General features: G+C 48.4%; 14 protein-coding genes across 43 annotated transcripts in view; 8 read left to right on the forward strand and 6 right to left on the reverse strand.

The window, feature by feature from the left end:
* Nucleotides 1–28,030: 28,030 nt before the first annotated feature.
* On the reverse strand, nt 28,031–44,602 carry LOC120951726 (uncharacterized). 2 transcript variants are annotated; one of them, XM_040370605.2, is made up of 6 exons: nt 43,800–44,602; nt 43,053–43,180; nt 42,634–42,967; nt 39,308–41,303; nt 39,140–39,214; nt 28,031–31,254 (listed from the first exon to the last, which is right to left on the reverse strand). In XM_040370605.2, exons 1-6 carry the CDS (start codon nt 43,840–43,842, stop codon nt 31,017–31,019), a joined length of 2,814 nt encoding a protein of 937 aa, XP_040226539.2. In that variant the 5' UTR covers nt 43,843–44,602; the 3' UTR covers nt 28,031–31,016. The 2 variants fall into 2 exon arrangements, with proteins under 2 accessions (XP_040226539.2, XP_040226548.2); XM_040370614.2 differs by having other exon boundaries at nt 43,806–44,598.
* A 2,223-nt stretch (nt 44,603–46,825) lies between these two features.
* Nucleotides 46,826–62,778, forward strand: LOC120948099 (cytoplasmic dynein 1 intermediate chain). Of its 10 annotated transcripts, none has more exons than XM_040364218.2 (11): nt 46,826–47,767; nt 48,273–48,463; nt 48,556–48,702; nt 48,793–48,917; nt 51,348–51,410; nt 53,188–53,208; nt 56,273–56,320; nt 60,169–60,318; nt 60,392–60,548; nt 60,618–60,990; nt 61,228–62,778. In XM_040364218.2, exons 2-11 carry the CDS (start codon nt 48,318–48,320, stop codon nt 62,056–62,058), a joined length of 2,061 nt encoding a protein of 686 aa, XP_040220152.1. In that variant the 5' UTR covers nt 46,826–47,767; nt 48,273–48,317; the 3' UTR covers nt 62,059–62,778. The 10 variants fall into 10 exon arrangements, with proteins under 10 accessions (XP_040220152.1, XP_040220064.1, XP_040220400.1 ...); XM_040364130.2 differs by having other exon boundaries at nt 46,826–46,992; XM_040364466.2 differs by having other exon boundaries at nt 46,826–46,992; nt 51,378–51,410.
* Nucleotides 62,779–65,362: 2,584 nt separating this feature from the next.
* On the forward strand, nt 65,363–78,511 carry LOC120949910 (uncharacterized). 5 transcript variants are annotated; one of them, XM_040367509.2, is made up of 9 exons: nt 65,363–65,693; nt 72,976–73,381; nt 73,453–73,656; nt 73,735–73,854; nt 74,042–74,233; nt 75,157–75,265; nt 75,370–75,629; nt 75,850–75,924; nt 76,942–78,511. In XM_040367509.2, the coding sequence occupies exons 2-9, from the start codon at nt 73,096–73,098 to the stop codon at nt 77,841–77,843; spliced, it is 2,148 nt and encodes a 715-aa protein (XP_040223443.2). In that variant the 5' UTR covers nt 65,363–65,693; nt 72,976–73,095; the 3' UTR covers nt 77,844–78,511. The 5 variants fall into 5 exon arrangements, with proteins under 5 accessions (XP_040223443.2, XP_049464674.1, XP_049464677.1 ...); XM_040367526.2 differs by lacking the exon at nt 65,363–65,693 and adding an exon at nt 67,729–68,059; XM_049608717.1 differs by lacking the exon at nt 75,850–75,924 and having other exon boundaries at nt 65,367–65,693.
* Nucleotides 78,512–80,318: 1,807 nt separating this feature from the next.
* On the reverse strand, nt 80,319–84,174 carry LOC120952202 (basic salivary proline-rich protein 1). The gene is made up of 3 exons (XM_040371450.2): nt 83,503–84,174; nt 83,173–83,433; nt 80,319–83,084 (listed from the first exon to the last, which is right to left on the reverse strand). Exons 1-3 carry the CDS (start codon nt 83,524–83,526, stop codon nt 81,129–81,131), a joined length of 2,241 nt encoding a protein of 746 aa, XP_040227384.2. The 5' UTR covers nt 83,527–84,174; the 3' UTR covers nt 80,319–81,128.
* Nucleotides 84,175–85,272: 1,098 nt separating this feature from the next.
* On the forward strand, nt 85,273–88,645 carry LOC120952284 (NECAP-like protein CG9132). Of its 2 annotated transcripts, none has more exons than XM_040371646.2 (4): nt 85,273–86,010; nt 86,078–86,666; nt 86,746–86,933; nt 87,119–88,645. In XM_040371646.2, the coding sequence occupies exons 2-4, from the start codon at nt 86,178–86,180 to the stop codon at nt 87,189–87,191; spliced, it is 750 nt and encodes a 249-aa protein (XP_040227580.1). In that variant the 5' UTR covers nt 85,273–86,010; nt 86,078–86,177; the 3' UTR covers nt 87,192–88,645. The 2 variants fall into 2 exon arrangements, with proteins under 2 accessions (XP_040227580.1, XP_040227510.1); XM_040371576.2 differs by having other exon boundaries at nt 85,274–85,998.
* A 537-nt stretch (nt 88,646–89,182) lies between these two features.
* Nucleotides 89,183–98,531, reverse strand: LOC120952038 (putative uncharacterized protein MYH16). 6 transcript variants are annotated; one of them, XM_049608708.1, is made up of 8 exons: nt 98,219–98,531; nt 94,883–98,086; nt 92,918–94,162; nt 91,884–91,967; nt 91,636–91,810; nt 91,319–91,536; nt 90,848–91,162; nt 89,183–90,284 (listed from the first exon to the last, which is right to left on the reverse strand). In XM_049608708.1, exons 1-8 carry the CDS (start codon nt 98,279–98,281, stop codon nt 90,231–90,233), a joined length of 5,358 nt encoding a protein of 1,785 aa, XP_049464665.1. In that variant the 5' UTR covers nt 98,282–98,531; the 3' UTR covers nt 89,183–90,230. The 6 variants fall into 6 exon arrangements, with proteins under 6 accessions (XP_049464665.1, XP_049464664.1, XP_049464658.1 ...); XM_049608707.1 differs by having other exon boundaries at nt 92,918–94,522; nt 98,219–98,528; XM_049608701.1 differs by having other exon boundaries at nt 92,918–94,702; nt 98,219–98,527.
* A 216-nt stretch (nt 98,532–98,747) lies between these two features.
* On the forward strand, nt 98,748–101,084 carry LOC120957149 (tRNA methyltransferase 10 homolog A). Its single transcript, XM_040379200.2, has 3 exons — nt 98,748–98,991; nt 99,064–99,166; nt 99,559–101,084. Exon 3 carries the CDS (start codon nt 99,626–99,628, stop codon nt 100,664–100,666), a length of 1,041 nt encoding a protein of 346 aa, XP_040235134.1. The 5' UTR covers nt 98,748–98,991; nt 99,064–99,166; nt 99,559–99,625; the 3' UTR covers nt 100,667–101,084.
* A 1,501-nt stretch (nt 101,085–102,585) lies between these two features.
* Nucleotides 102,586–106,294, reverse strand: LOC120955507 (uncharacterized). Its single transcript, XM_040376425.2, has 3 exons — nt 105,833–106,294; nt 103,953–105,745; nt 102,586–103,866 (listed from the first exon to the last, which is right to left on the reverse strand). Exons 2-3 carry the CDS (start codon nt 105,700–105,702, stop codon nt 103,742–103,744), a joined length of 1,875 nt encoding a protein of 624 aa, XP_040232359.2. The 5' UTR covers nt 105,703–105,745; nt 105,833–106,294; the 3' UTR covers nt 102,586–103,741.
* Nucleotides 106,295–108,606: 2,312 nt separating this feature from the next.
* On the forward strand, nt 108,607–111,363 carry LOC120953554 (lysine--tRNA ligase). Of its 2 annotated transcripts, XM_040373612.2 has the most exons (3): nt 108,607–108,908; nt 109,068–109,343; nt 109,511–111,363. In XM_040373612.2, the coding sequence occupies exons 2-3, from the start codon at nt 109,168–109,170 to the stop codon at nt 111,228–111,230; spliced, it is 1,896 nt and encodes a 631-aa protein (XP_040229546.2). In that variant the 5' UTR covers nt 108,607–108,908; nt 109,068–109,167; the 3' UTR covers nt 111,231–111,363. The 2 variants fall into 2 exon arrangements, with proteins under 2 accessions (XP_040229546.2, XP_040229555.2); XM_040373621.2 differs by lacking the exon at nt 109,068–109,343 and having other exon boundaries at nt 108,616–109,004.
* Nucleotides 111,364–113,396: 2,033 nt separating this feature from the next.
* LOC120958483 (NADH dehydrogenase (ubiquinone) complex I, assembly factor 6 homolog) lies at nt 113,397–115,166 on the forward strand. Its single transcript, XM_040381336.2, has 2 exons — nt 113,397–113,922; nt 113,995–115,166. Exons 1-2 carry the CDS (start codon nt 113,822–113,824, stop codon nt 114,812–114,814), a joined length of 921 nt encoding a protein of 306 aa, XP_040237270.2. The 5' UTR covers nt 113,397–113,821; the 3' UTR covers nt 114,815–115,166.
* A 1,709-nt stretch (nt 115,167–116,875) lies between these two features.
* Nucleotides 116,876–120,496, reverse strand: LOC120958454 (tyrosine aminotransferase). Its single transcript, XM_040381288.2, has 3 exons — nt 119,665–120,496; nt 117,477–118,276; nt 116,876–117,389 (listed from the first exon to the last, which is right to left on the reverse strand). Exons 1-3 carry the CDS (start codon nt 119,855–119,857, stop codon nt 117,039–117,041), a joined length of 1,344 nt encoding a protein of 447 aa, XP_040237222.1. The 5' UTR covers nt 119,858–120,496; the 3' UTR covers nt 116,876–117,038.
* Nucleotides 120,497–122,287: 1,791 nt separating this feature from the next.
* LOC120958469 (uncharacterized protein CG5902) lies at nt 122,288–132,242 on the reverse strand. Of its 2 annotated transcripts, XM_040381314.2 has the most exons (6): nt 132,049–132,242; nt 130,026–130,473; nt 126,666–127,357; nt 125,347–125,432; nt 125,016–125,246; nt 122,288–124,918 (listed from the first exon to the last, which is right to left on the reverse strand). In XM_040381314.2, exons 3-6 carry the CDS (start codon nt 127,103–127,105, stop codon nt 124,722–124,724), a joined length of 954 nt encoding a protein of 317 aa, XP_040237248.2. In that variant the 5' UTR covers nt 127,106–127,357; nt 130,026–130,473; nt 132,049–132,242; the 3' UTR covers nt 122,288–124,721. The 2 variants fall into 2 exon arrangements, with proteins under 2 accessions (XP_040237248.2, XP_040237256.2); XM_040381322.2 differs by lacking the exon at nt 130,026–130,473.
* Nucleotides 132,243–135,047: 2,805 nt separating this feature from the next.
* LOC120958413 (acetylcholine receptor subunit alpha-like) overlaps nt 135,048–137,905 on the forward strand; it is a 10,756-nt gene continuing 7,898 nt past the window's right edge. For 3 of the 8 annotated variants that reach the window (XM_040381224.2, XM_049606480.1, XM_049606493.1), the window contains exons 1-2: nt 135,049–135,709; nt 137,766–137,905. The exon at nt 137,766–137,905 is cut by the window's right edge and continues 603 nt beyond it. The gene's annotated coding sequence lies outside the window, so the exon portion shown is untranslated. Of the gene's footprint in view, nt 135,720–135,761; nt 136,085–137,765 lie in introns of those variants that run through there. The other 5 variants (XM_049606463.1, XM_040381234.2, XM_049606523.1 and 2 more) reach the window with 5 other exon arrangements.
* The window catches only part of LOC120961686 (uncharacterized), a 395,308-nt gene continuing 395,293 nt past the window's right edge, over nt 137,891–137,905 (forward strand). The window contains exon 1 of the mRNA XM_049606921.1: nt 137,891–137,901. The gene's annotated coding sequence lies outside the window, so the exon portion shown is untranslated. The remainder of the gene's footprint in view (nt 137,902–137,905) is intronic.

Consider the following 137,905-nt stretch of genomic DNA (forward strand, 5'->3'; position numbering starts at 1 on the left):
GATGGGCTGACACGTGGAACCACGTTGCCGCCCTTCCCCCGATCCGAATGTCAAATGCTCCGCTTCCTTCTGGTGCACACTCAAGGGTCGTTAGTCCCGTGTCGCGTCCTTCTTGAGAGATCTTCCACCCCCCCCCCACCACCCCGCCCTCCCCCTCCCAGGCGGGTGCACAAGGCGATAAAAATGCAGCCGTCTCAAAGCTTATGGACCCCCCCCCCCCCCCCCTTAAAAAACTGCACTTCAGTTGCATTCGTACGACTTACCCGCCCCATAAGGCGTCATCCATCAATTACGTAACGCAAATATTGCAAATTTTCGACTCGCTCCTCCCCTCCCTCGCTAGTGTAAGAAACGTTGTAACGTTGGAAGAACCTCGCCCCCCCCCCCCTCCCCCAAGTTACGTAACCCCACCTCCCCTACAAATAGCTTTGTTTATTGAAGAGTTAAGAGAGGAGTCGAAATCAAAGAGATAGTAAAAGTGGTTAAACAACATGAAACAGGATAAAAGAGGATCATTGAAAGTATAAAGAATGTGACGTGTTTCAATTGACAGATGATCACGTGGACGCAGAAGCAGAAAGTAATAAGCCACCAATAAAACATGCCTGAAACACTTGGCGGCGCAAGCTTAAAGAGTGAAGATTGAATAGCTGTAATCGCGTTTCATAGGGCGGTAGTGAGGCAGTACCGAACAAACGACGAAAGGCAATCTTGGTAAAGAGGCGCTGAATGCTTTCAATTCTCAAACAGCCATCGATAGTGGGAGTATTCCAAATGATGAGCACAGTAAAGGTTTCTTAGGCAGCTTTGATCTCTAAAAATCAAGGTAAAACGTAAAATAAACCCAAGGGTTCGATTAGCTTTTAGTAGAACATCATCAAGTTGAATATGTCTATCTTTCCAGAAATGTTTGTTTGGCTTTAGATCAGCGATGTCGATCTCATTTGACCCCGCGGGTCAAAATGCTACTGAAAAATAGTAGCACGGGCCGCAGCCTAGATACAATGATACAAAAATCAGATCTTTCCATTTGATTTTGGAATAACAATTACGTTGCATTAGTTAAAACTTTAATGTAAAATAAAGAAAAAAAATGTATCAGGTTTTTTTTCAATTAGCCATAGACTTCTGATATTTCCTACATTTCCAAAGTTTTGAGCCAACTAACATGATAAGTACGCAAAGATAATAACAAAAACTGGCCATGACTCAAGGCTAACTACGTCGGTTTATCCAATACAGAATAGCACATTTTATCTTGTTATTGGTGTCATTTTGATTATCAATATGTTGGTATTAATTGAGAACAACATTTACGTACGTTAAAAACAGTGAATTCTTACTTTTGATGCTGCCCAAGCTCCATAAATTACTATAGATCGGTTCGTCCAGTTTAGTCGAGTCCAGACCGGGACAAATCTTCATTTGACAGTCGGGTAGTGCAAGGTATCATATAAGTCTTTCGTAACCGTTACTCCCGTCCTGCCAAATTCCATAGAAATCCTAATTAATTATGGCCATCAAAAACAGAGTCATAAGCCCACCAGTTTTTTTTTCTAATCACATTGATCTTGGTATGATGCCTCATGCAAAGTTTGTGATCGATTGTAACAGCCTATCAAAAGTAAATCGTGTGTGTGCTGGCATCTGATTTCATCTGTTTTCTAAAGGTTTTTTTTTGTCACCAAGTACCTTAGTATTCGCTTGCTTAAAAAAATCATGTTCCAAACCGACATACAGATTGGTAAGATACTTCCGGACATTCCGGATTTTATACATTAGTGTGAAATTGCGAAGCTAAAATGCGAGTTGTTTCTTTAAAAAAATTCATCACTTATTTGTGCAGAAATGCTTCTACAAATAAATGTTGGCTCCAGCGGTCGAGGGCCACACCGAAAGACCTCGCGGGCCACTAGTTTGACATCGCTGCTTTAGATGTTGTACCATCATCAAATTGATTATTCTCATTCGCATAACATGTGACGTTTAATATGATACGCATGTCTTACTAATTACGAGCAAAATCGGTAATGTTTTCAAGCGTTCCGGCTGCATTTTCGATGTATTTTTAAAATTACGACCAACTCTGACTCTGATCAACTCCATCTCAACTTTGTTTGAAACGAATTGGGTTTGTGTGGAGCAGAGTTGGTGTTACACCTGTTTAAAGCGTTACAGTTGTTTCTTGTGCCATTTGCTTCTTGCGAATCGCATGCTACTATCATCAATTGCCTGCCTCGTACAATGGAATGGCACGCACACTGTGGTCGTCGCAGTAACGGAATGCAACGTTATTACCACGACCCTGTGGTAAGTTTTTCCGTCCGTCCGTCCGTGGTAACCAAATTTGACAGACCAAATGACGGACTAGTCGGCTGTGTAGTACATACAAAGTAGCGAGATCATTTTTAGGTCGGCTCGTTTATTGCTCATTTGTTATTCAAAAAAAAATCATTTTTTTTTTGCGTTACGTAATAACAATTAACCCCTCTCTCTGCCACATGTAACAAATCGTAACGTTTAACGACAGCCCCTCCACTACCAACGTTACCTAATTGATGGATGACGCCTAACCGTCACCCAGCGAAGGATGGGGAAAGGTTTTTGTAGAACACACCGGTAAGGAAAAGAAAGTCGCCCAGGAAAAGCTGCCTCCCGGTTGACACATTCTTTCACCGAAAAGAGGCCCCCAAAACGGAGCCCCTTCGTTTTTGTTTGTTTGTGTTTGTTTGCTGGTAGTGTGTTTGTTGCTCGAGCGAGTTTTCTTTCGGCACACGGCGTGACAGCGTGCTCGCTTGGCTGACGGGTTGGGTGCACTTTTCGCAATCTTGCACCCGAGCCCCGGAACAAAGCAGTGCAACGGTGAGCTAATTTATGGTGCTTGTTTGTTTGTTTACGGTTGCACTCGCCCTCCTTTTTTTTTTATTTATTTGATGGTATTTCTTTCTTCTTTTTTTAAAAAAACTGCATTGCAACACACATCTTTCGTTGTGGGTCTTTTGGTTTTACGGTTGCCCTGTGCTGGTGTCTTTCCCGCGCTTTGTTTGCAGAAATGTCGGACTTTTTTTTTGTTGGCCAAAGATGTTGTTATCGGAAGGCGAACGCGCTCCTAATCGCCGCCGCTTGTCCTTTGTCCGCTCTGTATTTACTCAATTACTCAACTTCTGCTCATCAATCCTCCCGCGCACCATTGTCTGTGATGCACCTTTGTCGCCGCAGCTCTTTATTTCTTACCAGCCCGAGAAAAAGGTTGACATCTCTGTTTATTTTTCCTCCTGCAGTGTTGTGCCGGTTTGCTGCGTGTTTGAAAATATGTGGACACCGTATTGTTTGACACTCTCGCTCATCTTGCAGTGTTTGTGTCACTCTCGATTCACCGCTATCTAAATCGTTGTGCCAATTCTTTATTTGGGAATTTCTTTTACCTTTCTTACATCGTTGTATCTATTCCCCGGACATGTGTGTGACCGCGCTGCGGCAAACAACAACCCATCCACATACACAGGAGCACAGGAGAGGCCCGGTAGGAGGAGAAGAAGCAGCAAGAGGGAAGAGAGAAAAACTGTCCCTGGAGGACACAGTCTGATTACAATAGGATTCGATAAATCATCGGGCCCGCTGACAAGCGAGCGCTGGTAAATAGTGTGAACACTGACTACGGGGAGACACATTACACATTACCCATCGGAGTTCGTTTTTTTTTTTTTTCAATGTTCAGAAAAGATTATTTGATACTCTGCGTGTATGTCTATATATAAGTCTGTTTTTTATTTGAAAGCAGAGACATCAAACATTGCAAACGCCCCGGCAGCGTCCTGCCCTGGACGGAGCTGGACAAAGCTGGCAGAGGCTGGGCTTTTCGTCGGTCGTCTAGGGCTTTGCTTGGGTTTTTTTTTTTGCTTTCGGGGTTTATTTTTTACTTCTTTTTTTTTTATTTGGCACACCTAATCGGGTTACGTCTTCATTACCAGGTACTAGGGATTGTAACAGATTGCGCCCACTTTACATGCTTGTGCGTTGATGCTTTGCAAGACGACGACGACGATGACACGATAAAGCACGCTTGGCAAAGCGGTGGTGTCCTTTCGGGTGTTTTGTCCCGGGACCGGTGTTTCATGTTTAAGTGACACTTCCAGGTCCCCGCTCCCCGTAGACGCAGGCCGCCGGGCCCTGCGTCACTATCTGGTGCGGCAGATCGGCGATGCTACTTTTTGTTTGCACCTTTCCTTGCACGTTTCTCAAGCACCTCCGCACCGGCGGTGCTGGTAAACGGATCGGAATCAAACAAGCAGATTAACGCAATTGGATCCCGTTTGAAGGTATTACGCACCGGCAAAACAACAACAAAAACAATTGCTTTGCGCAAAAAAAAAAAAAAAAACAATCCCCCCGCCCGTGTGCGATACGACCGGCGATAAGGCGAGTCCAGGCGGGGATCAATTGGCAGTGCAGATGAAGTGCAGTCGATAAATTACACGTCGCCTGTTTGTTTGCTTATCGGCTGGAAATCTTGATCCCTTTGCCGGGGCATTTGTGATCCCTGGGTTTGTTGGTTTTTTTTTGTTTGTAGTTGTTTGTGTATGTGAGTGTGTTTCCGATTTGTCTTGTCGATCGAGTACTATATGAGGAGGAATTGAACAATGCACTAATTACCGAACCCCTGGCCCCGATGCGCCCTGCTTGTCTGCAATTGTGCTTCCTGCCGTAGATCGAACGATCCCAGGATGCACCCAAGCTTTCTTCCGGGGCCCGATCTTGAGCGGCCGTTCCCTTCCCTTTTTTTTTGCTCAACTGATGCGTGGGAAAGGACGAGTTATCGCTGGGCCGCTATCGATAGCGGAGCGGAGCGCAGCATTGTTTATGCCTGCCTAGACAATGCGACAAAGGTTCCCGTGAGGTAACCTGATTACCGGATGGATTACACGTGTGTCATGTGAGAGCTGTGCGGCCCTCGTGAATAGTTCATTCATGCGCGGGATTACGCCATCGCATTGTTTTCGGTATCGTTTGCAATCCTTTTTTTTTTTTTTTTTTTGGTGAGGTGCTTTGCAATTTTGCACATCAGACATCGGAGACGATATATAGGCTCTTCTTCCTGAGATGCGTGTTGATAGCTTTGTTTGCACCGTCCGGACGTTGTTGGATACAGGTATCACGTCAGCGTCCGTACTTGGGATTTAGAGATGGCATGGATACTGTTCTGGAAATGGGCTCTAAAGCTCATCAATAAGACTCTATGCGTATCGGGATGATGATGGGTGGATATCTAAGGTCAGAATACATGCTAAGGACATAGCAGCTAACAAAGAACATGTTTGGAGTGGGTGCTTGAGCGCACCAATAAGACTATTGCATGATAGAACACTGCGGGATATTCCTAGAATATCAAAGATACTTGTTGGGACATTCCGATATACAAGAAGAGAGGGTACTTCACGTAGAATCATGCGTCAGAACCTACACCTGGGACATTGGGATATGGAAGATACTGTACGGAGCACCACCAACAACTCCAACGCGTGATTTTACGCAACATCCTCCCACACAGTACGGCTGCCAACTACTTCCGATTCCGACTTACCGACGACAACAGCGCAGCTGGTATCGAGCAACTCACTCATCCCAGGTAGGTGGTCCAATGCTTTTCATCCAACAACCATCAAAATAGTCATCATAACTTTGTTTCTTCCCTTTGTGCATTCTGGTACATTTGTGCACTTTGGCAAAAACGGAGCGGAAATTGGTTTGCATCCGCTGGGATTTTCGCAACATCGTCTTACCTGCGGAGCCTTTGCAGCTTGCCCAAGCGCGCTATTCAAACCAACTATTGCCCATTAGCGGAGTCCGCAAGAAACCGACCCGTTCGCCCAATAGTGCAAACCACCACCACCCCGGGACCCGTTGCAATCCGCACCGAGGCGGAATCAAAACGAGTGCGTCCACTTCAAACCGACGGAGCGAACCCGGGAAAGAAATGCCCGGGACCCGGGGGAAAACGGGGTCCGAAAACATGCCGGACCCCCGGGGTGGGAGGTATTGAGCGAACTAAAAAGGAAGGAAGTTGGAAATAAACCTCACACTTTGGCCCATAAATCCAGGCCCTACAGAGAGCGCAGGGGCTGCCGGTTTATGGCCGCTGGCGGAGGACCAACCAACAAAAAAAAAGCGAGCAAAAATGTGCAATGAGCCGCATGCGGAACGAAGTTATCAATTACCGATGTCTCTCTGGAGTGTGAAGGAGCGAGAGAGAGAGAGAGAGAGAGAGAGAGAGAGAAATGATGCCACAGTCAGCTTCTCGCACAGACCCACATCAAACTGGGACGGTTTTTGCAAGTTTTCGAACCAAAACTTCGTTCTTTTTTTATATTTGCTTGTTGCGTGCCATGTGTGTGTGTGTGTATTTGGATGTTTCCCACTCCAAAGCGAGCGTGTAATGAGCTGTCAAAATGACTGGCAGATCCTGGAACCTGGGACCTGAGCGAATGATGACATGCTTGACGCTGTTATCCGACGCCATTTGACGATGCGGCTTCGTCTGCAGTTGACGTTAGGTATATATGCACACACACACTCACACTCGCACATACATATATTGTCAAATTTCAATCATCGATTATTTTATTTCACATATCCCTCCGGTTTCGGTTTCGCAATTTTTCACCTTAAACGAATGTTCCATTAACGTGTTTGCGTGTGCCAGGCCGTCAGAGCAAAAAAAAAAGCACACACTGCAGCTGAAGAGCTGATTATTGAGACATCCTCACACCATCCGCACACACCTCCATCAGGACGGGGAATGGTCCAGACGGGAAATTAATCAATCGCCCAAAAACTGGCCGAAAGGAAATGGAAAACTCATACCAGTTCCTGAGGCGAACCTGAAAATCCTGGGCACAGCCAAAAAGGAACAACGGAGCGGCAGGAGAGAACCTTCGGTCGCGCGATAGGGGCGTGCATGTGGAGGACGATTAGCACGGGGGAAACGAGGATAACAACAACTACTACTACTACTTCCACTGCTACGACTAACACATCAAACAAGTCCGAATGAGAATGTCACCGCTGCGCTTAGGGGGACGAGAAGCAGCAAAACAGGAGGGCGCCGATTGACGTTACGGTTCTCTAAATTACTTGCATCCGGTGCTGCTCGCATGTAGAGTGTATGCAAACACACACACACAGCGATATGGTGCACACGCGAAGGTGATGATGCAGACCGCCCGGACCGCGGGTCAAACGTCAAATCCCTGCGTCCTTAACTGTCGTCATCGTCGTACGTTGTCGTTTGGCGTGCGCCTCGAGTGATCAATCGGTCGCGCCAGCCGCGGTTGCTGCCTACACACACACACACACACAACACCCACCGGGAAGGCATCTTCTCCCGCTACAGGGCAGCCAGCTACCAACAAAATCACATCCGGAAGAGAGACCAAATTACCCGAAAGAAGTAGAAGAAGCAAAAAAACATTTGTAAACACGCTTCCCGTGCGCGCTGCCGTGCCGAGAAAGTGGCGTCCCGCCGGGCAACCGTCAACGCGGTGGTGTGCGCAGCCCAAATTGGACACGCAAAACCTGCGGCCCGCAGGGCCCGTAACACGCGGCTTCCAAGCGGGAAATAGCGTTCGTGTGTGTGTGTGCCTAAAAGCGAAAAATTAACACATCCACAGAGCGGGCAGAAAGCCGCGCAATAATTTGCGCGTTAAAGCGAGCTTAATCAGCTTAAGAGCGAGAGGCGCTCGCGCAAACGGTTCGAGTGGTTCCTGCGCGCTGGCGGAGCCACCGCCGTCGATTGAGATTTCCTTCCCTGAATTCTTTGCGCCCCACGGTTGCGCCCGCTGCCTTCCTGGCGGGTTGTAAACGGTTTTAATTGCTGTGAATTGATTTACAAGTGTGAAATAATTGATAACGCTCGCCGTGGACCTGAGGGGGCGTAGTATTTTCGGAAAACACATTCCGACGTGCCCGAAAAGCTCATTAAACACGGAAAACTTTATTGTTATTGCTGCCGCGCTGCAAGCTGATCTATTTTCGAGCTAATGTTTACCGTGGGTTTTTGTTGGTGGTGGACGGCGGACGGCATCTTGCTTCCCGCCTGCAGCTTGTTCACGGGAGTGCACTGGGAACGTTTAAAACATATATTGAAACCATCATCTCCTGTAATTAATAGTTCTAACAGCAGCCTGATAGTTTTATGTTCGAATAATCGGGATTTGTTTGTTTGTTCTCGATCTAGTAATTAATGGACGAGGTTGATATCTCAGGAAGAGGACATTAAAGCTCTTTTTTCGATTTTGAAGTAATCGATTGAATGATTGAACATTTAACAAACACCAAGATTAAATATTGCAGCCGTCCTTTAGCAATAAAAAATATTCACGAGCTTTTGAAGTATTAAACCCGATTACCCGAAGCTGTTAACAAGTTCTTCCTGCGTAGGGTCGTTTGTCTTACTCCTTCTAAATGCCCTGTATTAAGCAGTGGACGTGAGCAGAGTGGAGCCGTTGGAGCATTCAATTCTAGTCGTTTGGAGTAGATATGAGCAGTCGATGTTCACCTGTTGATAGATCTCCGACAAACATTTGTTGTGCTACATGTCGCTCATCAATGACTTTTTGCAGTCCAAGCAACTTGAAGCGTTTTTCGTTTAGCAACCTGCACTTCTTAAACAGTCAGCTAGAGTTGAATTCGGAAATTAAAAGCCTGAGCAAAAACACAACAAAACATTGCACTAGTCAGAAGACCCCGACTCCGGACGGCTGCGACTTCTGACGACTCTGAAAAACTCCGGTCGACTCCGAATGACTCCGGATGATTCGGGACGACTCTGAATAACTCCGCACGGCTCCGACTCTCGACGACTATGGAAAACTCCGGACGACTCCGTATGACTCCGGATGATTCAGGACGACTCTGAATAACTCCGCACGGCTCCGACTCTCGACGACTATGGAAAACTCCGGACGACCCCGTATGACTCCGGATGATTCGGGACGACTTTGAATAACTCCGGACGGCTCCGACTCCCGACGACTCTGGAAAACTCCAGACGACTCCGGATGATTCGGGACGACTTTGAATAATTCCGGACGGCCACGACTCTCGACGACTGTGCACGACTCTGGATGACTCGGGACGACTCTGCATAACTCCGGATGGCTTCAGACGATTTCAGACGGCTTCAAATAATGCTGGGCAGACCTAGCTTCGGAAGTCGGTTTCGAATTTTTTGAAGTAAGATTGGAGTCGACTACCGGTTTTTTTGCATCCTTTACCCAACACTAGAGCACATACACAATACTGCAGTAAAAAGCCTTGGCACTAGTGGGATTCCAAAAATCATTTACAACTCGCGGAACCAGCTCTAACAATTGATAAGAAGCGGCTCATTATAAGCTCTGCGTATTGGTTAAGAAGGGTCATGCATTTATCACTTTCTATGCGAATTCGTTTAATATCTTAGTTGCACAGAGAGGACTCCTGCGAGATATACTGAATGACAGAACTCGGAATTTTTCAACACGTTTACATCAGTGGTAAAAGCTGTCTATCTGCTGTAGAAGTCCTCGATCAGAGTCGTTACGTATTGCCATAAAGATTTTAATATCCCCAGCGAACGTCAGATGTTTGTCGGCATGTAGGACATATGATATTTCAATTACACTCAGCGTAAACAGTAGTGACCTGGTCAGGTTACTACCGTGGGGTTTTCCCGAGAGACCGACGGACCGGCGGGAGAGGCTACCATCTAAATCGTATCAAATGCTGCCTTTATGTCAGTGTGTATAGCGTCGGTTTGAGCAGAAAACCGTTCGAACCTTGCTCGGCAAAAGCATCTTACGTCAAATTAAAAAGCAAATAAAAAATTACTATGTAAGGATGTCTTCATTTCGCGCTGTTTTCGAGGTCTGTACTCGCCTAGTTGGTACGATATTTTTACGAGCTCGGTTTCAGATCGATTAACCTGCAGAGGAGAAAAAATACTACACCCAATCCTCCACCACACACACACTCGATTGGGTGAAGTGAAGCGAAACAAGTGACGGAGAAAACCCCACGGCCCGCCCGCCCATACCACGCCAGTGCTGCACTAATTTTATTATTTTGTTTTAAATAAAAACTCATTAAACTCGAATAAATTACACCACCACCACCATCACCACCGCTGCGAGAGTCGAACGAAAGGAACCGACAGAAGAAGAAGAAAAAGAAGGAAGAAAACATCCTACAAAACAACAACAAAACGGCCAAAAGCCACTGGCCGGGGCCACTGCAAAACGAGGGCGCGCACACAAACAGGATCATCAAACATCATTGTGCCATCATCAAAGGGATGATCGGCGTCGGGATGTGTCGGTGTTTTTTTTTTTTTTCTTTCTATCGGTTTCGCTCCCTCACCCCCCGGTGTCGCTCATTTCGGGAGGGAAATCGTAAAACGAATAACTCAAAAACCCTCCCGCGCGAGAAGGGTCAAAGAGAAAAAACAGTGTGTGTGTGTGTGTGTGTGAGAGAGAGAGGGATAAAAATAATAAAAAAAAACCCGTCCCGAACATAACATAAACCCCTTTCGCTGCGCCACACAAAGCTGACGCAGCGCAACCAAAACGCGCGCGTCGTGCCGTAAAGATATGAAAAGCAATAAACTGCACCAGCGGCCAGCGCGCGCGCGTCGGCCGGGGGGGGTCGGCATTTCGGGGCCGGAGGTTGTTTTCCCGCTTCGCGCTTACCGGCGGCGGCGGACTACAAATTGGATCTTGTGGCAGCGGCGCTTTTGCTGGCCTCGCGCTCTCGCCTCTTCAACCCGGTCCGAGCTGTTGTTAATACTGTTCGATGATTGAAATTGCGCTGCTCGCGCTGTGTGTGTGTGTGTGCGCGCGGGTCGTTTTGGTAGCAATTAATTTCCAACTAACACACAACCTGGCAGCTCGTTCGCCCAGCGCAGCGCCCTGTGCAATAATAATACAAAACATAACGAAAAAAAAACATCCACCCGAAACCAATTTTCACCCGCAATTCGTTCCGTTTTCGGTGGCGTAAAAAAAAAACGGGGGACAAAATTACGCCCGGAATGCGCCGTGACATGCAGATGTGCCCTTCGTTGTGGGAGGACGGGGTTGGTTTCAGCACCGAGTGGCACTGGCCAAAGTGTAATCGACTTTCTCGGGAACGCGCAACGGCCGCAGCAGCTGCACGGACCGGGATGCTGGAACCCTGCTGCACAAAGGTTCGCCCCAAAAACCCCTGGCGAACGAAAAAGTCTAATAAAAGAAGGCCAAAACACTTGTTGACCCGCCGGAAAAGAGGTCATAGCATGGAGGGAGAGAGAGCGAGAGAGAAAAAGATATTCGCTCGAGATTGATAGCGGAAAAGGGTCGGTGCCGGGTGTGGGAATCGAACCTGCTGTCAAACCGTGGTATGTTGCGTATTAATTGGATTTTGACGCAACCTGATAGCCCCGGTCAGAGCGAGCCAAGCTGTTTATGCACACACACACACACGCGGACACGGACACAAATCAAGGACCTAGACGAGAGCACGAAGGATTGCATATATATATCCAGGCGAAAGCGGCGGAACAGCGAAAGTGCATTTACTCCTCCGGCGCCCTCGTCTTTTAACTCCTGGGCCGGGCCACAAAAGGGGACAAAAGTGTAATCCACTCTCGACATAAACACTCTCACACACACACATACTCGTACTCGTACACCTCCCCCATTTATCTGTGTCGTGGATTTATCCTTTTTTGTGTGTTTTCCCGTTTGCACTCCGAGCATCACCTCAAAAAGGATAACCGTGTTCGCTTTGCTGGACCTTGTGCTCGAACCTCCGGTGCAAAGTGGCCCGTGTGAATCCGTCAAGTTGGCCGGCGCGGCAAAACATCCACTGCACAAGTGTATTCCATCCATCCGTCCAGCAATTCAGCGTCGTTAACTATGCACTGGCAGTCTGTGATCGGAGTTTTCTTTTCTTTTTTTTTTATTCGATTGAGCAATGCCATGCCCGGCATGCTTCGAATAGCTCATTAGTGGCAAGCTATGCCAGTCGGGAGGAAAGCTAGCGAGGGCTCCCTGATTAATTGAGCGCAGAATGAAGCCACCCCAGAAAGGGAGGAGAGTATTCTGAGGAATTTGAAGATTTATTAAAAATAGCTTTATTAAAACGCGCTCCGGCGCTCGGCGATGCAGACGCCAGTGTTCAGCGAAGTTTTCTCCCCTTTCCTGCACTTTCGGGACGGCAGTATGGCACAACCGCGTTTGGGGTAGCCGCAAGGAGCTAGCAGCTCCTCGGATACCGTGCGAAAAACGTCGCCTTACTTCCTGCCGGCTCTTTCCTGCTTTCAGGCTCTGGAGATGTCAGCAGTGTGTCGTAAAATTAACACCCATGATACACACACAAACGGTTGCAATTGCCCCTTAGGAGCATCACCCAAAGACTCGAGAGAGAACCCGACAAAAACTCGAAAGGTTTTTGGCACTCGGTTCACCTTCTCCCGGTAGGACCACGGGATTGCACCGCCACTACCTGGTGGCTACGGCTACACCTTGCCACCGGGGACTACTACTGTTTCGGAAATTGCATCCCAATTTGCTGCCTTTCGAAAGCGGCAGAAACACCGCACACATAAATTGGTAGCTCGCCATATAATGGCGGTTCCCCCGTAGCCGTTCGAACACGCAGCGCATTGGGAATGCAGTTTTATGCTGCTGTGTTTTACAACAAAACAGACACCTTTAGCGGTTCTGCACCGGGCAGTGCTGCAGGACAGGGTAACCGACCGGGCAATAAGCAGTACGGTTCGTGCGGGTTTTCTGCAGAAAACAAATCACACTGAAGGCCCTTAACCCTTTTTTGTGGACGTGCTGGTTGTAAAAACCGAGCCCAGCTCCTAATGCGAGACTGTAGTAATTTCTCCTAAAAATCTGGTGGGTTTCAATGTGCCAAGCAAGCTTGTTTAAAGGTGCCGATGAACTGTTTACAAAAGGGGAAAAACCAACCGTGACCCATCATTATCGAGCATGGTACGGGAAAGCATTGGACAGCAAATTGCAATTGCCTTCGGTGTCGTTTAGTTGCTGAAAAAGCATGTACACACACAGTAAAAATAAGATTATTACAGACGTTACAAGATACCAACAGAAAGCTACAATCTGGTGGTATCTCATAAAAAGTTGACTTGAATGAAGAGAATACTTCAAAAGCCGTTGATACCATTTAAGAACTGATTTCTGAGCGTATTTGAATGCATCTGATTTTTGTTTTTTGTTTGAATTCATAAAGAGAGAGATAGAGAGAGAGAGAGAGAGAGAGAGAGAGAGTACATCATACTCGTTATCTACCGACTGATATGAACCCCAAATAATCTCCATCACATGAAGTAGCCTCATGGTCTAATCGAAGACGCGCCAGCCTTTGAAAACGTTAAACTCGGTTCAACTCTCAACCGAAGATCTCTTACCAACTTCTATAAATTCTTCCTTTTTCATGTACATAGTATCATTCATCTTCTAATCAAATGTAGCCCTGTTTTTGTAAGACCTTATTAGCAATAACCTCCAGCCATATGAAGTGTTATGTTGGCCCCAATAATGACAATGTTTGCCACTTACAAAGCAAAAACTGCTACAACATGTGTGAGGCAGTGCCGACTCTAAATGCGTGCATCAGATTCCAAAACATCCCAAACACTTTCGACATTTGTTTGGAACCATAAATCGGCAAATGGTGGACCACATGTTGAACGGAACCACTCTGGTGTGGTGAAACAAAACCGAAATCAGGCTGAAACGAGTCAGACGAGCCTCATACCATCGCGCCGTGAGGAAGTCCTAAAGCCCTGCAAACAAGACCTGCATGCCAACATACACCAAGTCCAATTACATTGTACATTGATTTGTTGCTATACACTCAGCTCCTTTTCGCCATCGATTCCTGGTACGGTTTGGGGTGGTTTTCTGCGCTGCCCCGCTGGACATGGATACGTAGAACTATTCGATCACAAAACAATCAATTTCACCCTTGCCAACCCTGTACTGGTCGGTAGGATTAAAACGATTTTATTTTAACGCTTCTATGTAAGTGATTGTCAACACGCCTCACCGTTTGGGGAGTAAGGATGCCGTTTCTGCAAGCTCTGACTTTGTGCCGTGCATCGTGGTAGAGTAAGATTTCAAAAATTAACACGAGACAAGTGTGCATCTATGGCCTTCTATTAATAGCTAGTACGTTGATCTATTTACTGAGCTACGGTGAGCTAATTGATATTAATGTATTAGTTCTTCAAACAGTACTAGTAATTAGATTGTATACATATATATGTACACAACATAAAACAATATGGGAATTTACAGAAAGTTCCAACGCTTTGTAGATAGCCCATTGCGATCCCAATTAAGCTCCTCCCTACTAACCCAATATAAAAACTGAGATTCATTCGCTCGATCTATCAGTCTGCTCCATGGCGCTGCGCCAAGCGCTTGGGTCTCGCACACCACAAGTCATGCAATCGAATCTCGCTGCGGCCAAATCTCCCCAATACGTGTTTGAGGTTGTTATTTGGTGTTAGGTGTTCTGCAATGCAATGTTGTGTTCTTCAGAATTGATACTTTATCAACACAAAACCTCTGTAACAGTCAGAACAACACACTGTTGTTTGTGTGTGTGTGTGTTTGCTGGGAGTAGTTTGTGATGATACACAGCCAAAAACACAGCTCTTTCCTCACGATGTTGGGTGTTTATATCTCGTTCATTATGTTTGTTACGTGTGTGAAGCCATCCTCTTTTAGGTTGGTTTCGGTTTTTGTCACTGCAGTGAAAAGCGGTACATTCTATACCTCTCAATACACACACACACACATACACACCCCGGGGGTTGAGTTTTGCACCCAGGAGAAGGTCCCGAAAAACCAATGCGTGTTGCTGCTGCTGCCGTTTTTTTTTTGTTGTTGTTATTGTTTCTATGATTGTTTCGGCCTTTCGGCAGGGTCCAATTTGCTGCCTGCCCCAGGACTGGTAGGCCAACACAGGACCAGCCCTTCTCTCTCTCTCTCTCTCTCTTTCTCGGACTCTCGGCCCAAAAGCGGTCCCTTAATTGAGGTGTGCGCTGTATAAATATATTTATATATATGGCGGTCCAATAAAACTTTACTGCGACGCGCTCTAATGATAGTGTGTACACACACTCACACACACACACACACACACGGGACATGGAAAGGATCTGTGGTTCTAGCATGTGTGTGCGGTACGGTAAACAGTGCCTCCCGAACGCATGAATTACCATTTTTCGGGACAAACCGGGCTGCCCCGTTCTGCCCCGAGATGAAGCCAAAAACGGCCGCCAAAAAGGCATAAACCTGTGGCCGGGCTGTGCGGGACCGGCAAAGCATCCTTGTGAATGTGTCTGTATGTGTGTGTGTGTGCACCAAAACAGCAACAATTACAAACAAGGGGCCCCGGCACAAAATCCAACCCAAAACTGCAACTGCAACCATTTGCTGCCGGGCGTTATATGGCTCGCCCGGCCGTTGGAGGGTGACTCTCGGGTCCAGTCCAGTAGCTTTCTCTCTCCCTCTCGCTCTCGCGCTCTCTCACTCGTTCTCTCTCGTCCTATCCGACAACTATCGAGCCTCGACTGCTGTGCAATATCGGAATTTATTGCTGATGCTGCCTATTGCCCACTGCCTGACTGCCTGTGGACTGCTGCGGAGTCGAGTACCCGTCGAGGGCGAGGTGCTAATATACGTACGCTGTGAACGATGGCGAGGCACCGAGGCGTCCCACCAGTGTTCCGTCAGCCCCTTGTGTTCCGGGTCAGCATTATTAGCGTGCAGTTTCGACCGGCCAGACTCCCACCCGGGCTGCTCGGGGGAGTGCACTGTACGGGGCCCGTTCCCGTCCCTCTTCCCCCATGTGGCGTGTCATGGACGGAGCCCGCCAGGAGCTGTCCCGGCGTAGAGCCTCCCCGGGTGCGCGGGGCTGAGCGCACGGGACACGGGCGTTTCGTACGTCGCCGCCCAGCAGGGATGCCCCCGTGGCCGTGCGTGCGCAAGGGCCGGCGAGTGTGGGCACACAATTAGCCCGGCAAAAAAGGGGAAGCGAACGCCCCGATACGGTCGAGCGTGTGTCACATGTAGCGGAAAATCACAGGACAAAACACAAATCCCGGCAGCCCCCGCGCGCTTGTGCCCCATGCCGGGTTGCCGGGCCTGGCAAAACATGTGAGAAATTGTCAATAAATGTCAACTTCAACCAAGTAAGCAACAAGCCAGTAATGGGCCAGTTGCGTGTGTGTGTGTGTGTAAGTGGAATTCCTGTTCCGGGACCTTTTGGGTTTGTTTGACATCTCAATTACTGAGCCCGGTTAGGACGCTTCTTGCCGCGCTGGTCGCCTTATTTCGTATTCCTGTCACTGCTGGCGCGTTCCGTATGATTACCCCCCGTACGCGCCCCAGTACCTGAAGTGCGTCCCGAAAAACGCTCAATTAGCGTGTAGAATTCAATAACTAAGACAAAAAACGAACATCGGGTTAAGCTAATTTGCTCGATACCCGCTAATAAAAAGCATCAAAGGCAGGGTGTGCAGTAGAGCATCTCGGGCAGGGACGCACTTGACAGAGTGCGCTGGTGGAACACCTGGTCCTGCAGGAACTTCGCTGCCGGCGCGAGCACTCAATGATCCGCAGCTAAAAACTCGACCAAGCGTCAAATAAACCGCCCCTCCTCGGCGCAGCCATTAATGGTGTAAAGCGCCAGCCTTCGTTCCTGCCCGCGAGAACATTCTGCTGACAGCGTGCCGTGTGCCTACCGATGCGCGTCCAGGCTCTTCCCAAGCGTTCCCAGAGCGCAGCGAGCCAAATAGAGTGGCAACAGTCGGCAGACGGCAGAAGCACTGCCAGCGACCGAACAGCGGTGGGAACATTAATTTCGATCCAGTCAATAAAATGTAGGACACATTTGTGCTGGGCAGGCGGGCCCAGCGCCTCAACATGGTGTGGCCTGTGAAGCCTCCAGACATCAACAACGAGCTCTAATTAATTTGTCTTTCAAAGCTGGCTCCGGAATTCTTTCAAGAGCATCGAATGGATCTTGAGCTCTGCTGGGGCAGCATTACGGTAAGATGCTCCGATATGCCTACCCCTGCCTGTCTATTCGGGGCTTCTTCCCAAATGGACTTTACGAGTGTGATTTCACACAACAATAACAGGCCCGTATTGCCCCACAAGCATAAAGCACCGCTCGGTTTGCATCCTCAGGCGTTGTTTTTTTGTTGTTGTTTTGTTTCTTTCTTGTTTAGGGCCCGGAGGAAACTAATCCCAAGCGTCTAGTACCGGTAGCGTTCGGGCAGGTTAGCGCGGTTAGCCGATCCGCAATAAATGCCCACCGTGCGGCCAACTTCCAAGGTCTAACCGGGCGACAGATACTGGCTGCTGGTGAAAATCGACCCTTGCAATGACGGGCGTTTTATTGACAACGCTGGCAGCGCAAACAAAGTTCCAGCCAGTGGTCTTGCCCCGCTCCATCCACGACTACCCTGTGCGTCCTCCACAGGTATGCCTAACAGAGCCGTGCAGGCACACCGGTTTGAAGATCTAATTAGCGTAAACTGTCGCTTGTTATCGAACCGCAAACAAACGCAAAAGGCTGCTGCGTTTGCCTGCGACCGGGTCGGCTTTCTTTTGTGCTAACGCTTCCCTGCTAAATTGCCCACAATCCCAAAACACGGGGCAAAAAAGGGGTGTGGTGGTGCCCTGAAGATGAAAGTGACTGTTGGCAAAACACACACGCACAGAGAAGTGGGATTTTCAGGACAATAATTGCATTTTTTGGGCCTTCAGTGTTTTCCACCAGGTACGAAGGTCTACACCCGGGCGGCAAATCTAACGAGAGCCCCGTTGGGAGTTGGCAGCAATCAGGCTGCGGTCAAAACGGAACACCCACACGCCCCTTGCGGAATGGGTTGCAGCGGGGGTCATAAAGCAGGGCAGACCGGTCAGCAATAGTTACCCCCTTCGGCCGTGGTCAGCTGTACATCTCCGACAGCACCGGGACAGCTTCATTACTGCAAACTCAGACATCCTGGGGGAGACATGTTCCGCCTCTCCGTCAAATGGGAATATCATCGCGATAGCAGCACGCGGCTTAAAAAGCCATACAAAAGTGCCTCAAAATCACGATAAATAAATAATCCATATGAATTGGTAAAAAAAAAAGAAAACCAGCCCTCCGTAGGTAATCCTCCAGCACTTTCTGGTGCTGGTCAGCGAGGAATCAAAGCGGCGCGTCTGATAGAGCTGCTGTGGCGCAAGCGAGGGCTGCACGTGACGCCACGCGTCAACTTTCTGCTGGCGTCCTGGCTGGCCGGCCTTCCCCCGTAGAAGGAAGCAGGGCGTTCGATTGATTGATTACAATCGCCCGCACGGTAGCATCCGCTTCTTCGGCGGCGTTGCGTGAGGGATTAACGAACGATGAGGACCTGCAACCTTTGACGATGGTGAAAATTGAATTTTGTTTGCTTGTTTGTTTGTTTTTTTTTTTTTTTCGTCGAGAGAGAATCAAAGATACTCATCCCTCTGTTAATTACCTCCTCTTAAAGGGGCGCATTTTAACAAGAGCCAAACGAGATAAGATTTAGGCGCACGGGCGAAGGGTGCCCTGGGTCAAAGAGTTCATTTAGTTCGCTTCGATCGACAGCAGCAACAAGCAGCCCGTGCTTTTAGCCCGTGGCGCGTTTATCCCGGAAGTACTTGGACTCGCGGCACCCCCGTTGCCGCATGGGCCGTGACTTGAGACGCAACGTCTCGGCGGTGCAGACAGCGCTACACCTTCCGCCCAGACGACGAGCGCTGGCAAGATCCGGTGGACGGCACGGCGGACGAAAACCTCGCGCCGAGGCAGGCTATAATTGGTATGCGAGCGCACGCTTCTGCCCCGTGAAAAACGATGCTCCTAATCCCTTTGCTTCTACTTTCCGTTGGACAGAGCAGACCGTAAAACCACCCAGAACCGCCGGAGTAAGCCATTCTCAGCTGTGTGTTGAGCCGCGGTAAACTGCAGTCGAACGCAGCACCAGTGAAAAGAGCGAGTGTAATGTAATCACCACGCCCCACGGCACGGCTCCGGCTTTTAATGACTTTTCTGTCTCTGTGATGACTACAGCGCTCAGATGCAGCTGCACTTTTTGCCTCTTCGCCCTCCGCTTTTGTGTGCGTCTGCGTTCAGGGGGGGGGGGGGGGAAGAAGGGGTTGCCGCTGGTTCACGACCCGCTACAATCGTTTAGATCTACTCAAATCTCTGTCAAACACATGGGACATGGGAAGTTTTCCTGTGTGTGCATGTGTGATCCACGGGTTGCCTCCTCCAATGTGCAACCGGGAGTTGGAAGATGGGCGGAAGGTACACCCCACGTAATAATGCACATCGCCCGGCGGGGGTGCTTAACTTTTTTAATCAACAAAATCAAATTTCTATAAAAACACTGCCCCTTTGCCGTGCCCGCTTGCCGCTCCGGATGCGCTGAATGCGAGCAGCACGGTGCACGGTTTGTGACCTTGCCTTCCCAACAGCTCGCACACCTTTGCAAAGGTTGTTGTATCTGCTGGCGTCGAATCCCGCTGGCAGGACCAAAGAAACCCATTCCCCCAGTGCTCGGTACAGCACACACACGCACACTCGGGGGGTCACAAACCCTGTAATTATCGGCCCGGCACGAAGCAGAATCAATCGGAAAACCCAACCGCGCTGTGTGCTGCGCTGTGTGATTGTGCACCAGGAACAGGGAGCAGCTCGACACGAAATTACCGCTCGTTACAGAATGCAAACGGTTCCGTTTCGCCAAACCGAATGGGACCGTGCAGCTGTAGGGTAAACGGTTTTCGACGAGCGGGTGCCTCGAACGAAATGCGCGAACATTATCTACGCGAATCAATTCCCCGGTTTTCGGTTGCCGGCACGAAACGCCGACCCAAAAAGGGCATCAAGTCATTTGTTGTTTTCCCTCTCTCTCTCTCTCTCTTAGGTTGGGGCGTCGGTCAGAAGCAGCGGGACGGTACTGCCCGGCTTTGACCGTTTTTTCGCGGCTGACCGTTCGCTTGGTCAGTTGTGGCGCGCGCGCGCGAGGCGGGCACGTAGTAATTGTTGGTTTGCCGTCCGCACATACGGCAAAACAAACGGAACCGTCCACCAAGTGGGCAACCAGCCAACCAACACAAACCAGTACCTCAACTCAGTAGCCGTATCTTGGCGCACGCCGGCCCAACCTGCCCCCGTAACTGGCCATACTTCGACCACCCGGACGGACCGTTGGGACCAAGCGAGCACCCAGGGGGGAACCAATCTAGCGCGGGAGCGGGCGGGACAGATGTTGCAGGCACCACGGGCATACGGTCAGCGGCCACCGTCCGTCACACAGTCGGCGTCCGCAGGCACTTTGATGCGCGCGTTTTGAAGATTTCGCGTAAAATGTGCTGTGCTGTGGTTAGGCCGCGCTTTTGATGTGGGACGCGCTCATCAAAACATGCAATCCCGAAACAAAAACAACAAAAAAAACACGAGGTACAATGTCAGTGGCAGGATGCGACAGATTTAATGCTCGCCCATATCTTTGGACGGCTCTGAGCGTCGTATCAAAACGGCACCGACAAAACCACCACCACCGTCCCCGATGCCCGCTATATTAACCTTAGGTCGTGTGCGACGACAACGACGACGACGACGGCTGTTCATTCATAAATTTTGCACACGACATCATCAACGTCACATTCGCTCGGGTCTGTTAAATTACCTTTTTTTTTGCGTCGTCCTCCTCCTCAACGCCCCCCCAACAAAGATCCCCTGGTCCAGATGGCCAACCGCTTGTGCGGGACCCCAGTAGAACCCTGACCGCATCCACCCAGCCGCAAGCGAGCGTAAGAGAGAGCGAGCTCAGGTTCAAGGTTGCTACTGTTTGTGCGGATTTGCAAAATGGCAAACCGCCGACGATTGGTAGTTGTGGTGCGAAACTTGCCAAACACTCAGTTCCCTCCGCTCCCCCAGAAGTCATCTCGGATCAGAGGCGGAGGGAGGGAGAGGAGAAAGAGCTGCTCCTCAGGAATCCCGATAGACTGCGGTTACATTGGCTGGTAACCATTTTGAGGTTAGATTTGAGGTGAACCGTTCTGGTATTGGTTGCTCCACTTCGGTCCCCCCAAAACTGATTTGAACATCTTCCTCTTCGCTCTGGGTGCCCGCAGTTTTGCCGTCAATCTTTACCTACACACACACACACACACAGCAAAAAAGAATACAGAATCAACAAGAGCAGCGCTGAAGAAAGAAAGAAAAAAAAACTGCACCCCTGCACCAGTGGATTGACTGGCCGATAAATCGAATTGCTCTGCTGGATGAGCAGGTCGTGCCGATGTTCGAATCCACGACTTCCAATCGCTGGGATTGCTGGCAGGCTCTACTCCCAACAACAAAAAAACGGAAGCAACAACCACTTTGCGGTGCGGGCTCGGTGGCGAGCAAACCTTTTTAGAGCAGCGTGTGGTTTTCGGGGACGGGGGAGCACTGCGATATTGCCGCGATGCGCTGGAGATAACTTCAACCGTCCGCACAAACTGAAAGGAAGATGCTTCGTCCCCCCCCCCTTCCAAACAAAAAAAATGCCACTCGATTGCCCCGTATGCTCCCCCAGTCTGTCATCATTAAGTGGAAGATGGTGTCAATATTTCAAACCCATGGCCGTCTCCGCTCCAGGAACAAAAAATACATGCCGAAAACCGTTGAAGTAATCAAATCAAATTTGGACACAATTGGATCTAGATTTCTTGCCCTTTCGAGGGGCAGGGTTTGTCCGTATCCTTTCGATACGCCGACTGAAGTTCACACATCTTAATTCCTGCGCTTTGCGCGCGCGCGCGCACACACACTCGCTAATGGCTCTCTGGATCTCCGTTTTTTTTTTAATCGTGAAGCATCCCATCGATCATCGGTCGCATCGGGTGCGCGATAAACCGCGAGCTCAGGGTCAAGCGACGGCGTAAGCGGTGAGCCCGATAATTGATGTCCCAACATAACTCATGTTTTGTGTGAAGATTTATACCGACCCAGCACCGGGATCGGAATGCTGCCTCGCGGACAACGGCATACCCATTATGCGCGCGCGCGGGCAGCAGCATGAGCAATCTGGGATCCCGCACATATAAATTGAGCCTTTTCTTTTTCAGCGTAACAGAGAGAGAGAGAGAGAGGCACACAGCGTGTGCCACGGCCATGCCATCCTTGTCCCGAAGGGAAATGAGCGAGACATTAATCTACCGTGCTGTGTCCACTGTGAAGCTGTGAGGCACTGTTAGCTGACCCTAAGGAGCGGGTTCCGAGGTTCTATTCAGCTTCAGCCAGAGAGAAGAAGAAGAAAAACACAACTGCTTACACCGTTCTTCACACCCAGCGCATTTGATCCGGTTGATCCTCTTGCCCGACAATCGCGAACCTTCTGCTCTGCGTGCCTGCCTTTCGTAGCCTGCTAGGTCCCACTCCTGGCTAAGCCTCTTGACTTTCCCCCTCTGCTAATCGGATCGGGTTCAGGCCTGCGAGTGTGAGTGTTTGCTTTTCCCAACAATATTCCTCTCGAACAGAAACACCTTTCGGGCATCCACTGGGTTTTTGTTTGATTAAAAAAGCGACATCTTCAATGTCCTCAAGTTGGACCTTCGAGATCTTCTGGAAATAACAACCAAAATAAAAATCAAAAAAATAGGCAAACCATTCAATAGTTGCGTAACGTCTGCTGTGCAGTGTTGATCCAACATCTGGTAGGCATGCCCTTGTGTGTGCCCTTGTCGAAACTGTCACACCGATGCATTTATTTATTGCCTCCCTGCGCGGCAGTCCCTCCGTGGCCTGGCGTGCAATTCGTGCGTTCCTGCCGGGCAAAAATCAAGTCATCAAAAGGGCCCGCGCGCGATAAACGCACACACACACACACACTCAACACCCCGCGGGGGATGAGAGAGGCAGAGAGAGAGAGAGAGAGAGAGAAGGAGAGAGAGAGGGAGGAAAGGGCATAGAAAAAAAAATGCGCTTGCTACCCGCTACCGTCCCGTCGAAACCACCCGGGGTCACAGCGAGAAATCCCTTCCATTGCCGAGCGGCCGCGGGCCCGATGACTTCCCCGCTCCGTGCTCATCCGTGAAGAGAGTCGCCCTGCCCCGCCGCCGGTCCACCGTAAGCCCCGGCCTGTTTGTTTGTTTGTGTTGTGCTGTCGTTTCGGGTGCTGAGAGTGTGATTTGTTCTTTCGGGTGCACGGGATTTGCCGGCATTTACCCCAGTTGTTCGAGTGACAAACTCACCTCACCGCACCGATCCACAACCGATCCTAAGGGGCCTAAACGCGATAGATCAAGAGTACAAGGGACCAGCCGTGTGTGTGTGTGTGTGTGTGTGTGTGTGTGTGTGTGTGTGTTTTGATAGTTGCCCACGAACGCCTCGACCGCCTGCTGCGCGCTGAAGTCTCTGATCACCACGGGGAGGCACACGTCGTCGCAAGGGCCAGGGATCCCATTATCGGGTGCAGCGGGCGAACAATGTCTCAAGTAGCAAGAGCAAAGAGAGCTGGCAAAGGTACCCGGGGGCAAATCCCAAGCAAAGGCGGACCTTAACCGTGCGCAAGCGACGTACGCAAAGAAATGTCTCTATTTCGGCTCGCCACTTTCGGGGATGATCATATTATATTCCATTAGACGAGCAGAGAGGTTTCAAGTTCGCTTCATTACCTTGTTGCCGTACCCCAGGTTCTGGGCCGACTTCTGGAGAAGCGGGACAAAACCGACACACACACGCACAGGAAAGTCGAATTGTTTTGGGTCGCTTTTCTCCCGGGTTGCGCTCTTTTCAAATCCTCCGATCCCTTTTGTACCCCCGGCCGGGCCTTTGTGTGCCTTCATTATTAGATTAGATTTTCTGCCAAACAGTGCGCAATATATTTAGCAAAACATTACAAGCTCAAATCAAGCACCGAATCGGTCACCAGTGTTCGGTGACAGCGGGCCCTGTGTTGACAGAGGATCGTGCGGATCCAGGAAGAGCAGGGGCCGCGGGTAGAAACAATTCCGAAGAAGTTGTTGCCATTCAGTTTCGCTGCTTCGGGAGGTGCTGTAGCCCGGCCGGGCTTTAGCACACTTAGGAAGAAGCGTCAGAATTGGCTGCTGAATAGGTGAACGGCATGGCTTAGCCACTGCTAAAGCGGTTTGATTTTTCCCATCCCTGCCTGGACAGTCTTGTGTAGAAGGGCGAACTCGGACCGCAACCTGGAGCTGACTTTAAGCTCCGGGCGACCATTCGCAGTCAGCCCTGAAAGCCCGAACACTTGCCTTGTCGGACAAAAGTGCTCAAACCGCAACGAGCGATCCATCTTACAAGGTTCCCTCCCATGCAGACTAACGCATGCATACAAAATGCTCAACTAATTTGAGTGATTTGTCACGCGATGTCTACAACTCCAATTTTTAGCGTCTCTGAGACATCACCAAACTTGAGCAGATCAAACTAAGCAACCTTATCGCTCTCAGAATACAGCCAGCCAGTCACCTACACAAGAGAGGCGTGCTAAAAAGCCATCTCCGTCCCAGACCGAACCCAGTGAGGCACTTCCTGGTTGCCAGACATCGCCAATTCCCTTTCTATACCATCCTAGGGATATCTGGAGATAGGCAAGATCATCCCAAGGAAGTCTGGAGCTGGTGGACCAGAAGTTATGCATTGAATTTCAAAGTCGCAGAAGTTGAAGAGGATGTTCCCAGGTAATTCCGGACCATGAATGATGTGAAAAAGTACTAGAATATGATGGAAATTGTTATACATCAGCATCAGCTCAAGCAATGGCTCTGTTGCTTGAGCTATTCCAGCACCAAAAACGGAGACTAAAGAGCCGGCACTGGATATGCCGCATATCAGGAACTTCTCTTCAGGATTCAACAAAATCCTCCCGAATTACGCTATCTTTCGTATTTCCATCGCACTTTGGAAATGTGTTCTTCTAATGTACCTCTCGGTTGCTTAAGACGCGCCAGAGTTCATCAGTCGAAAGCATCTCATTTCCAACCCCCCCCCCCCCCCCCCCCCCCCCATTCCCGCTGCAGTCGCGGATGATGCTGAAACAAAAAACCACGCTCGCGCTCGGAATTTTGACAGGCGCGCGTGTGATGAACCTCCACCAAAAACAAAATAACCTCAACATTCCACCGAGAAATGGGCTGCGCGATATCGTGTTACCCCGCGTTACCGGGCGAAAAGGTAATGTAATCCGTCGCGGGGAGGGTTTGTGTGTGTGTGTCTTTATCACCAGGTAGCAGGGTAGCTTCTTATCGTGATTCTATTGCCACACACACACACTTCCCCTGGAGGTCCCCCCATTGCCAGGGAACGATCGGAGCCTTATTTATTGTTGGACATAACTTCTACCTTAATTTGATTGGCAAGGACCACCCCCCAGTTTGCTCCCAGCTCGTGCTCCTGTGCCTGGTAAGCGTTAAACACACTGGGCTTGAGACACTTTCTGGCTTTGGTAGTCGTGCTGCTGCTGCTGCTGCTGCTGCTGACATTACTTATCACCGTTTCCCGCAAAAGTGCCCGCAGAAGCTGGCACGGCAAGATGGCCGTTGTTGTTTACACCAATGTCCCTCTCCCACTGCGCAAATGAGCAGCACGGCGCGGCCGAGGGGTTTCGGTGAGATAAGTAATTTCTCGAGGCAGAATCTCCCTGCTTGGGAGGGCTTTCCCCCTGCGTGACAAGTGTGATAATAAGTACCGAGCGAAACATCGGAAAACAGGGACGCAGGAGTTGGTGCTGCTGCTGCTGCTGAAGGTTGCTAAATTAAAATTCCGTCTCCGCCTTCTGACAAGATTTATTTGCCAAAAAAGCGGGAAGGCACACCCTTCGGAGCACGCTATTAACGCGGCGCAACCCTTCAGGCTTCAAAGCCTAGAACCAAAGTACGGGAAGACTCCACAGGAAGGTTGCAGCAGGTGCCGCCTGGATGGTTTGTTTTAAGGATTGAGGAGCTGCGAGCGCGTTGGATGATGATGGGGATGGTGAATTAGTGGAACCGTTTGCTGAAACCCGCAGCCAAACATCGCTACACCACAAAACCCGCTACCGCCGACGCACGGGCTTGTTCGGCAGCTTCGGCCGGGTTTGTTGCGCCATCCAGGCTTTTTTGGGGTGGCTCCCCACACTACTGGCAGGCAATTAATTATTTTTTCCACAGCCCCACACAGCTTCCAAACCCCCGAAAGAAGCATCGGAGTCTGATTAGATTTTGAAGAGCGCACACACGCATCTTCCGAACCAAGCATGCTGGTCAGAGCTGTCCCAAAAGTTTGTGGAGAATATGGCCGCTGCGAGTGCGGCGAGGGCACGGGGCAATGTATCAGCATACTGCTAAGTACGTTTAATTCCGAAGGGTCAACCGAATCCACTGGCCATAAGTGGAGCGGGGGAATTACATAAAAAAAACACAAGAGCAACCAACTCCAAAAAAATTTGAAGAAAAAAAAGAACCCGGAACCAACAAAACTTAAATACTGATGCTCCAGTAATTTCATTTTTTTTTTGTTTCTTCTTATTCCTCTCTCTCTCTCTCTCTTTCTCTCCCCCTCTTTCTCTCTCGCCTTTTTTCTTCTTTGCGCAGTTTAGTTTAGCGCGACTTCCGTAGAAGAAGCCTGCAGCATCGTTAAGCGGATTAGCGGCAAACCTCTTGGGCCGCGTCCCAATTTTTTGGCCATGATACACTGTCTATGTGTGTGTGTGTTTTTTGTTGCGTCTCGTTACAGTTTTTTGCTTGCCTTGCGTCCCCATTCCTCTATGCTTTCGTTCTTGTTAATTATTATTATTATTGTCACGGATTAGGACGGTTTTAATACTGAAAAAAAGGGAAGGAAACGTCATGATTCTTTTTTTCAACTTGCTGTATAGTTGTTTTTTTTTTCTTTCTTTCTTCTTCTTCTATTGGCCGATTTAGATAATAGCCAAGCAGGGTGGAGTGGCGAAACGGGCTGGCCACCGCGAAAGCTGAACGGACGCGTTGCCGTCCGTTAAAATTAAATCATCCCAAGGAGCGCTCCTCGGAGACACCAGCGCGCGATTCATTTATTTCTTTCTTTCTCCTTTCCGTGTTTTTCAATTAGAAGTGAGTGTGCAAACAACTGCATCCAATTTAACTTTCCCGGGGAGCGTGGGGGGCTGCTGCTGCTCCATTTGTTTCGTGTTCGTTTCGTACCGTTTAATTCACTTTTAAACTTTCGCTTCTTGGCCGGCGCCAAGCAAGCATGCGAGCAATGAAAGGAAATAAGTTCTACTCTTTTTTTTTTTGTTTGATTTTGTTTTAAGTTAGCATTTGCATCTCCCGTTTATTACTGTATCTTTTTTAATTAAAACCGGTCGCAAAACTGCGGCTTTTTTTCGCTGCAATTTGTCGTTTTATGTGTGTTTTTGTTAGCTTTGTCGCTCTTTTGCGCTTTTTTTTCTGCTCGTTTTCAGTTCCCCTATTCATCATCTAATTATGTGTTATGTGTGTGTATGTGTTTGGGTTTGTTTTCATTTTGCATATGCTTTCGCTTCTCTACTATGCTTATCACGTGCACTTTTCTGATATCGCGTTTGCTTTTGCTTCGATCGAGTCGAATATCACCTTGCTTGATTTTTGTTTTTTTTTTTGTGTTCTGTTTTTTGTTTGTTTGTTTGTTTGTTTCATTCCATTCGGCGCAATTGATTTGTAATAAAAGTAAGGCCCGATTAAAATCAGCCATCAAAACGAGGCCTAAACTAGAGCGAGGGCGGAGGTGTGAGCGAGTTTTTGCTTGTGTTTTTATGTTTTTGTTTAATGTTTCGTTTTTTTTTACTCTATTTCATGCTACAAGGCAAACGCATTTGGATGCGTGTATATATATATATATATATATATATATATATATATATATATATATATATATATGTGGATGTGTGTATACGTGTTTTCTTTTTTTTTTTCTTTGATAATATTTAGGACTGTTGCTCTTCATTTTATGAATTTTATTGTTACAGTGTAGGCAAGTTTATGTTAAAGCGATTTGTACATTTTATACATCAAAACCTCTTCAAAAGGTACTGCTGCTAGGTTGTGTAGGTGTGTGTTTAAAGGTTTTCTTTTTTTTCTCTCCTAAAACTCCCTAACCCTCCTCTCCCCGTGTTCGATCCTTTCCGGGCACGATATTGTTTTGTGTGAACATTTTTGTGTGTTTTTCGAATAACTTTTTCTTTTATATCTCTGTTGAGTATTAAATATACGGTTTGTTTGTCGTATTCGTTTGATTGAGCAGTTTAGTACAAAATCCACACGCACACACACACACATATGTCTATTTAAGGCCAATAAGTTCGTAATAGTGTATCGCCGTCGTGCGCCACATCCCTTACACATTGTGCAGTGGGTTGGGTGGTGTGTGCAAGGGAGCAGCTTCCTCTTCTCTTCTTTTCTCCTCTTGGGTTAGTTGGGTGTATAAAAAAAAACGAAGAAACGAAGCAAACTAGAGCTACGTTTGCAAATAACGACGATTTGTGAGCTTGGAGAGCTTCTACCGCTCCATTTGTTCTATTCTATCCCTCTCTCTCTCTCTCTCTCTCTCTCTCTCTCTCTCTCTCTCTCTCTCTCTATCTTTCTAACTCTCCTCCTTCGACTGTCTGTGTGTTTTTATAAAACTGATTATCTTGTCGTTACACAACCACGTGTTGCTTATTTTCGCTACAATTTACTGCCCACCGGTTTCGCTTCCCCAGCGCACTTACTCGTGTGTTGTCGTGTGCCTCAAAACGGTTGCACTTGCTACCTTTAGAAGAAGAACGGATTAAAATAAACACAACGATTAACACATTTGTTAAGGAGAAAAGAAAACATACGCTGCTCATTCGTTTAGTAATGTTACACTACTCGCTACTGCTGCTTGCTCCGTGTTATTGTCTAATTATCTAGCGGTACGTGCAGGTTCTCTTCTTCTTCTTCTTCTTCTTCTTCTTCTTCTTCTTCTTTTTCTTCTTCTTCTTCTTCTTCTTCTTCTTCTTCTTCTTTTGTTCTTTTTGTTCTTCTTCTTCTTCTTCTTCTTTTCTTCTTCTTTTCTTCTTCTTTTCTTTTTCATTTTTCTTCTTCTTCTTCTTCTTCTTCTTCTTCTTCTTCTTCTTCTTCTTCTTTTTCTTCTTCTTTTTCTTCTTCTTTTTCTTTTTCTTCTTCTTCTTCTTCTTCTTCTTCTTCTTCTTCTTCTTCTTCTTCTTCTTCTTCTCTTTTTTTCTTCTTCTTCTTCTCCTCCGCCAACCGTGATCCTCTCTCTTTCGCGCGCAGCAAAACCGTACCTAATATGACTACGCTGTGTTTTTTTAGGCATGCAGCTATTAAAACAAACAAACAAACGAAAAAAAGGTAGATAAAACTAGTGTTTTTTGGTTAGTGCCGATCGCTACACACGCACGCTCATGCTTTCGTTTTCGATTGTTTTTTTTCTCTCTTTCTCTCTCTCTCTCTTTCTATAACTTTCTCGTATTAAAATGCTCGTCCTTCTGCTGTCGCTACTTAAATATATATGCTCTCTTGCTCTCACTTTCTCTTCTGTGGTCGATCGTGGTGGCCGATCGATTTTTGTTGCGGTTAATGTTAACTTATACACATTACTTTACAGTCACGGTTTGATTAGGTTATGTTTTTCACTTTTATTTGCCGCCCATATTGCGCATTCTTTCCCACTCTCTCTCTCTCTCTCGTCAAAACGGCACAATAAACAAAGGCAACCAAGGGCAGCCTAGTGCAAGGAATCGTAAAACGTTTTTTAGCAGCTCTCGCTCGCTGTACATGTTACTTTCTTCATCGTTTTATTATTATTTATATTAATGTTATTTTTATCATTATTAGTTTGCATCAGGTGCAGCTTCAAGCAATCAATAGTTTAAAAAAAAAGCGTTTCCCTACCTCACCCCCAACCATTCTGCCTCCAGACCAGCACGGCAAACACGGGATCATCAGTCTTATTAGAGTAGCGGTAGTAGAGCCAGAACCGAAAGCAAACTTGGTTGCTGGCTGTAGGAGGTGTAGGAGTGGGTGGGATTTAACAAAAAAAAACACACACGCACACACACGAGCCGACTCCAAAACGTGTCCACCTATCACACGCACACGCGCTACTGATAGTAGTAGGAGGAGGAAGAAAATAGGCAAAAATGCGAGCGCTTTATTCTAATTGTAAATGGGAATGGGATTTAATTGGAACGGAGTAGTGCCGGCCGAAATGCAATTGGTGCCTTACGTTTAAATTACAGTCGTTTTTTTCCCTTTTTGCTTTTGATTTTGTGATACAGGGGGAGGGGGGGGGGGTATACACAGTTAGTAAAGTCAAAGGGACAACAAGGAAAACAAGAAAGGCGCTAAGAAGACCAATAAAAACAAAACAAATTAAAAAATTAAATAAAATACAGACACAAAAACAGAAAACCAGACGGCTAACGGCCTTGAAATTCTAATGAAAATCGGGAAATTGGAACCATGGTGCCATCAGTGCGGGGGAATTTCTAGGACGTTGCAATCCATGCAGCGTACAGGCACAACGCTTTTTGAAAGCTTGCCGCAGCTACTAGTGACTTTTTTTTTGTTTTTTTTTGCGTTTAAAATTGGTTTCCACCAACGTGAAGGCGGCCTTTGCGCCGTTAAAACGAACCACACTATCTCGGCTGCCCTGAACCCTGGTGCTGGTGAGTGTCTAAAACCACATCACACACAGACAAAACGCGCGCACACACACACTCAACTCTATCACTAGGACGGCAAATAATGTTAAACGATTTTGCGGTCATGAGATAATCACGCTGCTGCTGCTGCTGCTGCTGCTGCTGCTGCTGGTGCTGCTGCTGCTGCTGCTGCTCCATAGCACGGTGCTCCTTTCGGGCGCTGGCAGGGGAAGAAGAGATAAACGGCGAGTGGCGGGGCTAGTGGTGACACCGCCGCCACCACCACCACCACCGTCTATCAGATGTCCACTATCATGTTCTGGAGCTGCTGCAGGTTGCTGCCCATCTTGGGGTTTTCCGGCAGGCAGCGTATCCGCAGCAGCCAGTTCTTGCACTCGAGACACTTGCTCTGCCGCTCCTCCCGGCTGACGTCCACGCCGATCGTGCAGGCGCCCCACGGGTCGGTGTTTTCGCGTATCACCGGCAGAAAGGTGGACAGGATGACGCGCAGCGTATCGCAGGCCCGGGTGCAGTGGCTGGCAAAGAAAAAAAAAAAGACAGATACAGATACATTAGAAACGGTAGGGGGAGATTTGCAATTGCATCCACTCTTTCGCCACTCTTTCGAAACAAACACGAAAAAAAAGGTGCGCCATTTTCAAGCACTTCCATTTTGTGTTCCATTTCCACGGCGGGTCGCCAAAGAATAAATAAACAAATAATAAAAGTAAAGCGGAAAAGCAACAACGAAAACCAAAATAAAAAAAAAAAATCACATCTGTTCCGGGGCGAAGCATATATACATCAAATTACGTTGTCAAACATACATTTCACACACACACGCGCGCACGGGCGTGCAAGCAACCTTTCCTTCCGTCTTTTTTTTTTTTTTGTTTGATTCGGTCCAGGATTTTGTGTGTCCCCTTTCCGTGTCAACCCCTGGGCGAGATGGCGTAATTTGATATTGTTGATGCACAAGGCAAGCTCGATCTCGCTCGCTCTGCTGTCGGAGAGCGGCAATGAAACCGATCGTGGCACAATTTGGCCCGATGCGCACCGAAAACAACAGCTTCTCCCGTCAAACCCCCCCCCCCCCCCTCCCCACACCCAGTCACACAGGGAGCCACGACACGCGAAGCCCGTCGCTTCACCAGGCCCCGGTGTGGCAGCGTGTTCGATTGCGCGCGCTAACTGCGCCATTACTGCAACAATCTGCACGCGGCCGGAGACGCACGGCGGTGCCTAACGGTTGCAAAATAAGTATGTCTATGTGTGTGTGCGTGTGTGTGTGCATTGATTGCAGCGGGAAAGAGGGCAACGGCGCGGGGACACAAAACATAGGGCAAAAAAGGACATATTTTCGGGCGCAGACATGGTAAAAACAAAATCATATCTACTTTTATCGTCCTGCCCACCTCCCCCTCACTACCGTTTCCATCCAATTCGCTCTCTCTCTCGCTCTCTCCGTTTAACGACTGGCAAAGAATCAATGCTTGTCGCCCCTCGGCGTCTGATTGCGTCTGTGAGGCCGGGGCCGGGGGGTGGTAATAGATACTTTTCATAATCTTCCCATCGCCAAAACTGCCACGGAAGGGCTGCAGCAGCACTCGGTACAAAATGACGGCGCAGGTTGGACGCAACACTGGGCCAGAGAAGAGGTAGGGGAGCGTTACTCGCTCCCGGTCGGTCCGTCGGTCGGTCGCCATAGCCTGCAAAATGTCAATGGTGCATGCAGCAGACGCGCACAGACTTATTAATATTAATGTCATGCTGGGGGGGAGGACGATGATGCTGTTCCCATTTGCTGAGAGTGAACTATCGGGACACACTTCACACTGTTGTGGAGAGGCGCAATTTTTTTGTGCCGGTTACCATCTCCAGCCAGCCGTTTGTTGTTCGCGTGCTCCGTTTTAGCGCGAGTAATGTCCTTCGGTTTATGGTTCCTGCCGCTGGGTGTGTGTCTACTTTTACGCATCGCTGGACGGCAAGACGCGGCAGGATGGGTATCAGTGCAGCAAAATGGCATGCGCGTCACGTTCATGTTCATTGCTGATACTCAATGAAAGTGCGTCATGACATGACGACATGCGTCAATCGCGATACTCTGACTGACAAGCTGAGCTTAATGCCGGCGCAAGCATAATCATGACTTTTTCTGGCTGTGAACAGTGCTGACATGACTGCAACGAAGTTCAATTCAGCTCACGTACACAACTGTGATGATCAGGAGGTGAGCCTCATACAGTTGGAGCATCAATCACATGCTTGGTGGTACATTTTTGGCAGCTCCCAATTCTTGGTCACTCAGTTGGTCATGACATTTTCTGTCGGTGATAATCACGACATTCTTGGAATATACTTCGCGTGTGGTCCCCAAGCAAACAAACTGAGCATTCTTTCTCGCTCTGTCTGCTCTTTTTGTTTCTTGGGACCATTCGCATGCACCGCATATCTGACCCATGACTATCGTGATGATCAGCGACGGAAAATGTCGCGACCAAGTGACTGACCAGGAGTTGATTGCATAAAATGTCGCCAAGCGTGTGTGATGGACGCACCAACTGTTTGAGAATCACCTCTGATCATCACAGTAGAGCACGTGACGCTGACATGATTTTGTTTCAGCCGGCATTTGTCATGACTATGTCGGTGATATTTTGCAGAACTGATCACAGTAAAAAAAAAGTCATGACATAGAAGCTGACATCAGCGTTGGTTGTAAAAATGTCACGTAGCATGGTCACACCAATCGTTTTGAGTATCACCTCTGGTCATCACAATTGAGTACGTGATGCTGACATCAGATTTTTTTTATGACATTGACAGTGACATTTTGCAGCACTGGTGGGTATATAAATCATAATAAACCGAGTTTTTCCCCGTCTATGTCCTTCTCATCCATCTTCTCACTGCTGCAGCAAGCGTCATTTCGGCATTGAATGCGCACCCAGACACACACACACACAAGCATTTCCTAAAAGAAAATTTTGATAAACAAAGACGTGGTTTAAGCAACGTGGAAAAGCGGCTCAATTGTAATGCCCCGCTTTTGCGCGCGGGGACCAGAGAGAAAAAAAAAGAAAACGGGTTTCCCTACCAAACGCGCACCACCACCACCACCACCACCACAACGGTGCCACATTTCCACAACTAATCGCCATCGCACTTCATCGCTAATAATGTAACACGCTACGCTACACCGCCGCCTCTCGTCCTGCAACGGCCAACCACCTTCGGCCACCCCTTGCAACAAGCAGGGGAAAACCACTCCCCCCGTGTGTATGGCAACAGTAATAATAATACTGAAAAGGGGGAAAATTCGGGTGCCGAAGGGACGGCCCTCATGCTTTGCGCCGCGCAGCAACCGAGCGGCTTTCCGCAAATCAAAACGCAAACCGGGATGACGGCGGGGGGTTTCTTTTTCGTTGTCGTTGTCTTCGGCTTCTTCTTCTTCCACGTGCACGCACGGCTGTGCGTGACCCCTCCCCGTTCGTAGTTTGTGGCCGCGCGACAAACCCGAAACGGCGGTCCTCTGTCGGTTTTGCGCGGGATGCGAACGGAGAGAAGAGCGGGAGAGAGCGGAAAAGGAGGAGAAGCTCGATAGTCGGTACGGTCGGGAAAAGCGGGATGCTCGCTCGCCTCCCGTCAGAGTGCCATCTTCTACCAGCAAACCGGTAACGGTAACAATATCACATTTACACACACACACTTTTCTCCGCGTGACGAGATCGTTTGAAGGGCTCTGTTGTTGTTGGTGCTTCTATTTTTTTTTTCTCTAATGTTCTTCTGTTAAACACATTTAACGTGCAAAAAGTGAAGAAAATCTCTATCAGCATGATCTGACAACGACACGGTAAAGGGATTACGCTACGCATGGAAGAGGTGGGGTGGGGAGGGGGGAGGAGCGGGGAACAAAAAAGGTACGAAAGATCCTAATCGCATCATGTGCGACTTCCTCGTTTGCGCACTGGGCTGGGCTGCCAACGGCCCTGGGTAAAATAATAGCCTTCGAAACGGGGGCCTCCTCCTCCTTCTCGCCGCTGCGTCCTTCCTGTCGGCGCGCGCCGCAGTTTTTGCAATGGCGTACTGCTGCCGCCGGACGGACAGTTGGTGCATGAGGAAGCAACGCAAATGGTTGGTTTGCAGATTTTGCAATAAATGTGCGGTGCTGTAAATAAGCTAAAATAGAAGATTTTTTCCATACAACAGAAGCTAAATTTAATTAAAGAATGTCTATGGTGGTGTAAAAACTTTAAATCAATAGTCAAACGGAAAAGTGTCAAACAAACCCATTCCAAACAAACCGAAATTTTTGGACCAATTATCGAGTGTTGGAGAAATGTGTCAAAAATGCTGATATTCTATTATGAGCCGGAAAAAATAGAGAAATCACTTACAAGTTTGTATAATACCGATTTGTATTAATACCGACCGATTGACTCACATAATTGGTCCAAATATCTCTGGCCCAAATATTAGCCTAAAAATATTCCCTAATGTATGACTTCCCGTCGTAAATCACTAATTAATTGCAACACTGCAGTCCGTTGTATTGAAGAATTTAAACAGTTATTAACAGTGAAACAGTGAAATTTCTCTGAGGTGCAGTCGCTTCAAAATGAATTGTTTCTTCAAGATGAACATTTTGACGGCCCCGCGTCATATTCTCTAATTTGTTTGTCTCTTCAAGATTAATGTCACCCTAAGGCGAATATCCTTCAAGCTGCATATGTGATTTGGCAGCAGAAATTCTGAATTCCGAAAAATGAAATTTTAGGTAACAATTCTAACAAAAATTGGTCAAAGGATGTCATGTTTTTCGCGTGGTTTCTTAGATATTTCATAGCAACATCTTCATTAGTTTTCTTCAACATGAATATATCTCTAAGCGGACGGTCCCTTGAAGGTTCACATCAGAGAATTTTCCCTGTAACTGTTAATTCCTGCATCTTGTTTTTGTGTCGCATTAACTCTAGTTACTTTTTAGTGTAGCCACTTAAGGGCTATCACATGGCTATCAGGAATAGGTGTACCACATTAAGGTTTATCGATCGAGTGAATGTCAAATCTTGATTTATGATGATATTCCAAAGAAAATTAATTGCAACAAAGTGCAAACAACAGAGCAAATAAAAGGATATTCTATTCCCCTAGTAAATTGCAACGATCTCTAGAGTAAAATCTTTCATTAAACTGGTGTTTTCCCCATTTCATGCTGACATCCCAATTTCAACGCGAATGCAATCGTAACAGAAAAAATAATTAGATAAATTAATTTAAACGCGTTTACGCGATGGTTTTATTTTTTAAATTTTATATAATAATTGGCAATTCTTTGAGGCCAGAGCCGGTGGCACTGCAGTTTTAGTTCATCGCTGTCGAGCATACCCACCACATGTTATATGATATATGCCATCGTATACAGGCTCTTGCTATACCGGCAATAGAGATGTCGAGATGAATATTGCTAAGGAAATTAGATCTACTTTGCTTCTAAGCTCGCTCTCGCTCCGAAATGCGGTTTCGAGGTTTTCATAAATTGTAGGAATGTCAAGTTTGGAGAGTAGAAGCTTTATCCCCGAAAGCGTCTACGCGTTCTTTCGATTCCCAAGTCGATTCAAGCCTGTTTCGAAACCAAGCCCGTAGCGGGAAATGGATCGAAATCGATGTTGCGGCAGTTTTGAAGTAAAATATATAGGTTTGCTAGCTATGAAAAATTTAATCATGATGTGTGTTGCAATTAATTAAGGAAATGTCATTTAAACGAAAATCAAACCAAATTTAATAGACCAATAAGAATATAGCATTTTATTTGCTATAAGTTATCTTACTTACTTATCCATAAGTTTCTTACTTGTTGGCAAACGTTCTAAGTTTATAAGCATATTTTAAAGTCTTCTCCGAGCGTTGGTTGGATTGATTTTCCAACAACAAGCATATTGCAAAGAGCAATCGAGTCACATTTCTCGACTCAAATCGAGTAATAGAATAGAATGAGCCACATAGTTTTGTTTTAATACTTATTATTGTGCATAACCACAAAATCTTTCTTTTCCAAAAAAATATTAGATTGCCCCAACTGAGCATGCACACGCAAAGGTATTTTACATACGGAGAAAATACCCCCAAACTGTCAACGACAAAGATCCATTAAATGCATGCGTTATTGAAGATACTGCCTTAGCCGTCACACTGTTAACAAAAGTCACTGTACGAAGGATGCAATTTTTGTCGTAGTTTTGTCTAAAAATATTGTTTCATTTTGCTAGAAATGTGTCGAATTGGGGACGTACATCGCGACGCGTTAGGCGTTTAAAAGTGTTGCATAAACAACACCAGTTGGAATCATTTTGCTGTGCGAGGACTCACTTTATCCTTTGACAAAATCGGTATATTGTTCGGGCTGTTGGAAACATGACGGTCAATGTAAAAGCAAGAAAGTGGCGCCAACTGTTTTAGATAAGATGGGCAACACCATCAACTAAACGCATAATTCTTCCATTGGAATGTAAAAATATACGTTTATTTTTTTTTTTAGTAAAAGTGGAGATGAATTTATACCGATTTTTTAAAGATAGCTATATTTTAAACTGTAGTGTGCAACATCTGAAGCTGAATTGGAAATGTCAAAAAAATATTATTACAAAAAAATGTAAATAGCATTATGGTCTGATTATTTCTTCTGAATACAAAAAAAAACAAAAGGGATTGCAAAATTTGTGTGCCATTGAAGAATTACATTTTCCAATTCGATTCCAAACGAGCTTATTATATTGCTCGAATGCTATTAGAATTTTGGATGGTTTTTTTTAATCGAACGCCAAAAAGTCTAGTTGAGTTGCAGGGATTGCATCCCAAAGTATGTATCTCAAAACTGCAGGACACTTTTTTGATTCGAAAATGTGCCAATATTTTGAATTATGGATGGAACCCTGCATTCAAGGAACTAGATGACAAAAATATCACTTTTCGTATCTTGTGCTTTTCTTAACAAACATAATGTCACATGTCACTAACACATGTCTCACATGGCACTTGAATGTTGAGAATTGGTATAATAAACACACTGTTAGCTTTGAACTGCTTTGAGTACCACCAGCACAATTTTGTTTATGTTTCCCTGGGGGCCGTCGTAGCACTTTATGTTTACATTTTTACATTTATGGCTATCACATGTGATGTAGAAAGGTGTGGGAATCATCGAAACAAAAAAAAAAGTGATGTGAGGTGTGGGAAATATTATTATGCATATCATCAAACTAAAAAGCGATAAAAATAATGAATTTAAATGGCCTTTTTTCTTGTTGTTTTTATGTTTCGTTCTGATCATTAATTCGAGTATGGAACAGTCTTATGCCGAATCTTATGCTTATTATGAATGTGAAAACGATATTCATAATAAGGTCATTTAGCTTTTTTGTTTATCTTGTAGCTAAATTTAATGATAATATGCCTTATGTTATTGAAGAAATTATTATTTAAAATCAGTAAACCCTGGCTATCATATATGATAGCAATGGCCCCCCTAGGAAACATAACTACAGATGTTAAACAATGCTCAAAATTAATAAATACTTCATTGTCACTGAACTAAAAATAGGTAGAGACTTCAATACTTCAAGCAAATTGTTACCAAATTGACACTATTATTGTACCCAGTGCTGCAAAATGTAGCTGTCAATGTCATAAAAAAAATCTGACTAAAACAAAATCCATGTCAGCGTCACGTACTCAATTGTGATGCCCAGACGTGATACTCAAAACGATTAGTGCGACCAATGCATGCTTCACATGTGACATGTTTGCGATCACCGCTTGGTCAGTGACTATGTTCTGCAAAATGTCACTGACATAATCGTGACAAATTTCGTCCAAAACAAAATCATGTCAGCGTCACGAGCTCTACTGTACACAAAGCAGACAGACGCCCAGTATGTCCCTAGAATGTCGCATCATTGGGAGTATATGACCATATGACCATATGACCATATGGCCATATGACCAATATGACCAAGTGAGTGATCAAGGGTTGGGTGCTAAACAAAATGTCACCAAGCATGTGATTGGTCCAATCGTTTTATTTTGTCTTTTCTTATAATGATAATCTTTGTTCCAGATTTTACTGTACTGTTATTGCGAAGCGTTTAAGTTAAATTTAAAAGAAACTTTTGCTCTGTTACTCTCAATGAATGAGATCATTAGAGGTACATTTTTTCCATTGTTCAAATCTTTCAATTCAAAAAAATACAAAAAAATATAGGATCAACCTTCGTTTTGCTATTTAGAACACATGCCTTGACAATCATTTCTCGATACGAAGGGTCAGATTCACTTTTACTCGCTAACTTGATGGGCCACTTTAAGCGGAAAAAGCAGAAAGCGAGAGGTTACATTATTGGAAGGAAAAAAAACAATACTTACAACTTATACTCGCTTTGTAATAGATCGTACACCTTTGGCAGTAAGAGCACGCACATGTCAAGCGTCCACTGCGAGCTGCAACCAAAAAAATAATCATACAAAACAGCATTAGCAAACAGAATGTACAACACAAAAAAGCAACAATACACCATCTTGCCCGGCACTTACGTTTTCTCCAGTATCGCGCCCAGCACGTCGACCAGTATGTGCTGATCGTTCATCCGCACCGCCACCTTGAGCGCGCCGGTAACGTCGCCCGACTTGGTGTAGTTGCGGATCGCGGACAGCAGCGCGGTACGGTTGCAGAGCGCCTGCAGCGTCGTGTCGTGCTCGTTGCGCAACACCTGTATCTCGTACTCCATGCTCGAGCTCTCGTGCCCGCCGCCGTACCGCAAGATGGTGGCGGAGGCGGTCGCTTGGTCCAGCATCAGCGCGTTCACATTACCGCTGGCGCTGCCGTAGTCCATCATCAGTGCGTCGATGCCACCGCCGGCACCGTGCATCGCTCCACCACCACCACCACCGCGCTGCGAACCGTAAAGTCCACTCGCCGGTCCGGATGGTGCTTCTGCGCCGCCAGCCGCCGCCGTGGTACGTCCAGCGTGGTGGCGAATATCGAGCGACGTCTTCGACCGTACCGGCTTGGTGAGGATCTGCACCTTCACGTTCGCGTTGTGCTGCGACCGTGCCGGCCCGCCGCCGCCATTGGTAGCGCCGCCATTGCGCAGGGAGGCGGCCGCATTGGTCGTAATCAGGGCGCTGCTTTCGCTGCGCTGTATCTTGCTCGAGCTCGAGCCGGACCCGTGGTACGGCGGTGCGTGCGCCTGCTGGTGCCGGATCGGGGAGCTGCCCCGGCTGATCGGCTTCTTGAACGCGAACGTCTCGTTCAAGGGCAGCTTGTTGAGCTCGAGCGTGCTTTTCGAGGTGGCCAGCCGGCGCACCAGATTGCCGGCCGAGCGGCTGTGCCCCACCCCGCCGTGAATGCTGCCCGGCCGGCGCTGGTCCGTTCCGCCGCTGGCGGACGCGCGCCCGGACGCGCTCACCCGACTAGTGACCTTGCCCGCGGCCGGTCCACCGCCACCGACGCTGCCCCCGTTCACGTACCCGGCCGTTCCGGGCTGGGTGGCGCTCTTGGGTGCGTAATCCGGCGGCTGCGCATTGTTTACCGGGAAGTCTTCCTTTTCCGGCTCCGGCACGTGGCCCTTCGGCAGCGGGTAGTAGTCGAGCGTGTTCAGATTGTACATGTGCATCTCTTCCCGCACCAGATAGTGGCTGTTAACGAGCGGGACGGTGGCCGGCCCGCCCACACCCTCCCCCGGTCCCGCCGGGAATGCTGGGATGTCGGTAGGGACGGCCGGCACACCCCCAGCTGCAACGGTGCTGCCACCACCCCCATTGCCCATCGCTTCCAGCGAGCATTTGGGGTGGCCGGCCGGCACATCGAACTCGAACGCACTGCCCCCGGCGTACGTGGCGTCCTCCTCGTCGATCATTTCGATGTTCAAGTTGGGCGACATGCCACCCCCGTTGCCGCTGCCCAGCTCCCCGTCCTGGCCCGCGTCCGGGGAGTGTCCGGCAGATGGGCCACCGCCCGCACCGCCACCGATCGACAGCCGCACCTTGCCGCTGCCCCTGCTGAAGCTTTTGCGCGACGTCTGGTTGTGGGTGAACGTGGGCGGCTGCGGGTTCTGCGGGTTGTAGAACGCGCGCAGCTGCCCGAGCGGCACGGCATGGATCGTGACCGACGCGTCCTCGTACGTGCCGAACAGCAGCTTCGTGCCGGCAATCTTCATGTCGCCCAGCTGGCACCAGTTCGAGTCGATCCGGTCGTACTCGCGGTCCGGTTCCCATCCGACCACGGTAATGCCGGCGGCCGTCCCGACCAGCAGACACTTGCCGCTCTCGTCGAACGTGACGCACCGTACCGGTTGGCCGCCACCGCCACCCCCTCCGCCAGCTCCTGCTCCCCCGCCACCGCCCGCGCCGGGCGTTTGCGTGATCAGCTGGCGCTTCTCGAGATCGTACAGGTCAACGGTGCCGTCGCTGCGGCCGGCCGCCATCAGCAGATCGGTCGGATGGTACTTGACGCAGGTGGCCGGTGTCTGCCGCTCGGTAAACTCCATAAACAGCTTGCTCATCCGAATGTCCCATATGATGACGCTTCCTGCAAACACAAACGCGGCAAGAGCAAAGAAGTAGTTTAGGTGTGAGATTTCTTTTCTGTTTTCTTGTCCTCTGTTTCATGTAGTGATGGGAAAGTTTAAGTTTAATCGGCGGAATCGATTCCAGCTAGAAGTTCTCTGGAATCGATTCCGGAATCGGCTCCGGAATCGAAATTCGCTCCGAAACCAGAATTGCCTTCGAAATCAGAGTTGGTTTCGGCATACACGTTTGGATTAGTGATGGGAAAAATCAGGATTTCGTCGGAATCAATTCCGGCTAGTAGGCCCGGAATCAGTTTCCGGAAACGATTCCGGAATCGGCCCCGGAAATGGTTCCGGAAACGGCTTTGGAATCGGTTCCGGAATCGGTTCTAGAATTGGCTTCGGAATCAAAATCGGATCCGGCATCGGGATTGGCTCCAAAATCAGAATTAGCTTCGAAACGGAATCGGTTTCGGCATCTCCATAGGAATAGGCGTTTGGGTCCAATGATCCTATTGATGATATTGATATTGATCCAATGATGATATTGATAGCCGCAAAAAAAAAAAAACAAAATTTACTTTTAAACAATCCATTCTCATGGAGATTCCCGGACTGATTTCGCTTCTGAAACTCCTTATTTCAATTCTAGAACTGATTACTAATCTGCTGATCGCCCGGAGTCGTTCGGAACCGTCCAGAGTCGTTCAGAGTTGTACGGAGTCGTCCTGAGTCGGCCGTTGGCAAAAATCTGGAATCAAGTCCGATCTGACTCCGATCATATCACCGAATACTTCGGTGTCGGAGTCGTCCGGAGTCGGAGTCGCCCAGAGTTGATCGGAGTCGACTGGAATCCGAGTCGGTCGGAGTCAGCAGGAGCCATCCCGTGTAATGTGCTTGTGACAGATATTTAATTTCGTTGTGTTTTTTCTGTCCTTTGCTTTGCGCGGGCACTTCGTATGCAGGCCTTTGTTTCTAAAGCCGACTCCGGACGACTCCAGATGATTCCGATTACGGACGATTCCGATTGACTACGAACAATACTGGGCGGACCTACCTTCCGGATTTTTGCCAACTTTACCCATCACTAGAACTGATTCTCATTCCGGAGCTAATTCTAATCCTGAAGTCAATTCTCATTCCATTACCAGAACAAATAGCGTTTCCCAGGTCGATTCCGATTCCGGAGCCGATTTTAATCCCGAGCCATCTTGGGAATCGGCTCCGGAATCAAAATCGGTTTCAGCAGTGGAATCGGCTCCGGAATTGCTTCCGCACCCGGAATCGGCATCGGGTAGCAATCCGATTCCGAGCTCGCCCCACTATGCTCGTTTCATGCAAAACACCCACCTTCAGCGCCGGCGGAAGCGATCCACGAACCGTCGGGCGAGAATTTGACCGAGTTGACGTGCGACATGTGGCCCCGGTACCGCTTGATGCACACCTTCTCGCGCACGTCCCACAGCCGGATGGACGTGTCGTTGCTGCCGGACACCAGGTACGAGTCGCTGTACGGGTAGAAGTCGAGCGTCCGCACGCTCTTCATGTGCCCGAACAGTGAGATCGAGTCGGACGCGTTCAGGTTCCAGCGCTTGATCACGCCGGTATCGTCCGCGGAGTAGACGAAGTCATCCGAGTAGGCAAACTTTACGCAATCGATCGACGAGTTGTGCCCGGGCAGGGTCTGGAGATGGTGCGCGTGCAAGAGTAAACGACAGCGACAGCAAGTTAATAAAGAGACACACGTCCGACTGGTCCGACTGGCTTACCATAAAACACTTTTCGTCACCGAACGTCCATAGCTTTATGTTTCGATCTTGCCCTCCGGTGACCAGCACGCGTCCCGTCTCCCCAATATCCAGGCATGTTACTTTGCTGCTATGGGCTTGGATAGCATCTGCGCCGGGTGGAAATAAGCGTTTAAATGGAGAGGGAGAACATAAAAAAACATAAATTAGTAAAAATGTTTAGTAAAAGAAGCAATCATTCCCCCCAGAAAACAATGTTGCCGAATAGGGGTGGGGATTTGTCCCTCGAGTAGAGCATCGGGTTCCGTCTTGGAGTAGGAGCAGAGACGGTGTGTCGTTCAATCGTTCCGACCATTATGCCTAATTTGGTACAGAGGCACATAACCTTGGTACGCGCGCTGCACCAACACACACACACCATGTCGGTATCGTATGACGAGCTCGTGCGATGGAGGCCAGACCCCGTGGCGTGAGGGTGTGTTGATCGAGGAGATGCTTCTTCGCACGGGCGCGCGGGCTGGCAGGGATGGTTTGATTTTGATCGAGGAAATTTTCCACCCTTTTCCGGGGGTGGTGGTTTCTCCCCGGGGTGGTGTTTTGCATCGCACAGCTGCGCCCGCTCGACAAAGGAAAGCGGAAGGGCCGCGTCACGACACCACGGAACCACCGGTTTTGCGAACAGATGTGCCCACTACTGCTGCCCCGCTCTGGTAAAAAACCCCACCCCGTTCCCCTTCCCTTCTGCCATCTTCTCTCACACACACATACACTCACATAGTTTCGATGGCAGCTTCCGAGCGACCGATGCCATATCCTAATGGAGCGGCGCGAGGGCACCCTTGCACTTGCGGGGGGGGAGGCACTGTTATTACACGCACACACACACACACGCACACACACGCAATACTGTCCTAGTCGTCCCGGGGACCTCGCGCACTGCAGCGGAAGCAAGTCAATGCCTTCTCGGCGACGTCGATTGTCGTACGCGCGTTTCCGAGGCCGGACGAACGGGCCCTGGGTGCAATCATTCGTGCACACAAAATCCCCGAGAACACGCGCGACTTTTTCGAGACACACGAGGATGCTCCTCGACACCCACCAGCCACCAGCGCCTGTCCCCCCTTGTGCACGATCGAGGGGAACTGGGGAAGGCTTTTTTGTTTTTTTACTGTTTGCCTCCTCCGACTCCCGAACGGGGTTTTTTTTTTGAGTGTGTGTCTTTTGCTACACTGCGGACCTGGTTGTGTGCGCTGCAACCGTGCCACGCTCGTCGCTGGGCACAGGAATTTTCGGTCTTTATTTTCGGACTTGCCGAGACGGAATCGCTCGGTGAACGTTCTTGCTGGTTGCTGGTTTCTTTTCTTTTTGCTCCTCGCACTGTCTGCCTGCCTTGTCTGCCTTCCTCGCTTTCGTTTCGTTCGCCTTTTGATGCTCGAGGGCGATTTTCTACAAACAAGACCCCGACTGACAGCTACGCACACACACAGAGACACATTTGTGCCGTGTGAAGGCGCTGTCAGGATGCGGTATAGCTGCGGGCTCACTTCTTGGACAAAATGTTCACCGAGCCAAACGATGGGTGTTTGATGTTGTTTTTTTTTTGTTTTATAGAGACTTCTGGCGATGTGTTTAGGTTATAAGACGATGTGGGTATGACTCGAGCGTGATTATGTATTAATTCAATTGTGCAAGTCCTATTCAACAAAACAAAACAAAAAACATAACCTTCATATCCGCGAGTGTTGAATAAATAGGCGCGAGGCCACGGAAGTGACACAAACCACAATTATGATACGGACGTCACACGAGGCGTAAACTCAAAAAGTTTACGCTTGATTTGTATGGGAGAGAAACTTCCTGTCAAAAGATTTCAGGGTTGTATGGCTGAAATCCAGTTTATGCCAAAGTTTACGCTTCGTGTGACGTCCGTATGAGGCTGGAAATACACGAACCGAGATCGTCGCTGTCGCAGTCTTCAGTAGCGAACCCATCAAGCTCCTATTATAATTGCATGTAGTTGCATGTAAGCTTTCCATTACTTGCTGGAATGGAGTGCGATGAGTTCGAAAGAAACACCTCAAGTGCCACAACTCCACTAAACGACCACAAAACGGATTCTAAACGGCTCAAGCTTTCAACCTAAACGGGAAACATACTTCGTTTAGCAGACGGCAAACGACTCACGCATTGTAAAAATAGCATAAAAAGCTGGTGGCGCCATCTGTTGGTGGGATAGCCACACAGCGGAGCTTTTTTCACTATGAGAGCTTTCTCCTACCCTCTGTCCTGTTGTATGGTTTCGCATAGTTATGCATTGCTAGAACTAGAACGGCGATACGGTTGGTGGAATACTAAACTCTAATTCGTATCACCAGAACTGAATGAAGTGAGGTTTGAGGAATGGTCGTTGGTGTTGATACCCATGTATCTGACCACATGACCATTCGTATAGATTTTTGCTCGGAAAATTAGAAGGCTGTATAGGGCATGATTAAATCAAGCTTATCGGAACACATTGCAAGAAAAGGACAGCAATATAATGATGAGTTGTAATTCACCATCTAATGAGCAAAGCAGTGAGCTTTGGAGCCTTCGTTTTTTTCTATCAATATTTGATGTTCTAGTCGTTTAAGCTTAATCTATGACGCTTGGGTTATTGAGTATGAAATAAAAAAATAAATTTACTGGATAACTGGAACGATACAGACCCCCGCTGTGTCACTCGGACCACTAATGGAAAGGACTACAACGATACAGACCCTCGAAATGTCATTTGGGCCACTAAACTGGACTATACTCGGACCACTTCTGATAGATGGATCTAACGAAATGCCTGCAATCCAAACGATAAAAACCCCCGCAATGCCATTTGGAACACTGAACTGGAATAGACAAACTCTAAATCCGAATGATGTATTCCTTGGCCACGCTCATAGGACCACAAAATCATGGACTGAATTGATTAAAACCAAACCGTCCGAGTACACCCAGGATAAGGTACCATTCCATGGCTCATAGAAGGAAATGTCTCCCAGCCAATATGGATTGTAGCGCCATGAACTACATTTGTATTTTCTACACTTAAGCAATACGGCCTTTTCGAACCGTTCCTCCTAAATAAAAAATAATAATAAATTAGGATAATGTTTATCGAAAACGGTAAAATTTTGTTCGATTGATAGACTCCAACATGTTACCCTAAATAATTTAAAATTTAATTTGTCACTTTACAAAAATAAAAAATAAAAACTTTGACTGCTATGAAACTCAAGATGGGCTTTCGGTTTGATGACAATGGATACATACAGTCTGTTCCCGAGTTAAGCGGTTCTCGACTTTCGGTTCTTATTTATTAAGGGATACGCGGATTTCCAAATTTGACCGATCAAGCGTCAAATCAATATAATTTGCTTAAAGAATTGTCCAATGCAGTATAAATTACATTTTTGTTAGTAAATTGAATCCACTTAAAAGCCAAAAACATCAGAATGTTCGGCACGTACCGTATCAAATAAGTGTACAATAGTACTAATTTAAAAAAAAATACGGAGTTATGAATTGTATTTTTTAAGCATTCTCAACGAAGCAAAAATTGATTCTTGTATTTTTGAGGTTACTATCTCAAAAATACAAGAATCAATTTTTGCTTGGTCTGTGCTATCGTTCCCTGTGCGCCATGCCGCCTTTTGTGTGCACGGCACTGTCCTCGGTGACAGTGCGAGCTGCCAACCGGCCGGTATAAACGCTGCTTGCGTCAAATATCGGGAAGAGAATACGAATGGTCCGTGCTGGTGCGAATAATCGGGCTGCCTCAGTGGGCATGTGTTGTGTGCGTGTGTATGTTTGTGCATGTGCGTACGTGCGCTTGGTGGTGCAAAATTTTTCCCGAAGTGCAACCGTGCGGACGCAAACGGAGTGAAAGTGCGCAATCACGCCGAACCGCTTTTCTTCACCAGCTCGGGTACTGAACCAACCTACCAGCTTTCGGCTGCTGCCGGAATAAAGGCAGCAATCAGTATCGTTTACCACTTCACCAGTTGTCCGCTCATTGCCCCACCTTTCCCCCATTCCTGTAGTGGTGTACTAACACGATCAGATCATCCCTGCATCATCCCTGCCTTGTCGTCGACCCCCCCCCCCCCCTAACGCTCGGTGGGGGCCTACAAAAGTGTACCGCAAACGCCCTGCTCTCTGTGTGTGTCTCTCTACGCGCGTGTGTGTGTGTGTGCGTCCGGGTGTTCTCGCTCTTCAATCCCCAAAATCACGTCCACGTCCCGATCAACAAATGACGCATCTCGGCTCTTCTATCATCTCGGTGGAATGTGAATAACATCACGCCGCTTTGCCACCGAAGCAGGTTACGGGAAAGTCTCACCGGAAGGAGGTGCCGACCTCTCCAGAAGAGGAAGAAGAAATAGGGGTCGCCTCCCCTGCCCAACGCCATCTTCCTTCTAAACGGAATCGGTACTGAGGTGGCAACTTTGTGCATCACCCACCCACCCACACCTGGCCGATCAAGGCGGTGGCTACGAAAACGAGCAAGAGAGAAAGAGAGAGAAGAGAGCAATCTACGCAACTGACCTAACTGTTAAAAATCGTACTACATCAACCCCATCCTCCTCACACCCCCTTCACCATTGGGTAGTGTCTAACCAAAAGGCAAAAACTCCTCTCCTCTTAACATATTTTAAAACAAATAATATTTAAACTTTTCCTTCGCGTGGTGGAACAAAAATGTGAGTGCTCCCAGTAGTAATGAAAAAGAAAAACCCCTACCGAATTGCTTCTACTAACAACAGTCACAATCCACTCATATCCACACGCACATTAACACACATACACAGACACACACACACACACATAAATAGTCTAACGTTTTGCCATTCGCCTTTTTCTGCTTCGCTTTCTGTACTCCTGCTACTGCAACATCCCTCTTCTTCTATCTTCTCTCTATCTGCTGTCGTTGCTGCTGCTGGCTGCCGCTGCTTTTGCTTCGAATCCAACAAATCGAAACGCGAAACAAAAAGTAAAAGAGAGAAGAAAAAGAAACGCCCGAAAAAAACGATGACAAAATGACGTCATCGGCGTTTTCGGCAGACACTCTTTCACTGCGCCATACAGTTTTTGTTGTTGTTGTGTTGTTTTTTTTTTGTTTTACACACCTGCTAGTGCACCCTAGCAAACACACAGACACACACACACACGTACACGCGTACCAATAATGATGCTTTTTTCTTCCAGCTGTGAAAGCTGGAGCAATTAGAGCAACTCGCGAAACTTTCCAAGATGAACCGTAAGGCGGAGCTGGAGCGGAAGAAGGCCAAACTGCAGGCCCTCCGCGAGGAGAAGGACCGCAGGCGGAAGGAGAAGGAGCAGAAGGATCTGGAGGAGGCGTCCGGCAAACTGGGCACCTCGGAAACAAGCACGCGGAAGTGAGTGATGCCCCCACAGCACACGCTTGGCCACCCTTCACACTGTGCTAATGGACTGTGTGTTTTCTTCTTTTTCTTTGCCCGTTGCACAGGGATCTGGATGAGATGCTTTCGTCGCTGGGTGTGGCGCCCGTGTCCGAGGTGCTGTCCTCGCTGTCCTCGGTCAATTCGGCCACCTCCGACCAGTCCACCACCCACACGCCCGACGCCAGCCTGCAGCCCAGCATCAACGGTGTGAGGTATGGTTTTGCCCCGTTTCCCGTATCGTTTGCACCTTTAGCCTAAACGGTGTTGCACCCTTTCCATTTCCGCTTCCCGTTCGCCGCCAGCTATCGCAAGAAGCCGGTTAACCTGTGCCTGGTATCGGTGCAGGCCACCAACATTCCCCCGAAGGAGACGGTCGTCTACTCGAAGCAAACACAAACGAACAGCTCCGGCGGTCACGAGCGCGACGGTAAGTGTAATTGGGCGATCGATTGCCATCGATTTCCGCACCCCCCCTTTCCCCCACCCCCGCCACAGCTCCCAATCGACCAAACGTTTTGTATTGGATCACACACACACACAAACACATCTACACTCATACTCCCCTATCGAATAATGCGTTTGAAATTCACTCCATTTTTGTCGCAATACTCTCAATAACTTTTGTTGGAAACTATTTTAAATTGTTGTGCATTTTATTTAAAAAAAAAATATCATGATCATAACCTGCCCAGGAATTTTTCAAACATCTGTTTCATTCATCTGATTCAGGTTCATGAATCTGAATGAGTTTTTTAATGAAGCAATTAATCTGAATCTCGGTTGCAAAGATTCTTGAATCATAAATCCCCAAATATTCTTGAATCTCGAAAGACTCATGAATTTTTAAAGATTCATGAATTTCAAAAGATTCATACATCTCAATTGATTCACGAATCTCTAGGAATTTCCGAACCTCAAGGGATTCATACATCTCCAAAGATTCATAGAGCTTTATTCTTTATTCTGCTCATTATTCTTCTTCCTGGTGTAGCAACCCACGTGGTCACGCCGGCATGCTGTTAGGTGGGATCGCGCAAATGCATTATTTTGAAAATCATACATCTCTAAAGATTCATGAATTCCTGGAGATGTATGAACTTTTATGAATTCATGCATCTTTAAAGATTTATTTATTTTTCGAGATTCATGAATCCTTGGTGATTCATGAGTCTTTAGAGATTAATTAATCTTTGAAGAGTCGATTCGAGGTTCCAATCACTCATCGCTGAAGATTCGTATGAATGAATCTCAACGAAAGATTCATGGAAACCAACCAAGTGAGAGTAATAGCATAGTGAATGGCTGCTATTTTTGACTGGTGTGCCGTTTCTCGCATATTTCCATGCTTTCTCTAGTTTCTGGATGGTTTATATCTTCTAAATATTACGACAGAGTGTCCGCCTTTCCCGCTTTGGCGTCAGGATGTTTAAACCACCAGAAAACAATATTTTTTATGTGGTTCATCCTCGTTCTTTCGCCAGTTTGTTGCTTTATAATCACGACTACTCATTCAAGTCATAAAACTTTCGAAAATGTAAACAATAAATGTGGTAGATCTTAAGATCCGCAGTAATTAAATTAGATCCACCAAGGGGTGCACACGATTGCAAATTTGTTTTGTTCGAGAATTCGAGAAGAAGTGTCCATATTACCCGCAGTGTACGTCTTTACATACCTTTACCTCCTACCAGGACGCAGATGCAAAATGAGCTAGTTTGGCGCAATGAAAACAAATAGCAATCTTATTCTGCTGCAATAGTTAATGAGTATTTGTTCAAAAATGGACTGATTTAAGGTACAGCACATACAAACATCAAATCAGCCCCATCCCAACTGTCCCCGGTCATATACCGTCTGGATATACAAGCGAGAGAAGGAGAAAAAGGAGAGCGAGAGAGAGAGAGAGAGTGAGAGAGTCTCTGGTTTGCAGTTTTGCGAAAGGTTTAGGAACAGGAAACAGTCAAACCTTCACTTTGCCGGTTTTTGTTTTTTTGTCAAAGAACAAATGCACCCGCCCGGAAATAGCTTTGGCAGGAGTTTCGCTTAGCGACGCGAGAGATGAAAAGCGCACTCGCCTGCCACCCAGCCGATCAATGTCCGTGTTCGTTCAACCCACTCCGCTCTCCCTTCCCGCCCACCCCGGGACTGGGCTGGGGGAAACCAACGCACAGTGGAAGGCAGTCCAACAGAACCACCGGGATAAAAATATGTTCTATATTCCCTTCTTTGTTTGCGTAATTAGTAAAGTTTTGTTGTTCTTACGCTTTTCTAACAGATTCCCTTGCTCTGTGGTACAGTGTATTCGCTTTACTATTCATACATTATACAATTTAATTCGAACTATAATGTTTATTTTTTTAGGACCTTCCAAAGACTAATATTTCGTTGCAAGTTATTCCAAACAAAATCATAAGCCACAAGAAAAGAACATTAAATAAGGCCGAAGTCGCATTAGAAGAAGAATAAGTCGTTCTACAATTCCGTGCAGCAGTGTCGGAATTATTGTCATATAAAGAGGTTTCTTTTCACTTGCCTTATTTGAAACATGGTTGCATTTTTGTTTTCTCATCTAGCGGTTTTGAAGACCTGTTTGTTTGACTTTCTTAATGTAATTTTATCTACTGGAAAGCAGACAATATACTGCCCGCATTCAAATCTTTAAATTTAAAAAACGATCATTTTTATCCCGGTCTGCCTCCACTGTCGCGACGGTTCCCGCGCGCTTCGCCCCACCCAAGCGTTCTAAAACAGTGTTCTTCCCCCTCCGCTCCACCCGCTCCCCCGCCGCTCTCTTTTCCCGCTTTGCCTTCGGCACACTTCCAGTGGGACAATAAGTGAAATAAAATAACAAATACAGTTTTTTCTTGCCATTCCTCACCTCTGTCAGGATATATGGAGGATTGGTGGAGACCGCGCAAAGGTAAAGCATGATATCGATGTGATATAAACACACACATACAAACACACACACACACACACACACACACACCACACTCTCATACACTCGAAACGTACACGCAAAAGAGCAATCGAAAGCCGTGTTGTCTACCGTGTACCTCTATCGATAAACGAACACAGAAAATCGTGCCAAAACCAATGACTAGCATTTTGATGAGCCTGAAAAATAGTAGTTATTTTTTCCATTATTTTTCCGCTCCGCCCTTGCTTCCTTGCATAGATATAGGATCGGTACGCATTTTTGTTTTCTTCCTTTGTTTTTCGCGTAAAAAAATAGCATACGCTTTTACATCCTAGTTTACTTATTTACTTTTTTATTATTCCCTTTCCGTGCTGCTTACTTTGTTGCGTTCAGTGCTGCAAAATGGCATGAGCATCACGAGATATTCACCAACGAAAATTTTGAACATATTCGTGGCAGCTTGGCATTGCTGATACTCAATGGATGTGCGTCAAGACATGCCGAAAACGACCGTGTCAATACTCGCGATACTCTCGCTCACAAGAATAATCATTTCTGGCTATGAACAGTTCTGCCAAATGCCACTGTTTCAGTCACCAACACTCATGACTGAAACGAAGCTCAAATCAGCTCACGTACACAACTGAGATGATCAGGGGTTCAGACTCAAACAGTTGCAGGATCAATCGGCGATAATCACAACATTCTTGTAATATTCTTAGCGTGCGCTTTTGTATCTGTCTGCTCGCAAGCACCACATATCTCCCATGAGTATCGTGATGATCAACGACAGAAATTGTCGCGACCAAGCACGCTTGTGATGGTCGCACCAACTATTTGAGTCTCACCTCTGATCATCACAGGAGAGATCGTGACGCTGACATGATTTTTTTTTCAGCCAGAATTTGTCACGACTATGTCAGTGCAGAACTGATCTCAGTTAAAAAAAAGTCATGACATAGTGACTGACCAAGCGATGGTCGCAAAAATGTCACGAAGCATGCGTTGGTCACACCACTCGTTTTAAGTATCATTTCTGACTATCGCAATTGAGTACATGACGCTGACATGGATTTTGTTTCAGTCAGATTTTTTGTACGACATTGACAGTGACATTTTGCAGCACTGGTTGCGTTTGCTCATTTGTTACTTTATTCTTTCCGTTCTTCTATTTTCCTCTTCGGTTTGTCGTTTCAATGTTCCCTATGTCTCTCTCTCACTCTCCCTCTCTTTAGCTTCCCAGGCTTTAGCTCCTATAGCTCGTGTGTGTGTTTTCTTCTTCTTCTTCTTCTTCTTACTTTTCCTCAATGTATAGTTTAGTAATATTGAGCATTTTATACAAAACAATGCTGAAAGATGGCAAGAACAACACACACACACGCTTCCTCTAGCATTAATTGCAATAGATCTTTGGAACCTTCTCCTACATCTTCGTCTTTGCATTGATTTTTTTTTTCTCTTCTTCTCATTATTTGTTGTACCGTTATCGCTATCGTTGTCAGCTTGTGTATTGTGCATTCGTACTGGTGCGTACTGGTACATCGTAACCGGCAGACCGGCCGGAGCTCTCTAGCCAGCATTAGAATGTAAAGATATTACCAGTGTCAAGTGTTTGTAAACTAATCACACAACTTTCTCTCTCCCCATTCCCCCCCCCCCCTTTTCCCTCGTTTCCGGTGTGTCTGGTCTGGGAAATATTGGAACCTGCAAACTGGAACCACCGACGCTGGCGACTGCAAACAACGGATTGGAACCTTCGGATAAAACCGTCACACAGCTCACGCAACCGACTATTACGGTGAGTAATGCGTTTCAGCGCGATTCGTTTTAGCGTCCCCCTCAACATTGTCACTGCCAAAAGGCCCCCCCAACCCGTCCGTTTTTCTTAACGCGTCACCCCCGTAACGTTACACGAACGCGCGCCCTACCTTTCTGCGCTACCATTAATATATGTAACATTACACCCTTTCCTCTACTACTACTACTACTACTACTACTACTATCTCTACTACATCGTACCGCCCTCCCTTCCACAAGCCTCTACATCCATCGATGCTAATCGAGTAGATCAATGCTTCCTAGCATCGCTCCCAGCGGCGGTGTTATGCCACTCTGAACGGAAGGAGTGTTCTTTTACTTGTAGCGATCGAACATCATCTGCTTTCATCTACCCTAAACCCTTCACCGAAGGCATTCAAAACCATCCAAATCATCGTTATTGTTGAAGTAGAAAATCGATCCCCCCCCCTTCTTTTTGCTCTACAATTATAACAAGCACACCACACCATCCTAATCCCTTCCTTAGATACTTCCTCAAGAGTTTTTACCACACTTGTATCTTGTTTCCTTTCTCATCATTTTACCTCCCTTTTCTCCTTCCTTCGCCTTTCTGTTGCCTTTCCCACCTCTGTCTGCAAACGATATTTGGTTTGTGTTACTCTAGTTTCGTTAGTTGTAAACCTTATAAACAATACTGTTTTGTTCTCATTGCTTTATCCTGTTCCCTTGCCCGCGTGTGCGCGTGCCCCGAGAAGAGCTTTTGCTACCGGAAACAGCAAGCTATATGATAAAGAAATAATCCGACCCCTCTTTCTCCCCTGCCATCTTGCGCGTGCCGCGTTTTTTTTTTTTTTAATAGTACAAGTACATTTTAGTTTCTCCACCCATTTGTGTTTCTCTGTTTTTTCTCTCTATTTCTATTCCTCTTCTCTCCTTTTTCTTTCTGTTGTTGTTGTTGTTGGTTTTTTTATATTCCTATTTTACTTCTCTTATCTTAGTTAAGTATTCATTGTTTATTTGTTGCGGGGAATCACTATTATCCGTTCGGTACTATCTGTCCGTGTTTTTTTTTTACTTTATTTTTCGTTTATAATTTTATAGTCTCTTTCATTTCGCTACACCACCACCAACCACAATCGTTTTCCAATATTTTTTTAAATCTTCTACGCCCCCCCCTCCCCCCTCTTGCCTTTACGTTTTTTTTATACAGATTGTACACGTGGTTCACGCGTGGTTTGCCGGTTGAAAATGCAATGCGTTTGTTTTACCGTGTTGTTTGTTTTGTTCGTTAATTTATCGTCCGTTATCATACAATCGTGCGGCAAAGATACATACCAAACCCCCTAACGGTAACTTGCATGGTGCCAAAGGCACTCCTTTTGTGTGTGTGTGTGTTTGTTCATCCTTTTCCTCCCCTATCAGTATCCTGTTTCTATGTTTAACCGTTTGACACGGGGAAAATGGTATCGTGTTTTTCATTTTCGTGTTCAACATTTATTCGTTTTGAATTCCTTTTATTTACTCCATGCCTAATGTTCACAATCATGACGCCTTCCTAAATTGATTTCTACTCATTTTCTGGTTTTCTTACATTTCAAATACCGAAAAAGAAGAAGAAGAAGAAGAAGAAGAAGAAGAACGCAGCCTGTCGAATGAATGACGTCGTCTCGGAAAAGGCAGAACTGGAGTAGAGAATTTTATCATTTTTAAACACGCCTCTGTACAACCGGAATTTTAGCAAGAAGCCAGTCTTGATGATTTGCAGTTGGTGGTCGATTTAGTCCTACAAAATGCTTCCGGTCAGGATTGTCCTGGTTGTCCGTGTGTTCTTGGTCGCAGCCTCCCCTTGCCATCAGCTTCATTCTAGTCTCTTAGGCAAACTGCTCCATTTCCCACTGCCCGGACACTGTAGACAAATAAGTACAACCTCATCTATATATGCCATACGCGCGCGCGAAAATGTCATCCTACACATCCCCCCATCCATCTCAAGTAACCAAGGTGTTTTAGCAAGTTTAAGGAAATGTTTAAGATTAATCAATGACCCCTCTTCCCCCCCTTCGGTGGCAGTATACACACGGATAAGGATAGCTGTATTGTATAGCTTTATTTTGGGGTAGCATTTGTTTTTTTTTTTTACCATTTTGTACACCGACGTAATTGCGCATAGTGCTCATCAATCCCACATTACTCCGTATGTATAGCTATCAATTAGAATGTATGAGTGTTTCCTATTGGGGGAAAAATTAGCAGAATACTGACACAGCGAATAGGTTTTTCCGCTTCCATTAACGATAGGCAAACTTTTCCAAGTCCAGCGCGAGAAAGTCCCAAACGTACCTTGTTTTTTTTTGGTTCTTTCAAAATATTTCCTAATTATTTTTCCGCGAGTGTTAATAAGCACTCTACGCTTCCCTCCTGTCCGCATATCCTTCTCCCTGCTCCTCTCACTTTTCCAACCCTTAAAAAAAATACCTCGAAACAGACGAGAAACGGAAACGATATGGCTGCGTTCGTTCTTTAGCCTGCTCCATTGTGTGCCATAGTGCCGCTGGGAAACTTTTTCGCGTCCACCGTTAACTGATTGTGTTTGGAATGTTTTCCCGCCCGGCCCCCTCTGCAAACCACCAACCACCCTTTCTCCACACTCCACTTTTCCGATTATCATATCTTTTTTTTGTTGTTTTGTATCGAAACCAATCAGCACCACTCTGTCATTCTCATACTATTATCCGCCCACACACACACACCGCAAACCAACCACACTTCCCTCTCTCTTATTTGCTATTGAGATTTATTAAAGCGTTTGATACTAATCTGCTGCTTTTCGTTTCATAAAACAAATGGATAATGTAGATTTAAATCTTCAATACCTAAAAACCTCAAAATTTTAAGAAATTAAAAAAAAAAACCCCTCTCAAAATGCCCGTTTTTTCCCTAAAAGGAAGAAGCAAAATCTAAATCTTAAAAAATGCTCACACAAACAAACAAACAAAATATATGCCCTGCCCTGCCAAAACAAAAAAAAAATCACAAAAAAAAGATACACAAAAGTTTAAGTTAGCTTTTTTTCCCATTTCAAGATGAGTACAATCTTAACCCCGGTTTAGAGTGGGAGGATGAGTTTACAGGTAGGTTTTTGCCATAACAACACAAATTAATCTCTGCTCCTCTTGTTCTTCTTTCATTATTTTTTTATACACTTTTATTGCAAAATTGCGCAAAACTACTCTTTACTTGTTTCTTTTTTTTTTGTCGTTACATTTTATTTCCACTCTCTCTATAATAGATGCGTATACAAATGTCACATATAGTCGTTTGTACGTTGTTATCCTGGTTTTGTTAATAGATGTTTCCCTTTTTTTTTATTCTTTTGATTCGGTACTATTCATCTAGACGCAATTTTATGCAGACATAATGATTCGCTTTTTTTTGGTTTCATTTTTTTTCTTTCTTTCTTCGAAGCTTAGTAGCTTTGCTTCATGTGTGCCTTGTTGTTGTTGTTGTTGTTATTGTTTTTTTTACATTGCTGCTATTTTCTGTTATGTTTGCCCATCGATGCGTGCAAGTAAACCAGTTCATTGGAACTCTTATTACTACGCAGGTTTTTTGTAGTTATTTTTTTTTTTAATTATTGAGCCGTTTAAGTAAATGAATAGAACTTGTTGAAAAGTTAATGCTATTATTTCAATAGTTCAATGCAACTATTTCGCTATTTTGTAATTTGTTCCCATAGTGTTGCTCTAGAGTTGCTCCGTGAACAGTGATCCGGGGAACGTGATGAGTGATGCCACGCATCATGAACATTTTTTTGTCCGTTGTCTATCTCTCTCTCTCTATCTGTCTCTGTCTCTGTATCTTTGTCTATGTCTCTTTCTCGTTCTCTACTTCCTGTTCTCGTCTTCCTTTTGTAGTGCTGTAGTACCATTTATAAACCCTACTTGGCATCTCTGTTCTCAACTCGCGGGATCCCTACATAAAAATCTACATCGCTCCCCAAAAAAAAAAACAAAAACTCCATTTTAAATGCAATCAAAAGCCACGTGGTGCGGTGGCTGTGAAGTTTGCAGACAACTCGGGGAACCCCTGTACTCTGGTCTACTCCACTGGACTATACTAACCAACTACTGCTACACACACACAAACACATTCACACGGTTAAGCTAGATGTACTAGTTCTAATACACACCAACACTCAAACCTTCTAACCACAACCTCGCAATCAGGTCGCTCTCGGTTTAACCACTTTGGAAGGTACTAACGGTGTCGTCGGAGTCTCCATGTTTGTGTTTTGTGGTAGCTTTGTGTGCGATGTGGTTCCTGTGTTATCTTTATTCCATCCTCCCCCCTGTTATGGAGTGTTGCAATGCACCGTCCCCTAACCTAACATTCATGCTCTAACTTCTCTGGTTCGTCGACTGATCAACATCATCTTCCCGCTTTCTTACTACCCATACCGAACTCACCATGTCCTGGAATTAGTAGTAGTAATGTTGAATCTAGCTTTCTTATACAAATAAACATAACCACCCTGCAATGCGCTTGCCAACTACAACCAAGAAAAAAAAAACATCCGAGGGATGCATGACGGAAGGGGGAAGAAGTTTTGACATTGCTATTACTACTACCATTCGTTCTTTATAAAAGCAACAAGAATACTGTATTGACACCACCGAATGTGTTGCCTGTGCACCCTTCCCAAAAACATACCTGTGTGTTCTTCGTGTACATCTATCGTGGGCATCAAACCGCATCCTACTGTCTACTGCTCTGTCCTCTGTTCTACCTACTATCTTCTATCTCTTCTCTGCTCCCTGTACGCCCTCTGTCTTGTTGAATATCCCGCTAAAAATGGGTGGAGAAATAGAATAATGCTTTAGCGTATGCTACGAAGATGTTCATGTATATCGATGCGATAGATACCGATCATTGTGCCTTTTTCCCTTAGTCGCCCCCCCCCTATATGACTCGGATCTCGTCCAGATCATCCATCCAGAACTTTTGCAGCGTGAAGATAGTATACTCCACTTCTCTCCAATCGTTATGCTATCTCACGATTCCAAGAAATTCGAAAACACCAAGTCCTCCTCTGCTAACGACTGTTGCTATTACTACTACCACTACTGTTACTACTACTACTATTAGCTCCTAGTAACTCCTCCTCACATACAAAGAAAAACTCCCCTTCCCGTCATCATCATCAACATATCCACCGCGTCACCATCCATGTTATCGCTCCTGTCATTTTCCCTTCCATCTCTCACAAAAAGACGCTTTTAAGCTCTCCTTCGCCTGCAATGATGTGGCAGCTGCGCGCCGCCTAGCGCCACAAGGGCTAGTGGCACACACGCTGTTGGAAAGTTCGCTTCTTCCTTGCTACGCTGCAGATGACAGGTCGCACACATACGCAAACATTCATCGATCCTTTTTCACACACCCATAGCGAGCGGAGCGCTTTTTTCAGCCCCTTTACATGTGTAAATAACCGTCAGACACTAAATCAACTTACCCAGCTGTGTGGTTGCCAGCTCCATTGTGAGTGTTTGTCCTCCCCGAAGCATACGCAAGTTAGCCCCTTTATTCAAGCGAAGTGTTGACGTGCTTCTTTTGGTCTTTCTGAAACGAACCAGCCACTAGCCAACGCTTGGTAGATGCAGCCTGACGAAGATGCCGTCGGAGGTCAGATTGGTGTTGTATCAAAAGCATTCAAAATTGTAGCAAACCCTTTCAAAAAACATTGGAACTCTTGATATTGTAGAACAAAGATAAATATCAGGCTCTCTAGGGCGTACCTCAACATCCAGTTCAGATTCTGCCAACAAATGTGCAAAATTAGTGTAAACCAATCGAACCAGCTGTGGAATGTTTGTGTGTAAGCAGTCGCCATCTGGTGCCAACGTCTGAAAGTTGTATATTTTTCACCTCCATCCGTTTGTGCACACTTTCCCTCCTCCTCGCCCTTTTGCTGCTCTCACAAACCCTTATACCTATCCTCCCTCTATTTCTGTGCGTGCGCGTGTGCGTGTGAGTGTGTTTCTCTCTGTGCTATTTCCTTCTGTACACTTCTGAACTCTTTCTTTCCCTCTATTCTCTTTCCCACTATCTAATCTCTTTCCATCTTTCCCTTCTTTCGAGTTGTGACACTTTCTTCTCGATGCTCTCTCTGTATGTACTGTAAGGTTGCCTTCCGCGTTGCTTCTCAAAACAGCATCGTACAGAACATGGATATGATTTGTTTATTTTTTGTGTTTTTTTTACATTTTATATTTTTGGTTTTGCATCTTTAATACTCGTTGTTCGGTAGTTTATTCGCTCTCTCTCTCTCTTTTTGTCGCGTGCGAAAAAAAAAAAAATCAGTGCTGCGACGGTGCAAAACCCTGTCTCTGTACATATCCACTGTAATGCCACGTGTTTGGTCTCTCCTATACATACATGTCTATGCGATTGCGTGATTATAATTGCTTTCACTTCGTACTGCTGTGTACTGCTGGTAAACTTTTCCGATGCTCATTTGTTTTCCAGTGCGAAATGGAATGCAAAAAAAAACGAGAATGCCAATTGATACTCACAAATAAAGCTACTACTCCTAGAGCACTACAACCCCCTTCTCCAAGTCTCGGGGCTGGGGAGTGATGTAGAGGGGAAAACAGGGAGCCGAGAGAAAATGGGAACTGGAAGAAAGAGAAAGAATTACATAGAGAGAGAGATGGATGAGAAGAGAGAGAGATAGAGAGAAAGCGAAGCGGAAGTGTTTGCATGTTCTTCCCTTGTTTTTGGACACTGTTTCGCTGTTACTATTGCTACTACTGCCACCACCAGGCTTTACCACAAGCTCTCTCCTACCCTTTAGTTTGCTAAGTCGTCTCAAGTCCCTACCACCCTGAACAAAAAAAAAAACACCCCCACCCTGCGTGTCCCAGACAATACTAGATCAGAAACAGTTTTACTCATACAGTGCTTACTTTTGGGGACGGTCAAGGTGACGATGAGGAAAGCTCCCTCACCCATATCGACCATGGGTTCCACTCGAAGCTGCCGCCCGGCATCCTGCCCCACGGCCTGCCGACGGTCAAGGAGGTCGCACCAGCCATCACGCCGCAGGAGCAGAAAAAGGAAGACCTCAAGGAGGGTAAGTGTTGTCGGTTGTGGCAGGAATGGAATGACTCTTATGTAATTTGTTTTTTTTTCTTTCTCACCAACAGTGAAAGAGCTCTCCGCCGAGCAGAAGCAGATGATCATACTGTCGGAAGACTTCCAGCGGTTCATCCTGCGCGCCGGCAAGGTGATGGAGCGGGCACTCTCCGAAACGGTCGACATCTACACGGACTACATCGGCGACGGCGAGGCGGACGATATGAAGTGAGCAGTCCCAACCCATTCCACTGTGCCTCTTTCTAACTCTTCTGTCTCTTTGCTTCCTCTCCGCAGCGATGAAAAGTCACACGCAAGGCTGTCGCTGAACCGCACCTTCTACTGCGATCGCTGGTCGAAGAACCGGTGCGTCACGTCGTTCGACTGGTCGACGCACTTCCCCGAGCTGATGGTGGCGTCCTACCACAGCAACGAGGAGACACCGAACGAGCCGGACGGTGTGGTGGTGGTGTGGAACACCAAGTTCAAGAAGCAGACGCCGGAGGAGGTGTTCCACTGTCAGAGCGCGGTCATGTCGACGTGCTTTGCCAAATTTCACCCGAACCTGATCCTCGGCGGCACCTACTCCGGCCAGATCGTGCTGTGGGACAACCGGGTGCAGAAGCGCACCCCGATCCACCGGACGCCGCTGAGCGCCAACGCGCACACGGTAAGCACACGGCACTCGAGCACTCGAGTCACTCACGCACTCTCGAAAATAAAGTTTTTGTCGGAATCGATTCCGGTTAGCTCCGAAGCTTTCTGGAATCGATTCCGAATAGTAGGTCCGAAATCGGAATTGATTCCGAACACGGAATCGAGTAGGTCCGATTTCGAGCTCCCACCACTACCCTCATGCGTGGGTCTCCTCATCCTAATCCGTACCTGGTTTTCCTCCCTCGCGTAGCAACCGGTGTACTGTCTGTCGATGGTCGGCACGCAGAACGCGCACAACGTCATCTCGATCAGCTCCGACGGCAAGCTGTGCTCGTGGAGCCTGGACATGCTGTCCCAGCCGCAGGACGTGCTCGAGCTGCAGCACCGCCAGTCGAAGGCCATCTCCGTCACGTGCATGGCGTTCCCGCACAACGAGGTGAACAACTTTGTGCTGGGCGGCGAGGACGGCTACGTCTACTCGGCCAGCCGGCACGGCAACCGGTCCGGCATCGGCGAAACGTACGAGAAGCATCTCGGGCCGGTGACGGGCATCTCGGCCCACCACAACCAGTCGTCGCCCGACTTCGGGCACCTGTTTCTCACCTCCTCGATCGACTGGACGATCAAGCTGTGGAGCCTGAAGGACAACAAGCCGCTGTACTCGTTCGAGGACAACTCGGACTACGTGATGGACGTCGCCTGGTCGCCGATCCATCCGGCCCTGTTTGCCGGCGTGGACGGTAGCGGCCGGCTCGACCTGTGGAACCTCAACCAGGACACGGAGGTGCCGACCGCCTCGATCACGGTCGACGGGCAGCCGGCGCTGAACCGCGTCTCCTGGACGCCGTCCGGCCTGCACGTGACGGTCGGGGACGAGGCGGGCCGCATCCACGTGTACGACGTGGCGGACAATCTCGCCAACCCGCGCATGGACGAGTGGAACAAGCTGAACGCGGTGCTGTACGAGCTCAAGATGAACCAGACGGACGAGTTCGACGAGAAGGACCAGAAGTCGCCGGTGCCGCAGAACACCAGCACCGCCAGCGCGCTCACCTCCCTCACCAGCTCGCCGCTCATATGAAACTCAATGATGCGACCGTACGGCGGAGGCGCCGGGGGCACCAGCAGCAGCAGCAGCATGATGAACGCCGCCGAGGGACGCTAGAAAAGGGGAAATGTTGATTGTTGGCACGCCACTCTGCAGGCAAAACGGATGATACTCAGACTGTCATCCCCGTGATTGAACCCCCATGCCCCGGGACGAGGAAGCAAACAAAAGACGCGGGTTTCTTTTTCTCTTTATTTTATGTCGCAATTGCTTATTTGTTTATTGTGGCAATTGTACGAATGCTATAAAATTAACCCCTTTTCCCCCTACACACATAATATTACTATATTGTATCTAATTTATTACCAACATACACACACACACACACACACACACACTCTCACACACTTACTCAGTCCGGCGATGTTTAATCGAAAGCGTTACATTGCTTGTCTATTGTGCCGCGGTAGATCGCGGGGAGAGGTTGAAGCAATCGCAGCTCTCCTATGTGTGTGTGTGTGTGTGTGTGTGTGTGTGCAGCGGCGGGATCCTAACACCCTAATCGCCATATTGTCATCCGCCTGTCGCGCTCTAAAGCAACCCAAACCACGGCACAGAGAGAAACCAGGGAAACCAGGCTATACCACATTCAAAAGTTGTGCTTATATCCGCTGTGTAGTGATTAAACCACAAAGCATTGTGCATTGAAATAATAGATACGTTTCATCTTAAATAAACGGCTATCCAGATGTACTTCACGGTCGCTATTCTTTTTTTTTTTATTAGTTGCTCTGCTATGGATGCTCCGAAATTGTAGCTTCTTCGTAATGTACGTCCCGCTTCGTGAAGAAACGGTTGCAGTGCGTTGTCCATCTTGTGCCCACTGCAGTACATTCCCCGACGATGAGCGTGTCGGACTGTGGTGTTAGGTCTAATTTATATTCACGATAAATTGCTTTTATTGCGCTCCTCAATGGAAAGGCAGGGAAAGCGATGTTGAGACAAAATAAATAAAAAAGTGCATACATGATGCACTCTACCACCCACGCCTACCAGACACGGTGGAGGTGGTGGTAGTGGTGGTGTTGCACAATGAGGTCAAGCTCGGATTTTTCTCTGTGCGTGAGCGTTTTAGCGACACATCTGCGTACTGTGTCTGCAGGCGACTCGTGATCGTCATCGCAATGCGAGAGCGATCCAAGATGACTCATTGACGCTGTGGCTGTGTGTGGATGTTTAACGACTTCCGTCATCGGGCGAGTGCAGCCACGGTATGACGTAATTATGCTGACGGTCGCCAAGAATGACGCCATGAGCGGTGAGCGCCCCGAAAAGGGGATGGGGACCACCGCCAACCCCGGCCAGAACGGATGGGAAGGGGGCGCATAATGTGCCGATGCGATGTGCCTTCGCCTTCGGGCTTGCCTGGCCAGGGTTGGGCAAACATGGTGCATGGAAGATGTTTATTGGAGCTGGTTGTTTCTTTCCCAAAAAAACTGTTGCATTGATTACTACGTGAAAAAAAAATTCTGAGATTCATGAATTTGATTCAAATGTTCAAAGAGGTCTCTATCTGCTTTTATGAATTTCTATAGCAGACATGTCAAACATACGGCCCGCGTAGGCTCTCAATCCGGCCCGCGAAGAACTTTGGCAGATATTTGTATAGTAAATTGTAAATACAAATTGTATTTACAATTTTCAGATTGTAAATCATAAGATAACAAAAACGGGTGTATTAATGTTTATCCACTGAGGAAGAAGGTTTCAACATTCAGTTTTAATAGTTCGATTATCGAAGAGTGAAGCAAGTTACACTTAACTACTTGTTTGGGGAGGTATCCACGAAGATGGCATATAGCAAGTGTTTTTTGTAGTTGTTTCCTGAGAGCACTCTTAAGTCGGACTATCAATATTTTCACCCATTTTCCGACATTGAGTTCGGAAAGTTCGGAAATCAGGTATTGGAATACCACTCTCTTCACTTCATTGATTAGGGTACTTTTTAGATAAGGTTCTGCAAAAATCAGGTCGATATATTTAAAAACCACGAAAAACCAAGCACTCAAAAAAGGTAAGAACTGTATGAGGTCGACGGTTTGCTGGTAGTCCCATTTGCTAAACAAAATGGCCACATATTTAGCCAACATTTTCCGATGTGGTGATAAATTTTGATTTGTCGTTATTAGTCATTACCATTGTCAAAATGCAACATTTGTACTTCGTGTGTCATTGTGCGAAGGCGCACAGTAACTAAATAACAGTAGCAGAGTAAATTCATGAATTTCATGAACTGTTTATTAGAAGTTACGAGAAAAAATTAAATGAGATTCTAAGTCCAAGAATAAGTCTATAGAGTCACTGCTCTATAGATTCATTCATTCCTTCAGTAATAAATACCTGAAGATTCATGAAGCTCCAATGGGTCATGAATCTTTACAGATGTATAAATATCTATCTAACGATGTCCTCTTTTTAGCTTCTTTGCTACACTTGATTACAAAGACGGTTTGAAGTTTTTTTTATCTAGATAGGTTTCAATTTACCTGAAGTCTTCGGGATACTTTTAGAATTCATTTTGTGCTACTTTATGGTTGACCTTCACAAATCGTTCAAAATCCGTGGAAATTTAGGATTCTTTTTATTTTAGAGATTCATGAAACTTTTGAGAGGTTAGATTCAAAGAATCGGTGAAGATTCAAATGAACGAATACTTACGAAAGATTCATGAAACACAACACTAGTCAAATACAAGACCTTTGCATAAGTTCAAAATAAGACCTATCCATCGACCTGTATCGTATACGAACTCTGGAATCGCTACTGGAGTTTGACCAGTGTAGTCCTGGTTGGTTAATATTATAATATGTATGGAATGGTAAAAACTAACAGCTCAACGGATACGGTTTATGAGAAATGTCAATTCTTTGATGACGATTTTTTTTTAGATACTTTGAGCCAATTGGCCTCATGCAAGTAAGATCGATATTTGTAGCAAAAGCCGAGAGGTATTTTGATTTGTTTTGGTATTTTGATATGCATTTACTAATACTTAACAAAACCTTACGATTGCTTGGGGAGCTATTTCATTTATTTATCAAAAAATATCCTCCCAGGCGCAGCTAGGCGTATAGCTTGCCGAGCCCTGGGCCGGAAGAGTGCCACACAAAACCACGATCCAGACACTTCAATGACGACAGAGACCCAACGGCCCTCAATGACAGCAGCGCTTTCTCTCGCTCTTGCACGCTGAGCAAATGTGATCGTTTGCCCGTTTCGCTGTGTGCGTAGCGAGACGCCATGAGACATTAGTCATCCGGCAAGCCGCAAGATGCTGACGCGCCGTTCGCGCGTGCTGTACCGTTGTGAGCGTGTGTGAGTGCGCGTGAACGAAAACGAGACAGCGCGCTACCGATTGGAAGCGAGATGCAAGGCGGTGCGTCCAGCGAAAGCAATACGCAACCGTTTCGCTGCGTACCCGCGGCTGCCAGTTCGCTGTGTGGTGCGTCCGTTACAAGTCGAAAGGCAGCGTCCGCTCTCGAAGGTGCGCGAAGCCGTACACGTTTCGGTACACGCGTAAAATCCAAACAAACTACACCGGCAGTGTTTCGCAGTGCTTTGCTTGCGGTGTGTGTGTGTGTGTGTGTGTTTTGTCTACAATTTTCCTGGTACGTGATGTTGTGTCAAGTGTGACTTATTTTTCAATTTTTAAGAACCCGATAATCCCGATCGCGCTGGCGTTTGCGTTGGAACCGCGCGATTGTGTTTGTGCTTTGGCGTGTGCGTGTGCCTTGTTTCCTCTGTCCAAGCTGTTTTGATAGTGCCCTCGTGGCTTGGCTGTGGTTTGAAGCAGACTGTGTGGTTCGCGCAAACAACGATTGGGCTCAAAACTCCCGCGAGCGCTTTTATCAGAATTGGCAGCAAAACGGAGCAAACAACATCCACCGCAGCGTGTGTATGTGTGCGCGCGTACACACTTATCGCCGTTCCGTGCAGCCCGATAGTGAACCTGGATTCAATTCTTCAATCACACCAACACAAGCACGCCTCAGTGCGCCCTCGTTTGCCAGACATAGGGGTGCATCATTCTGCTTTTTTTTTGTAACAAAATTAGGGGTTGAACGAGAAATAACCACTGCGAGACGTACGCACTGGCATTGCGTTTTTGCATTCGTCTCTTTCCCCTTAGCTTTCGGTTTGCTTCTTTGTTTTCGGGGACAGATTTTGGTGCTCGCTTGTCCTGGAACTAGAGATGGGTAATCCGGTGTAGAGTCATGGGTCCTTCGCGACTCCGGCTCTGAAAAACTAAACCTGATTCCCGATTAATGTCGGGTTTTGACTCCGCAATTCCGAACGAGTTCGTTTCCAGTTTAATTACCTTATTTTTTAAATGTTTCCCTCTTGCGGGTCATTGCTACCAGAAAGAAACAATTTGAAGATTTGGCAAAATTGTTTTTCGAAAATATTAGCAAAGAAATAGAGAATGAGCGAATGAAGAACAAGTTAGAGTGAAAAAGAAAAAGTTATAAAAGTCATACGCCACTACTAGAAATTAAGAGGCATCCTTTAGGTATGTACATGCGTTTTTATTAAGTTATCTTACGCTGATAGTTTGTCAACTGTACTCAGAAGACGATACACCCATTCGCTTCAACCTGCTCAGCAGCACACTAGGCATGTTTTGGCATCTTACACAGCTCTTTTGCTGGAAGTATCCTACCAGGAGGGAGCCTGTGAAGCAGAGCCTAGTGCTGCCTTCAGAAGTTGTACAATGTCTCCCTGCTGGATGATCTTGGATTGTTGTTGCAGTGCAGAGAGGAGTTGTATCTTCGAAATGAAGGATTTTCGCGCTGGAGTTTGAATTGCCGCCAGAGGTCTTCACATGAGACTCTGATTCCAACACCGGAGATCAGTCCGGGATCGGATCGATCAGACTCCGCAACAAATGGGAATCCTTCCCATCACTAGTCGGAACGTCACGGCCGGCAGCAGACCACCAGAAGATGCACCCGCAAGAGCGGCTTGCGCAGTAAGCGTTGCGTTTGCGTTCATCAAGCCGCGCACGTTCGCTGCGTAGGAAATTGTAAGCCCGTGAACGGACACACATTCTCCAATTTCCACCGTGGGTTGTGTGATTTTCGAGTGTGTTGAGAGGGATGAACGCGAAGGGGAAACCCGATCAGCCGAGCACGCTGAGTCTGATTTATTTTTAGAGCACGCAGAGGCAACGACGGGTACTGCACTTTCCGTTCGGCGCAATCGAAGCACCATCATCATCATCATGCTTGCCGATCTTCCAACTGGCCACACCAGGAATGCGTTTATGTGTGTGTGTGTGTGTGTTTTCCTCACTTTTTATGTGACCGATGCTAGATTCATGTAGTCTTTTTACTTCTTCAGAAAAAAATGGAGCAAACCCAATGTTTCTGTGTAGTTATCGCTCTACACGCCCCATAAACCGCTCTCACAATATCAACTCCACACACACACACACACCGCCCCGTCGTTACAGCCGCAAAATGGTCGACGAATGGGTCACTGTGGGGGTTTTTTTTTCTTGTTACGATTTATTTTCGAAAAAATGCTGTCCAGAGCGCTAATGATAAGTCTGCACAGAGAGCGGACGTTAGCGCACGACCCCGCCAGTGAAAGCGTGAGATAAAGGGCCCGGGGGAGGAGGGTTGGAGGGGTCAGAAACCTCGGGAAGCCCGTTATCGCGTCTAATGGAACCGCAGCCGGAACACTCGAGTGGGGAGGAGGCTTGGGGGGGGGGACACACCACGCTGCACGTACTGCTCAAGTTACATGTCCGGCGACACAAAGTGCCGTGTCCCTCTCAATCAACCAATTCAACTTTGCCGGGCGACGACCCAATTCTACACGATCAAACTAAGAGCGGCGTGACGTCATCGTGGCTGGTTGGGAACCGTTCCCGCCACGACTGCAAAAATTGTGCACCGTTTTGGGCCTCCAAAACGTGCCCCGAAGTTCGTCGAATCGTTGGACCTGTCGAATTATGTGCATTTTTACACTGGTGAGCACTTTTCTTATCTCCGTGTGATATGGTGCTGGCAGAGGCGCGGGCCTGTAGATATCTCTTGTCTCCAGAGATAGTGGAGGTGAGCTTGCAACATTATTTCGTATTTCAAGAAATGGTAGCATTTTTACCCTTTCTGCTGGACTTCAAAGCGTTTTGAAAGCGACAAGGAAAAAACAGTTCAAAGGCAGAAGGGGGATGCATTCTGTGGACATCGAATTATTTCTCCAACATCTTGCACGGTAGCTTGTCGCAAGTAATTTGTCCTTCAAACCTAGTAGTTCCCTCAATTCCCAGGTCAATTCGTTCAATCAACGGAGCGCACTATTGGCCAATCGTGTCATTAGCGTGCGAGGTGTTAAAATTCTCTAGCAACTTCCTGACACAAAAAAAGACGTTCCAGCTTGAAGTCACCGCTCACACGGCGTTGGTGTATTGCCAGCAGGCACTGACTGGTTATCGGTCGTGTGCTAACCAAATTGGCAAATTATCTCCAATTAGAATCGGGCGAATCTCTTATCTTTCGGATGCTTGCCTAAGTTGCTTAGCAGGGAACTTCCTGAAATTCGGAACAAGAACTCGGAAGATGTAACTCTGTTCTTTTTTTTCTGAAGAGCTAACAGCACTCACTGCCGACATCTGCAGGTCTTTCGGAGCTGCAAGTGGGGAGTGCCCCGTGCCGAGGTACTAATCCCATGACCTAACAACAAGTAGTCTCCCCAGCAGCTTCACCAGCAGATCACACCGATGTAACCGAAAGCCGTATGCCCAGCATCAACTCTCACTCGTAATGCCACAGCACAGCACGGTCGGTTTCCCGATTACGTAAAACCAAACCCGCACAATGGAAAACGGCGGGGCAGGCTGGGAAAATGATCCAAACACCCGGCGCCCTCATTACGGGATCAATCATCATTATCCACAGCTCCCCCTTCCCCATGGTGCCCCAATGCATTTGCCCCATTGGCATTGGATTTGCCGTTTACTTCACCCCAGCACACGGCCGGTATACTAATCTCGGAGTAAAGTGAAGTAAAGCACAACAACAACAACAACAAAAACAACTTCACAAACCAGAACTAGAATAGGAGCGGCCAGCACGTCGCAAAAGTGAGGTAAACATAGTTAAATTAATAGCAAGAGAACCCCGTTTGCAGGGGGGCCTAGAGTCGGCCGCAAGGTCAGCCAGTACGCTCGTCGCTTGTCGCACCGCCTGCACATTTAAATTCAAATCACCCTTATGTTGATTCCGCGCGCAGCAGCCTACAAGTGTGAGCGGGTTGAAATTGAATTAGTACACAAAGAGGAGGAAGAAAACGAGGTGAAGCCATGCGTGTGTGTGTTACCTTTCATATCACAGCGGTATGGCATTGATGGTCTATTCGCGCTGTTTGTGACCTGTTGACGATGTTTTTTTTTGTTGTTGTTGTTGTTGCGCTATATCGGGGAACAAGTGGCGATAGTGAACTGCTGCTCGTGCTCGAAGCAGGAAGATGATGTCATCGGTTGGTAGCAAAAGAACCGCTGAATCGTGGAATCACCCCTTCGGCATTCAATCTGCGGCGGATGAGGGTGTTTGCGTATGTAGTGGTGGTTAGGGGGAGATGCGAGGCAATTTGCAAGCTTATGACGCAGCGCACTGCTGAACTTCCAGGAAACTGGTTGATGCGTTAACTCTCCGATTGCTATGTGATGGCTTCTTAAGGGTTAATGATGATGAAATAACGTGCTCAAACGATCCGAGGCCATATGCCAGGTGCCGGTGCGGGTTTTAGCAAAGACCTGGGCTGCGTTCACTCAAGCACATCCAGGACCGGTGGCGGCTAAAAGGTGAAGGCTTCCCCCAATGAGACGCAGAAATCAATACGTAGGGTTGTAGGGGAGAACCGGGGCAGCATGGGCATGTTAAGCAGTTTGATGAGCATTTATGAAAATATTCTACGAAAACCAATTCTTCTTACATTATGCTATGCTTCTAGTGTTTATTTTTGGATTAAAATTGAGCCACAAAAGCAAAAAAAAAATTAATACAAATAAACTATTTAATAAAATTTGATGTTTCAAGTGACGTCATTTTGCAACACGAGGTAAAATGGACAAAGTTATGGGGCAAAATGGGTATACAGGAGAGACCCTCGAGTTACGACGATTTTGATTTCGATCAAGAACTGTACAGGAACGAGCACGCATGATGCAGAACAATTTGACAAGTAGCCAAAAGTTCGTTACATGCAGTTTGACAGCTAAGAGCCCTTTTCGATTAAAATCGCCAGAAAATTGCTCGAAGTTTTGATCAATTTGCCAGGGCTTTCTGTTGTCAAATGGCATCCAAGATGGCCAACCCGATTTTACCTCGTCCCTACACAGTCCTTGATTTCGTACGTGCACGGTTGTCATTCAGCTGAAAATGTAAGATTTACTGGTAGTAACCGTTACATAGATATTCATGAAGATTTCCTGTACAAATGCACTCTTGAAAATTATGTTCGCTAAAATGCACGAAATGCTTGTTTTTGACTCGCCAACCTCGGTTATAAATGGATGGATTGAAAGATATTCGACCTACGTCTTTTTTGACTTACACCTTTGCTTGGGGACCATAACAACAACAGCACTTCAGTGTAATAGTAAAAGCTTTAGCGAAATAAATGGTTTCTCTTCCTATCTTGACAATTGTACAATATTAATTTAATTGTTGTTTCATAACGCGTCCTGAAATATGCATGGTGTTGGTGAAACACTTCAAAGAATACACCTTGTGAAATAATGCTTAAATAATCGGTTCCCATTTTGCCCCGTTCTTCCCTTACCACACCAGCTCCAGTTTTCAGTTCCATCCGCATCTGATGTGGCGGTGGACTTTGTTGGGATGTTTATTATTTTCTGTTATGCCAAGCGAGGGCAGCAGCTTCTCGCCGATTGCATCAGTGTTTTGGGTAAACAAAAATCTCACCCACCCCAAAGCGAGTAGCGCCCAGTGCATAAATAATGGAAAAGATCGACGATGGTGCGCTGGGAAAAGGGGCAACAAAAGAGGGGGGGGGGTTGGAAAATGAATTCCACAATGGTGCGTCGCGGCTGCACCACAATGCGCACCCTTTGTCTTTTTTGCTTTGTTTTGCTGGAGCGCGCCGTATGGTCTACACAAGTGCCTCACTGTGCGTGGTTTTATATTATACACTCAACTACTCCCCAAAGAACCCATTTTTTTTTTTTGGTTTCGTTGCACTGTTTTGTCGCGCACAATGTAAGGGAAAGCCGCGTGGGACGGTTGACCGACCAACAAAAATGACGACGACAACCGCTGATAACGACGCCGGCTTCCACTGTTGCCCAACCGAACCGGAACCAAACCCGTCGATAGAGCGCACCCATGGTGTGAGCCAGCCTTTTCCCGCGACACAAGGCGTCAAACCACGCGCGCAAATGTCAAGGGAAACTCGCTCGCGTCCGTCCCGCATGGACGCATCGCCATTAATACGCGAAAGAAGCGTGCGATGATGACTCACGCTTCCCTCGCTCACTTCGCAGGTGATTCATGGCCTGCCTTCCGTGCCACTGTGGAGTGTGATCATCGGTGCGGCCCCGATGTTGTCAATCGATAATCGATCTGTGTCTCTCTGTTGGGGTTGGTTTTTCTTGCTTTCTTTTTCTGGAGATGGCTTTCGCGCCTCGTCTACAAAACTGACGGAGCGGGGACCCCCTTATCAGTGCCGAATGTCCGACCTGGTGTGATATTGATTCGTGTCTGTTTGCTTATAAACCCCTCCCATCCTCCCACCGGACCGAGCGCGATTTCCGTTGGATTTTCCACCTACACAGCAACAGAAAAATGGGTGCGTGGTCGTCGTCGTCGTCGGCCCACCAAACGCAAACAAACTACACACACACACACACACACACAAACGGAGGGGAAGTACTGTGTGTGGGAGATGCGGTGGTGGGAAATCTATTACCCTCTGAGTGGGCGACAGTGTCCAGATGTTGCCAGCCCAGCCAGCAGCTCGGGAAATTCTTGGTTTATTTTCGAGCAAAGGAGGTACTTTGGGGCGAGAAGAAGTAGACCGGCAAAAAACTGAACTCGCACCGTGACCGTGGTGTATGTGTCCTCTTTTGTTGGTTTGTCAGTTTTGCACTGTTGCGAGTTCCAAAATAGAATGCCAAGATTGCTTTGGTTGGTTGATGCTTTGCCAACCAAAACAAAACAAACTATGAAGCGTACACTGTGGTCCCAGGGTCACGACTATTAAGACATATGTAGAGAAGTAGGACGTCGAACTCTGCGGCCAAATGATTCATTCTTGTACCCAGGGCGCCTCCAACTAATCTTGCTGTTGGTGGAATCCCTATATCCTCCCGACATACAAGGGTTCTCATAGTTCTGGGACACTCATAATTCTTGGTTCTTTCTTGAGGGAAGTTAACTCTATGTGACAGGAATTAGACTACACGGCACTCTTTTTAGAAAGGTTCGTTTGAAATCCATTAGGAATGTTCAATTTCAGAATCGCTGAAAACCCCTGTAAGGATCTAGCAGCTAGTTCGAAGATAGTTCGAAGGCGCAATAGTCACACGGGTCGTTAAAAGCATTGGAAACGAATTCTTCGGCAAGTCGCAACCGTGCGTGACAGGGTCACATAAACTAAAAGTTCCCAAGTTTTCGCACGACCCGCGCTGTGCGGGGGCCTTTCTTTACCTGCAATTACCGTAACGGTACACAACCCCTCGCAGTTCCTCGGCGAAAGAGGTTTTCGGTTTTAGATTTACGATTTGTTCTGGGGAGGGAGGGGGAGGAATAGTATCTCCAAGAAGGTGGGCTCGCATGTCGGCGGGTCACGCAAAAGCAAGGTTACACCCGTTACCTTTTGGATCAATGACTTTGATGTTGCTGTGTGCTTTCCTCATTTTTTCAGGAGCTCTCTTCAGGTTTTGGGGGCTTTATAGACAAAACAACCGAAAAGGAGGGAAATATAGAGAAAAGAGTGTGAGGTAGTTAAGGAAGCAAGCCGTAAGAAGTTCCACGACACACAATTATGATGTCCCCGACGGTGAAGCGGTTGGAGCGACCTCCACCGCCACCGACACCCCCGAAACCGGAGCGACATCCTCAGCAGCAGCAGCAGCACGGTGCCGACCCGGGCATGCCAGCAGTTCCTTCCGAAACGCCCGACGAGGAGCAGGTCGTGATGACACCGCTGGGCAAGACGAACACCTCCACGGTGCTGCTGATCGAGCGGAAGCTCATCCAGTCGGTCGGCGAACGGACACACGTGGCCGGTGGGGACCATCGGGGCATCATCATCAACAAAACGGCTGAAGGTAGAAGCGTCAACGCTCCTGCGTCGCCCTGTTTACCGTACGCTCAACTTCCAACATTCCAACCATTGCAGAACAATCGAATCGGCAGCGCGAACCGGCCCAGCTCAGTCTCGAGTTCCGCGTCTTCCTGGTCAGCGCCAACAGTGGCCAGCACTCGCAGGAATCTCGCCGCATCAAGTTCTGGTTCCGGCCGTGGCTGACGTCGGAGAACGTGCAGGCGCAGGTAGCGCAGGACTTCTTCCGCGAGCTCGTCAGCCCGAAAGAGTTTCCGAGGGGTAAGCGCGATGGCGGTTTTAGGGCCTCACATTCGGGCGTCTTTCTAGCTTGCTCTGTTGTTCCTCTTACCTACACAGACTACGTCGGCTTTATCAAGAAGATCATGAAGCTGCTCCAGAAGGGCTACAACGAAATACAGGCCGTCGAGATCGAGCTGCGAATATTGGAGCAAACGTCCGCACCACCATCGAGACCTTGTAAGTAGTAGCGCGCTCTCTTACTGTCTTTATGCATTTCTCCCAATATCCTTCACAATCCCTCCCCAATATATGATGGAAATGGTGGGTTATGGGTGTTCTCCTCCTCTCTCACTCTCTTACATCTTTCTCTTCAATTGCTCTGCTCAAACAACAACAAAAAAATTTTTGGAAACATTCTTGTTAGCACGCCCCGGGCACGTGATCGTTTGCTACGGCAACTGTCACAAGCTCGACCGAAACAATAATAAACCCGGACCGGACCTGGACGGCGATGACGGTGGTGGTGGTGGTGGTGGTGGTGGTAGTAGTAGCGGCAGCATTCATGTTACACCCATCAGCCAGCGCAAACAGAAGGACGAGCGGGACGACCTAGAAGGTACCGCTGTCGTTAGCGGCGAAACACTAATGAAGCGCCTCTGGGTCGACATGTACAATCGCGCCAACTAATGTAGACGTTTCTCTGTGCGTGCCTGTGTGTGTCTGTGTGCGTTTTGTTGGAGAGGCTCATTTACCACACTTAGAATGCCTCCTGTCTAACTACTAACACACACTAATCTACAGTCAAAGGATGGCGGGCCCCTACGGCGTGGCAAAATGGTTGCCGCGCTTCGCCATCGCCATCTTTTTTCGATTTGTTTGCTCCTCTCTGTGTTCGTTCGTTTTGTACAGTAATGTTGAGTTTTATCGTTTTGTTTCTTTTATTTATCTACTGTTTTTTACTTTTCATACTTCTAATTAACTGTGTTTTTATTTATATTTATTTAAACTGCTTTTCTAACTTATTATGGTTACTTTTTTTTCTTGATACTGGAATAATTAAGATCTAAAATTGTAGCTGTGCAAGCGGCGCCATCTTGTAGTGCCCTTTAACCGAAACTAATTCACTGTTACAATTAGCTGTTGATTGCGATTGCTAGACATTTGAGGCCATCAATAAACAAAAATCGTTGCTGTCTAACTGGTTGGTTTGTTTGTTGTTTTTTGCCCGCCTATATTTCTCCATTTCAAAGTAGTGCCCTTCGATTCTAACCTCAATTTATCCCAGGCTGCTTTTGCCCAGACTGTTGAGCGCCGCCGAGTTTTGTAAATCCTGATATTGGGTACATTACCTCATCGTCAGAATTTGTTTGATTGGTGTTATCGCGATGTACATAGTTTTGTTGTTTGATTGCGCTTAATCTGACTGACTCTTCCGGAAACGTGTTGTGTATTTCGTGCCCTATTAACCTACGCTTTCGCGTATGTGCTCCTTTTTCTTCAATTTACTAAACTGTTTCCCCTATTACTCCACCTTCCCAGTGTCGTTCGAGGACGAACAGTTTGAGGTGGTGCCGCTGACGCCGGAGAAAATACTGGAACTGATCGAGCAGGCCTACCCGAACCCCATTGCACCGGAGGACCTGGCAAAGTAAGTAATCTTCGGGCGGTCGCGGAAAAAGCCCGAACCAAACCGACAACCCTCCGCGGTTCGACTCGATTATTGATTGACCCTTTCGCAACACACACCCACAGGGACCACGGTTGGGAGGAGGAGGAGGTGCTCGCCATCATGCTGGTGCTGAAGGAGCGCGGCCTGATTAAATCGATGGAGTACAACGCGTTCACTCGCATTCACCATGACGACCAGGCCATCAAAATCGTCAAGCAGATGCCGACGATCGCGTCGAACAAGCAGCCCACCATTGCCATCATCACCGCGCAGTACTGCGAGAAGCTCGCGGTGGACGCCATGCTCGAGAACAAGGAAACGTTCGTGCGGTACACCACCGTAGGTAAGACCATTCCGTGCTGCTAGCCGACCGGGCTCTCTTTCTTTAATGGGTATATCTGGGAGGGATACCATGACGAAGGTGGGTGGGTAGGCGCCAAGTGTGTTTTCAGGGTCGTATCTAAGGTCTCCCGTTTCCTCTCCCCCAAACCATGACTAAAAAAAAATGCATGACTAAAACCAAATCAACCCCAAACCAAAACCCCAAAATGTTTCACGCCCAGGAACCGCCACTTCCGATAGGCCCACTAACGACGACACAGCGGAACGACACCGACACAGAAGAAAGAATCGGTTCGGTAAGAGACATACACACACACACATACACACCCATACACACTCTACTCAATCACCGTCACATGCTCACGTGCTCGGGTCGGACCGGAAAGTCCTCGTGACGTCACAACACAACCTGCTCGTTCGCTCGCGCCTCGTGTTCGTTCGCCGCTTGCAGCACACTCAAGTCACCCTGTTCACTACCTGTCCAGCTTACCTGTTTCCCGTAGTATATGTTTGTTTGTGAATGTCTTTTTCGGGTCGTTTGTTAAAGCGTTGTTGGTGATGGGCGTTACGCGCAAACGACGCGATGTAGTGCATCACATCAGATCGGCAAATGTTGTGTGTATCCATCTTCGAGGTTTACAGTTTGTTCTAACAAGAGTGTAACAGTTCTAGGAGAAGCAAAAATAGTGATATTAGGCGGTTTTGTAGTTGCAATTTTAGGAGGATTTTTCCAGCATCGGAATCGGTTACGGGATTGAACGTGTAGGTCCGATTCCGGGCTTCCACCAATAGTTCATACTCCAGATTTTCTAGGATGAATGTTTGAACGACAGTTTATTACCGACAGGGCTCAATTATCAACTCGAAAAAGCTTCGAAACTATAGTTGTTCTCAACACAAAATGAATGGCTTAGCATTTAAAATCCTTCACGTTTCCTGTTCCTTAAGAGAGGTTGATTTGATTTGAGAGGCTTTGAAATGATAAAATTAAAACATTACGAGTTTCGAGGATGAATTAGACATTCCATGTCGCATCGCTTCATGTAGTCCTCGCATTAGTAGATCTAATCCTAGTTATTGATATCGAACATGTGATTGAAAACAGCCGTTGTAAAAGGCCGTCAGAACCCACTGTGCATTTTGGTTGCTTTATGTGTTTGTTAGTTTTGTTTGTGAATTTAAGAGGTGATGGAATTAAATAATAGCACCAAAACTGCCTTCATTTAAAATCCTTGTAACAAAACTAATTTGGTTCTTTTTTGCTCTATCTCGCTACTCTCCCCCTCGCTGTCTCCATCCTCAATCTTTCACAGGCGAATCGAACGTGTACACGCTCGGCAACATTGGGGCGCACCGGATCGTCAGCACGAAGCTCCCGTCGGTGGGCAGCACGCGCGAAGCGATGACGGCGGCCGGCAACACGACGACCCGCCTACTCGGCACCTTCCAGAAGGTGGACTACGTGTTCATCGTCGGGGTGGCGGGCGGCATCCCCCACTACACCGACTACCGGCGGCACGTGCGGCTCGGCGACGTGGTGATTGCGGCCGCCGCCCACGAGCCGGCCCTCACCAACGGCAACGGGCCGAAACCGTACTGCTACGTGTACAGCGGCGGCCAGAGCGAGGTGAAGCGCTACTACCCGGCGGACGATGGGCTGCAGGCGATCGGGCGCACGCTCGTGCAGAACGACGACGGCAAAAAACCGTGGCTGCAGTACGTGCAGGAGGGCCTGCAGCAGCTGAGCGGGCGGGGCGGTCACGCCGAGCATGACTTTGCCCGGCCGGCCCCCAACACGGACAAGCTGTACATGAACATCGGCAACAAGAACGTGATCGAGGTGGCGCACCCGATCGCCCAGCCGAGCGGGGAGGGCGACGGGGGCGACGATACGGACGCGAGCGGCGGTGGGCCGGTACCGCACCAGACCCGGCTGCATGCCGGCCCGATCGGCTCCGGCTACGAGCTGGTCCGGTCGGACAGTGCGCGCACCGAGTACGCCCAGGCGTACCAGCTGCTCGCGACCGACAGCGAGATGAACTCGGTGCTGGACAGCATCGTCGGCAACTGCCGGGACAGCTTCATCCTGGTGAAGGGCATCGCGGACTACAAGGACGGCACGACGTCGCGCAAATGGCAAAACTATGCGTCGCTCGCGGCCGCCGCCGTCATGAAAACGATCGTGTGCGCGATGGACGCACCGACGAACGTGTAGAAAAAAAAAGCGAATGGGGAAGGAGGAACGGAGTGTTTTCCTATTAATTTAGTAGTAAGAGGGGGGAAGCAGTAAGCAATCGGTAGGGTGAATTGAAGATGCAACCAATGGAGGAATTAAAGCGAAACAAAAGGACCAAAAAGCGATTCTAGTAAAGGGAAACCGTTTTAGATATTTATAAATTATAGAGTAATATATGTGTATTTTCCTGTCTATATAAAATGTAAGCGTGCAGCGTTAAAGAGATACAGATGGTCATGGTGTCCCCCTCGCAGCATGTGGACGGACATGTGTCTATTTTCCTTTGTTTCGTTAGAGCACGCGTTCTGGGGCATCCGTTAAGTTGAGCATGGAAGTTGCCCACTACCAACCATTGATGAGTTAGCAGAGGACTCTGTTCTTTCTTTCTATTGTACATATCCTTAAACAAGGCTTGAGTTGATTGAAATAATATTTAAAAACAAAATACAAGCATCATTCGTTCCCAGTCGGTACAGCCACTATATCGTGCAGCAGATGATACGTTCTGTTTTTTTTCTGTCTTTCTCTTTTTTTACCGCCATGATTTTTGCCACCAATTTCGCTTCTCCAAGCGCGCTTATATTACACTTCTATGTACGCAAACAGTTTGCCAACAGTTACCGGGTAAATAAATTTGTAACTAAAAACGGTTGCGCTAATGTCATGTCATCGATGAAAGAAACGCACCTCCTAGCCCCTATTCCAGGCAACCGGCTACACTGGAAGCCAAATTTGGAATGCTTATTTCTCCGATGCTAGATTCTTGGAGAAGAATACAGACACGACACATACCATCTCTTCATCGACTTCAAAGCTGGTGGTGAAGGTGGATGGAAAACTCCCAGGGCCTTTTGTTACCACCAAAGGTCTGCGCCAGGGGGACGGGCTTGCCTGTTCAACTTGGCGCTAGAGAGGGCCATCCGTGCCTCGAGGGTCCGTGGAGACTTCGGGAACCATCTGCTATAAGTCAATCCAGATCCTGGCATACACTGATGATGTAGACATCATTGGTCTGCGGCTCTTCTATGTAACATAAGCCTACCAACCAAGGGATCGAGCAGATAACCTCAGATTGCAGATAAACGAGGCAAAGACCAGACTGATGGTGGCGACATCAGCGGCCCTACCAACAACAATTACTTACGTAGGCTTGACGTAAAGATAGGTGGACACACTGTTGAAGTCGTCCCAGAATTCACCTAACCAGCATGATAGCTGAGCGGAGGAGGCTGGCTGCCAACCGCTCTTTCTACAGTCGAATCAATTCCAGAGCTGATTCCGATGCTGGAATCGATTCTGATTTCGCAGTCGATTCCGGAGTTGATTTCGGAGTTGACTTCGGAGCTGATTTCGGAGTTAACTTAATCAGAATTGACTCCAAAAATGGAATTAGCTACGGAATGAGAATCAGTCCTTGAATTGAAATAAGAAGTTTCAGAAGCGAAATTAGCCCGATAATCTCCATGAGAACGTTTACAAGTAAATTATGATTCTTTGCGGTTATCAACACGTAGCATCATTGGACCCAAACGCCTATTCTTGGAGAGTTGCCGAAACCGACTCCGTTTCGAAGCCGATTCTGATTTTGGAGCCAATTCCGATTCCGGAGCCAATTCAGGCCGGGATAACGGACTGGCAGACGATGGAGAACGTGAGCGGTTTCGGACACTCCTGAGGCAGGCTAAGACCGCAGAGTAGTTGTAAGCACAGTGAGACCCCTCATAATGAGTACCCCTTATAACCAGTTTTTCGCATAACGAACAAATCTAAATGCTCTATAGACACCCTTCTTAACGCGTAAAATCTCAGAAAATGAGCATTTTTTTTTGTTCCCGCTAAGAAATCGTGACCATTTGGAGAGTTTCAACACTAAGAATCGTTAAATATCAAGCTATTTCCAAATGTGGGCAGTGTACAAGTGCGGAGGAAACGCGTAAGGGAGATGACACATCAACGCCCACTGCTAGTCCTTAACTCCCGAGGTCATACACGAATCGAAAAAAGCCGGGGTGGCTCGTGGGCGCGTCCACTCCACGTCCAGATAACTCTTTTCAGAGCAGATAGCGGAGCTGAGAGTTTTGCTGCGGTTCTACGATAGGTGAAGTAAGTTAGGTACTGTCTTCAGTTTTATTGCTCCATTTGCTTCCTTCTAATTTGACAATTTGCTTGACATTCTTGATCTACTTGTTCGTGAAGGCGAGAATTTCAATACTAAGAATTGACCGATGCATTACTGTTGCCAGTTGGAGGTGTTCCGCATGGTGGAGATGCATATAATCCCAATATACCTGCGCTTTTCTTAGCCTGGAACCAATGATGTTACCTTTCATTCAAGTGAGTCATTGAAACGGATTTAACTCGTTATAAGGGGTTCTACTGCAGGTGTATAAGTAAGTGACAGTATAAACAAACTTGACTAAGGAAGAAGTGTTTGCAACAAACAAAACCGTTGGGTTTCACAATGAAGAACACCTTTTATTCGTTACACTTTCTTTTTACGCGGGAGAGGTTGGATAGCATCTCTCCCTCCTGAACGCATGCAACTACTTTAGCCGTGATGGTTAACTGGTAGCCGGTTTGAATATAGCATTCGCGATTTGACGGCTGTGTTGCAGCGGAGGAGCAAACAATCGTTATCTTACAATATATATATGCCATTTATCTAATACAAGTGTTATAAAGTGATCTGTTTGTTTGTTGGTTTTTTCATAATGTTTGCACACATGCACACCATTCTTATATTTAGTTAGCGTGATTTAGGGAAAAGTAGCGTAAATAGCTCTTTCCTCCTCTGACTCTTTCTTCTTTTATAAGGTTGAGATTTGATTGAAGCGTACCGTATGCACAATTCCCCAAGCACATTGTCCTCTAGAGTTGCCTTTGTTCTGTATTTTTTGTTTGTTAAAAATGTTCTTTGCGCTCTCCCGCTGGCACACGAGAAGAGTAATTTAATCTATACACAATGCATTTGCTCGTAATTAAGCACCTTTTTGCAAATTATTTGCGCGTATAAAACCACCCAATAAATATGACATGTAGAAACAAAATACAAAAATATTGCCCACTCCGGATAACTGCGCCGGATGATCGAGATGAAAGCAGAAATACATACATTAAAAAAAAAACCCTTTGATAAAATGTATAACACATACACGAAAATTGCGCAACAAGACACTCCAGAGAACGAAGTTAAAATCCCATCGCTCTTGTTTCAACCAAAGAGCGCCATGGAGAGAGGATTTCCAGTGCAGAAAAAAGTGCTTCTTACTGCGGCGGCTGACCGTAGTAGCCGTAGCCACCCTGCGGCGGCGGACCTTGCGGACCGGGCGGCGGCATCTGCGTGTTGGGCGGGCGCTGCGGATACTGCGGATAGCCGGCCTGGGCGGGCGGATACTGGCCCTGGGGGACGGGCAGCGGCGCGTACGACTGCTGATGGTAGGGCGGATGGGGCGGATAAACACCCGGCCCGGCCGGTCCCGGGGCGCCCTGCTGCTGCTGCTGTTGCTGCTGTTGGCCGGGCACGCCGGCGCTGGCTGGTTGCTGCTGCTGTTGTTGCTGCTGCTGCTGCTGGTAGCTCGAAACGGGCGGCTGGCCGTGCTGCTGCTGCGCGTTTGGTGGCTGGGCGTTGTAGGCGCCACCGGGCGGCATGGAGCCCGCACCGGCCGACACCCCGCCCGGATTGGCGGTCGGGTAGGAGGAGGTCGTGGTGGCCGGTATGGCCGACGACGGTACCACCCCGCCGGCAGTGACGGCCGTCTGTGGTGGTTGCTGCTGCTGCTGCTGCTGCTGCTGCTGGCCCGGATAGGCGGCTGCCTGTCCGGCAACGGTGCCACCGGCCCCGCCCGCTCCAGCCTGGCCAGCGCCACTGGTCGGGATCGGGCCGGCGGCGTTCGGTGGACCGCTGCCCGGATAGCCGGTCGCGTACTGGGGCTGCTGGGGCATCGGGTACCCGGGCGTCTGGGCCGGATAGCCCCCGACCTGGCCCTGCGGCGGATGTCCGCCCTGCTGTCCCGGGCCGGCCGGCTGCCCGTACGGGCCGTTCGGACCGCCGGCCGCTGCAGCCGCTCCGGCACCGGCCCCGCCGCCCGCGCCCGGATAGCCCGGGTAGCCGTGTGGGGGCGGTGGGCCACCGGGACCACCCTGGGGCGGATACTGGACGGGCGGCTGTCCGGGCGGACCGTAGCCCACGTGCGGCTGCGCGTTAGGCGCTCCCGGCGGCAGACCCTGCTGGTAGCCCTGCGGCCCAGCTCCACCGCCAGCAGCGGCTGCCCCACCGCCCGCTCCCGGATGCTGTCCGGCGGTGGTGGCGCCCGGGTACGGTGACGCCGGCGGCACCTGCCCACCAGCCGAGCCGGCCGGCGGTACGACCCCTGCATGGTGGCCGTAGCCCTGCGGTGTGCCCGCATTCGGCGGCCCGTACCCCTGCACCTGGTTTGGCGGCCCACCGTACGGCGAGTAGCCGGTTTGCGCACCGTACGGCGCCTGGTTCGGGGGCGGATAGCCCGGATAGTGCGAGTGCTGCACGTTGTAGGCCGCCCGCTGCTGGTAGCCGGAGGTTTGGGGCGGTAGCGGCTGGCTCGCCGGCTGCTGCTGCTGCTGCTGAGCACCCTGCGGGCCGGGAATGCCCGCGGCACGGATCGCACCGCCCGGGCCGACATTTTGCTGATTAACGAGCCCTTGCTGCTGTTGCTGCTGCTGCTGGCCACCGACCACGGGCGCGTTGGACACCGGTGGCATGGGCCCGCCGGCAGTGCCAGGCGCACGGTAGCCGCCCTGCTGATTGCCACCGCTCCCACCCATCACCACATTCTGGCCCGGCTGGTTCGGGCCCGGTGGTACCGCGTTCGGGCCGAGCCCGGCGCCCGGAGGCATACCGGGCTGCTGCTGGCCCGGCTGCTGCTGCTGTTGCTGCATACCGGGCGACGGATTCGGTGGCCCGTGGGGATTGTGCTGCTGGCCGGGCGGCCCCACCACCCCGTTGCTAGCGTGCGGCTGGCCCTGCTGCTGGCCCGGCTGCTGCGGTTGTTGCGGCGCCTGTCCGGGCTGCGGATAGCCCGGCATTCCGCCCGGCTGCTGGCCCGGCCCTTGCATCATGCTCCCGTCGTGCGATGGCGGAGGAGGCTGCTGCTGCTGCTGCTGCTGTTGTTGCTGCTGTTGTTGTTGCTGCTGTTGTTGCTGTTGCTGCTGCTGCTGCTGTATCGCGTGCAGCATTTGTGGCGGCTAAAAAAAGGCAAAACAAAAGCGGGATGAGTGAAAAAAAAAGTGTGCACGAAAAATACGATAAGGGGAAGAGAACCAAAGAACGCACCGGAAGCAGCGAGGAAACGTTCTGCTGCGGGTCGGCCAGGTTCGCCAGGTAGACGAGGTTGCGGTGCAGCGCCACCTGGTACGACATGCTTTCGCTCGACTTGCCCGCGTACTGGAACTCCTGGATCGTCTGTATCAGGCCCGCGTTCTCGTCCAGTATCTTCTGGATGTGCATCGAGCTCGGCGGCGGACCCTGGCCACGGTTCGGCGGGTTGCCGCTGCGGCCCCCGCCCGGACCACCACCACCCGCCGCTTGCTGTGACTGTTCAAGAGAGAGAGAGAGAGGGAACATGAGTACAGCGAGGCCTTTCCATCACGGGGCTCGTCTTACCTGCTGGGAGTAGGCGAGCGACATCCTTCTGCACTACGGTATACAAGTGTGTGCGTGCGTGAAAGTGTGCTACGTCACTTTATTCGCTTGCGAACCACGTTCCGCTGTTGTACACTCGTCCGTAGCGGGTGTGTGCGTAATTTCCGGACAAAAAAAAGAATTTCACCACCAAAAAAACGACACCGGCGGCACAAACAACGCTACACGGCCTTTGCTTTGGTTTGGTGTGCGTCGCTTCCTCCGTATGGTGCGCTGCCTTTGATTGCGCTTTGTCGTCATACACTACTGTCCACTAAAAGTACACACACACACACCGACGCAAGTAGGTCCGTGAGAAACCCTTTCTTTTTTTTTTTGCTCCTAACCCTGCATCACGCACTCACGATCGCATTCACTATTTGCTGCTCACACAAAAAGGTTCAAAACGGACGCCAGTCGAGTGGCGATCTGGAAGCATTGTTCTTCTTCCTTTTTTCTTCTTCGCCCTACGCACGGGCACGGGATTCGCAAAAAATGGCCGCCTGACAGCAGCTGCCGTGTGCGCTGTTTACAACTGGTTCATGTGACAGTATTCGTGCTCTCTTGCTCTCTCTCCTTCGTTGTCCCACTCTGCAGCGAGTTGTTATCATATTTAAACTCCGTGAAATGTGTGATAAAAATCATAGTTTCGTGAATTAAAAATATTCAAAGTTATTTTTTCAGCCAAAGGAGCAGCAAAAGCTCACAATAATATTAAGAAAATATGTTTGGTTTTGTATCATGCAGTCCGTTTGTTTACATTTACCGACGGCAAAGCGCGGTGTGTTGACAGTTGCTGTGACCTTGTCAAGATTCATGCAAGAAAAGGTTTGCGTCAGTGCAGGGGTTTCGATCAGATTGCGACACGGTTCTCGACTTACGCGGATTCGGAGATACGCGGTTTTATAAATTTGACAGATTAAATGTCAAATAAATACAATTTGCTTCAAGATCGGTATAAATTACATTTTTGCTAACAAATTGAAACCGCTTAAATGCCAGAAATATTAGAATTTTCTGCACGAATGTTAACAAATAAATGATGAAGTATATAAAAGTACTACATTAAATCAAAAACTCGGAGTAATCAATAGAATTTTAGTCAAAAAACGTGAAATTCGATATTCGCGGATATTCGAGTTAGAGCCTTTCTACATACAGCGAGAATGCTGCTGAGAAAATAACTGACAGCATGCTTTGACAGCGACTGACAGCATTTTCGGTGAGAGAATTCTCCTCGGCATGCAAAGAACGATGGAGCTGAGAAAAATTGAATTGGCAGTTTATAGCGATCGATCAATTATAGTTTGCATTTTGCCGTCTAATAATCGTAGATATATTATTAAAAAGTAAAAGAAATTTTTTTGGCTTCATTTTAGCGATTGAAATGGATTTTTTCAACATCATTTTAAAAGTCTCATCTCGGCGCTTTTCAGAGAGCTTCTACACACACCAGCGTGAGAAACCGGTTGTCAATTCTCTCACAGCCATCTCTCAGCTGCAGTCTCGGTGTATGTAGAAACGCTCTCACGCGAAAAAGTATTCCGTGCATGAGGGATAAACTGACAACCCTGTAATTTACACATTTGCACAAATGATCTTTTGGGTTTACATGTGTTCTTTCTATTTCCTTCTAGTATGAGTAAGATCGATTGATTTTGGTCTAACTGTTAAAAAATAGCAATAATTAACGCAATAAGGCATTTCCTCCCTTATAAAAAAGTATTTTATCTATCATTCGAAAAGCATCACCTCATCCATATACACATACACACACACTCACACACACCTACACACATGACACACTGGCCAAACAACAACATGTCACAGGCCGTCAGTGACAGCAGCAGCAGCAGCAGCACAAAAAACCCCTTCATCTTGGCTGTGTGTGCGCGGAGAGTGATACCAGCGAAACTGCTTACGTCATAAAAGCAATCGAAACACGAAAGTATTACTCGGTCGGCAGCAGGGAAGCCAGTCCGCGGCGGTGCACCAGTACGCGAGCAAATCGTTTCCTCCGGCGGGGAAGAAGAACAAGCCAGCCAACGGGCCAACTCGTCACCGAACGGGAAGCTGCACCGAGCCCTGCACAGCGGGAGGGAAAATCGCCTCGCCTTTTGTGTACCCTGCACACACACACACACGCGCGCGCGCCTCCGATGATCGCAAACGCGGTGAAAAGCGCATCCGGATAGAGGGAGACAGAGAGGGGTCATTGTCGCTAGACCGAGCAGGCCAAAACTGGGCCAAACGCCCCCCCCCCCCCCCCCCCACTGTCTAAGTCGATTGCACCTGGTGGCCCTACCGCCTTCCTCACTCTACTTCCTGGCCACCCAAACCTCACTTTTCTTACCGACCACATCCACAGGGCGAAAGAGAGCGAGAGCACACACCGTTGAATGTCTGTGCGTTTGTGCGTGTGAAAAACAAAAACAACAACCAATCGCATTTTCCGTTCCTCCGCTTTCCTAGACAAGGGTACGAAGAGCCGTAAGCAGAAGCACATTTTGAGATCTAACATTACTATACATCACTCGGTGCTTGTTTTTCTTTTTAGGTCGTTTCCACCACCCCTCGGCAGACACAAACAAAGGAGCCGCACAAACACACATACCACACCCTCCTCCCCACCACAGAAAGGAAAAGCGCTGCAAACGATGGGCGAACCGGAGTACGAGAGCGTGGTGCTGGTGAAGCAGGAGGTGTTTGTGTACAAAATTCCGCCGCGCCAGAGCAACCGGAGCTACCGGGCGGCCGACTGGAACCTGCTCGACCCGATCTGGACCGGGCGGCTGCGGATGGTGGCCAAGGGCCGGTCGCTGTGCGTGAAGCTGGAGGACAAGACGAACGGCACGCTGTTCGCGAACTGCCCGATCGAGAGCTACCCGGGCGTGGCGATCGAGGCCGTGTCCGACAGCTCCCGGTACTTCGTGCTGCGCATCCAGGACGGCAACGGGCGGACCGCGTTCATCGGGCTCGGGTTCGGCGACCGGTCCGACTCGTTCGACATGAACGTCGCGCTGCAGGACCACTTCAAGTGGGTGAAGAACGAGGAAAAGATCGAGAAGGAAAAGGTGGAACCGAAGCAGCAGCTCGATCTCGGCTTCAAGGAGGGCGAAACGATCAAGATCAACATGAAGATTACGGTGCGTGGGAAAGGCCCGGCGGGAGGGGGGAAGGTGAGGTTGTTTTATTTACCTTTTTTTTCGTTGGTGCTCATTTTAGAAAAAGGACGGCTCAGAGGCCTCGTCCCGACTGACCGGGAAGAAAACGGGCGCGGGCGGTTTGCTACCGCCGCCACCGGGCGGCAACAAGATCAGCCCACCCCAGGCGAGCTCACCTTCGCATCTGCCCGCCGCATCATCGACGGCGGCCGGCGGCCAGACCGAGTGGGGCGAATTCACTTCCGCTGGGTAAGTCATGCTGTTGCCCCTGACGCATCTCAACTTTTTGTTTTTTTTTTGGTTCGGCTTTGTCTGATAAAGGCCCGGCTTTTATCGCCGCACAAGCTCAGCCCTGTAAACATTCATAATGCGATCGCTTTATCGTCACGCTGTGCTTACTCTCTCTCTCTCTGTCTTTCCCTTCATGTTTTAAGGGTGCAAAGCACAACGGCAGATGCTGCGGCCGCAACACCGAGCAAAACCAACGCCAACTGGGTACAGTTTTAGGAAGGTGGGCGTACTCTGGGCGAGGGCGGTTGGACCAGCGAGATTTACGCGGGGGTATGGGCAAAACATTGCAACCACTGAAAAAGCTAAAATGGTTTGTCCCCGGTAAGTAGTGGAGGATGATGATCAGCTGCGACTGGCGGCTGTAAAAACGGAGGGGGAAAAAAGAGAGCAGAAACGGTTCGTTGCAAAAGTATGTAAAACGGTGCAACACTGTACTTTAAGTCGGAACTTGGCTAGACGATAGTATGATATCGAACGTGCGTGATCTTTAAGTTTAAAAATCTAGAACCACACACTCACACTCTCACACACACACACACACACACACACACTTTAATAGAAACGGATAAGCATTAATACACCATGAACATCAGTGAGCGGACAAGGATGGAAAACACTCAACGAGCGCAACAAAAAAAAACGTGGAACACAGAAACCAATCACACACATACACACACACATAGACCCGTGCGATTAGAATAGAATGACGTAGCAGAATAATAGTACGCGGGGATGGCGCGCGCATTAGGGCTGGGGAGCCATATTGTAGGAATTCACGCATTGATCGCGCACGTGTGTGGTGCTGATGTCCTGATGTGTGTGTGTGTTTATTTTCTTGTAGCAGGAAAAGTAGCGGAAAATTCGCTCCCGCGTACCATTAACACAGACACACGCGCGTATTGTTCTCAGCATATATATATATATAATATATACATATATACACAACCACACGCATATACATATACATATATATATTACTGGAAAACGCTTATGTATGTATGTATGGGGCTGAAGGCGCGTGTGAGCTCTATAGTCGTGCATGTGTCGCTAGCTGCATATGTATATACCACATATACACACGTAACCCCTAACAAGAGAGATACAAAAAAAAAACTATATATGTGAATGGGTATATATATAAACATAGGAAATAATAGAATTGTTTAAAATTGAACTTTACGTTAGGGGAGACACAAGAGAAACCCTCGAAGCAACGGAGCCGTTACTAGGAAAAGGCGCCCTTTAGGCAAACGGTAGGAAGCTCTGCAGCAGTGGGGCAGAGAAGGCGAAGAAGCGGGAAAGAAGATGAGATGACACACACGGTTGAAGCGCTAGCTATATTATACAGGTGTAGTAGAAATTTTGGACAGGACGAATGAGAAAGGAGAAAAAGCAAGAGAAAAACTCAGATTTACATACCTATTGTTGCTATTGAGATACACAAAAAAAAAAACAAATACTATCTCCCATAACCCACTCGTTCCTTCTCCATAAATCCCTTCTTGCCCCTACCCCCTTCCCTTCGCGTAGCGAAAGCTGGCAAGTATATATGTTATCTAATATTGTAGTGCGCAAAAAAAAGATTAGTAACGAGGGCAAAGAGAGAGAGAGAGAGAGAGAGAGAGAGAGAGAGAGAGAGAGAGAGAGAGAGAGAGAGAGAGAGAGAGAAAGCAGGAAAGAAAAAGGAAAAAAAAATGAAAACAAACCCCGTTCAAAACCGAGCGCCGTAAACCGCGTTTACTATCCCGGTCAAGAAGTAAATTAGTGGCTGTTATTTTAACGATATTTCGCTACGGCCGGCCCCGACCGACGGGAGGGGCAAAACGGAAGCAAAAGCGGCACTGGAGTTAAATGGAGAAGAGAGGCGGTGGTTACGCGATAAAGATCTGCTGCCCAGACAAAGCTGGGTAGGGTTAGGGCGCGCGCGCGCGTGCGTATCAGTTAGCCAGTCGTGTCGCTTTTGTGCTTTTCTCGCATTATTTTTGTCTTCTTCTTCTTCGTTTTTGTGCCGCCGCCGTGTCCTTTTTCCATGACGATTTAACGCATCGATCGACTGCAACATTTTAACCACCGTGCCCCCCACCCCAGCAGCCCGGCTCTTGCGCAGCGCAGAGTTAGGGGTTGGGGTTGGGCCGGGGGCGTGACTTAGGCATTCCTTAGCATTTTCGACGCTTCGTTTCGTGCGCTTTTAGTTGTCGTTGTTTGTTGAAAAAGCATTTCCTTTTTGTACGTGTTCTTATATATTGTGAGTTTAGTGTTTTTGTTTGTTTGTTCGTGTTTTTTTTTTTTCTCTCTCTGGTACCGAGACGCGGAAAAAGCTAGAAGTTGTTTTGCGGTTTCGTTACACGTTGCAAACGTTGATTATATATAGATTTAAAAATGGTATACAATACGAATAGGGATTTGTTCGTTTTGCTTTCCGGAGGAGATTCGTCCAAACGTCGATGAACTCCCCGCGTTAGGGGTATAATCTCTCCCACAAAACCCATAAAACACCCCTAGGGAGTTGATCGATTATTTGTTTGTCTTGTCGGAACGGGGCTGCGTGAGATTGCAGGAATGTTCGACCTTCTTAGAGCGAGGGTGTGGCGCGAGCGCCCTTTTTCGGTCAGGGTTAGGAAATCGATCGCCTTGGGAAGATGGCGAGGGAAACCGAACGGAGGTGGAACGAAGCGAGAGCAGAAAGTATATGTAATGAAACGAATAAAAACGCAATTGTATAGTTGGATCACCAAAACACACCCAGTAGTCGTGTTTGTTAGTGGAAAACCTTGATTATTGTTTTTTTTTATGCGCAAGAGTATCATCTCATCATCACAATGTCGTACATACATAAAATCCGCTCAATAAAATTAGTAAAAAATGCGTTCAACAGCAAAAAAAAAACGGGTTCGCTTCGGACTATCGCGCTTCCGCTGTGACATTTGCTCGACACATTAACTCAACCTTGGAGCACATAAATGATATTGCGTAATTTATTAATGTTATGCCCTTTAAATAGAATAAAAAAATCATCCCTTTCTACCGCTGGTTCTAATAGTAAACTGCACACTGCCTACTAACTAACGTTAAATTAACTTGCCTAACAATTCCGGCCCTGTGGTATCGCTCCCGTGTGTCCTAAACGATTGACCGTGCAACAATACAACTGCTTTTTTTTAGTGAATCAACTAGCACAGCAGGACCGAAACAGCGACGGAAATTTGTTGAAATTGCACCCGTTGCGAATGGGAGGGGTTTCTTGGTTCACACTGCTCAATACTTTTTGCCTTTGTTAAACCAGCTGAGCCGTCGCCTCGGTGAGGTGTTCTGAAAATCACACAAATCGAAACAGAGTTGGATTTTTTTTTTGGAGGGAAGAATGTTCATACAGTGAGTAGTGGCGACTTGTTTGAAAGTTGCAGTCACAGTAAAAAACAACCTCACACACACACATATATATACATTACACTAGTTGTGCCTAATGGCTAGAATACGTGCACAACGGTTCAAGAACAGGCAAAAGGCTACTTTCTATCGTAAAACGAAGGGATATCTATATCTAATCTAAAAAAAATCTGCCAAAACATATGCCTGGTTCTATGTATGGAACATCTTCGCATGCATTTATGTTTTGCTGGTTAAAAATTAATATACACAATCATGATTACTGTACGGGTTTCTCTCGTGCCTACAGTCACAAACTAAATACCTTGTTTTTTGCTTCTAAATTCCTCCCACTTCATACTGTTTTTTGTTTGTTTTACCACTGATTCTACTAAAACGAAAGGGGGGGCACCCGTTTCCCAGATGCTCACAGCACACACCGCGTTGGGCGTTACACGATGGGAATTTCAAAGATAGTACGGAAAGAATTTCTTCCTGCTAGTTACCTCATCGCGCGGCTGGAAGTTGCTCAGCAGGCTGGACGCACTCATCATCTGCTTGAACTTGCCGGGCGTCTTCGTCCGCCCGGTCCGGGCCGCCGATGCGTCCTGCGCGGCCGCACCATTCGCGTTCGTGTCCCGCAACGCATCCCGGTACTGCACCTCGGCCGGGCCCGGCATGAGCGGACCGTTGAGCGAGAGGCGGCCGGCCCGCTTGCTCGGCGTCGGCGGGCCGGGCCGCTTGTACGAGGTGATGCCGCTAACCTTTCGGCGCGTTATCAGCCCGGTGGAGCTGTCGTCGAACGTGGTCGAAATGTTATCCTAAACACGTTATAGCAACACGCCCACATTAACACACATACATACATACACACGCACAAAACATTAGGAGAAAAGGTGGAGGGGGAGGGGGGGGAGAGCACGGAAGCACGTAACGGGACGTAACGGGTGGGACATGGACATGCAGCATTGGCTTACCCCAGTGTCATCCTGCGGCGGTATACAGTCCGGTGCGAGGGCCATGTAGTTGGTGCGGAGGTGCGGCGGCTGCCTCGAGTTGCGCCGGGACAGCTCGGAGTAGCGGTCGAAGTCGGCGTGCATCGCATCGGGCGGCGTACAGCGGCCATTCTTCAGCTCGGTCAGATACATGTTATCGAACAGCTCGCCCACTTCATCCTCCATCTGCAGATTGGAGCCTGCAAGTACAGCGCATATGGCACACAGCATGGATTAAAAAGAGTAGAAAAAACGATACACGCAGACGGAACGAAAAAAAAAAAAAACAATCCACTTACGAAGGCTGGACTGGGAGGGCAGCATTAGCGACTTTCGATCGCTGCCCTGGTGCTCCTCGATCGTTTTCAGCCTGAGCTGCAGCAGCTGGTTCTCCTTGCGCGTTTCTAGATTGCGTTCGTTCATTTCGGCCAGCTGCTTCTGCAGCATGGTGCAGCGCGATTCCAAGTTTTCAATCTGTAAGTGCAACAAGTGAAACAGCACGCACGTGAGATTCGAAGCCACCTTTGGGGTTTCCCGCGTCACGTACCTTTCTGCGGTAGCCTTCCGCCATTGCTGCCAGTCCCTGTTTGTCGTGTTCTAGCTTTGTTTTCGATTCTTCGTGTAGCTTTACCTAATTTGAAAAAAAATGGGGTAGGAGAGGAGAAGAGAAAAAAAACGTCCATCGCGGGTCGCGTTCAGTTGTTTGCTGTTTTTTCGTTTTTTTTTTGTAGTATTTCAAATTCCGCTGACCACGTGGCACAATTGCAACTGAAAACCCCGAGGAGGCAAAAAGCCAATATCCAAAATGCCATATTAAGGCACTAACGATGGTATCAAACGTAATGTCATAGACAACAAAAATCCTTGTGAGTGAGTTCAAACGAGTCTATCTTTATTCAACAAACAACCAATCAATAACGATTATAATGTAGGCAAACATATCCGCGAATACTACCGTTTTTTTGCAGTATTCGAACGGCTTTTAGCAACTTATCCACTTCGATCCACCCACACACGCACGCACACACTAACACACACATACACATCAGCACTCTCAAAAGTATGGAGGCTGTTTGGGCTTGAGTATGAGTTCAAATTGATCCCATGACGAGGCAACGGTGGCAACCACCGTCGCGCAAAGCAATACGATTGGGATGACACAGACCAAAGACCATCCGGATCGGCCCGAATGCTGTAATTAGAAGAGAGAAAGAAAAAAAAAAGCGGACACCACAGAATCAGGATTACACACCTTGCCACGTGTTTGATGACGAAACGAGTTAAAATGATGGAATTAGAGCAAAGGAAGACAAAAACCGAAATACCCAAAATGTGGATCGTCTGAGGGGGGTGGGATATGGAGAGCATGCTATAATGTTGTGTCGGTGCTAATGATCGATTTTGTTCCCATCACAAATCCCCTGGACGGGGGTGGGCCTCAAGTACAAAAAAAAAACTGTCTTGCAATGTATGTCCGCGTGGGTCGTGGGTGCCTTAGGGCGCGAAATTCAACCAAGTCAGCGTGGTATGCAAGAGAACAGCTGCTACTACTACCACTACTACTACACCTCGACTACTTACCATATGATTCTTCATCTTCTCCATGGTGTTCTGGTGCTCGATCCGCGACTCGTGCAGCTTCTCGTGCAGCTCCTTCTTTAGGGCGGCACGCTCCTGGGCCCATTCCGCTTCCATCTCGGTGTGCTTCTTCCGCGCACAGTACAGCTTCACCGACAATATTTCACAATCCGTGACGTACTGCTCGTTCTCGGCCAGTACCTTGTCGTACTGTGCCTTCAGCGTTTCCAGCTGCGCCTCCTTCGCGACAATCTCCTGCTGCAGGCTGGGCAGCTGGCCACCATCGTCGGACAACTTCTGCGCCTGCTCGGTGCACTTTGCGGTCAGCTCTTCCGCCTGCCGTTTCGCTGCCAGGTACTGCCGGTTGAGCTCTTCGCACTTTTGCCGTTCCTGGTCGAGCTGTTGCTGCAGCACGGCTAGCTTGTCGGCCGTTTCCGCTTGCTGGCCTACCGCTCTTTGTCTCTCCTTTTCGAGGTCGTGGGCGAGCTGCGATTTCGCTTCCTGGACGCTCTCGAGCGATCGGCGCAGCGTGTCCGTCTTCTCGTCCATCGCCGCTTGTAAACGAGCGACCTCTTGCTGTAGGCTGGTCTTTTCATTTTCGAGCGCCAGACGGTCCAGATCCTCTTCCTTTGCCTTTTGGGACTGTTTCGTTTCGTACTGCAACTTCAGCTGCTCAAGTTCCGCTGTCTTGCCCGCAAGCTGCTGTTGCAGATCGGACACTTCTGTCCGATTTTCCGATAACGATTTCATCAGCTTTGTACACTGCGCATCTAGATCGTCGGCCTGCCGTTTCATTGCTAAGTATTGACAATTGATTTCCTCCGATTTTTCTCTCTCTTCCTCCAGGTTCTGCTGCAGTAGCGATATTTTCGCAAGCATTTCCGACCGCCCACTGTCGCCTAGCTTTTCCGCCAGAGTCTTCGCCTCGTCCATTGCCTTAAGTTGATGCTTCAGATCCCCGATTTTAACCAATTCCAGTTCTAAGCTGTTCGTGATTTGCGTTTTGGTTAGCTCGAGCACTTCTAACGATTGACGCAGCGCTGCATTCGTAGTCTTCATATCATCAAGCTCCTGCGTCAGCTGCTTCTTCTCCACTTCAAGCACCTCCGTCCGACGGTTTAGATCAGCTGTCTTGGCGATTTCCTTTTCCAGATTGTCTGCGAGTTGGAGTTTAGTTTGTTCGATCGCTTTCAAAGATCGTTGGAGTTCGGCGATGTTCTCACTCATCGATGTTTTTGCAACTTCAAGCTCCTGCATCAGCTGCTTCTTCTCAACTTCAAGCTCCTCCGTCCGACGGTTCAGATCAGCTGTCTTGGCGATTTCCTTCTCCAGATTGTCTGCGAGTTGGAGTTTAGTTTGTTCGATCGCTTTCAAAGATCGTTGGAGTTCGGCGATGTTCTCACTCCCCGATGATTTTGCAACTTCAAGCTCCTGCGTCAGCTGCTTCTTCTCAACTTCAAGCTCCTCCGTCCGACGGTTCAGATCAGCTGTCTTGGCGATTTCCTTTTCCAGATTGTCTGCGAATTGGAGTTTAGTTTGTTCGATCGCTTCCAAAGATCTTTGGAGTTCGGCGATGTTCTCACTCATCGATGTTTTTGCAACTTCAAGCTCCTGCAACAGCTGCTTCTTCTCAACTTCCAGCTCCTCCGTCCGACGGTTCAGATCAGCTGTCTTGGCGATTTCCTTTTCCAGATTGTCTGCGAATTGGAGTTTAGTTTGTTCGATCGCTTTCAAAGATCGTTGGAGTTCAGCGTTGTTCTCACTCATCGATGTTTTAGCAACTTCAAGCTCCTGCAACAGCTGCTTCTTTTCAACTTCAAGCTCCTCCGTCCGACGGTTCAGATCAGCTGTCTTGGCGATTTCCTTTTCCAGATTGTCTGCGAGTTGGAGTTTAGTTTGTTCGATCGCTTTCAAAGATTGTTGGAGTTCGGCATTGTTCTCACTCATCAATGTTTTAGCAACTTCAACCTCCTGCAACAGCTGCTTCTTCTCAACTTCAAGCTCCTCCGTCCGACGGTTCAGATCAGCTGTCTTGGCGATTTCCTTTTCCAGATTGTCTGCGAGTTGGAGTTTAGTTTGTTCGATCGCTTTCAAAGATCGTTGGAGTTCGGCGATGTTCTCACTCTCCGATGATTTTGCAACTTCAAGCTCCTGCATCAGCTGTTTCTTCTCAACTTCAAGCTCCTCTGTCCGACGGTTCAGATCAGCTGTCTTAGCGATTTCCTTTTCCAGATTTTCTGAGAGTTGCAGTTTAGTTTGTTCGATCGCTTTCAAAGATCGTTGGAGTTCGGTGATGCTCTCACTCATCGATGTTTTAGCAACTTCAAGCTCCTGCATCAGCTGCTTCTTTTCAGCTTCAAGCTCCTCCGTCCGACGGTTCAGATCAGCTGTCTTGGCGATTTCCTTCTCCAGATTGTCTGCGAGTTGAAGTTTAGTTTGTTCGATCGCTTCCAAAGATCGTTGGAGTTCGGCATTGTTCTCACTCATCGATGTTTTAGCAACTTCAAGCTCCTGCGTCAGCTGCTTCTTTTCAGCTTCAAGCTCCTCCGTCCGACGGTTCAGATCAGCTGTCTTGGCGATTTCCTTTTCCAGATTGTCTGCGAGTTGAAGTTTAGTTTGTTCGATCGCTTCCAAAGATCTTTGGAGTTCGGCGATGTTCTCACTCATCGATGTTTTAGCAACTTCAAGCTCCTGCGTCAGCTGTTTCTTCTCAACTTCAAGCTCCTCCGTCCGACGGTTCAGATCAGCTGTCTTGGCGATTTCCTTCTCCAGATTGTTTGCGAGTTGCAGTTTAGTTTGTTCGATCGCTTCCAAAGATCGTTGGAGTTCGGCGATGTTCTCACTCTTCGAAGTTTTTGCAACTTCAAGCTCCTGCGTCAGCTGTTTCTTCTCAACTTCCAGCTCCTCCGTCCGACGGTACAGATCAGCTGTCTTAGCGATTTCCTTCTTCAGATTATCTGCAAGTTGCAGTTTAGTTTGTTCGATCGCTTTCAAAGATCGTTGGAGTTCGGCGTTGTTCTCACTCATCGATGTTTTAGCAACTTCAAGCTCCTGCATCAGTTGCTTCTTCTGAATTTCAAGCTCCTGCATCAGCTGCTTCTTTTCAGCTTCAAGCTCCTCCGTCAGACGGTTCAGATCAGCAGTCTTAGCCATTTCCTGTTCGAGATTGTCAGCAAGTTGTGTTTTGGTATGTTCCAACGCATCCAGCGATCGTTGCAATCCTGCATTGCTCTCATGCATGGATGTCTTGACCAACTCAAGCTCTTCCGTCAGTTGTTTCTTGACGACATCTAGCTCCGTATTCCTACTAGTTAGGTTCCGCGTCTTTGCCATTTCCCTTTCCAGATTGTCGGCAAGCTGAGCTTTGTTTTGTTCGTTTGCGTCCAACGATTGCAGTAGCGCCGCAATCTTTGCATCCGTTGAGGCCTTCGAAGTTTCAAACTCCTCTTTCAGCTGGGACTTTTGGGCCTGCAGCTCCTGATTACGACGAGTCAGATCCTCTACCAACGCCCGTTCCATTTTCAAACTAGCTGCAAGTTGTGTTTTGTTCTGCTCGATCGCTTCTAATGATCGACGGAGCTCAGCGTTCTCCGCGCTCATCGAAGCCTTTATCTCTTCACGCTGCTTTACCAATTGTTTCTTCTCGTTTTCTACCAGCTCCATAATGGTCTGGTACTTTAGCAGCTGGTCTACGAGTTCCGCTTTAGCTTGTTCCAACGCGCGTCCTAATGATTGTTGCTGCTCGGCCACCTTCTTATCCATTAAAACCTTTGCATCTGCTAACTGCTGATTCAGCTGTACTTTCCAAGCATTCAGTTCGTTCGTCGTGGCCTTTTCCCTTTCCAGATGTTTCTCGAGCTGCGCTTTGGCCTGCTCGCATGCTTCAAGTGTTTGGGCCAGCCGCTGTGCCTCCGTTTGCATCCGCGCGAGTTCCTGCGCGTGTGCCTTACACTGCTCCTCCCATCGCTGTTCCAGCTCTTGTACCTTTCTGTTCAGGCACTCATTTTCGTGCTCCTTCTCCTTTAGCTTCACGTCCACAACCGTCGCCGCCAGCGTTTCCGCATCGTTGCACAGGCTATCGTTGCCCGGGGTCACATTTTTAAACGATCTGTCCAAAAACTCGAACGAACTTTCCAGCGGCTCCATCGGCTGCCCGTTGGTCAAGTGGTTTTCCCTGATGAAGCGCCGCAAATCGTTCACCGCTTCCGCTAGGTTTTGATTGGCGCCGTCCTTCGCGGCCAGCTCCTCCCTCAGCGCCTCGGCCGTCAGCTTCATCAGCTGATTGTCCTCCTCGAGCGTGGCGTACTGTTTCTTCATCGCCCGGTACCGCTCCATCTCCGTGCTGGCCGTCTCCTTCGCCCTGCTCAGCTCCTCCTCCAGCGCCTCGATGGAGCGGTTCTTCGATTCGAGCTGCTTCTGCAGCTGCTCGGTCGCCCGGCCCAGCGGGTGCGCCAGATAGTCCACCGCGTCGCTCATGCACACGCACGCTTCCTTCAGCTCGAGCGCGCTGATTTTCGCCAGATTGCGCCGCTTCTCCTCCTGCAGCTCCTGCACGCTCTGGAGCAGCTGCTCGATCTGCCTCTCCTGGCTGGTGTTTTCGGCGCGGGCCGTTACGAGCAGCTCGGACAGATTCTTCACCTTCCACTCGAGCGCCACACTTTTAGGCGTCACCGGGGACGGTTTCTTCATCTCGCGCTTGCCGTTCGGCGTGCTGGTGATCATTTGTACCGCGCTTTGGCAGAGGGTAGCGCTGGACCCGGCGTCCGCCCTGCACGCGGGCGCCGATCGTGCTGCGTTCCCGAACGCTCGCTCCAGAAACGCACGATCGATGCGCATTTCCTTGCTGCCCTCCGACACGAACGAGTGGAGAAACGCTTTCATGCTGTACTGGAACGGTTCGTCGAACTCTTTGCCAATGTTTTGAAAGTACGGCACCGGGTGCTTGATGCAGGAGAAGTAAAGCATCAGCGAGAAGACGTACACGTACTCGCTCTCGGGAATCTCGCCGCCCGGGCCCAACCGCAGCTCGAAGCGCGGAAACTTGGCACGCATAAACTCCGCGACGGTCGCTTCCTGCAGCTCGTACGCACCCTTCAGCTTGCTGCGGAAGCTGTCGTAGCAAGCGGCCAGATCGATGTAATCCTGGCCGGGGTTCAGGCCGGAACGTTCCACCTTAAAACGAGGAGGGGGTGGGGGGAAAGGAAACGAAAAGAGCAAACAGCAACACAAGCGTAGGTTAGTGGCCGGGCTTCCTAAAATACATAAGAAGCAAAGAGAGCTTCCTCCCAAACGGATCAAATTTACCCATCGCAGCACCACCCCACGCCAGAAGCTTTCTTCCATTTTCGGCGACGGAACTTCTGCCATTTTTTGCACACACTCACACACACACGAAAATATCAAACTTGGTTAACACTACAACTATTGCTTCTCTGCAGAAAGCTACGAAACGCACGCCATCGGTAACCCGATGGAAAGATGATTGAATTGCAAACCGACCGGATCGGCGTACGGTGGCGTTGTTGATCGGCTGCGACTGGCAATGGCCGTTATCAAACAAATTTGAAGCATTCAAGCAAACGTCACCGTTTCGGTTGGCAGCTGCCGAGCACCTGTCAAACGGTCGTGTACGATGCTGGCATAAACAATTCTTCTGTTCGCAAGCTATTTGCCAAGCTGTCTAATTAATAGTTAATCTTAACTCTTTCTCTAAATTTCTTACTTTATTGCGCCAATATAAACAGTTACCACTTCGGTTCATTTTGTTTAGCGTTATTTTATTTGCGGCAGAGAACAGTGTCGAACCCTAGCGAACAGTGCCGAACCGGGATCAGCTGTCATCTGTTTGCTGTCACGGCCACAACACGGCCGCTATATGTCAATGCCGGTGTTTGTTATTGCCAAACATGCCGGAACGCTTTTTTGCCCAAAAGGTAGTGTATCGATTTTGTAACAGGAATCCGTTATTTCCTTGCTTGCTCTAACTCTAAGGCGCCCTAACAATCGGTGCAGCGGCGAGAACGAGCGGCGTAAACATAAACACCATCCTGAACCCTTTCCCAGAGGCTGGCCGCGTGGTAATGTTTAACTGTTGCTCCAGGTCGCATTTTTTATTTGATTGGTTTTAATTCTCTTTTTTTTATTTGTAGCACGTGTGTAATTTTGTAGCCGCCTGCGCTACAGAAGAGCAACGAAACGAACGAGAACCAATACTGCCAAATAAAAGCGATACCTGTTTCGCAAGCACTACAGGTACGGGTTTTAGGACGAACATTATTGACCAAACTACACATGGGAAAAATGAAGTTTTCCTTGGAATCGATTCCGGCTAGCTTCGACGTTTTCTGGAATCAATTCCGGGATTGGGTAGGCCCAATTCCGAGTTCCCACCACTAGACCAAACCCGGGCAGTAACAGAAAGTCAGAATAATTCTAATAATGGGTATGGGGTACGACAAACGGTCTCAGGGTAGTGGCAAGGCAGGTACAAGGGCAGGACTTAAATATCTGAACCAACGAAGGGCGTCGATTGGGTTTGAATGGGTTTAAACAACGGTAATTCGGGTTTGAGGATGTTTTATTAAATGCATCCTTCTATTCTGTTCTTTCCCTTTATGGTATCGCTTATTGACGCTGGATGATAGGATGATATGTAATGCCACATTAGCAACGAAACAAGCTCTGTAATGACAAGAGCCAAAGGCCCTCAGAATGGAAGAAAGTTTATCTAATGCTGTTAGGGATGAACCCGCCATCCGGCAGGAAACGACAACGATGGAGACAGACTGTCCAAAAGATGAGCAGTGCCCGATAGTACCCGAGCCGGACAAGCTCCCGACCGTGCCGGAAGTGGCGCAAAGTCAATCCACACCCGAAGCCCCACCGGAAGCCGACCGAAGCGACGAACCGGACAAACCGAACGGCACCCTCTCCAAGCGGCAGCGCAAAAAGCTGCTCAAGCTAGAGAATTGGGAGCAGCGGAAAAAGGAAAAGCGCCAGAAGGAGAAGGAAAAGATGAAGGCGAAGCGGCAGGAAGCAATCCAGCAGGGGCTGCCGGTGCGCACCGGTCCGAGCCGGAAGGAGCTGAAGCGGCGAAAGGTGAGCTACGGCGAGGCGACGATCGAGGTCGCTGTCGACCTGAGCTTCGACCAGCTGATGATCGACAAGGATGTGGCCAAGTGCGTGAAGCAGCTGCTGCGCATGTACACGCTCAACCGGCGCTCGGTTCGCCCGGTGCCGCTGCATTTCGTCGGGATCGAACCGGGCGGTGCGGTCGAGCGGCATCTCGCCCGCAACGATGGCTACCGGCACTGGGACGTGCGGTTCAGCAGCGAGCACTTTATGCAGCTGTTCAAGCCGTCCCGCGTCGTCTACCTGACCAGCGAGTCGGAGCACGTGCTCGAGCGGCTCGAGCAGGGCTGCGTGTACGTGATCGGCGGGCTGGTCGATCACAACCAGCACAAGGGCCACTGCTACCAGCTGGCGCAGCAGCACGGCATCCGGCACGCCCGGTTGCCGCTCGCCGAGCATCTGGTGATCAAGACGCGCACCATCCTCACGATCAACCAGGTGTTCGAGATACTGCTGAACGTGCACATGGGCAAGGAGTGGCAGCAGACGCTGCTGGAGGTGCTGCCGGCCCGCAAGGGCGTCACGCCGAAGACGGTGCCGGTGGCCACGCAGGATGGTGCGAACGCGCCGGAGAGTGGCAATGCGGAGGACTGCCAGGCAACCGCCGAGCAGAGCGGTTGAACAGTTTTGTCGGTTGAATTGTACAGAATCAGTTTTTTACTTCTTCGTTTTTTTATAGTCTTTATAGTGGCAGGATTATAAACAAACGTGTCCTTCTCTGACGTTGCAGTAAATGCCATGTTGGTTTTACTCACTTGCTAGTTTTACATTCGAAAAAAGTGTATTTAAAAAAAGTTTATTTCAACAATAGAAAAGATAAATACGTTCGTGAAAGATAGTTGATAGACATTGCACCAACGAATGGTGCTGGTCATCCGATGCCATCGATACTTGTCTGTGGTAGTGCTATTTATGGCCATTTACCTTAGATAACGAGCGTTGAGTTGAAATACTCGATACCGTAAGGCGTTAGAAATCATTTATCAACATAATATTTCCATTTGATTGCTACAAATAAAAGAAATCAATCCTATCTCAACCCTCTGTCAATGGCAATCGAAAAAAACCCATCATTTTACCAGGCAACCTGGCGATTTTGAAGGCTTATAACTTTTGAATGCTTAATCGATGCAATATTCCGATAACAATTAAATTAACTCATGCAGTTTCTGCAGCTGTGCATAGATCAGTCCAACTCAAAAAAAATGGTTGTTATGTTATAGCTTGCAAGTTATGCTGATAGACTTGTATCATACAGTTCTAACAACCCTTACAGGCATTTTGCTGTGAAAATTTGTAAAGAATTCTTTTTGTCATATGTTGTCACTAAAAAAAAACAAAAAAAAAATCAAGATCTACAATTAGTTACTTATCCGGCGCTACATCCTCTTTGGCCTGCCTCAGGAGTTATGGTGGGAGCTCGGAATCGGACCTACCCGATTCCGATTCCGTGTTGGAAATAGATTCCGGAGCCGATTCCGTGTTCGGAATCAATTCCGGAGCCGATTCCGATGCAGGAATCGATTCCGGGTTTGGTTCCGGAGCCGATTCCGGAGTTGAATCCGGAGCCGATTCCGGAGTTGACTCCAGAATCGATCCCAGGATCGGAATCGGCTCCGGAATCAGAATCGTTTCCGGCATCGAAATCGACCTGGGAATCGCAATTCGCTCCGGTGACGAAATCAGGTTTGACTGGAATGGAGTTAGCTCCGGAATGAGAATTAGTTTTTGAATTGAAATAAGAAGTGTGGGAAGCGAAATAAGTCCGGGAACCTCGATGCGAATAGATCATTTACAAGTAAATTTTGATTCTTTGCCGTTATCAACACGTAGCATCATCAGACCCCAACGGCTATTCCTATGAAGATGCCGAAACCGACTCCGTTTCGAAGCCAAATCTGATTTCGGAGTCTTCGACGGAATCATTAGACAGTCAAACAGAAGCCTGGGTTTTATTTTTTAAGTTACGAGAGACTTTGACCATCCTATGTGTATCGATCCTAGCGCACTACCGCCCTACGAGTCACGTTGCTTACTTCTCGGGCTGGAGACACACGCGATCAGGAGAAGAAATGCGCAAGCGCTGTTTATCGCTGGTGTGCTCAATGGCAACATTGATGGGCCGGCAATTCTCCAAAAATTGAATAGGCATACAACACGACAGCAGATACTTTCAAGGAGTCGCAATTTAGGTACGCAGCATACGGATCTTTCGAGCCAATAACGGCAAAGTCCCGCATAATGAACAGCATGTTCGAACCTTTCGACTTTCATGAGAATATCAATGTCTGCCGGGAGCGGCTACGCTTTATCCAGTAGCGAAATCCAATAGCTTGTATGAATTTTACCAAGAGAATTCAATCAACGATCAGTGGACTCAGAATTGTATGTATAAATAATAAAAAAATAAAATAAAGTATACAGTAACACCCACAGCAACGCACTTCAAAGCATAAGGAATCGAACATTGCGTCAGAGACTGATTTGAAAAATAAGGAAAAAAATGCTACAAAAAAGCGCGAAAGTGAGGCAAATTAGTGTTTGAATGTTGAATTTTAATTAGTACTTTATTTTTACTGTAATCATCACACATGAGCAAGTAGGGCGCGGGCGCAGCCGGTCGAGTCACCCTTACAAGAAGAGATTATGGGATAAAGTTAGTAAAGTAATTGTGTGTTTGTGTGTATTGCACATGAACGGGCCGAGAGGCTTCAAGAGAGAGCGAGAGAGGCGCAGGGATAATCACATTAGTGTCCGGAAGATGGCAGACGTGCCTTTATCAGTGCCAATTCGCATCCTTGCCGTGCTTCTTCCCCGAACTGGCCCGACAATTTTCACTAGCTTTTCGATTGCATGTTCTCTCTCTCTCTCTCTCTCTCTCTCTCTCTCTCTCTCTCTCTCTTTCTCTTTCTCTCGCCTACTTGTCGCCCAGTGGCGTTTTCTTACGCTAAGGTAGCTAAAGACGCTTATCTTACTAAAGCTAAGGAAGAGGGATGGCTGGAGTTGTGGATAAACACACTACCCGCTAAGCAGAGGAGTTTGTGTGTGTGTGTGTGTGTGTGTGTGTGTGTGTGTGTGTGTGTGTGTGTGTGTGTGTGTGTGTGTGTGTGTGTGTGTGTGTGTGTGTGTGTGTGTGTGTGTGTGTGTGGCGCTATCGCGCTCCATACTCTTTGGCAATCGTTTGCACCTCACCGACCAGTGGTGGGTCACATTTCAAAGACTAGATAATTGAATGATCATAATAGTATAGTTAATGAGGGCCAGGTTGACCAGGTGACCCAGTCGTGCCGGGGCTGGGAAGCATATTGCAGCGAGATTAGAAACGACCGCGTGGTAAAAGCCTTTAAGGAGGGAAATTTTGTTTACAACCGGTCCGAAATCTCATTCGAGAAGGGGGGCTTTGTGCTGTTCACAAACGATTTGTGCGCGCGTTTTGAATTTTGGCGAATTTAAATTACTTCTCTTCGAGAGCTCTTCGAGAGAGAGAGACAGAGAGGCAATAAAAATGGGCCACCTTTATAACTTTCCGTCCCCTTTAACAGCACCAACCTGTAGCCCTATGGCCGTGTTAAGCAGTTTCTTTAAGGTTTTTTTTCTTCTTCTAACCGCTACTCTAGTGAAGTTATGGCTTAAACATTTATAATGAGAAGGTGGTGGTTTTGGGTGGGGGGAGGCGCAGGCTCGTCCTTCTGCGCTTCAGTTCAATGCGGTCTCGGCACCGCCGCCTGTCCCATCGGTACCCTTCCAGGAGGAGACGGGTATGTGCGGTGCCGGCAGACAGTTGCGCAGCATCTGCAGCAGCTGTATGGTGTCGAACAGTGCTGCAAAAAGGGAAAAGAGAGAGAGAGAAAGAGAGACAAGACAAGTGTTAGCTGCCGTTTCGGTACGATTGCGTGCTACTCATTACTTTTCTGCAAGCTTTCCGACTGCTTGCCGTACGGTTTGCACATGCTCGGCCGGATGAACGTCTTCATCTTGGCGATGTTGCGCATCAGCTCGCTGAACGCGCGTATGATCTTGTCCTGGCTGATGGCGGCACCGTCGCCGGCGCCCCGGTCCTGGTTCCAGGCGCCGCTGTGCAGCGCGAGCAGCTCGCTGCTGGCCGCCGACACGCACTCGTGCGGATCGACCGCACCGCGCATGTAGTCGGACAGCTTGTGCCCGGTGTCCATGTTGACCGTCTGCAGCGGTGGCTGGCTCAGGTGAGCTTGCATGGCCAACTGTTGCTGTTGTTGCTGTTGCTGCTGTTGCTGTTGCTGCTGCGGTTGGCTCATCATCGGCGGCATCAGTGGTCCCACCATGGTTGGTGGTGGTGCGTGTTGCTGCTGCTGCTGCTGCTGCTGGGAGGATACCACCGATGGTGGTAGTTGCGACGGTGGCTGTTGCGCTTGTTGCTGCTGCGAGGGATGATGTAGATGGTGATGCGGCACCGCCGACGACTGAAGGGCCTGCGTTTGGTGCTGATGCAGCAGTGTCGCTGCCTGCTGTTGCTGCTGCTGTTGCTGCTGCTGCTTGCTCATTACGGACGCACCGTGCACGCCCGTGCCGACCACGTGCGACGGAGCCACGTGGCCCGCCTCGAAATGCTTCTGTTTGTCCTGGAGATGCTGCAGCATCCGCTGCTTGTCGAACGCGGACAGGTTGCTGAACCCGTCGAACGGTGGCGGAGCTTTCGGCTGTACGATGGCACGACTCTGCTGCTGCTGCTGCTGCTGAAACAGTGCGGCGCTCATGTGCGGCTGCTGGTGCTGGGGCGATGCGGTCGCCTTGGCGTGCTTCGCCGCCTGCCCGAGCAGCGCCTTGGCCGGATCGCGGTCGCCCACTCCCAGCTCGAACAGACCGGCACTCTGCTGGCCGAGCTGCTGCTGAAGATGCGTCAAATACTCCGCCGAGCTCAGGTGCCCGGGCGCTGGCGGCGGTGGCGGCGGCGGCGGTAGCGTTGGCTGTGGTGCTACTCCACCCCCTCCTCCTCCTCCTCCTGCTCCTCCTCCACCGCCCGCTCCGGCACCGCTCGAGCTGGCAGTGGCGCCGCTAGTGGCGCCGAACGCGCTCGGATCGATGTACGACCCGACGCCCAGCTGGCCCTTGTAATAGCGGCAGGCCGGGCTCGGGCAGGACTGGACCACCTCGACGATGAACTCCTTCTCCATCCCGAAGCAGTCGCGCCCGATCGTGTACGAGTCCATCACGGCCCGGACCGTCGCCTCGATGCTCAGGTGCAGCCCGTGCGGCCCGGACATGTGCTTCAGCATGACCGCGTTCGCGAAGTGCTCGTACGGCAGCACGATCTTGCCGGACTCGCGCAGCACCAGCCGGCCCTGGTTGTCCAGCGCAACGCGGCTCGCCAGCGCCTGCAGGTAGGCCGCGCTGGGCAGCACCGGCGTGTCCTTCAGCTCGGCAAAGCACTGCAGCAGCTCGACCGACGGGTTCCAGCCCTTGTTCTGCAGGTAGAGCTGGAGCAGCATGTACAGCTTCTCCGTCACGTACCCGGCTCCCTGCTGGTCCGGAAGGTGTACACTGCCAGCACCGCCGCCGCCGCCACCAACACCACCCCCACCGGCACTGCTGCCCGGAGCTCCACCATTCACGATGCCACCCCCAGGCAGTGGGGCGTGTGATTTTCCAATAGGAATTTTAAGCGCTTCAGAGAAATCCATTTGTGTGCGGGTTGCTAGTTGGCCAGTACAGTGCAGAGGCAAGCTGAAATGAATTACAATTGGAATTACAGCCGCACGCTACGAAGCAACAAGAAAAAAAATATACGCCCTTTTCCTGTGTTTAAATTACCTCAAACGACCAGCGACATGGTTGCCAAAAGCACGGTTGGGATTGTTTCGGGAGCCAGTGTAATCTTTCTGGCAGTGGAAAGCAGTTGTTTTCCGTTTTATCCCACCATCGAGTCAGAGCTGAGAAAATGCAGCCTGGTGCCGTTTTTTCCCTCGCTGAGTCGATGCTTTTCCTCGAAATTCCTGCACACGGAAAAAAGACCACCCAGCAGCAGCGCACCCGTGCCCACCTAAACAAACAGAAAATATTTTCCAAGCCTGGGAGCGCAAACGGGACAGGGCAGACGACAGAGCGAGATAGCCGATTTTGACAACACGCAAGGCAAAGGTTTATACATACGCGGAGGTCAGTTCCCAGGTATCGAAATTCATGTTGTGTCTTTTCCACAATATTTCTGCAATAATGATGGCATTTCCTTCTATTTCTCTCCGCTATTCGCTCGTAGCACAATCAGGGTGCTAAATTTATACCAACACCAGTACATATGTTCTTTTTAAAGGATAATTTATGTGAAGGTCCGGGTTATTTTTTTATTGAACATCGTTAATGCTTTTGAAGTGTTTTCGTTGGCAACCATTTTCAGGACTTCACCCAAGTGCCACAAATCCACTAAACGACCACTAAACGACTTCTAAACGACTCAAGTTCTCTTCCTAAACGGAATATAGAAAGACTTCGTTTAGCAGACCTCAAACGACTCATACATTCTAAAAATAGCAAATAGCTGGTGGTGCTATCTGTTGATGGGATACTCAACCAGTGGAGCTTCTTCGCTTGGAGGAGAGCTTTCTCATTTCCTCTGTACTGTTGTATGGTTTCGCATTGAAGTTATGCATCGCTAGAACTAGAACGGCGATACGATTGTTTAAATACTAAACTCCAACTGAAATCACCAGCACTGAAGCAAGTGAGATCCCAAGTGCCACAAATCCACTAAACGACCACTAAACGGCTTCTAAACGACTCAAGTTCTCTACCTAAACGGAATATAGAAAGACTTCGTTTAGCAGACGGCAAACGACTCATGCATTCTAAAAATAGCAAAAAATCTGGTGGCGCTCTCTCTCTGTTGGTGGGATACCCCAACCAGTGGAGCTTCATCGCTTGGAGGAGAGCTTTCTCATTTCCTCTGTACTGTTGTATGGTTTCGCATTGAAGTTATGCATCGCTAGAACCAGAACGGCGATACGATTGTTTAAATACTAAACTCCAACGGAAACCACCAGCACTGAAGCAAGTGAGATTCGAATAATGGTCGTTTGTGTTGACCCACATAGCCAGAATTGCTTAAGCAGCTCATTTTGGCACGCTAAAGATCGCTGCTCTAATTCGCCATTTGCAGTAGATAAACAGCATCAAAGTTCTATGTGGGTCTTTCAAACAGCGCCTAAGCAGCTTCCTTATGCCACGATGCCAGGGATTATTTTTCTTTGTGTTTTATTTTCAAGCAAGCGTCATCGATTAAATAAACAACAAGATTTGTTTCGTTTAAACACATATGTATATTTTTAACTCCTTTTTATTGATGAATTACACAAAATTTTACACAATTTATTGATAATTCACAATCACTTCACTCAATATTTATTCTTCAATTAACGAATCTAACTTGTGCAGCAGCAATGAGATTATTGCCGGCGTCCGTCTTTGACACTTTGACAAGAGCCACCTTGTACCGATGTCATGCATTAAAAAGCTATAAAGTTCCACCAAGTTCAGTACCCTTTCTTAACAAGCCTTCAAGTTCCATCATGAACCCTATACATAGTGCTAATCAGCCGCAAAGTTCCAAAGAGTACCATGTGCCTGTTAAAAAGCTCCATAGTTCCGCAAAGTACCGTCTATCTCTTAATCAGCCACAAAGTACGACATCGGAACGATTTTTCGTTAAACAGCCCTAAATCAGCTATAAAGTACGAGCTGGCTATTTGGGGATACTCACGTATCTGACCATACGACTATTTACATAGATTTTTGCTCAGAAAGTTAGAAGGCTATATAGGTCATAATAAGAAGAAACTTGTCGAAACACATTGCAAGAAAAGGATAGCAATATAATGATTAGTTTTAATACGCCATCTATTGATCAAACCAATGAAGCTGTGGAGCTTTCATATTTTTTCTATGAATATTCAATTTTCCAGTCGTTTAAGCTTAATCTGTGGCGCTTGGGATTTGAGTAATGGTCGTCGGTGTTGATACCCACGTATCTGACCACACGACCATTCATATAGATTTTTGCTCGGAAAGTTAGAAGGCTATATAGGTCATGATAAGATGAAACTTGTCGAAACACATTGCAAGAAAAGGATAGCAATATAATAATCAGTTTTAATACGCCATCTATTGATCAAACCAATGAAGCTGTGGAGCTTTCATTTTTTTTCTATGGATATTTAATTTTCCAGTCGTTTAAGCTTAATCTGTGGCGCTTGGGAAGAAGAAGCTTTTTCCACTTACACGCCCGCATCAGCGATTATCGTTAGGCCGAAAATATACAGACCGGAATTTCGCAATCGCGAAATTGAGAAAACTCTTTTCTTGCCGCATGCGGCAAAATCGCATGCGGCGAGGTTCTGACCGTTCCTTGAGTCGGTCGGTACAATACCGGTATATTTGAATTTTGTTTGTTGGGTCTCTAAGACTGTATGGAACATGTAACAACCTTGGCAGTACCTCCCGTGCACATCGCTCAACTGGCCGAGTGGTCGAACAAATGACAGCAAAACGTGCAATTGTGTCATCGTCGCGTGAAGGAAGTACGAAGTCCGTTTTCTATCTCACTCTATCTCAATCCGCGCCCGGCTGCATTGTTGCTCCTTCTTTATCACTCCCCTTGGTTGCCGCGCCTACCTAGCTGGTGCACAACGCCGCATCCACCTGGTGTGTGCGTCAAAAATAAACGAAATACCAACACACGCACACATACACGTGTACGTCAGTTCGTCCGGCATGGTCGCATGGTGAATCTACGTTAGTGCTTTCTGGGAACGAGCAAGAGCAAAAAAAAGGGAAGGCTGCCACATATATAAATATCGGCATCCGGCGGAAAGCAGAAAGCAAGGCAACCGAAACGGTAAATTAAAGTTCTGCTGCCACTGCATCACCTCCATACAAAAAAAAACAGTACAATGGCTGACGCAAAGCAGGGCGAAGAAAAGCTATCCAAGAAGTAAGTGGGAAACGAATTTCTTTCTCTCTGCTTTCTTTTCTTTTTCTTGTCTTCTCGCCGTAGCCGTGGCGCGCGGCACCCTCTCCCCCCCACCGGTCACCGGTCGTGCGGACGTGTAGGCCTCGTGTGCGTGTGTGTGTGTTTGCGAAAAGTGTGCGAAAAGATGCTGCTGGCGACGGTGCGGCAGCTGGTACGGCGAGCCGGTGTGACGGCGTGGACGGTGCACCAGGGCGGCCGGTTGGCGGCGGCCCCACCACTGCCGGCATTACTGCCGTCCACCGTGCAGACGCCGCTCGGCACCACCGAGACGGTGCGATGGAAATCGAAGCGACAGAAAATGTACACTTCCCATTCCCGAGGAGGGAAAATCCCTTCTTTCTGTTTCCTTGCTGTATCTTAGATCCAATTAGATTAGTGGGCCCTCTCACCCTCCCCCTACCAAAAGTATGTTCCAACCAGGCACCGGTTTCGGACTAATGTTTGCTCTGTTTTTCATTGCCTTCTAGTGAGCTGAAGCGCCGGCTCAAAGCCGAAGCGAAGGAAAAGGAAAAGCAGGAAAAGAGCGCGGCCGCGGCCCAGGCCACCGATGGCGGGCAGGTGGACAAGAAGCAGCCGGCGAAGGAGAACCTGGACGAGATTTCGCCGAACGAGTACTTCAAGCTGCGCAGTGCGGCCGTCGCCGAGCTGAGGAAGAGCCCGGACACGCACCCGTACCCGCACAAGTTCAGCGTGACCGTCTCGCTCGGCGAGTTCATCGAGCGGTACAGCGGGCTGCAGGACGGCGAAACGCTCGACGATGTGACGGTGAGCGTGGCGGGCCGGGTGCACGCGATCCGCGAGTCCGGCGTCAAGCTGATCTTCTTCGACCTGCGCGGCGAGGGCCTGAAGCTGCAGGTGATGGCGAACGCGAAGGCGTACGAGAGCGAGCAGCTGTTCTTCGAGGAGACGGCCCGGTTGCGGCGCGGCGACATCATCGGCGTGACCGGCGTGCCGGGCAAGACGAAGAAGGGCGAGCTGTCGGCGATGGCGCGCCGTATCAAGCTGCTGTCGCCGTGCCTGCACATGCTGCCCCACCTGCACTACGGGCTGAAGGACAAGGAGACGCGGTTCCGGCAGCGCTACCTCGACCTGATACTGAACAACAACGTGCGCAACATCTTCGTGACGCGCGCGCTCATCATCAGCTACGTGCGCCGGTTCTTCGACAACCTCGGCTTCCTCGAGGTGGAGACGCCGATGATGAACATGATACCGGGCGGCGCGACGGCCAAGCCGTTCATCACGCACCACAACGACCTGAACATGGATCTGTTTCTGCGCATCGCGCCCGAGCTGTACCTGAAGATGCTGACGGTCGGCGGGCTCGACCGGGTGTACGAGATCGGGCGCCAGTTCCGCAACGAGGGCATCGACCTGACGCACAATCCCGAGTTTACCACGTGCGAGTTCTACATGGCGTACGCGGACTACAACGACATCATCGACATCACGCAGCAGCTGCTCTCGGGCATGGTGCACACGATCCACGGCTCGTACAAGGTCAAGTACCATCCGGACGGGCCGGAGGGTGACGAGTACGAGATCGACTTTACGCCCCCGTTCCGGCGCATCTCGATGATCAGCTCGCTGGAGGAGGCGCTGAAGGTAACGTTCCCGGCGGCGGACCAGCTGCACACGCCCGAGGCGGTCCAGTTTCTGGACGCGCTGTGCGTGAAGCACGAGGTCGAATGCAAGCCGCCGCGCACCGCCGCCCGCCTGCTCGACAAGCTGGTGGGCGAGTTCCTGGAGGAGACGTGCATCAACCCGACGTTCATCTGCGACCATCCGCAGATCATGAGCCCGCTCGCGAAGTACCATCGCAGCGCGACCGGCCTGACCGAGCGGTTCGAGCTGTTCGTGATGCGCAAGGAGGTGTGCAACGCGTACACCGAGCTGAACGATCCGGCGGTGCAGCGGGAGCGGTTCGAGCAGCAGGCCGCGGACAAGGCGGCCGGCGACGACGAGGCCCAGCTGGTGGACGAAAACTTCTGCACCGCGCTCGAGTACGGCCTGCCGCCGACCGGCGGCTGGGGCATGGGCATCGATCGGCTCACCATGTTCCTGACCGACTCGAACAACATCAAGGAGGTGCTGCTCTTCCCGGCCATGAAGCCGGACGACCCGAACCGCAAGCATCCGGCGTCGGTTGGGGCCGGCGGCCCCGAGCCGGGCAGCAGTGATGCTTAGAGAAAGCGAGAGTGTGTGTGAGAGAGAGAGACGGGCATTTCATCGCGACGGAGCGGCGACTGACCGCTTCCATTGATTGTGTGTATAGCGTTTGCTAATCTTGCAGAAGTAAAACTGTCTATCTATTAACTTACTGGCTCTGCTTTTTTTTGTTTGCCTATTTTAGTGAGCGATTTTTGAGAAACGATAAGACCGTTGCATTGATAAGACGGTTGCAGTGGCGGGATTTGTTGATGTAGCGAAGCGTACGGTGGGATACACATTTCTAGGAAAAACGGTTTATCTTTCAGTTGAAAAGAGCAGTTAAGTCACCTATCGCAATTCTGAGAACGGGTTTTGTACTTGGCAGAGAAACAAGTTCATTGTGTCCCGAATTTATTCCTTTGCTCGTACGATCGTGCCCGTTTTATTTGCAGTTGATTTTCAAGCTATGGTACAACAAGAATTAAATTAATGCGATGATATCTCACTAAGATGTAGTCACTTGAAGATAAATTGTTCCCTTATGATGGACATTTCCAACAGTGTCCCGTCTTATTCCATACATTGTTTTCAGCTTCTTCAAGGTGAATGCGTCTCCCAAGGCGAATATTCAATCAATATTCAAAACTCAACATCTCTCTAAGTGGTCGGACTCTTGAACATTGGGTAGACTTCACGGTACTTGTAATTGTGTAACGAAAATAGCAATGTTTCGTTTGCGAATTTTTGGCATACAGAGTAGAAATTAAAGGAAATTGATAAAATCCGAAATTGAAGCCTTCAAAATATTAATGTTACCTATTTATGGTTATCTATAAGGCTTTCGAACAGAGATATTGGGAATGGAATATTCTTGATAGGATTTTTGTGGCTGTCTAGACCAGTTCGTTTTGGCTCCAACTGGTTAATTTGGCCACGTTGAAACGCTGCCCAAATTAATGTCAAAGATCCCTTTTACTCTTAACCATTGTACGCCAACAACAATGGTTTCGAAACTTAATTAAAATTAGGTACTTATGACGATTATTTAAGAGACCTAAAACCAAAATCAAAAACATACTGGTCCTGACAGCAATACATCACCAATACATGGTTCAAGAACTGCACATGACCTAATGTCGGTCCTGGACCTGGTTACTGAACCTATGCCGGTCCAAACTGGCTCAGGAAATAATACTGGTCATGCAGGCCCAAGAATTTATCAATAACCCATACCGGTACTGGACCTAATACTGAACCTATACGGTCCTGGAACTGATTATGAAGCCATACCGGTTCTGGAAACTATCATAAATCCATACCGGTCCTGGGACCTATCATGAACTCATACCGGTTTTGGAGCCTATCATGAATCCATACCGGAGCTGGAACCTATCATGAACCCATACCGGAGCTGGAACTGATTCTGAAACCACGCCGATCCTGGAAACAATCAAGAATCTCTAACGGTCATGGAACCTATCTTAAACCGATATCTGTCCTGGAATCCTGGAACTGAAACTGAACACACATCGGTCCAGAAACCGATCATGAACCCATACTGGTACCGGAGCTGATATTGAACCCATACCGGTGACGGGTAACCGGTCCTGGAACTTATAATGAACCATACCGGTCCTGGAACTTATAACCAGAAACTGTTCTGGATTTGGATTTGGAACGATATTTGGATCTGGTCAAGGTCTGGAATCGACAAACCATTGCCGGTAGTGAATGTGCAGCGTAGGAATAGTGTAGGAATTAAGTGTAGGAAATAGCGTAGGAAATTCAGTAGAATTTGTATAGTGATGACTCTCACGCTGAGAAAGTAAAGAGGTTTTTGAAGAACTGATGATTCATATCTAATTACGCAGAAGCACAATGCTGCAGTTCTGCATCGTATCAGGAAATCATAGCTCTTTATTCTGCACAATAGATAAAACTAGAACGGATTTGCGTTCGTACGACGATAAGGAACTGGGAGATGACTAGCATTCTAAGAATCAGATGTATCGATAAACTGAAAGACGACGACCCAAGATAAACAAAAGTATTTGTAAATTCGGCTAGGATTAGCGATATGCAAAGGCTGCCCGGTGCAGCATGGGGTTGTATGATGAAATTCTTCGTCATTTTGATGTGTCGCCAGCGATTCTGGGGAATTTGGAATTTAATTATAAAAAAAAGAACGAATGAAAGAATGAACATCCAATGAAACTGGAAAGAGCGACAGGATTAGGAGCGCATCGGATAAGCGCGGCTGCATTTTTTTTTGTCTTGGATGATGAAATCCTTGCGAACGATTTCGGAATTATCACATGTGGCCGTTGCTGTAGCGCGCAGCGTAGGGCATCTGTCAAAATCTGGTTTTGTTATTGTTATTGTCACTTCCTTCCCTTCCCAGCCGTTCCCTTACTTCCAGCTCACCGCAATAACAACACCCCGTATGCGGGTGCCTGTTTTGACAGGTTCGCGGGGTGTTTGGTGGTGAAGCAAAAACAGTGAAAAATACCGGCAAACGGTACAACACGGCAGGGAGACGACAGCAGCATGCACCACTGAAAAAGAAGCAGCATCCGCGTGGTAACTTTTTATAGTATTGTTTTTCGAATTGCTCAATCGAAACCACCATGTGGTGCTGCCGGGCGGTTCGATACGCCCCGAGTGGAACGGTCCGCCGTACGGCATCGAGCGATGCCAGCGCACAGAACGTCTGCCTCAGTCTCGTTAGGTAAGCAGCCAATCATCACCCCGTGCTGTTTAGCGCTCTCTGTGTAACGTTTGCCTGTTTCGCGGTTGGCAGAAACCACGACAAGGAGAACTTTCTCTGCACGCTGCTGCTGAAGAATCCGGAGCGGCGCAGCGCGCTGGCCGTGCGCGCCTTCAACGTGGAGGTGGCGAAGGTGAGCGAGAAGGTGTCCGCCGGCAATGTGGGCGTGATGCCGCTCAAGTTCTGGGAGAACACCGTCACCACGCTGTACCGGCCGCCGGACGGGGACGCCCGCGCCGTGCCGGACCATCCCGTCATCCGCGAGCTGCACCGGGCGGTCCGCGAGCACAAGCTGTCCAAGCGCTACCTGCAGCGGCTGGTGGCGGCGCGGGCCAACTCGAACCTGCACTTCGTCACGGTGAAGCAGCTGGAGGACTACGCGGAGCAGGCGGTGGCGAGCGTGCTCTACCTGCTGCTCGAGGTGCACGGCACGCGCAACGTGCACTGCGACCATGCCGCGTCCCATCTCGGCAAGGCGCAGGGCATCGTGAACCTGCTCCGCTCGATACCGTACCAGACGCGCCGCAGCGCGGTGCCGATCCCGCAGGAGCTGCTGATGGCGCACGGCGTCAACCAGGAGCGGATGGTGCGCAACCGGCCGGACGACAAGGGCGTGGAGGAGGTGACGTTTGCGCTGGCCAGCGTCGCCTTCCGCCATCTCGAGACGGCCAAGGGGCTGATCCGGACGGTGCCGCGCCCGGTTCGGCCCATCTTTCTCCCCTGCGTCAGCATCGAGCGGTACCTGCACCGGTTGCGGCTCGCCAGCTTTCACCTGACGGACGCGAGCGTGATGCGCACCGATTCGCTGCTGCCGCTCGTGCTGTACTGGCGCAAGCTGCGCGGGAACTACTGAGCCCGGAGGGGGGCCGCGTCATACATTTGTTGGTTAGTTGTGTAGAATAAATTAAGTAAAGGAAGCAATAACAAACAACAAAAAAGGCACACTTGTGACGCGATCCGCTGAAATGAATCACTACAACTCGGACAAACAAACAAACCATTCGATCGGCGCGCTGAGCATTACGTAAAGCCGCGCAGTCACACATACACCGCCGTACAATGTTGCGGCTCTCTGTAAGCTGCGCCAACCTGGAAAGCCGGTTGGCCGTGATCGAGAACTCGCGCTTGTTGTTGTTGTTGTTGTTGCATCGGTCACTGTTTTCAACTCTTCTGCACGCCGTGGGATAAAAATACTCATAAAACTACCTTTCACCGCGCATTGGAGTTTAGTTGGAGGTACATCAACTACTTCAGCGTTCCTTTCTTGGAAAGGCTAAAGTTTGATTTTCAGAAAACAAAAAAAAGAGAAGTGAAATAGAATATATTTCCCTGATTTGAATTTGCAACCTTTCGAGGATGAATGTGTTACGTCTTTTCCGGGCGCGCAAACGGTGTTTTAGTTTCTCTCAATTTCACTCTCTCTCTCTCCCTCACTCTCCAATAGTCGGTTGACATACAAAATTGCGCGCAGAAAATAGTCCAAGGACCTTAGAAGCTGGTCCAAAGCAGATTTTACTGGATGTCCCATGCGCTCATCCGTCGTTCGTTGCTAAGGCTTCATCCTGCAATTACGTAACGCATCTTAAAGAGGAGGGGAAATTCTGGACACTTGAAATTGTGCTACTCTGCATGCGGTAGCGCCATACTGCGCCGTAATGGGCCATCAGGGTGGTGATTTTTCTCAACATTTGTCTTGCTATTGTCACATGATTTATTGACTGTGCTCCATATATGTTTCAACTGGTCGTACGATAAATTTGTTGCTCCTCAAGTTGATTGGATTTGTTAAAAGAAGTCTATCAATTAAAGAAAACAATCAAACCATGGGAAACACTGTATCTCCCATAGTTCCATTGTTGAAGGGAACCTAGATTAAGAGCGTTGGACATTGAACAACACAAACCTACACAACACAGCGCGGTGGACGACTATTGGAAACTTTCCTATACTCATTCCCATCATCCTGTAACGAATATAACAAATTGATTAAGAAACAAAGCAATTCCCTCAATAGAAGAACACGCCTGCTCAAGGATTTACGCTTGAAGTTAGGTACCTTTGATGGAAATCTGATGAGCTGACAAAAGTATGACAATCAAACTGATCGTCTGCTTACTTCGAGTCTGCGTGATATCCGCCATGGGCTGCAACAACCTTGCAACCTTTTTACCGGAAGCATATGGCAATTCTCTAACATAAGAGGTCTCCCAACTACTACCCACTGGCTAAAAGTGTCCCTTGCGAGGCCTTATAATGCTGCCAGTGAAAACTTAATTTTACTTTTTTTTAATGTATGAGAAAACTGTAATATGAAGAAACTCAAATATGAGAAGTACTGTATTGAGGAGATCCCTGCTCTAGATACTCAAGACCATGGTGTACAGGAATTGCGATCTAAAAATATGATCCTATCATAAGTTAAACTCTCGCAGAGTACACCAATCAGATACAGAAGTTCTTTGGTTGCTTCGCTAAAGACGACATACTAGAAATACGAACAAGAAATTTATAGCGATATACACTCAGGATAGCATAGTGGCAGGCGAATGCCTAGGACAGGGTCACAATGCTGGCATTCGTAAGTCTAACAAATCGAATAATTAGACATTGGAAGAGACAAGAACCGAGCCAAGACCAAGGACAGAGTGAAACATCGATAGAAAGACTCAACTTAAGATCCGACAACGCACGAGACTCCTAGAAATTCTGGACTAGGACTTGAGAAGAACTCATGAAAATGCCTGAAAGACGTTGGAAATTCGAAGTATCACGTCCTGGAGTTACTCAACCAGGATCAAGGTCAAGATTGGAGTTGGAGTTAGAGTTCAAAGAGCCTGCAGACGTCCGTTCCTGGTAGTGGGGTTTTCGTATGGCGCAAAAAACAACAACAAAAAAACAAACAACTAAGATGGTGTACAAAAACAAAAGAGACAAAATATCCACCTTTATTTCCCAAGATAGAAAAAAGATATATACCTTACAGCTACATCGCATTACACCGAGCGGGTCCGGTATTAACTTCCGCCCCTCACTCACTCAACTCCTCCCCATTTCCATTTCCCCTCGATTTCCCTCACTCACAGCTGCGTCATCTGGTTGAGCAGGCCGTTCTGCTGCTGCAGCAGCAGATCGTTGTCCAGCTTGTAGTGCTGCTCGCAGAACTCCTCCAGCCGCTTCACAGCCTCGACGATCATCTCCTCCGGCACGGTCAGCACCAGGCGGAAGTAGTTCGGGTACTCGAAGCACTGGCCGGGCAGACAGAAGACGCTCTGCTCGGCGACCAGCGCCTCGACAAAGCGTAGATCCGTCTCGAACTCGGGAAAGTGCTCCACGTCGATGCCGACCATCATGTACATCGCGCCGCCGGGCATGATCGGGTTGAGGCCCCGGATCTGCTTGATGCCCTTGTACGCCAGCTCAGCGTGGCGCTGTGGAGAGAAAAACGAAAACAAAAGAGAAGGAACCATTGTGGTTGATGCCGCCTGCTAGCGCTCCTCCGCACTCCGACCACTTACATGCAGCGTCGCGACCAGATCGTCGAAGAAGTCGTTCGGCGTGTTGTCCAGGATGGCGGGCAGGGCGCGCTGCACCAGCGTGTTGCTGCCCAGGATGCGCACGGACAGGTTGGCCAGCCCGCGCCGCACCTCCCCGAACACCCCGTCCCGGTCGTGCACGATGATCCAGCCCATGCGCCAGCCCGGCACCAGGAAGCGCTTGGTCAGCCCGCCGCACGACAGCACCGGGACGCGCTGGGACAGCGTGCTGACCGCGTGGAACTCCTGCCCGGGAAAGACGAAATGCTCGTAGATCTCGTCCGCAATGATCGGCACAAAGTGCCGCTCGGCAATGTCCACGATCGCCTCCAGGTGGGCGCGCGGAAACACGCTGCCGCACGGGTTGCCCGGATTCGTCACGACCAGCGCGCACGTCTGCTCGTCGATCAGCTGCTCGAGCTGGACCAGGTCCGCCTCCCAGTTGCGCTCCGGCAGCAGATCGTACGTCCGGCACTCGATGCCGAACCCCTCCGCCAGCGTCCGGTAGATCGAGAAGCCCGGCTTCGGCACCAGAATGTTCCGGCCCGGCCCGCCCAGCACCGAGATGCAGAGGTCGAGCGCGCTGCTGCACCCGCTGCACAGGATCACGTCCGCCGCCGTCACTGGCCCCTGGTGCTGCACGTACCGGGCGACCGCTTCCCGCGCCTCCAGGTGGCCGTTCGCCGGCGCGTACCCATTGCCGCTGCCGTCCTCGAGCGCTTGCCGGACCGCGTCGACCGTTTCCTGCGACGGTTTGAGGTTGCCGAACGTGGTCGGATCACCTGCGGATGGGCGGCGATTTGGTTTGGAGTTGTCCAGGGAAAGAGAAAAGGAAAGAAAACAACAACGAAGCGAAAGTCAGTGCAAATGGACGGGAATGGGAGGAGAGATAGCAAGCAAGCCTCCAAAATGAAGTTGCGACGCAACAAACTCACCGCCCCAAGACAAGGGACATCTCGCAAAGAAGAGGACGGCAAACTGGATTTGACTAAAAACCACCCCTTCCCCTCCCCCAGCCCAACCAAACCACCCACCAAAACAAAAAAAAAAAGGAACGAAATCCCAAACTGGATTGTGTGAGATACGTTTTGGTCGTTGGATGATGTCGCCGTCGTCTTCGTTGCTACAGAGGGGAGCGTATGTCAGAATTTCAGGCTGCGGCTACGAAGTGAAAGCCACCAGAGCTGCCGAATAAAGCTGAAAAGGCCCCAAGGCTCGTCGACTCCCCCAATCGTCAGTGAGAGAGAGGAAAAAACAAAACCTGTTGGAGATGCAGTTCGTTGCGAGATGGTCGTTTAGAAGAAGGTGTGATTCTTTGGATTCCTGCTAGCTAGGATAGAACTGTTGTTGGAGGTGGAATGAATAGACGAAGAGGAGGAGGGGGGGGGGACATTTGGACAAGGCACACCAGGCGCCAGGTCCAGCAGACCAAACCAAAAACCATATCAAATCCATCCAAATCTCGATCGAGACCCCTCCAGACGGTTGATGTTGGGAAGGAATTCAGGATTTTACTTTTTCGAACATACATTCTTGTTTTGTAGGTGTGTGTGTGTGTGTGTGTGTTGCCGGGTATGGGTCCTGCCATTTCGGGTCCAGCGGCACCCGGACGGGAAAACCTGTTTGGCTGCGCGCACGGGCGCAACTGATTGGTTCGCGCGCGCGCCTCCGGTCGCGCAAGGTGGCGTGATTGGCGCAGTAGACGTGATTGGCGCAGTGGGCCGTCTCCATGGTTGGGGGTGGTGGTGGAGAGGTAAAAAGAAATGACACCGCGGCACAGTGACAAAGCAGTTTGGGCACTATGCAAATACCGCACTCGGCTAGAAAACTCGAACTAAGCTCGAACGGAGCGTTGCTGGGGGGAGATGGGGGTGGTGGGAAGGAACTTCACTATCCGGCAACGCACATAGAGATACGACGAAGCGGAGAACCCAATACCAAAGCCAATTCCAAACCTGACCAGCGGGCTTTTGTGGGCCTTTTTGTGTGTGTCTGGAGTCGAAAAGCAAGCGACGAACCTCGGGCCCCGCGACGAACAAAAGCCTGCACGCCACGTGCCGTGGAGGCAGCAGGGCGGAGCGATTGCGCAAGATGCTGTTCTGGCCTATATACTGTTTTTGTGCTTAAGTTTGTGCGAAGAAGTTCGCGCGAGGATCTCCCTATCACTTACCTATCGAGAGCGCTATCAGCGGCTTGCTCGGATTCGGCTGGATGTTCAGCCCCTCGACGATGGCACGGATCGGGTTATGCGTCAGCCGGGCGAACTCCGATATTGCCACGTTCCATCGGTTGCGCTTGCTCTTGATCGGGCGCTGGTTGTTGAGTTGGTGAAGCGTCGCTGGCAGATCGACCAGATCTTTCATAGTCACCAAATGTCGGGTGTGGGTACTGCGCTGCCGACAGCTTCTCTGATATGGGCGAAATGTAACTACCTTTTCCCCTTATTGCCACCACTTGCCTCCTGCTTCCGGGAAAGAGTCCCCGCACAAGCCCCGTGAGCCGCTCGCTCGCACTGGTTACCCTGGTTGAATGGTGCCTCAAGCGCGAGTTCGCCGATGCATGAGCCTTCGCTATGCGATGGAGTCCTGAGGTGCTCCAGGAAGTTTGCTTGTAATTACTGCTCGCACGCAGGTCCTTAACACCGTAACCAGCACACTACCCCAGCCTAGTGATGCTCACATTTAAGGGTTCGTCGTCTATTTTACTTTTGATTTTTGTTACTTTTGCTTCTTGTTTTGCACAATTTCAACTTTGACTACCACTACTCAACCACTCCAATGTCTTTCGCCAGCTTTTGCATACCGTGCACCACAACAAAACAGCAACCAACACAGAGGACTCTTTGTTTTTCGGTAGTTTCGGTAGAGAGATAGCTTATAGGTATATCTTGCCCGGTCGTAGTTTCGTTTTTGGTTTTTTTTTTTTCGGGGGGATGCTCTCGATCGCGTCGCGTTTGGATACCAGTTCACTACTAGCCGCTCTTCCACGGTGGTGCGGGCGTTTATAAACCTTCGCAGCATCCCAATAACCAGTTGGATTCCGATGATGATGACGACGACGACGACGACGACGACCACGACCACGACGACAACTGCAACGAAGTTTGTTTTCGTCGTCAATCCCCGTCCGTTTTCGCCGGGGGTCCGGGGTGAGATGGAGGCACACTCGGGACCACCGCTCGGGGTTCGGCTGGAACGGCTGAGGCGGCACGAAAACGGAAGAGCCAACACTCCAGGAATTAAAAGGGAGCCGGGAGAGGGGAACTGGGGGGGGGGGGATAGGAGAGGATATTGGAAAAGGGGGAGTTGCAAAAATAAAATAACAATAAAAAAACTGAATCGTATAAAACCGACACACATACACATCAATGATAAATTGATGAAAGACTTCGGCAGTCGGACATAGGAGACGAACCTGGAGATGAAGAACGCAGCACAAGTTGAGGGTGGAGGGGGGGGGGGGGGAGTCAAGATAGGATGCAGAGCCGAGAGCACAACAACAAAACACGCGCGGAACGAGTTTTACCAACTGCGAATAATAACCTGTACCCGGGCGCGTGTGTCGGTTGTTGCGTCCGCCGGGCGTCCAAACGTCAGCTACTAGGCCGCACTATTTTCTAACCTCCAAACAGACATACACACACACACACACACACATATTCGGAGCTGTAGTGTACGTTCCTGGCGACTGGGAAGGATACTGCCGGTGCAGCGACGGCCACCTGCACACAGGTTGTTGTGGTTGTATTCTTCTTTCCTTGTTTGCAATTGCAAATCCCAATCTCCCAGGCTCCCAGGTTCGAACTTTGGAACCTCTGGAGGCACCTTTTGCGCTGTATTTTTTGAGTGCCCGTGTGTGCACGTGTGTGTGTGTGTGTGCTTTATTCCTGGAGGAGGCCGTTTACGTTGCCAATCTCCGACTTCCATCCACATCGCCCGCAACAGGTTGCTGATGTTATTTTCACGTTTTATTGACATCGCCTCGGAGACACTGGAAGAAAACGGACTCGTCGCTAGGAGGTCGTCGGTACCGGTTGTCATGTCATGAGATTCGAGAATTGGAGACAGAGAGAGAGAGAGAGATAATATACACAGGAGTCTCTGACTACAAGACTCTGCCTGGAGATTGGAGTTGGATTGGATCTCTCTGGGCGTTACTGCGTCGAAGAAAGGACATGGTAAGTGCGATGATGTACACAAACCCCTGGATGACATCAGTGATCAGGGCAGTCGTGTTGGAAGAACATCCAGCCCAATGGTAACGCTTGCCTAGAGATATCTTAGGACATCAGTAAGTGAGAAGACATTACGACACAAACACCCCGCTCAGCCAGGCCCTACGGAATACGAAGGGCAACGGTCGAGGCGACATTTCGGGAGTTTTCTAGAAATCTCGTTACATCTTCCACCACCGTTGGACCTTTCCCCTCCCAAAGCTTATCAATTCTGTTAAGAAATAGAGTGATCGTCCGACGGGAGAAACGAAACATATAGGTCCAAGTCTTCGTCTCTCTCTCTCTCGCTGTCACGCTTTTAGTGTGCTGGAGGAGCAGTTACAGATAGCGATCGTGCCTCCCTTACGCAGGCATAAAGCACCATCGAACCGTGCATTTTCTTCCCACGCCAAGGGAAACACACAGAGACATGAATAAATTGAGATAAAACGCAACACCGAAGGCGACGACGGTGCAGTCTCCCAAAACCCGTAACCAATAAACTCCCACCCCTCCTCCCCTTTCAGACTAAAAGATTGTACACACACACACACACACAGAGGCCCCGAAAAGAGGCGTGTTGGGTTTTAGAATCTATTTTTATTAAAACAACACCATTTCTCCTCCTGTTTTTTTTGTTTTGTTTTGTTTATATTGGAATTGGAATTTGAGTTTGCAGGGAAATTCTTTCTTCACGCCACTCGCGAACGCGCCCCGTACCCTCTCCCCATGCACCGAACGCGACCCACCCCCTCCCCCGCTACTCCTTCCTTCCTTCCTTCCATCCATGCCCTTCCAAGCGCTCTGGTCTCGGCAAGCCATCGGAAGCTGCCCGCGCCGCGTGCCCCCGTTTTTTGTTTTGTATTGCCAATGCAAAACTACGTACGTGCGCATATTTTGTACAACTCACTCGCACACACACACACACACAAACACACCCTCCTGTCTCTCTCCGTGCTTGATGTATGTATGTGTGGGGAGCGGCTCAGATTCGCTAAAAGCTGCGCATTTAGCAGCAGCCTCCGCGGGCACGCGGGCGACCATCTCTTCCTGGGGAGGATTTAATCAGTGGAGGATGAGTGGAACCGAGAGGAGGAGGGGGGGAGAGCAAAGGTGGGCTGAATGGAGAGGGTGCTAGGGGTGTGCTATGCTTTAGTAGCCTTTTCCTCTCACGTAATCTTCTCCCTTCCGCTGTTTGCTTATGTTAAAGTAATGTGGCAGTGAAGTGCAATCACATTATCACCTGCATGTTTTCCCCTTTCTCGCTCTCTCTCTATCTCTTTCCTGTGCTTTCTCTTACAATCTGTTTTCTTCTTCTTCTTCTTCTTCTTCTTCTTCTTCGTGTTTAAAGTGTATCGCATCCTATCAGAGGAAAAAATATAAACATATGTCTAATATATAGTATAACATCTTTTTGTTGTTGTTTTGCTTCGTGTTTTCCCCTTCTTTTCATTGTTTTCGTTTTCCCTCTCTCTCTTGTTCTCTCTCTCGCGCTCTCCTTTTCTCTCTCTCTTGGTTCAACATTTCATTGCATTTGTTTGTATTTGTTATTTTGTTTAGCTCAACCGTTTAGCTTCTGCTTTCGGTCTTCTCTTCCGTGTCCTGTACTAAATATGGTTATTTCTTGAGTTATTAATATTGGCCTGCGCCATGCAGCGGCACGCTGGGAAAGGAGCTGTGTGTTTTTGCATTTTTGCTTTTCCCGTTTTTTTGGGCTGTTACTACTCCTAAAACTCCTGCCCGTTTTGAAGAGAAAGATAAAAATCAATGCAACAAAAACACGCGCGCACAAACAAAACCTGCCCGTATTAGTGTGCGAATGCCCTCCCCCATCTTTTGCGCTTCTTGCACCTTGATTTGCATCACTGGCTTCTGTTTGGGGGGAGGGGTGGGGGGGTTGTTTGTTGTTGTTGCGAGTGCATTACTATCCTGCTCTCGCAGCCCCTGCAGTGTTTGGCGTATTGTTGCTGTAGCAGTAATGGGAGTGGTAGTGTGTGTGTGTTTTTTTAATCTGTTATTCGTCTCTTCTCGCCCACTCATTATCTCTGAACGGGTTACAATGACGCGTTGCGATGCGAATGCTTGACTCGCACCTCCGCTCACCATACCTTAACAGCTAGGGACGAAGGGATTGTAAGGAAAGCAAAAAAAACAAACAAACTATATCATTATTAAACTGTACTAACATTAACAAACCATCTGCTGCCCCCATTAGCTCTTGGCGGTCGCAGTGCATGCTTCCCGCACGCGTATGCCTCACGACACGCTGTTGATAGTTGGAAACTAATTAGTTCGTTGTGCAACGAAACAGTAGTGAGAGAAGAAAGAAAAGAAAGCAAACCCTATTTGCTAACGCCGCCAAGAGCGTAACGAGACGCACGTTAAGAAGGTTTTAGAGATACCGCAGGAAGGGGGCGAAAAACAAACTGTGAAAACGAAACGCAAACGCGGAAACACAGCAAAACACACACAGCGCAACCTAAAGCTAAACAATAATATAGTCTAGGTATATTCCACGCTCCAAACCCCATGGTTGTTAGTGTCTGTGTGTATGGGAGAGAGTGTTTAGTAATTTTAATTTTAACGTGTAATAAGATTTTTCGAGTTTCTTCCGCTTTCGTCCATCCTCGTGTGTGTGTGTGTGTGTCTGTGTGTTTCTTAGCGCTGGTAGCGCAGGGTTTCATTCGGGCAGCACACGGCAACGGCTGCAACAGGTTATTGCATAAAGATGCGATACCGCAAATGCCGTGCGCCGTGTGATTGTTTGTTTTTTCTTTAAAGCAAATGGCCTATCCTAAAACAAATGTGATAATGCGTATTAAGAGTAGCGTCACGAAGCGCGGATAGAGCGGTGAGTACCGGCACGGCTTGCCATACGCGCCGGGAAGCGGGGGCAGGTCGAAGGAGGCCGCAGCAGCCAGCAGAGACAGGGACGGGGAGGAAGAGGAGGAGGTTGGGCAGCGATGGCAAGGGCGTGGGGCGGTCGCCGCGGTGCCGCCGGTCGGGCGATGCCGTTAGCACTGCATCTTACACAGCTGGCCGTGGTAGTGAGATTGCTTCTCGAGCAGCTCGCGATACTCGCTGTACGACATCTGGCACTCCTGCGAGGTGTAGCGGGTCAGCTTGATCGAGCGGCGCGTCTCGGGCGTGATCTGGGCCCGGTAGCCGCCCTTCCGCAGCAGCGAATCGATCGTCTGCGTTTGGTCCCAGCCTGTGACGGACGGAGAGAGAGAGAGAGAAAGAGAAAGAAGAGTGTTACAGTCAGACACAGGTTGAGGTCGGTCTTGTCTTTGTCCGGCCATGCCTACCTTGCTCCGTCGCAACCTGGGGCAGGTAGGTCGCGGTGCGCTTCGAGCCACGCTCATTGTAGAACTCGATGCGGATGCCGTGTATGCCGAGCGTCCAGTCCAGGTAACCGCGCGCCTCCTCGAAGCCTTGCAGGATTGACACCGAGACGGTCAGTCTTTGGATCTCATCACGGGTGATTGGCGAGAAACGGGAGTCTCTTAAAGCACTTGTTATTGCATACTCGCGAAGTCCTGGCACGGGAAAACGATTTGGGGAGTTTTTTTTAATTTTATTATTGGTGAACGTTACACGGTGACGATCGAGCGAATACGCAACGCCGCTCCAACTCACCTGAATGTAAACGCATTGCGCTGAAGGTACCGATACAGCCGCGCAGCCGCTTGTCCTTGCCGATTTTCCATGTCACGAACAGTGGACTGATTTTTGTTTTGGGAAAGAGATTTCGGGAATGTTAGATCATTTCTTTTTGTTTGGTGAAAAAAATAGGTGTAGCCAGCCAGGAATAGAATTGATTACTCAACCTGTGAGGTGTTAGATAGAGGCTTGAGCTATGAATTTATGGGCCTAACATTTGTAACAATTGTAACAATTTATCGATATTTTAAAAAGAGTATTTTTTAATTTCGTTTCAAACCTGCTAGATTTGTTCAGTGTAGTGGTGGGAGATCGCAATCGGATCTACCCGATTCTGATTCCGTGTTCGAAATCAATTCCAGAGCCGATTCCAATTCCGGAACCGATTCCGATTCCTGTGTCGGTTCCGGAACCAATACCGGAACCAATTCCAATCCCAGAGCCGATTCCAATTCCAGAGCCGATTCCGATTCCAGAGCCGATTCCGATTCCGGAGCCGATTACGATGGAATCGATTCCGAATCCGCAGTCGGTTCCGGAGCCGATTCCGGAACATATTCCATTCTAGGGCCGATTCCGATTCCGGAGCCGATTCCAATTCCAAAGCCGATTTCAATTCCGGAACCAATTCCAATTCCAGAGTCGATTCCGAAGTCGGTTCCGGAGCCGATTCCGGAACCAATTCTGGAACCAATTCTGGAACCAATTCCAATTCCAGAACCGATTCCGATTCCGGAGCCGATTCCGATTCCAGAGTCGATTCCGATTCCAGAGCCGATACCAATTCCAAAGCCGATTCCAATTCCAAAGCCGATTTCGATTCCAGAGTCGATTCCGCGAACTGATTCCGGACCTACTATCCCGAAACGATTCCAGAAAACTGCGGAGTGAGTAGGAATCGATTCCGACGAAAACTTCATTTTTTCCCATCACAAGTTCAGTGAATGTAGAAAAAAAAATTGAAGTAAGTTGTCCTTGAACATAAAAAGTTCACGAAAGGTACAAAGTTCAAATGAACTGCACTAGTTCGCGTTAAAATAGTAGTAAAAAAACCAACAAGAAGTAAGAAATTGTCATTTTGATGACTGCCAAAACCAAGCCTGCTTTTTAAGTACTATCACTAATCCTGCACAATTCGTTCCGTTTTGTTCAGAATTTAAGAAATTTTTCGATAATTATGTTTTTAAAACGTCCTTCCCTCTCTCTATTCAACCTCCTCTAGACACGTGCGCAGTTAAAACAGCATAACGAAATGCTTAAACCGTAAAGAAAGGCTGCCAAAGAGGCCCACTTACAACGGATCGTTGGTAAAGCACGGCGTGCGTGGTTCCTCGAGGTTGTGCAGCTCGCGGTACAGCACCTCGAAGCAGTAGAAGCACATGTCCGGCATCGAGCCGATCATCGACGACTGCTGCTGGGACAGATGGTGATTGCCGTGCCCGTTCACCATGTAGCCGTTGTACCCCGACGAGGACGACGACGACGACGACGAGGACGAGGATAACTGCTGTTGATGTTGCTGGTGCTGGTGCTGCTGCTGCTGGGACTGTTGACCAGCAGCGCCTCCTCCCCGGCCGTGATAGTTGTTGTGATTGTTCTGGGCAGCGCCGCCCGCGTCGGCAATGCCGTTGCGCTGCGGCCCCGCATTGTTCGTGCCGGTCGTGCTGTACCCGTTGGCCGACGAGTAGTTACCGTTGAGCTTCTGCTTCTTGGTGCCGCAGCAGCTGGACGACATGGTTGCACCGGTGTCTTTTTTTTACCGCGAGTACCGCGTCGGGGTTGATTGTAAGTGTGCGTGTTTTTTTTTTCTTGGTGGAAAGGGGGAGGAGGAGCGGGCAGCTGTTCCGGTTTTGGTGGAAGCGACGAACCTTCACGAACGATGCTAAAGCTCTCGGGTCGCGCGCAGCAAATCGCAATAGCGCTGCTAGCAGCTAGTGTTGCAGGGAGTTGACGTTGTCGATGTAGGGGATGAGATCACAACTAGACTCTGGAATGAGAGGGGGAGGAAAGAAAGCACACCGATTAACTCCATTAGTTTCCATGTCAACAAAGAAAAAGCGAAGACAGGTTCAAATGAAATTAACCTGGCATTTTCCGATTGACAGGAGATAAAGGGACACAATTTCGAAATAATAATGTCTTGCATTACTAGACTTCTGGTTCAGCCTTTTGGAGGTTTGTTAAGTCTCGTTGAAGCTGTAATACGTTACCCAACGAAATGCTCCTTTATACCCAAGAAGCTAATAACCCTGCTGACAATTGTGAACTTTTCGCTACTCATTTGCATAACCATTTTTTCAGAACCGATTGATAACCCCAATCTTTTTTGTAAATGCCCTCAACTATACGCTAGAAAACATATTAAGACTTCCTAGCATTGCTGTAAGTAAAGTATTGGTTGATAATGCATTATCTAGGTTAAAACAATCCTACAACCCTGATCCTGGTCTGATATCCCTGTCTCAGTATTGGTGCATTCTTGCGATACACTAGCAAGGATTTGTAACTTATCGCTATCGCTGCAAATATTTCCGACCTTGTGGAAAAGTGCCCAAAAAAGGACCTAAACATGATATCTCAAATTATCCTGGCATAACCCAACCATGTTCAACTTCTAAGGCATTTGAACTTTGTATCTATCCATATGTTTTTTTTTATCAATGTAGTTTGGGGTGGTCCCATGGTACAGTCGTCAACTCTCATGGGTTCCTCCCGTATTGGGTTCAAGCCAAGATACAATATACAAGATTTTGCCATGCAGCTTTTGACATCATACAACATTTTCTCCTGTTAGCTAAATTGGTAAAGCTTGGCATTCGGGCATCAATTATAACCTGGCTTCGTTCTTATCAAAAATATCGGTTCTTTAGAGTATAAAACTCAACTCTCAATTTTCTATGTGGTATGCTTGCACTTCGGGTGTTCTAAAAGGTAGCGTGCTGAGTCTTTTATGTTTTGCCCTTACAGGCTTTCGACTAATTTCATATGCCTTTGTCACAATAAATATTCCATTATTTCATTTTCTCACTCTCGTTCTCCATATTTTTTTCATTATAAGCTTCTCAAATGTATCTCTGTCACGTGTTACGTATTTTCTTGACCTTGGGATTACACATGATTGCCAGGTAAACTTCAAGCAACAGTTTGGGTATGTAATAAGCAAAGCAAATACAACCCCTGGGAGTCATACTGAAGTTTCATCTGATTTTGGAGATCTTTCCTATTCTAGAACTCTCTACTGCAGTTTAGTTCGTCCAATTTTGAAATACGCTAGTATTGCATGTAATCCTTCTGGTATTGAGGGATGCACTAGATTAGAAAACGTTCAAAGACACTTCACTAGGGCTGCATTTCGCCGTATGTTTCGCTCTACACAACTCATTTTATATGAACATGCGATTACAATCACTGCTGCAAAATGTCATGAGCATCACGAGATGTTCACGAACGAAAACAATGCACATATTCGCGACAGAAAAATAGCGACGTCATGTCAGTCAAGCATGTTTCATCGGTGGGTTACTTGCTTCTTCTATTGATGCTCCCGATTTTCCTGCCTCTATTTGTTTATATGTACCTTCCCGTACCCTCCGCCTCCGTCCTCCTCTAGGCGTGGTAACACGACACACATTGCCATTGTCATAATGATCCTTTTCTGCCCTGTCTCAGATGATTTAACCACTATTGTGATCATTTTGACTTTAACTCCTCGTTAAATGCTCTCTTGCTCTTTCTTTTCAACCATATTCCTTATCTTTCATTATCCTTTTTCTAAATAACAATAATTATTACTACCCAAGGCTATCTTGGACTAAATGATCTGCGATATTGACAAATTTTGACTTTTGAATTTTGAATGCTAACGCTCAAAACTCTGCCAGCTGGAATCAGCTTTTAATGAACCTCAGTCGTCTAATGCAAAACTGATGCAAACATGGAAAATAGTGTAAAAGAATGACTAAAACATATACAATCACATTATTAAGTCCTGTACAAAAATGGCAAATTTGCAACGAGAGAAAAACATCTTGTTCATGAGGACATTGTCGGAGTTGATATTTCTTTTTTTAGATATATGTTTGTTGTTTTTGAAATGTAGGAAAATATTATTGTTTTGCTTTGTGCAGACGTTAGAACGGTCTCACGAAAATGTTCATTGCTGCCCTAGCTTCACTTGGCAAGTGTCTCACTTTTTGCGCCGGTTGGTGAACCGCAGTTGAAGGTGCTGCGAATAAAGTAAAAATAATAAATCCATGTCGTGACGCTGTCGCCAGTGAAATATTGATTAGTGTGATTCAACATCTCGCACAGCTTAGCTTCAAAATAGCATCCGATCCGGATAACCAGGCGGTCTGAGAGACAGAGTGAGAGATGCATGCAATTACGTTGCATCGCGAAGCTAGGACAAGCATCTATTCCCTTCTTTACAGGGTTGCCAGCAACAATCAGGCGTTAGCAACAGCGCCAAAGGTGCCGAAACCTGAACGCCACATCCAGTGCGGTGGGGCGTCCGGTTTAGCCAGCGGAAAAGTACCCTCGCGCGAAACAAGTCAACCCCCACCGGTACACGCTTACACCCGTTGGTTGGCGCACGTTGTGGATGACCTGCGCCCGGTTTGACGGGCAAGTCATCTGCATATGCCCTCCATCCTTACCTACGTAACTGCGCCGTATGCATTCGGAAGAAGTCTGTTTTTTTTGTTGTTGTTGTGGGGGGAAGGGAGAGTTGTTCTTCTTCCGGGACAGTCGCGTCCGCCTCGTTCGAGCACACACTCGTTCCGGATCCGGAGCTGCGTAGACAACACACACTCACACCCACGCACACGCACGAAAGACTAGGGAGGGAGAGGGAGGGATGGTGAAGGGAGTTGCTGGGAAAAGGAGCAGTGGTGGTGGTGGTGGTGGTGGTGGCTGTTGTCGTGAATTCTCACTGTTCGGACATCTTTTGTGCCTAGGCAGGATGGCGCTGAGTGTGTCTGTGTCTTGCTCTCTCTCTCTCTCTCTCGCACGCCCTTAGCACGAAGGGTAAGTTAAGCGTGCTCTACACGGTGTCAACATAGGTGGCCCTCTGCATGCATAGACGGAGCATAGACGAGCTGTGCGCTGAGGGAGAAAGGGAATGAAAAAGTTTGGGAAAAAAGCAAATCGTTAGAAAATCGTTCACACATGTCCACAATGTGGCTGTGTTCTGTTCCATCGAACATTATTCCCTCCCCACCCACCCCATTCGCAAACCCCCTGCTACTCAGTAGGATTAATAGTGGGCACACCCATTCACACTAGAACTCATATTCCTGTTTTTTTGTTGGCCGTTTTCCACAGATTGTCAAGACGAAACCATTTCCCGTACTGTATCTATTGCGTTATTGCTTCAAACGAACCACAACAACAACAAAATCTCCTCTCAGCTGGGGACGGCTCTCGGGAAAGCCCTACAATTTTCTTCCATCAAACACACACACACACACACATGGTTGAGCAATCACACGCACACCGTAGTTGGTGCGTTAGAGGTTTTGTTTCTGTTGTTGTGGCGCCCCCTTAACAAAGGAGTTGTGGCGCGGTGTACAGGGAAGTGAATGGGAATCGGTTGCGCTAAGAATTACAAAACACACCAAAACGCGAATAGGGGTGGTGGGGGGTCAGGAGGGAATGTAAAAGAGCTATTGTGGTGTGCGTAGCAAACTATTGCTTCAAACGCAAACACTGCAACACGCAACAAACAAACAAACCTTCAGCCCCTTCACATACACACACACACACAAGCGTGGGCACAGACTCGATGCCACCATCTCACCTCCTGCTTAAACGCCTCCCCCCCCTTTCCCTTTCCTCACCCGATTGCTTTACAGAAGGGCAGATCGATGCGACGAGAAGAAAAGTGTCACAATTTTCATCTCATTTGTGGCTGGTGTGTGTGTGTGTGTGTGTGTGCGCACGCCTCTGACATAAACGTCTTGCGTCCGAAAACGGAAGATGGTGCTTGTGTGTGTGTGTGCGTGTGACGTCATATCAGGCTGTGCGTTTTGCACGGTGCAGGCACGAGATTGCGGAACGGAACAGAAACTTGACGGGCACTCCTCTCTTCCGGATTCCACCTTTTTGCGCCGAACTCCCCGTCGCCTCCTCGGGATTTCATTTGGATATAAAGGAGGAGAGGGGGGGGGGGGGGTAGGATAGGGAATGTTGCAGTTGTGAGATTGTTTTTTTCTTCGCCACAGCAATGCATAAATAAACAACCACACGCACTGAAACGCACGCCAGGGGTTGGCCTCTTTACTGTAACGGGAGCGGGGAGGGGGATACATTGGAAGGCGATCGCTCCTTCCCTTTTCTATCGACAAGCACATACACACACACGCATACGGGTTCGACGTAAGTGATGTGTGGTGCTGCTGTGGAGACGCGGAAAACTATTCGCCGTAGAGATGCACAACACCATTTCTTTGTTCGCTTCCCTTCCCCTTTCCCAATTTGATGGTTGCTGCTGCTTCTTCCTTGCCTTTTTTCTGTGCTCTTCGTTGTGGGAAGGGAGAGGGCCTGAGGCAAATGTAATATTTGTGATCGGAAACGGTCGGAACAACTTCACGCCGTGAACCGCGGATTGGAAACCGAGGGGTAGGGGGGAGCTCTGCCTCTTTCTCGTTCTCACAAACACACCCGTAACGGTTTGCTTACCTTTCCCTATTTTCACACTAGCTGCTGGTGTTGCTTTTGCTGCTGCTGCTGAGACGGTGTAGGCACACTGCGTCCGATGCTGCATACGAATACCACCGTACTGAGGGCGCGCACTCTACGCGCTGACCATGGCTGCATAAACACGGGCGCTCTGTCTCGCTCGCGCACACCACCACCGTACAGCTGCTGCCTGCTTTGTCGCAAGCAGCGGGGATCAACACAGTCAACGATGACAGTACAGGTTGTGGCAAACGGTTCGCTTTGACAGCCAGGTGGCAGCAAGATGACAGATAAGGTGACAGATTGTTTCCAAAATAGTCGTTATTGTGCTTGTCGAGCAATTTTTGCAATACACAAAAATTACAAAAAATACAAAATATGTTTCTGTTGATACTATCATGCGTATGAGCAATGGCGTGCAGCCTTACAGCCCCAAAAAGGGAGACGACGATGGCAATTGTCAAAGAAGTTATTGCGAAACCACACGCTACATTTCAACTTGCGCTGAACAGCTGTGCGGATGCCCAACCCGCATGCGCTGACGGAATTGTCTAACAGTCGAACACCTGTCAATGTGACACCAGTGACGGTTTGTTCAGGATTGACAAAAAAAAACAAACATACGAAAAAGGATCCGTTTTTTGTTTTATTTTTTGAATACAACATTTTCTGCAAAAGAGACGAATGAGGCCAATCGGCTCAAAGTCTCTATACAAATAATCAAAAAGATAAAAAAAAAATCTTTTTTACCAAGGAGGCTGGGATGAACTGGTTTGGTGGAAAACATTTGTTTCTTCTAGAGCAGCATAGGAATTATTCATGACACAAGGAATTTACTAGCTATTAAAATTCAAATTTTGAATTTGCACATACGAAGCAACTCAGGACCGTAACGTCAAAAGATGGCCAAGTGAGCCCGAAAATTGGTTGCAAATTGAGATGGAAAAGGGGTTGAACAAGAGAAGGCAGAGTTGTATAAAACTTTGCTACAGTTGCTTTCTACTTGCTATGATTGGCGAAAGTTACATACATTTACACTTATGCCCGAACAATAGTTCATACAAACAATTGAATAACAGCAGCTGCATCAGTACGGCTTTGGCTGTTGATGTGTCTTCAATGTCTGATTTTGGTATGGGATGATCAGAAATTGCCTGCTCGAACTCCATAGCTGATTTGGGACTGTTTAACGAAAACTCGTTGTGATATCATACATTGTGGATGTCTAAGAGATGAAACAGTCCTTGAAGAGCTACACAAATAACAGCGGATGTTATAGGCATCATTGCTACACAACACTTTTACGTAACTAATACCCACTGAGGGATCGAGCAAGCAGATAACCCTCCAGATTATTCCAGGAATATTCACTAATTCGCTAATCAGCCAGCGAGCCTGCAGAAGAGTATTTCGTATTGCAGATTAACGAGCAGTTCACCGAGTTGCAGTGGACTGGTCGTCCCATATGCATAGTTCTGGAGTTCTTAGGCTATTTGGGGTCAATGACAGGGAAGGTTCGTGTGTAGCATATCTGCTATACAAAACTTATTGTAATACACACTATCAGCCATAGACACATAGTAACACACTTTGGAAAGCCAAGTCACACCATTGTAACACATTCATTATAACACATTCAGTAAATCAGATCATACCATACACACCCGGAAGAGCTCAGGCCACACCGTTCATATAAAAACAATTGTGACACATTTAACAGAACCAACCGAAACGTACAACATAAGCAGGAACAGTATATGCATTAAACCCAAAACAGGAACTTAGTGACAAGAACCATCGTTCTTGTCAACAAAAGACAAACGTAACTAGCTGAGTGAAAACAATAACTTTCCAACATACAACCCGGAACCAAATGTGAGAAACCCTTAACTTCTTTTGAGTATAAATAAAACCAACTCCGATCATGGCAAGTCAGATTCGTTCGGACTGTCAGGATAGGACTATGCCCATCCTACATCTATCGACTTCTCATTTAAAGAGTTTAGTTATGTCCCCCTACCCAAGGTAAGGCCTCTAAACTCCAACGATTCCAGTAAGGGAAACCTCCTAAAGGTTTCTATGATCGCCTGGACGATCAAGTGTCGAAAAGTCCGCTCGAACGAAGTTTTAATCCACCTCGGCTCATGTCAGTAAAAACTGACCTACCGCGACGGTACTCGAAGTACAGTTGTACGATCATCGCATTACATGGCGACCGTAGCTATCATCCGAATACATTACATGGCGACCGTAACATCATCCAAACATATTACACGTGTTGTGCATTGGGGAAGCAGAAAGACATCCTACCGACTAAGATATTTAGGCCTCAAGCGGCCACTCAGTTCTCTTAACTATAATTACGACCATTATTATAAATATCGTAACCATTTTGAGTTATCTGAGTAGTACATCTCACCTGAAAATTTTGACCTAGGACATGGACCTAGGGCGCCCCATACACATAACTGGTTATGCTTTCGATGGGAAAACCTTAGTTGCTTTGGCCATACCTAGATCGTCTCCAGTAGTGGAACTTGGTAAGAAATGAATTAGAAGCACAGATATGTGATTGGAATGCCGGGAAAGCTTGTTTTGCCTGGAATCAAAATCTAGGACGCGAAAATCTAATCCAAATGCACTCGCTGCACCTGTACCAGCGGTTCTGTTGGCAGCTGTATGTATTATCTATCGCCACGCTCCACACCACCAGTGTGACCCGCTACTCCGTGATCAAAATTTCATAAGCTTCCCCCTCCACGCGCTATCCCCGCATATAGCGGCGCGTAGTAGCAGAGCGCGCACACGTGCTTAGCATATTAAGGATGCTGCCACGCTGCCCACGACGCGACACGCGGTTGTCAGATGCAAGCAAACGAACCCTTTTCTCTTTCGTCTGTTGCTTTGGTGTTATTTCGCAATCTTCAACATCAAAAAGAGGCTAAAGGGGAGGGAAGAATCTCCCTCCTCTCCCCCCCCCCCCCCCCCCGCTACGAAACCGATTTGCAAGTGGCCTGATTGATCCCTGATGTCTGATCGATAACGCGAAACTATCTTCCGGTGTGGGTATGAATGTCGCACTCATCGCCTCCCCATCATCTTGGACCATCCGAGCCGTCCTGACGAGATAGGCCCTATCTGCATGTGTTTTTGCTGTTGTTGTTGCTGTTGTTCTTCAATGCCCATATGAACGGCCTGCCTTATGCATGACGGCTTCCGAAGACGCTCTCGGCACAGCACTGTTCGTCTTATCAGTGGAGAGGTGTGTTAGCACAGTTCTCGCCTGCTTTCCGGTTTGCTTTATGGTTGCTGTTCTGTGTGTGTATGTGTGTGTGTGTGTGTGTGAGAGAGAGTATGTGTGTGGGTTTTTTGCTTTTTCTCTCCTCCACCTTATTCAATTCTCGTTCAACTTTCGCAACGAGCAAGAGACACGAAAAGGTTACGAGAGGCGAGCGGCAAGAGCGCGCCAAGGATACGGACACGCGAGACATGCGCATTCGCGACCCTGCCCGTTTATACCTGGGCCTCCCCCCGAAGAACGAGAGGAACCGATAAGCAAGTACAAAAAAAAAGAGGAAAGCACAGGGACAGCAGTGTGTATACCGTGCCCGTCATCGTTATCCGTTATGCTGCCATTAGGAGCACACCAAGCTATTCCAGCGTGAGTCGAGGTGATCCCGTTACTGCTACTGCTGCCAGGCAAAGAGGCAAAGTGCTTTCTACTCCACAACAAAAAAAAAAAAGCCCGTAACTAGCGAAGAAGCTTCCGTGCGCGCCTTTTGGTTCGGTTTTGGGGCTTTAGCGTAGGCTCGCAGTAGCTCGGTACACCTGCAGTGGGATGCTGTGCATTCAGCCAGGAGCGTGCGGGTGCTGGTAGTTCAAGGATGCTGTGCGCTTAGAAATTCGGGTGCCTCGCAAAAATCCATCAGCTGAAGTTCGGCGAAGAATCGGGGAAGCGCGTGTGTGTGTTTGTGCATCGATAGTGTTTCACAAAAGAAGCGTGTCTTCCACAAAAACTGAACACACATAGGTGAAGGTGACTAGTGACCAGCAGCAACATCCCCACACACACACACACACACACACACAGCTCGAGCCCCCAAAAAGACCCACTCCTCTAAAAACACTGTTGCAAAGGTGGTGGTCGCGGTGGTTTGTTGCTCCTAATCGTCCTTTGTGTGACGATTCCGTGGGGCCCAATGGGGGGCGTAGGAACTACGGGTGGAAGGGGAGCGCGAGGTAGGCGATTAGAGGAAGGTCCCCAAGCGCAAGTTGACGCGCAGTCCTGCCCCAACAAAGCTACAGCAGCTACAGTCGATAACAAAAGTCTCTCCTCTGTTCCACTCCAATTTTCCTCCAATGCTCAGCGGGGGGAGGTGAGGTGGTTTGAAAACGGCTCAGTACTAAGTGATAAGGGCAACAGAGGTGGGCTGGAAGGATGTGACCGAATCTGATTGGGGATAGGGGCGAATCGGTACCCGAATCGAGGCAGAATCGCTGGTGTGCCCTTTTTGGAACGGTTTTTCGAACGGGCGGGGACGAGCCTGAGAGTGAGGTGCGACTCTGTGTATTTTCGCGCGCGCGTGTATGTGTGTGTGTGTGTGCCCGATTTCCATGTCCTTTTTTCCGCTGGTTCAACCGAAGGAATAGAAAAAAAGCGAGCAACAAAAGGCAAAGGAAAAGAAAACACCCATCCTTTGTAGGGGGGGGAAAGGTTGGCCTAGAATTTGTACATACCCTAGGCATCTCAAGGCGAGAGGATGCCATTCGGTATCTATTGTGTTGACATAAAAGGGGTTAGCAGCATTCGGTTTTGGTGGTTAGATGTGGCTATCATGTGTGTGTGTGTGAGTGTGAAACAACAAACCGATACCAAAGCAGTGGCACCAAAACTCGGTCACCAATCAAAGAAGCATTAATCATATACAATCCACCATATCCTCCCCGAAGACCTCCCAAAGGATACACGCGGGGACACCTAAGCAGAGGAGTGGACCAACCCAGGGGTCTCCCATACGGAAGGGAAGAACGCAAATCACAAGTGTTAGCAGCCTTTTTCAGTGCCTCCGGTGCAAATGTGTGCAAATTTGGGCAGCAGGGCTGATGTGTGTTGGCTAAGTGTGCTCGATTAATCTAATAATGTTTACATTGGACGGCACTACGAGCTCACGAGACACGCCAACGTGAGCCGCATTCGAGATAGATCGGCCGATGCTGGTAGCGCCGAACGAGCCCGAGTTTCGCCAACTGCAACGGGCTCCCTCCCTCCTTTCCAGGGACATATAATTCAGTTTCATCCTTGGCGGTGGACGGACCGCCAACGGGTGTTGCTGTGTGTTTGGCTGGAAGGCGGGAAGAGCTGGGGAGCGTTAGGAGCGGCATGCTATGTATATATATGTACCGCTACACTCACGAAGAAGCGTGAAGAGGCATCACTTCATGGCGACGAATGGGAACGATGTTTTTGGAGCTGTTGTTTTTTACCTGTTTCGCCCCGCAGAGTTCGTTTCATCTTCGCCTTGAAGCGAATTTGAGACGGTTGAAGAAGTCTCTTCCGCCGGGTCTCGTAATGTGATACGAGAGTTTTGCCCACCCCAAGCGGTGTCTCTTCCACGGACCCTCGTTCCAACCCTCACCGGTCAACGGACTGCAAACAAGGAGTACGCCACTCGCAGCTCAACACACCAACCATTCCTCTTTTTTTTTTGTTTTTACAGGAAACAATGATCACCTCTTGACCAGAGGATATCGATGCGTTCAACCCCCTCCGCTCAACACACCCAACACGATATCATCCAGCAGTCCTTTTTGCCAACTCTCGGTGTGTGTGTTTGTGTGTATTTGTGAGTGTGTGTGT

The sequence above is a fragment of the Anopheles coluzzii genome, chromosome X (genome assembly GCF_943734685.1).
Source record: "Anopheles coluzzii chromosome X, AcolN3, whole genome shotgun sequence".
NCBI classification, from domain to species: Eukaryota; Metazoa; Arthropoda; class Insecta; order Diptera; family Culicidae; genus Anopheles; species Anopheles coluzzii.

Bases quoted from the DNA above. Each gene is read 5' to 3' on its own strand.
- LOC120948099 (XM_040364218.2), top strand. From the start codon at position 48,318: ATGAACCGTAAGGCGGAGCTGGAGCGGAAGAAGGCCAAACTGCAGGCC. The intron at 56,321-60,168 runs GTAGGTTTTTGC...GGGACGGTCAAG, and splicing joins GTGGGAGGATGAGTTTACAG to GTGACGATGAGGAAAGCTCC. The intron at 60,549-60,617 runs GTGAGCAGTCCC...TCCTCTCCGCAG, and splicing joins GGCGAGGCGGACGATATGAA to CGATGAAAAGTCACACGCAA.
- LOC120958469 (XM_040381322.2), bottom strand. From the start codon at position 127,105: ATGTCGTCCAGCTGCTGCGGCACCAAGAAGCAGAAGCTCAACGGTAAC. The intron at 125,247-125,346 runs GTGAGTTGGAGC...TTCCCGTGCCAG, and splicing joins CGCAATGCGTTTACATTCAG to GACTTCGCGAGTATGCAATA. The intron at 124,919-125,015 runs GTAGGCATGGCC...CGTCCGTCACAG, and splicing joins CCAGGTTGCGACGGAGCAAG to GCTGGGACCAAACGCAGACG.
- LOC120952284 (XM_040371646.2), top strand. From the start codon at position 86,178: ATGGGCGAACCGGAGTACGAGAGCGTGGTGCTGGTGAAGCAGGAGGTG. The intron at 86,667-86,745 runs GTGCGTGGGAAA...TGCTCATTTTAG, and splicing joins AGATCAACATGAAGATTACG to AAAAAGGACGGCTCAGAGGC. The intron at 86,934-87,118 runs GTAAGTCATGCT...TCATGTTTTAAG, and splicing joins GGCGAATTCACTTCCGCTGG to GGTGCAAAGCACAACGGCAG.
- LOC120955507 (XM_040376425.2), bottom strand. From the start codon at position 105,702: ATGGATTTCTCTGAAGCGCTTAAAATTCCTATTGGAAAATCACACGCC. The intron at 103,867-103,952 runs GTAATGAGTAGC...CCCTTTTTGCAG, and splicing joins GTCGGAAAGCTTGCAGAAAA to CACTGTTCGACACCATACAG.
- LOC120958454 (XM_040381288.2), bottom strand. From the start codon at position 119,857: ATGAAAGATCTGGTCGATCTGCCAGCGACGCTTCACCAACTCAACAAC. The intron at 118,277-119,664 runs GTAAGTGATAGG...GCCCATCCGCAG, and splicing joins GCTGATAGCGCTCTCGATAG to GTGATCCGACCACGTTCGGC. The intron at 117,390-117,476 runs GTAAGTGGTCGG...TTCTCTCCACAG, and splicing joins ATCTGGTCGCGACGCTGCAT to CGCCACGCTGAGCTGGCGTA.
- LOC120951726 (XM_040370605.2), bottom strand. From the start codon at position 43,842: ATGGCATCGGTCGCTCGGAAGCTGCCATCGAAACTATGTGAGT. The intron at 43,181-43,799 runs GTATGTGTGTGT...CACCCGGCGCAG, and splicing joins GCCATCGAAACTATGTGAGT to ATGCTATCCAAGCCCATAGC. The intron at 39,215-39,307 runs GTAAGTGCCGGG...TTTTGGTTGCAG, and splicing joins GGCGCGATACTGGAGAAAAC to CTCGCAGTGGACGCTTGACA.
- LOC120952038 (XM_040371169.2), bottom strand. From the start codon at position 98,281: ATGGCAGAAGTTCCGTCGCCGAAAATGGAAGAAAGCTTCTGGCGTGGG. The intron at 91,968-92,917 runs GTAAGTAGTCGA...TTTTCAAATTAG, and splicing joins AGAAGATGAAGAATCATATG to GTAAAGCTACACGAAGAATC. The intron at 91,537-91,635 runs GTAAGTGGATTG...CTGTACTTGCAG, and splicing joins GCCCTCCCAGTCCAGCCTTC to GCTCCAATCTGCAGATGGAG.
- LOC120958483 (XM_040381336.2), top strand. From the start codon at position 113,822: ATGTGGTGCTGCCGGGCGGTTCGATACGCCCCGAGTGGAACGGTCCGC. The intron at 113,923-113,994 runs GTAAGCAGCCAA...CGCGGTTGGCAG, and splicing joins GTCTGCCTCAGTCTCGTTAG to AAACCACGACAAGGAGAACT.
- LOC120953554 (XM_040373612.2), top strand. From the start codon at position 109,168: ATGCTGCTGGCGACGGTGCGGCAGCTGGTACGGCGAGCCGGTGTGACG. The intron at 109,344-109,510 runs GTACACTTCCCA...ATTGCCTTCTAG, and splicing joins AAATCGAAGCGACAGAAAAT to TGAGCTGAAGCGCCGGCTCA.
- LOC120957149 (XM_040379200.2), top strand. From the start codon at position 99,626: ATGGAAGAAAGTTTATCTAATGCTGTTAGGGATGAACCCGCCATCCGG.
- LOC120952202 (XM_040371450.2), bottom strand. From the start codon at position 83,526: ATGTCGCTCGCCTACTCCCAGCAG. The intron at 83,434-83,502 runs GTAAGACGAGCC...TCTCTTGAACAG, and splicing joins CGCTCGCCTACTCCCAGCAG to TCACAGCAAGCGGCGGGTGG. The intron at 83,085-83,172 runs GTGCGTTCTTTG...GCCTTTTTTTAG, and splicing joins ACGTTTCCTCGCTGCTTCCG to CCGCCACAAATGCTGCACGC.
- LOC120949910 (XM_040367509.2), top strand. From the start codon at position 73,096: ATGATGTCCCCGACGGTGAAGCGGTTGGAGCGACCTCCACCGCCACCG. The intron at 73,382-73,452 runs GTAGAAGCGTCA...CAACCATTGCAG, and splicing joins CATCAACAAAACGGCTGAAG to AACAATCGAATCGGCAGCGC. The intron at 73,855-74,041 runs GTAAGTAGTAGC...CATTCTTGTTAG, and splicing joins CGCACCACCATCGAGACCTT to CACGCCCCGGGCACGTGATC.